The 121896-nt window shown below is 48.1% G+C and overlaps 3 protein-coding genes, 1 non-coding gene and 3 pseudogenes across 14 annotated transcripts; 3 read left to right on the forward strand and 4 right to left on the reverse strand.

Moving 5' to 3' along the window:
• Positions 1-1207: 1207 nt before the first annotated feature.
• Positions 1208-8625, reverse strand: ING1 (inhibitor of growth family member 1). 3 transcript variants are annotated; one of them, XM_012464762.2, is made up of 2 exons: positions 8381-8625; positions 1208-3055 (listed from the first exon to the last, which is right to left on the reverse strand). In XM_012464762.2, exon 2 carries the CDS (start codon positions 2982-2984, stop codon positions 2352-2354), a length of 633 nt encoding a protein of 210 aa, XP_012320185.1. In that variant the 5' UTR covers positions 2985-3055; positions 8381-8625; the 3' UTR covers positions 1208-2351. The 3 variants fall into 3 exon arrangements, with proteins under 3 accessions (XP_012320185.1, XP_064217941.1, XP_064217942.1); XM_064361871.1 differs by lacking the exon at positions 8381-8625 and adding an exon at positions 7621-7820; XM_064361872.1 differs by lacking the exon at positions 8381-8625 and adding an exon at positions 5461-5896.
• A 2427-nt stretch (positions 8626-11052) lies between these two features.
• Positions 11053-12124, forward strand: LOC105725627 (ubiquitin-ribosomal protein eS31 fusion protein-like; annotated as a pseudogene).
• A 4776-nt stretch (positions 12125-16900) lies between these two features.
• Positions 16901-84816, forward strand: CARS2 (cysteinyl-tRNA synthetase 2, mitochondrial). 5 transcript variants are annotated; one of them, XM_012464754.3, is made up of 15 exons: positions 16901-17144; positions 17758-17808; positions 22708-22825; positions 32510-32581; positions 32702-32807; positions 37264-37347; positions 44631-44760; positions 47788-47921; positions 51421-51488; positions 65374-65440; positions 69092-69230; positions 70151-70274; positions 72075-72173; positions 73995-74192; positions 74605-84816. In XM_012464754.3, the coding sequence occupies exons 1-15, from the start codon at positions 16924-16926 to the stop codon at positions 74677-74679; spliced, it is 1686 nt and encodes a 561-aa protein (XP_012320177.2). In that variant the 5' UTR covers positions 16901-16923; the 3' UTR covers positions 74680-84816. The 5 variants fall into 5 exon arrangements, with proteins under 5 accessions (XP_012320177.2, XP_012320179.2, XP_012320180.2 ...); XM_012464757.3 differs by lacking the exon at positions 16901-17144 and adding an exon at positions 17307-17310; XM_012464756.3 differs by lacking the exon at positions 74605-84816 and having other exon boundaries at positions 73967-74033.
• On the reverse strand, positions 40148-43362 carry LOC135268846 (SAP domain-containing ribonucleoprotein-like; annotated as a pseudogene).
• LOC135268842 (transmembrane protein 106B-like) lies at positions 59656-60489 on the reverse strand (annotated as a pseudogene).
• On the forward strand, positions 60670-60810 carry LOC135268857 (U4 spliceosomal RNA). The gene has a single exon (XR_010337193.1). It is a non-coding gene; the product is annotated as a U4 spliceosomal RNA (small nuclear RNA).
• Positions 76225-103534, reverse strand: NAXD (NAD(P)HX dehydratase). 5 transcript variants are annotated; one of them, XM_012464760.2, is made up of 10 exons: positions 103432-103534; positions 92173-92323; positions 90583-90628; positions 89881-89969; positions 87552-87660; positions 81411-81461; positions 81230-81334; positions 80404-80524; positions 78854-78974; positions 76225-77799 (listed from the first exon to the last, which is right to left on the reverse strand). In XM_012464760.2, the coding sequence occupies exons 1-10, from the start codon at positions 103475-103477 to the stop codon at positions 77649-77651; spliced, it is 990 nt and encodes a 329-aa protein (XP_012320183.1). In that variant the 5' UTR covers positions 103478-103534; the 3' UTR covers positions 76225-77648. The 5 variants fall into 5 exon arrangements, with proteins under 5 accessions (XP_012320183.1, XP_012320181.1, XP_012320184.1 ...); XM_012464758.2 differs by having other exon boundaries at positions 103305-103449; XM_012464761.3 differs by lacking the exon at positions 103432-103534 and adding an exon at positions 102375-102467.
• Between the last annotated feature and the right edge of the window lie 18362 nt (positions 103535-121896).

Raw genomic sequence — 121896 nt, forward strand, 5'->3', positions numbered from 1 at the left:
ACCAGCTGTCTACACCAAAACTGAATAAATATGAAGAAACCCAGTATTAGCAACTGCAGTTCATTGACTCTTCATTTCTATAACTTAATTTTCATTATTAGCCCCAATTAAAATAGAAGTGAAAAATTCGATAAAATTTTATGTAAGCAAAGACTCAAGCTATTTTTATTGTCACTGGACTTTTATTAAGTATTTTAACTCTATAACTTATTTTTATAAACTTTTTGTTCACTATTTGTTTGGGTAAATCTCATCAGATTTAAACACTCAAGATTCTTAAATGTTCTGGAGTTTTGTGGGAATGTAAACACCTATTTGTAGGTATCATGTAAACAGTTCAAATTTTATTGTATGACCAACTATAATTTGCATTTCTCTACCAAGTAACCCTCCATAATGGAAATTCACTGTAAAACAGTCAGAGATTGACATCTGGCACAAATAAAGTTCACGATAATTGTTCATCACAAGTAAACAATCAGAAAACTTAATGTTTTACTTACAATAAATACATGCCATATACTTAGATTTTATAATGGCATCACTCAGTTCTTCTTTGTGATAGCTTCACAGAGACAGCGAAACAGATCATGGAGAGAAGCCGATTTTACCATATGCAAAATTAAAGTGAGCCATGTATCACTTAGAAACGAAAACTCCGGCTGGGCATGGTGGCTCATGCCTGGAATCCCAGCACTCTGGGAGGTGCCTCACACCTGGAATCCCAGCACTTTGGGAGACCAAGGCGGGTGGATCACCTGAGGTGGGGAGTGTTCAAGACCAGCCTGACCAACATGGAGAAACCCATCTCTACTAAAAATACAAAATAGCTAGGCATGGTGGCACATGCCTACAATCTCAGCTACCCAAGAAGCTGAGGCAGGAGAATCGCTTGAACCCAGGAGGTGGAGGTTGCTGTGAGCTGAGATCACGCCATTGCACTCCAGCCTGGGCAACAAGAGCAAAACTCCATCTCAAAAATGAAAAAAAATAGAAATGAAAACTCCACTGATCGTTTCAATATGTGGGCAGTTAAGGACACAGATCAATGTTAGATGCTAGTCTAAATCAGAGGTCAGCAAACTCTTTCTGCAGAGGGCCAGAAAATAGTTTTGTCTTGTCAGGTCAAATCGTCTCAGTTGCCACTATTGAACTCTGCCATTTTGCAAAAGCAGCCACAGACAATACATACGCACATAAGCACAGCTGTGTTCCACTGAAACTTTATTTACGGACACTAGAATTTAAACTTCATATAATGGTCAAACACGTGGTGGGCTGGATTTGAGAAGCGGGCAGTGATTTCCTGACCCAGCGTCTAAATACAGATTCTTTTTTGACACATATTTATTTGCTGGCAATTAGGTAACTTCTACTTCATTATCAATAATAAGTGAGAACAATAATACAAAATTTGCTTTAAGGCTTTGTCTAAACTGCTGGTGTTTAAATTTTTAAGACAAATTTTAAAAGTTACTTATGTCAAAATTAAATATACTACTAGAGGAAAAAACTGGCCAAGTTTCATTTATTTCTTCACATAACATTTTCACAGCTCACAAACAGCAGGAAGCACACCTTTGCACGTAACTGTGACGTCAGCTTCACAACAGCATCTGCTGACTGCACCTCCAATTATAATAGAGCAAGTGCAAGTTCACTTGGACATGTACATTTATATACCTGATATAAATTAAAGATGGCTACACTATAAACTGTGATAGCAAAAGCATGACTTGAGGTTCCTTGACTAGACCACTCGTTTAAGAGAAGTGTACCCAAGCATTTTAAAATGGCCATTTCGGGAAAAGGCCAATATATAAAATATCTGTCATGTAAAATTTAACCATTTACCTTATTAAAAAATAATCTTCAAACTTTAAACCATTGTTTCTGAGTTGTCGTATGGATATACACCATGGCAGCAAGAAACACATTTACTATAGGCTGTATTTTTGGCAACCTGGCCAATTAAAAAAAAAATTGTTCATAAAGTAACAATATTACTTTTCTTAAAATAAAAAAGCTAAATGAAATATTTTCCTTCCACATTTAATGTGTTAGGTTGAGTTTAGTCCTCCTCCGCCCACAAGAAATAAGTCTGAGACTTAAAAGTCTAATCAAACCTGTATTTGTGGTTTCTAATACTGATCCACGGACCACTTTCTTGTCACACATGTACCAATGAAAACAAAAGGCAAACAATCACTGCCATCCCTATGAAAGGAATGGTTCCTTTTCTAACATTCTTTAAAAATACACATTTTATACTCCAGGCACCGCAACAAAGGCGGCAACGTAATAAATACACAGTTTATTTTGTCCTCCGCACTCCAGGCACTGTCTACAAACTACCTGTTGTAAGCCCTCTCTTTTTTGGATTTCTCCAGGGCTTTGTCCATGGTCTTCTCATTCTCCCCCCTGCACTTGGGACAGTACCATTTGCCCTTGGGTTTATGGTTGAGCCCCACGCACGAGAAGTGGAACCACTCGATGGGGCACTCATCGTTGTCGCAGCCGATCATCTCCCCGTAGGAGACCTGGTTGCACAGGCAGTACGTGGGCTCGTTGGGGTCGATGGGGAGGTCGGCGGGGGAGGCCTCCCGCTCCGCCTTGGCCTTGGAGCGCTTCTTCTTCTTGGAGGTCTTGGCCTTCTTCTCCTTGGGCGTGCCCGAAGCGCCGTCGTCGTGGTCGTGGTTGCTGGACGCGTTCTCGCGGTTCTCGTTGTTGCGCTGCCGCCGCGAGCGCTTGCTGTTGGGCTTCTCGGCCTGCGCCGCCGCCTCGCCCTTGGGCCTGTCCGCGCCAGCCTTGCCGCTGTTGCCCGCCGTGTCGCCCAGCTCCTGCTGCGCCTCGAACAGCTCCACGTGGCTATCCACCTGCCGCGTGCGGTTCTCCACCAGCTCCACCATCTGGCTCACGATCTGGATCTTCTCGTCGCCCAGCTCCTGGCTGCGGATCAGCGCGCGCTGCACACAGTGCAGCATCCGCCGCTTCTGCGCGCCGTCCGTCTCGCGGCTGAAGCGCTCGTAGCACTCGTCCAGCTCCTTCAGGATCTCTGGGGGAGAGAAAGGCAGGCGTCACTCACGAGCAGGACACCAGGACAACCCACGTGGCCCCAGACCCGGGTCTACAGAGAGGGCTGGCAGGGGGTCTGGGGGTCAGCGCACAGCTGCCCAGTACAAAGTCCACCAGACATAGGCCCTCCTGGGCCTTTCTGTTGCTGTGCCCTGGAACTAAACACAAATGCGAGCACAGCTCCCACAGGGCAAGGAGCCGCTCCAGCCACCCAAGGGACCCCCAAGAACGGTTCCCACGCCCGGGTGACAATGCCATTAAGAGGAAGCATTTCAAATGAGATGCAGCGCTTGGGACCCAACTTTTATTAATACTTTCTATTAATGATTATGTCCTATACTACCATCATTTTTCCTCAAATGTTTCTACTTGAATACAATTATTAATATACATATGACATACTATATATAATCATTGATTACATTTATGCACAATATACATTCATTAATAAAAATATTTTTATTATAAATTATTCGAACATTTCAAATAAAAAAGGTCTTTATTTTCTTTAACATACCAACATATAGAATACTCTGTTAAGTTAGAGAATGTGTATACATTTCTATAACAGCTCTCTCTGAGTTAAAGAACTAGGTTAACAGCAAAGGTCCAGACTACTCTGTGACTCAGGCCCTGTTTCAGCCCCCACATTTATTCTACCATGTTATTCCTTTCTATTAGTGAAAGCAAGAACAGTTTGGCCACAATAATCCAGAAAACCTAGCTTTGCTTTATTTTTATTAAAATAAAGCACTGTTGTTATTATTTTAGGGAAAAGGTCTGCCTCTGTTGCCCAGGCTGGAGTGCAGTGGTGTGATCTTGGCTCACTGTAGCCTTGACCTCCCAGGCTCAAGTGACCCTCCCACCTCAGCCTGAGTAGCTGGGACTATAAGTGCACCACTGTGATGGGCCATTATTATTTTTTAACTGCAGTGAATGCACTAGCCTTGCTTTAAAATGAAGGTAGATTTTACTTTTGCATCTACTGCTTAAACGAAAACATCTTCACATCTATTAAAGTCAACGGACTCTAAAATGTTATCAAAAACAAAAGAAAACCTCTTCAGTATTTAAATGTAAACCTTCTTGGGCCTGTTAGAGGACAGTGTATATGATTTTAAAGTGTGATTAGGCAATTTCTCAAGAAACAAAAGCTGTTAAAGAATCTAATTGACATAAGGGAAGTAAACAGTCTTGCCAAAAGACTACTTAAATACACAGAAATTCCCAGAGTTCTTTTTCCTCAAACAGTAACCATTACATTAAACAGTACCAGATTATTCTCCTAAAACCTTTTGGCAGTCTCTTGAAAGAAGGCAATATTACTGCTTTTAAACTAGGAAATACGTGGGGAGGGGCTGAGAGTGGGAAGGACTGTCTAAAATGTTACCCCCATCCCTTTCCAGATCTTACCTCCAAATAGTTACAAGACATATACCTAACACTAGAGTAAACATAACAGGCCAATGCTGAAGCTTCTCTAAGTGATATTATTTTCCAGAGTATATTCTCAAACTAAGGGCAGCTCTGAAGACGTTTCTAGAGGAACAATGCAGGCTGCTTGCCACCAGAAGGAGGAATGCACTCGTCTCACATAGTGATTAATTATACAAATAAATCGCTGTGTTCAACTTATCCAAGTACTACCAATTTCTCCGACTTACTTATCATAGATGTTAAAATATGGGTGTGTACGATTTATTTTTAAATAGATTGAGGGTTATGCAATGGTATCACTCCTTTTCATCAGTAATCAAATCTCTAAAGACAATATTGTCATTTCATTGAAAAGAGAACTGCATCACATAACTTTAAAAGCTAATAACATAGAGGTTATTTTACATCACAAGCATGCTTCCATCCAGGTGAAGACTAATGTGCGGGGAAGGGAAATATCCCATGGCAAAATTACCAAGAAGTATTTCTGTTACCTAATATTTCTTTGATATCCCAAGCAAAGTACTCTATCAACAAAGCCACTAAGTACAAATATTTATAAATAGGAACAACACTACTGCTAAATAGGAAGCTATCCTTCCAGACACTCTGCTTCTCCAATGCCAGCAACTCAGCTTCAGACACACTGCTGCCTTTTTTCCAAACATATTCCACACCATTACCATGGAAAGCAGCAGCAAGTGGAATTTACAGATTAAATGAGATTGTAGCAACATTTAACTTGGTCTGTCCAATTATTTTAAATGCAGTTCAATTTTACATAAGGGTTGCACTGAAGTTCTTTATGAAGTGAACTTCCCAGGGTATTTTTCTAATAATGCTTGAAAAACAATTCAAGTAACCTCAAACACCATTTTAAATTGATAAACTAATCCATGATTATGGATTAACATACAATTCATGTGTATTAAGCAAAAGACGTTTTACTTGCTACAGAGTAGGTCTGTGAAAACAAGCTTCGTCTTTCAGAATTACGCGGCACAGCTCAGCATTTACAGCTAAGTCCAAGGAGCTGTGACACCTCGTGACAGATGCGCATGCTTCTCGGTACTCCCAGCTGTGCGGCTCCACGACTCCTGGGAGGGCGGAACTGCAGTCTTTCCTGAAGCCAAAAAGCTCATCATCCCAGGTGAACCTGAAGCAAGCAGCAAGCCAGGCTCTCCCCAGCAACCACAGGAGGACGAAGCGGCTCTGTGAACTTTGCTGTCTTGACCACCGGGACCTCCACCATGCCCCGCGATACTTTTTGCTATCATCAAACGATCAAAATGGTCTCGGCTCCTGTCTCCCTTCACTCCGGAGCCCCAGGGTCACCCCACTGGGCCCGCCCGGCCCGAGGACAGCACCTTCCGAGAGCGCCGCACGTGAAGGCAGCTCCGGTCACTCACGCTTCCCCGGCCACGCGTGGCCCCACCCTCAGGTCAGCAAAGATGTGGCCTGGGATTGTCTGTGGGGTGATCTCGCGGGTCGCCGGGGCGCAGGAGGCGGCCCGAACAGCAGCCCCGGCCCCTAGACCCCAGCCCCCAGCCGCGGGCTCCCAGTTACTGCCATCGCTCCACGGCCGGAAGTGGCGGGGCTGGGGAGGCCAATGGGGAGGAGGCCAGCGGGAGATTCGCCGCGCCCCCTGAGAGTCGCCACCTATGGGAATCGACGACATGGAGGGCGGAGGCCAGGAGGAGAGCCAATGACAGCACAGGACGGAGGAGCACGGCCCGCCCCAGCAGCAACAAGGACCAATCAGAGGTCGGAGGCCGAGCAGCTCGAAGACATTCAAATCAACTCGACCTCCTCCCTCCACCCCGCTCCTCCCCGAAAAAGAAAAAAGAAGACAGCGGAAACACAGACCCATGCCAGTTATTGCGCAAGGCCCGCCTTCATCCGCCTTAGCGACCAATCGTTCCGCAGGGTACTGATAAGGACATTCCATGAGGGAAGTCACAGCCAAACATTGGAAGGCTGAGGCGGGACGTTCCGCAGTATGCTAATGAGCTTCCTATAAAAGTTGCTGCGAAGCTACGTCTCCAATAGAGCGCGCAGAGGCGCCTTCCCCGCAGGGGCATCTGGTGCTTTCAGTGACAGCGGTCGTTTTTTTTTTCCCCCGCCCAACTCTTCCGTTTCCCTACTGCGTAGCCTTGTAAACATTAGCAAACTCCGAGCAGTGAGCCATATTCAAAATAGAACCCCCAAAGCATTGAGTGACCTCGCAGGAAAGTTTCCCCAACAGCCAACAATACCCGGCGGACACGAACCCGCTACCTCTCTGACACCCTGGGCGGCCAGGTCTGCAGAGAACGACCCACAGGTTCTCTCATCTGCCACGATCTCTCCAAGCCAGCGATCTGCCGGCGCCCCATGAGCTCAGTGCAGCGCAGCGCAGATGGGCGCCTTCCCCGCCTCCGCTCCTCCCCTTCCCTTCCCCACCGCACACAGAGAAAAGCCCTCGTCCTCCGCAAACTACAACCGCCGGCGTCGCCCCTCGCGGTCGGCCCCTACTCGGTGTCCAGCGCCAAGTGGGGGCCAGAGGGGACTGCGCGGGGGCGGCCGAGCTACCCCGAGCGGAGTACTACCCGGTACTTTACGTAATACTCAGATTCGGGACCGGGTGGGGGGCGACGAAGGGCCGGGGGAGCGGCGTTGCTCCGAACCAAGGCAGCAGGTCCGCGGAAACCCCGGCTCAGCTGCCCTCCTGCTGCAGCCTCGTCTCTGCACCCTACAGCCCCAGGTGCCGGCACATCCCTCCACCTCGCGCCGTAATCTGCACCCCCTCCCAGAGGACACGGCTTGGACCCGCCGCCCCCTCCCCCGCAGCACCCGCCTCATCACTTCACTACAAAGAGCGCTTTAGTCGCGCAGCCTTCCAGCGAGACCTCTCGCGCCTCCTTCCTCCTCCGTGTCCTGGGCTTTGCACACAAGGACCTTGGCGAATCAAAGGCGCTCCAGACCTTTTGTTCCTGCCCCTGCCGAGGGCCGCCGCTGCTGAGCCCGCGGCTTCCTCGGGTCCACAGCAGGACCGGCCCGGCCGCGCGGCGCGCCCGGACCCGCCGGGATGGAGACGGCCGCCCCCACCCATCCATCACCCCGCTGTACCTTGGTATTTCGCGTCGATCTCCCGCATCAGCGAGACGTTTCTCTGCAAGTCGAAAGGCAGAGACTCGATGGAGTCCAGGTAGTCCTCCACATAGTTCACCAGGTGGAGCTGCTCCCCGTTGGCAGGACTCAACATGGTTCACCCCGGAGGTCCCCGGCGACTCGGCGCGGCTTTCCGCTTCCTCCACCCCCCGCCCCCCTTAAAAAATAACACTGCAAAATGCAAAGCCCTCGCTCTCCCTGCGCCCCCCCGCCGGCTCCCGCCCCGGCCCGGCGGCTACATCTGCCGAGCCCGTCCGCTGCCTACGGGTCCGCGGGGACCCCAGCGCCTAGGAGCGCGGGCCGCGGTGGTGGTGGCTCCCGGGCGCACGGCCCGGCCGGCGGCGCAGGCCCCCCTCTCAGGCGGCGGGGCTGGCACAGGGGGCCGCGCGTACGAGCGCGCACACACCGGTGGGAGAGGGCCCAGCGCCGCAGCCGCCGCCGCCCACCCGCCCACCGGGCTGGGGAGGAGAGAGAAGAGGAGAGGGCAGCGGGAAGGGGCGCGCTCCGCTGGCCGACGAGCCGCACTTGTCCAACGTGGAAAACCCAAATACCAGTTTCAAACACTTGGGAAACATTCAGCCCCGCTGCGCAGCGCGCATGCGCCCCAGCCTCCTCCCCCGGCGGCGGCCCCGCCCCCCGCCGCATTCACGCCCCTCACGGTCCCGGGCCCTGGGGGCTGCGGGGCCCGAAGCCGGCCTGCGCGGGGGTGTGGCCTTGCCTGTCAGTTTTGCCAGGGGCGAGGGTCGCGGAGGGGACAGAGACAGGTCCGCCGGGGCGGGGACCGCAGACGAGGAGCAAACTTTACTAGGAGTTTTTGGCACTTGGAGGCAGAGCCTGTTGAGAGGCGCGGATTCCCGCCGGGAAACGCAGGGGAGCGGCCTGCTTCGCTGAAAACCCGACCAGGACCGAACGGGCCCTGGGACGGCTGCCTCCAGGACCTTGGCACGCAGCGAAGAAGACCTCCATTTCCCAGCCCCTGACTCTTTTCGTCCCCGCCCCACAGCGCTATATAAGGACGGCCTGAAACAGAACTGGCAACCGCGGTAGCCAATCCACTTGCGACCCTCATTTGACAGCCCAATCAGGACGAAAAATAGGCTGGGAGAACCATAGGTAACGCCCCCCCCCCATTCTTACTACTAGAAACCCAAGTCCTCCGGGAGGCGGAAGAAAGGGGCGAGCAAGACACTGGCGGAAGTGGTGACGCATGCGCCATGGCCCCCTTCAGCGTCCTCCGAACTGCCGCCGCGGAGTGCGCGGGAGACCTATCGATTCTGCGGCCGGACCACCACTCCCAGCAGCCTCGGCGGCTCCCGCGCCTGCGCCGTCTGTCACCGCCCGCCCTTTGTGTCGCCTCCCTGAGCCCAGTTTGGAACGGCTTGGAGACAAAGGGGCCCGAGAGGGAAGCTGCTTACTAGTGCCGAGCCCCAGAAGAGGTGGATAGGCCCGAGGGGGACCTTCTCTAGTCCTTGTCTCTTTCCCGCCCTGTGCCATTGACTCCGCTCTCGGAGGCCGTTCCTCACACTTGGGAAGGCCGCCAACAGCAGGCAGGCGTCCGCTCGGCCGACGTCCTGGGGCCGTTCGGCTCCCCGGACTCCCTCCCCCATCGCCCCTCTGCCCTCCCGAAGCTCCTGGATTTGGGGTTTTCTGAGAAGTCCGGACGCTGCGCGAGCCCGTTGCCCAGGCGACCGGCCCCGCCCGCCGCCCCGCCCTTTTCCGGACAAGGACACGCCCCCCTCCTGGGCGTGGCCTCGCGCTTTTTTGCACTGCCTACCGGGCGCTGCGGGTCCTACGCGGCTTCTGCCTCCGCCCGGCTGCGGGCACCGCGGCTCCCCTCTGGGCTGGCCCCAAGAGCTGTGCTTGCCACGCTAGGCTGCCTGTGTTTCGCCGGTTTTCCTCCGCTTTGGACCCTGCTCTATTTGCATTGTCTTTTTTTTACACCAAGTTGAAGAGCGGTGTGCTGTCGGTTTTCACCTTTCTCACCGGACTTTCTCTTTCCAGGAGAGCCGGGTGGGTGGTGCTACATGTGTTTCCAGGAACTAAGCCCTTGCAATGTTTCTGTGTCAACTCCACGCCAGCGCGGTTCTCCATTTTTCTTAGCCTCTCAATTTGGACAGGGTCGGATTTCAGCTTTTATCCACCGGGTTTATCCTGTTGCAAAACAGAGTGCACTGCTTTAGACACAAAATAATTGCAGTTGAAATGGGTACACATTCTGGTGGTAAGATTTGGAAACATCTGGTATTTGATGGAACCCTGTTGTGACATCTAAAACTATTTGGATTTTTAAAAAGAGTATTCTGTGTAATCCAGTATTTTAAAGTAGATTAACCGCAGTGGTGCTCATTCCAGCACCCTGCAGGGTGTTTTGTGCTATGGATGTCAGTATGGCAAATGAGACAATTGAGCTGTTTTATGTTTGGAATCGGATTGTTCACGTTGGAACGTTGCTGCAGTGATAAATGAATGGATACTCTTTGCACTTTGAAGTGGATTTAATCTTCGCTTTTAAGCCCCTTCATCTCACCTACACGTCAGTAGAGCTTATGCTTTGACATTTGGGGAAATGGCTTTTATTTTACTTACAGATCTCACCATTGTAGTCTCGGCCCAGTTATAAGCAAATGAGTACTTTCCTTTCTACAAGATTTATTGGCCACTCCTAGTCTGCACAAAAGACTATAACACTTGGCCGGGCACGGGGGCTCACGCCTGTAATCCTACCAGTTTGGGAGACCAAGGCGGGCGGATTGCCTGAGCTCAGGAGTTCGAGACCAGCCTGGGCAACATGGCAAAATCCTGTCTATACTAAAAATACAAAAAATTAGCCGGGCATGGTGGCGCATGCCTTTAGTCCCAGCTACTCGGGAGGCTGAGACAGAAGAATCACTTGAACCCAGGAGGCAGAGGTTACAGTAAACCGAGATCACGCCACTGCACTCCAGCCTGGGCGACAGAGTGAGACTCTGCATTCATTGGCTCTAGAATGAATGGTGTTTATCTGAACTCAAGAATAAAGTTGGAAGTAATTTATTCCTTATAAATATAAGATGGAGTTTGATCTGGGTTATATCTTTTTTAAAAAAATCACAGTACAGGGGCCGGGCGCGGTAGCTCACGCCTATAATCCCAGCACTTTGGGAGGCCGAGGCGGGTGGATCACGAGGTCAAGAGATCGAGACCATCCTGGTCAACAAGGTGAAACCCCGACTCTACTAAAAATACAAAAATTAGCTGGGCATGGTGGTGCGCGCCTGTAATACCAGCTACTCGGGAGGCTGAGGCAGGAGAATTGCTTGAACCCAGGAGGCGGAAGTTGCGGTGAGCCGAGATCACGCCATTGCACTCCAGTCTGGGTAACAACAGCGAAACTCCGTCTCAAAAAAATATAAAAATTAAAAAAAATCACAGTACAGTACAATCTGAATAATGATTTTGTTCCTCACTTGTTATGTATGCACTTCACATACACATAAACCAAAAAGGCATCTTACTCATTCAACAAGGAATATTGACGAGTGCTTACCAGGTGCCAACTACTGGTTCATGCGCTGGGGATATATTAGTGGAAAGTTTTTTGGACCTTTACGTTCCATAAAGCTTTTTAGCTCACCCCTTGAGATAAAAAGTCAAAAAAGGTTCTTCCTTTTCGATCCGCCATGGCATCTGCGGTGGAGCGCCAACAAAATGCAGAGTTTTGTGAAAACCCTTAAGGGGAAGACCATCACCCTCAAGGTTGAACCCTCAGATAAGATAGAAAATGTAAAGGCTAAGATCCAGGTTAAGGAAGGAATTCCTCCTGATCAACAAAGACTGATCTTTGCTGGCAAGCAACTGGAAGATGGACGTACTCTGTCTGACTACAACATTCAAAAGGAGTCCACTCTTCATCTTGTGTTGAGACATTGTGGTGGTGCTAAGAAAGGGAAGAAGAAGTCTTACAGCACTCCCAAGAAGAATAAGCACAAGAGAGAAGGGTTAGCTGGCTGTCCTGAACTATTAGAAGGTGGATGAGAATGGCAAAATGAGTCGCCTTCGTGGAGAGTGCCCTTCTGATGAATGTGGCGCTGGAGTGTTTATGGCAAGCCACTTTGACAGACATTATTGTGGCAAATGTTGTGTGACTTACTGCTTCAACAAACCAAAAGGCAAGTAACTGTGAGTTAATAAAAGCCATGAATTTAAAAAAAAAAAAGTCAAAAAATATTTTATCTTTTTTGGAACAAACTTAGAAGATCAAGCAATAAAACATAATTAACTTTATGGCAAATTTTAAATATGTCACTAAAGAAAGGTGCTTAATTTTGAAAATATGTTGAAGAATCTTGTCTGTTTCAGTTTTGTTTCCTGTGGTGTATTGCAAAAATGGATGTTAAAACTTTTTCCTGTAAAACAGAAAATAAATTTCAAATGGATTACAAAAATAAGAAACATTAAAAAGTTAAACTTTTTTTTAAACTTATATTTCCAGTCTAACTGAAAGTGCTCAAACTTCTGAGAGTCAGAAATAAGAGATGAACATACACTTCCTTTTTTCTGGAGTGCAAGTGCAGTGGCTTGATCTCAGCTCACCGCAACCTCCACCTCCTGGGTTCAAGCGATTCTCCTACCTCAGTCTCCTGAGTGACTGGGATTACAGGCGCCTGCCACCACACCCAGCTAATTTTTGTATTTTTAATAGAGACAGGTTTTCGCCATGTTGGCCAGGCTGGTCTGGAACTCTTGGCCTCAGGGTCTCCCAAAGTGCTGGGGTTATAGGCATGAGCAACCACGCCCAGCCAAACATACAATTCTTTATGTTTTGAAGTGCTTAAAAAATGCTAACTCAACTTGAACTTGAAAAGCCATAAACAATATGCAACCATAATAAACTTGACTTCAGATTTACAAGATTTTGTCTTGAAAGAAAATGTAATACTGAGAACTTGATTTTGTTATGGTCATTAGTGATATTTGGGAATCATTAATTTTAACACATTTCCTTGTTCTGACCTAGATTGGAGAGGGATCCAATCTAGGTCAAATTAATCTGTTTAATTCAAATTAAACGGATCCTCTTTTTGGTATATATGGTGTATTAGAGTCCTCTAGAGGGCCAGAACTAATAGGATACATATATTTATATATGGGAGTTTATTAAGTGTAAACTTACAGGGTTACAAGATCCCACAATAGGCTGTCTGCAAGCCAAGGAGCAAGGAGAGCCAGTCTGAGTCCCAAAACTGAAGACCCTGGAGTTCGATGTTTGAGGGCAGGAAGCATCCAGCATGGGAGAAAGATGTAGGCTGTAGGCTGGGAGGTATGGCAGTGAAGAGCATTAGCAGTCTATTTTACTTTACCTTAATATTCAACCTCCAAATATTCAATATGCAAAAGAATCACATTTCTTTTTTCTTTTTTTTTTTTTTTTTGAGAAGAAGTTTCACTCTTGTGGCCCAGGCTGGAGTGCCATGGCGCAATCTCTGCACACTGTAACCTTTGCCTCCCAGGTTCAAGTGATTCTCCTGCCTCAGCCTCCCAAGTCGCTGGGATTACAGGCATGTGCCACCATGCCCGGCTAATTTTTTGTATTTTTAGTAGAGACAGGGTATCTTCATATTGGTCAAGCTGGTTTCGAACTCCCGACCTCAGGTGATACTCCTGCCTTGGCCTCCCAAAGTGCTGGGATTACAGGTGTGAGCCACCACGCCTAGACAAGGATCACATTTCTAGCTATCATTAGGTCATGAGTTATGTTTATCATTTTGATGATCTCCAAAAGCTTCAAGAAAACAGAATTGGCCAGGCACAGTTGCTCAGGCTGGTAATCCCACCACTCTGTGAGGCCACAGTGGGTGGATCCCTTGAGGACAGGAGTTCCAGACCAGCCTGGCCAACATGATGAAATTCTATCTTTACTAAAAGTACAAAAATTAGCCACCGCGCTTGAGCCTGGGAGGCAGAGGTTGCAGTGAGCCAAGATTGCGCCCCTGCACTCCAGCCTGGGTGACAGACCGAGACTCCATCTTAAAAATAAATAAATACATAAAATAAAAATGAAAATACAAAAATTAGCTGGGCGTGGTGGTGCACGCTTGTAATCTCAGCTACCGTGGAGACTGAACCAGGAGGATCTCTTGAAATGGGAGGCAGAGGTTGCAGTGAGCTGAGATCAGGCCACTGCACTCCAGCCTGGGTAACAGAGCGAGACTCCATCTCAAAAAACAAAGAAAGAAAAAGAAAAGAAAACATATAATAGAATCATAGCCAGTGAGGAGCTAAAAACATTACATGAATATTCTAAAGACAGAAGATACTATTGTTAATTTAAGTCATGATGTTCTATGGACAATTCAAATATGTCGATGTCCAGATTCATGTGCAGATTTGATCTTCAGTGTTACTAAGCTGCTTCCGGAATCTCTGCTCTCGTTATTTCCTTGAATTCATGTGTTCCCACAGATTGCAGCTGAGTCTTCTGTTAATTTGCTTTATTTACTGGCAATCGAATAACTGAATCAGCTTTATCAGGTATTTTACTACCCAGATTTCTTCCCACCTGCACGATTAAACCCTTGTAAGAGATTAATTCATCAACGCTCAACAAGCCCTTTTCTTTCTTTTTTTAATTTTTTTTTTCCAGCCACAGCAAAACAAAAAACCAACCAAACAAAACCCAAGTCTTTTTTGAATTTAGTGCAGGGTACAGTGAGAAGTTCAAAATAATGTACAATTTAAAATACTCAGGGAGATAAATATATACACATTGCACTAGAAAGTTAATAACACAAGACAAGCCAGTAAAGAGGTGATAATATTCCAGGACAATTTTGAGTAATTAGGTAGCTTGAGTGGTTAGCACTGATGTAGGTAGGCTACATGGTCTCCTAATCCTAACATTTTACCCTTATTAAATTAGACCATAGATTACATTAGACTACAGTTAGCTTGAAACAGAATTGCAGAGTTAGACTCCAGGACATTGAGAAACTACTCTAGATACACACCTGTTTGCCTCTACTTAAACATTTGTTTTTTAATAAAACACCAAAGCAAACTAAAAAAAGAACAGAGTAACCTTTCCTGTTTTGAGAACTGGAAAAGCAAAGAGGACTTAAAAAAAAATTTTTTTTAGACATTGTATTGCAAGACATCGATAGAGGCACTTTCTTTCTTTTTCTTTTTTTTTTTGAGATAGACTCTGACTCTGTTATCCCGGCTGGAGTGCAGTGGCACAATCTCAGCTCACTGCAACCTCCGCCTCCCAGGTTCAAGCAATTCTCCTGTCTCAGCCTCCCCAGTAGCTGGGACTACAGGCGCACGAGACCATGCCTGGCTAATTTTTGTATTTTTAGTAGAGATGGGGTTTTACCATATTTGTCAGGGTGGTCTCAAACTCCTGACCTCAGGTGATCCGCCCGCCTCTGCCTCCCAAAGTGCTGGGATTAATTCGTGAGCCACAGCGCCTGGCCCAATAGAGGCACATTTAAGATAATGCTTTCAGAATGCTTTTGTTTTCAAGATAGGGGATCATAGACTTTTAACCTTAAGATGAATCACAAGCAGACATTTCTGCTACTTCTGCTACACATACCTGTTGAATGTAATTTCCTAGCTTTGGTCATTTCATCCAGAGCCCCCAGGATGTTGTTGGAGTGCAGACATGCTGTGTGTGGCGGGAATGCACGCTGTGTATTGGAGGGCAGACGTGGCGTGTGCTGGGGTGCACATTGTATTGGGGTGTAGATGTGTGGGGGCACACACTATATTGAGGTGCACATTAAATTGGGATGCAGATGTGTTTGCTGGATGCACTTGTGCTGTGGGTGTTAGGGTGCACTGTGTATTGGGGTGCACACAGTACTAGGTGCAGACATGGTGTGTGCTGGGGTGCACACTGTATTGGGGTACAAACTGTATTGGGGTATAGGCGTGGTGTGTGCTGGGGTACACACTGTATTGGTACAGACGTGTGTGCTGGGGTGCATACTGTATTGGAGTGCACACTGTATTGGGTACACACTGTATTGGGTGCAGACATGGTGTGTGCTGGGGTGCACACTATTGGGGTACACACTATTGGGGTACAGGTGTGTGTGCTGGGGTGCATACTGTGTATTGGGTGCACACTATTGTGGTGCACTCTGTATTGGGTGCAGGTGTGGTGTATGCTGGGGCGCATGCTGCATATTGGGGCGCACACTGTATTGGGGTGCGGGCGTGATGTGTGCTGGGGTGCATACTGTGTATTGGGTGCATATTGTATTGGGGTGCATACTGTATTGGCACACACTGTATTGGGGTGCAGGCAGGGTGTATGCTGGGGTGCATACTGTGTATTGGGTGCACACTGTATTGGGGTGCGGGCGTGGTGTGTGCTGGGGTGCATACTGTGTATTGGGCACACACTGTATTGGGGTACTGGCGTGGTGTTTGCTGGGGTGCATACTGTATTGGAGTGCACACTGTATTGGGGTGCATACTATATTGGGGTGCAGACGTCGTGTGTACTGGGGTGCATGTTTATTGGGGCACACACTGTATTGGGGTGCAGGTGTGGTGTGTGCTGGGGGCATACTGTATTAGGGCATACATTGTATTGGGGTGCAGGCGTGGTGTGTGGAGTGCATACTGCGTGTTGGGGTGCACACTGTACTAGGGTGCAAGCGAGGTGTGTGCTGCGGTGCACACTGTATATCAGGGTCCACACTGTATGGGGGTGCAGATGTGTGTGCTGGGATGCGCTGTATTGGGATGCAAACTGTAATGAGGTGCTGACATGGTGTGTTCTGGGGCGGACACTGTGTATTGGGGTGCTGACGTGGGGTGCGCTGGGGTGCACACATGCTTCGCTAGCAGGCCAGGACCCGGCGGCAGAAGCTAGCACAGTAAATGCTCCCCCGCGCGGCGGACAGGTCCAAGCTGGTACCGCGCGCACACGAACGCCTCGCAGGACCTGGGCTAATAAGGAGAGGAGCTTGGCGCGGTCCCGCCTCTTCCTACGGTCTTCCGGCGCGGCGCCGCCCTTCTCCCGGCCCGCCGTGCCTTCCCGGCTCTCACCCCTTCAGGCTCTGGTTCTCTACCCTTGCCGCCGGCGACTTGAGCCAGGCCGGAAGGAGGCGCTGCCCGAGGCCGATTCCGGGAGTGGGCGTGGCCCAAGGGCGTGGGCTGGACCTCCCGGCCTGGGGGCGGGGCGGGGCGCGGTCCTGCTGCTGCTGCGCGCCGGGCGGCGTCCCGGGCCTGGCTCCAGTCTCCGCCCAGTTGCTGGCGCCGGCCGCCGACATGCTGAGGACGCCGGGCCTTGGCCTGGGTGCTCCGCTGCTCCTTGCCGCGCTGGGCCTCGGGCGGGCTGGGTGGCGCGGGCCCGCGAGCCGGGCGGCAAGCGGGGGACGCGGGAAGGCCTGGCGGCAGCCTACGGGCCACAACACGGGCGTGCAGGTGTACAACAGCCTCACCGGGAGGAAAGAACCCCTAATCGTGGCGCACGCCGAAGCCGCCTCCTGGTGGGCCGCACGGGACTAGGGAACGGGGGGTACCGAGTGTGGCGGGGACTTCGCGCGGCTGAGGGGCGGGGCTTCGGGCGGGTGTTTAGGAAGTTGCGTGGCGGGCGCCGTTCTAGACGCTGGGGATGCGCAGTGCAATTTACAAGTTTGGGTATGAATTGAGCAAGTATGATAATAAAACCACGGCTATGCATCCCCTAGAAGTAGATACTTTAAAAAAGTATCTTATACTGGCGGGGGCGCGGTGGCTCACGCCCGTGATCCCAGCAATTTGGGAGGTCGATGCGGGCGGATCACGAGGTCAAGAGATCGAGACCATCCTGGCCAATATGGTGAAACCCCATCTCTACTGAAAGTACAAAAATTAGATGGGGGTGGTGGCGTGCACCTGTAGTCCCTGGTACTTGGGAGGCTGAGGCAGGAGAATCGCTTGAACCCGGGAGGCGGAGGTTGCAGTGAGTCCAGATTGTGCCACTGCACTCCAGCCTGGGGGACAGAGCGAGACTCCGTCTCAAAAAAAAAAAAAAAAGTATTATATGATCATTAGAACTGAGAATCGAATGTTTTTTCTTGCAAATATGTTCCACACGATGGATTTTAACTTTGTTTCCAGGTATAGCTGCGGACCAACTGTTTATGATCATGCGCACCTCGGCCATGCTTGGTGAGTTTCCTGTATTTGAATTTTCATACTTCAAAGAACCATTTATTTTTGAAAGCCTTTTGCTGATTTCTTTTATCTAAGTGACAACATACGGATGCAGAATAATTCCTACTTGTGGGAATTGTGACAACCTCGTTTGGTTCTTGTAGCGTTTCTGAGCGCTTACACCCATTTTACAGGTGAGGAAACTCAGGGAAGCAGTGTAGAGTACTGAAAAATGACCCGTTTTGGAACTCGATGTTTCTTTCTGGGTTTGGTGACATCAAGAGGCCTTTGCAGGGTCCCGGGGTCCATCTGGGCAGAGTCATTCTGTTGAGAAATACTAAGTTTATGAATATTGATGAATGCTGAGTGTATGATAGAATATATTGTTTGCTAGGAAGAACGATGGTGAGGAAAACCTAGCCGACCACCCCCCACTCCCCACAGTGGAAAACCATGTGGGGCATTCCAACGCGGCAGGATAGTGTGTACATATACACCAGTTAAAACAATGCTTTGGGATATCCGACCCTGCCCCCGTGACTTCTCGTGGAGAATACTTTTTAGTTTGTCTGTAATCAGTGGTAAGCGGGTAACAGCTACCTACTTGGTATTTTTTTGATGAGAAAATACAGAACACCTGTTTGCTAATAATAATCACCTGTTAAGAGAGAATAAATGCGTGGATGAGAATCTGCTTGCGGCCTTCAGCATGGAATGCTGTCAGCCCCTGAGGCTCTCAGCTCGGTAGACTGCTGGCCCCTGGGATAGACCCACTTTGCTCTTCTGTCTAGGTATCTGCCTCTCATTTCCTTCAGCGCCGCCTGAGTGGGCGTCTCCTGGCCGAGCTAGTACTTGGTATCCTTCCTGGGCCTCAACACTTTTTAGCTTCACAGCACTGGGCAGATCACTTTATTGCTTTGAGTCCTGGTTTCTTCATCTTTGAGATGACAATGATAATTTGGATCTTATAACAATTTTAGGAAATAATGCCCATAAAATCCTGCATAACACAGTACCTGATATGTGACATGTCACAGGGCTCACAGTGATTGAGGACAAGTAACTTTCCCAAGCTTACAAGTTGAGAAGGTGTTGAACTGGGCGACGCTTGGTTCATCTGACTGCCAGGTGGCTGCTCTCTTGACCTCTTAACCATGAGATGTACTGCCTCCTACATTTGACAAAATTAAAACGTAATGTACAAAAATGACATTGTACATTTTTTAAAACTTGATATTGTTCAGACCTAGACTAAAAGTAAAAAGTCACATTTACTCTGTATACTTAAAAAAAAAAAAAACTATCGCCAAGCAAGATTGGAACCTTTTTTTGTGTTTTCTTACAACAAAAATAAAATCACCTAGGAGTCATTTTTTCCCCTTCACTTTGGGCTAACATACTATTATCAAAAACACGTTTTGACATCTTTCTTAAATTATAAAACGTGGGGAAATAGTAAAAAAAAAAACAAACCCCAACCTGGAAAACCTCTCACAGAGGTAGAAGAGAAAGAAAACCGTTTTGTTACTGAATAAGCCTTAAACCAGAAGGGGATGAGCTAAAATAACTGCAGAGACAGAAGGAAATCTCATCCTTCTATAGAGCTTTGGGGACACAGCCTGTCTCAGTCTGTGAGCCTGCTGTAACAAAATATCCTCAAATGGATGACTTACACACAACAGAAATTTCTTTCTTTCTTTCTGGGCCTGGGAAGTCCAAGATGAAGGCACCAGCAAATCTGGTGTCTGGTGAGGGTCTGCCTGCTGTGTCCTCACGTGGTGGAAGGTAGAGTGAATTCCCTGAGGTCTTCTATGAGGGTATTAGCCCGGTCGTGAGCTTTCTGCCCCCATGACGTCATCACTCCCAGAGGTTCCACCTCCTAAAGCCATCACCTTGGGAGTTCGGGATTCAACCATGAATTTGGAGGGAAGACAAACACTCACCATAGCGTGACCCATTGCTTCGGGTGAGTTACAGTGTGGAATCAGATGACAAGGCAGGCCCATCTCCTCCCAGTACACTGGGAAATGGGGCTTTATTTTCCTTGGGGAAATATTAAAAAAAAAACAAACCCAACCTGGAAAACCTCTCCACAAAGGTAGAAGGGAGAGAAAGAGGTGGGTCCCACGTTTTGAAATTGTCTTTTTTTTTTTTTATAGATGAGATGGAGTCTCACTCTGTTGCCAGACTGGAGTGCAGTGGTGCAATCTTGGCTCATTGTAACCTCTAACTCCCTGGTTCAAGCGGTTCTCCTGCTTCAGTCTCCTGAGTAGCTGGGATTATAGGCATGCACCACCACGTCCAGCTAACTTTTTTCAAATATTTAACAGAGACAGGGTTTCACCATGTTGGCCAGAATAATCTCGATCTCCTGACCTAGTGATCCGCCTGCCTTGGCCTCCCAAAGTGCTGGGATTACAGGGGTGAGCCACCACACCCTGCTTGAAATTTTCTTGAGTTGTAAGACTGCCAAGAGGTTTATTTAGACATTTAAAAGATTGACATGCATTTGAAGAGGACTGAGTAAGAAATCCTAAAAGTTGTTGGGGAAGAAATCTCTTCTCATTTCCAACTAGGAGAATCAAGTCTTGCAGTTTTAATTTGTATAATATTTACCTTTATGAATACAGAAAAGAACACACATCTTGAGTGCATAGCTGAATGCTTATTATAAGCTGTGTCCACACAGGGCCTTTGGGGCGGGGGTTGGGGGTGGGAGCTGGGACTCTCCCCTTGACCACTTTCCTGTCAGCTTGGCCAGCCCCTCCAGGCCTTCGCTGATCTGAGCTGGCCTGCACTGTCACTGACCCGAAGAGGCTCCCTTGCCCCACCTCCCTCTCCCCCCTCAGCTCTCCTAGCATTGTACTACTTGAGTGGTTATTTACGTAATCATCTGATGTCATTAGCATGATCTAATTATTTCAGCTCCAGCAGGGCAGGGATCCGCACAGTGTCTGCAGCAGAAGGGCAGAACTTGAACAATGAGTAGGGCGCAGTTCACTGGAAAGAGACGCCCTGAAAAATGAGGAGGTTGTCAGAGGGATGCAAATCCTGTTTGGGGTAGACAAATAGATCAGTTTGGTGCCAGTGGGGAGGAGCAGGGGAAGGGATGGGGAGTCAGCTGCAGCCAGGCTGGGGAGGGTACTGTGTGTTGTAGCCTCCAGATAGTCACACTGGAGTGTTTTGAGGGAAGACTCAGCAAATGAATCATCTCAGCAAATGAATCGTCACCCAGATGAGTATGCTCACCCTATGGATGGAGAAAACGGGGCAGAAAGAGCCAGGCTGACGGTCACGTGGTTCATGGTGGAGTCGGAGAAGCAAGCCAAGGTCTCCTGATGCCATGTTCTTTTGACGCGGCTGCCTAGCACCTGCAGGGGTGTGTGCACATTTGTGTGTAGGATGGCCCCTGTGGTCACAGCCTGCCTACAGCATCTCAGGGTCTCAAGTCGCTCAAGGTCCTGCATTCTGCCAGTTCTGCCAAGCTGTGCAGCCCCCGCTGTCTCCAAGGGCAGTTCTGGGACTCAGCCTCGGCTCCTCTGGGCCAAGCAAGGGACTTGACTGTTTTCCTTTGCTTTAGGTTCATGTAATTTTTTCCTTATAAATCTCACATCTTGTAGAGTCTTTCCGAACTTGAGGTGCATGAAGAGCATGGTGATGATGATGGTAGTAATAGCTTTTTTAAAATTTTTTATTTTTATTTATTTTTTGAGACGAAGTTTCACTCTTGTTGCCCAGGCTGGAGTGCAGTGGCGTGATCTTGGCTCACCACAACCTCCATCTCCCAGGTTCAAGTGATTCTCCTGCCTCAGCCTCCTCAGTAGCTGGGATTACAGGCATGCACTACCATGCCTGGCTAATTTTGTATTTTTAGTAGAGACAGGGTTTCTCCATGTTGGTCAGGCTGGTTTCAAACTCCCTACCTCAGGTGATCCACCTGCCTCGGCCTCCCAAAGTGCTGGGATTACAGGTGTGAGCCACCGCTCCCTTCTGTGTTTCTAGAATTAGTGCTGTGCAGGCACTAGGACTGGGCAGCAGTCCTGTGGAGTGGTGGAATTTTGCCCAGTTTATAAGCGAGCAGACTGAGGCCAGTAAAGGTTAATTATCTTGTTGAGGAATTTTGGAGGTAGTTTTGTCTCTGGAACTAAGATTTGGTCTCATCTGTGTTTGTGGTGGGGTGAGGGGGAGGCGTGTGGAAGGTTAAAGTGATACAGTAACATGGCTAGGGTTCCCCCACCTCACCCTAAGAGAAAACAGTTTTATGAACTAAAATGTAGAGAGGCCACATGGATAGAGGTGTGGGTGACATTAGATAACCTTGAGTTCTAAGGTTGCTTTTATGGAAAACAGATTCTTGAGATGCTAAGTGGATTTTAAACCCTTCTAGTTTTAAAAGTCTGAGTTACCACAGAGAAGTATATAAATAAGCTGGCATTTTTTAATATTCTGTACTAGTGTATGCGTTCTTAGGAGTAATCCTATATGGCTTCAATGGGATTGTACTTGTTTTGATTTGGTATTTGCTTCTGTCTATTTTGTCATAGTGAAAAATTAGAATTACTCTAGAACATGAACAATAATGGTGAAAACACTATTTTAACTGGGAGATTGTATTATGACTGAATTTTTATACAATTAAATAGACTTCAACTCACTTAAGCAACAACTCTGAAACTAAAAATGCTAATATTATGTCCTGAAATTGATGCAATACCTTTGTCAGTTTCGCCTGTGAACGCTTGTGGCCCAGGGCCTGGTGTCATCAGTGAGAAGGCGTTTCCTTAAGCTGACCATTGTGTTACACAGGGGACGTCAGGGAGCAGCATGTTAAAATGTAGCAGATTTTTTTTTTTTAAACATGATAACTGTGAGCCTTTGTGTACTAAAGACATCCTGACACTCTTTTTCTTTCAGCTCGTATGTTAGATTTGATATCATTAGAAGGATTCTAACCAAGGTTTTTGGATGCAACATAGTCATGGTGATGGGTATTACAGATGTGGATGATAAAATCATCAAAAAAGCCAACGAGGTAAGTGGAGAAGTTACATCTGTTGATAACGCTGTTGATTAGTATTCTGAGCCCTCCCTGGAAGTGGTTCTTGGCTGCGGTGGCTCACACCTGTAATCTCAACACTCTGGGGGTGCTGAGACGGGCGGATCACCTGAGGTCAGGAGTTTGAGACCAGCCTGGCCAACATGGTGAAACCCCATCTCTACTAAAAATACAAAAATTTGTCGGGTGTGGTGGCAGGCGCTTGTAATCCCAGTTACTCAGGAGACTGAGGCAGGAGAATCGCTTGACCCTGGGAGATGGAGGTTGCGGTGAGCCTGACTGCGCCACTGCACTCCAGCTTGGGTGACAGAGCAGACTCTGTCTAAAAAAAGAAGAAAGTGGTTCTTGTTTGCATTTTACATGTAGTTTCACATCTTACTGTCCACGTGTGTCCAGTGAGTGTGATCTGAGATGTGAAACAGTGGCGGATTATCAGGGCGATCTTTGGTGTTCTAGTAAAGGAAGTTGACATCTATCATATTGTGATCGCTGAAGCCTTTTCTGTGGCCTTATGCCATTACCTCCTGTGGTCGTCTCCTGGCTCAAATCTTACTCCCTGCCCTGGCCCTTCAGCCTTCAAGGGAAATTTGAAGTGATTTGAGATCTACAGAAAAATGGCAAGAACAGTACAGAGATCTCCTGTAGCTGCCCCTGGGTTTCCTAGTTGCCATCGTTGTGCCGCGTTGGGCCATCATCTTCTCTCTGTTCTAGCCTTTTCCCACCAGGCCGCCCTGTCCTCTCTGCACACGTCACGCGGGCCTTCAGAGCAAGGTCACTGGCTCTTGAGGCCTGTACCTCCCTCCCAGCCCTCTCCATCAGGAACTGAGCATTGCTGTAGTGCGCTGGCGTGGGTGATGTGGACGTCAGCCCTTAGGTGTCGTCCCTGTCCTCCAGCGCCTCTTCCTTTTCTGGTCCAGAACCCCTTCCAGAGTCCTGTGTCTCCTCCATCTCCTTCAGCCTTCAGTGGTTCCCTGTCTCACGTCCTTGATGGTGTCAAAGATTATAGGACTTTGATTTTGTTGGTGGGCCTCCGCTCAGGTTCATTGGATGTGTCTCTGTCTTACAGAAGAGTCGAGAGGTTCAGGTGATTGCATCTTGAGGTTGCACAGACTTTCAGGGGCAGGGCCACGCCCAGGGCTCTGACTTCACCCGTCTCTGGGCAAGTCCCCCTGCCAGGTGGGAATGGCCTGCGCACTTGTGGCGGGAGCAGAAGTGTCCTTCCTGTGCAGGCTGAGGGCACCACTGGAGCCTGGCCCACACCTGGAGCGTGGCACCTGACAAGCTTTGGGAAGACACAGTGGATGAGGTCGTCCAGGCAGGCAGGACATTGGAGGCGTCTCCTTGGGCTCTCCCTGATGGCTGGGGGCCAGTGCCCTGCACATCACTTCTACCAGAAGGGCTCTGGTGAGGAGGACTTTTCCTAAAGAAGACGTTCTGATGCAGCACTGTCGCTCTGGGCCCCGCGTGCTGTCTTGTGCCGGCTCCCTCTGTTGATTGAGGCTGCTTCCTCTAATCACCATCCTCTCTGGACGTTTTTGACCATTTCACAATTCACTGTGGTTTAGCATACAAGGCAGTCTACTCGTTTGTGTGTGAGGATGATTGGCTATTTCCTTTTCCCAAATCTGATGAAGGAATTTAAAGCTGACCTAATTTTGGTGTTAACAGTTATCCTAGATGAGATGTAGTCTTGTGATACCTTTGCCAGTTAGCACTGCTTTTACCAGCATTTGTTACGCTGGACATTTTCTAACATACCTGAGGTAGAGAGAAGAGCATAGTGAACCCGTGTACCTGTCACCAGCATCCGCAGCCAGCAGCTGTTCACTCCCTGTTCTCATTGCTTTTGTGGAGCCCACCTGTGGTGTGTCCAGTGGTGGGCTGCTGTCTGGAGATTGTAACACTCCAAGGACGTATTTTTCCATTTCATTTTCCCATGTGGTGCTTTTCTGAAGTCTGGCTAATTAGACAGTGTTTGTCTTAGTCTGTTTTGTGCTGCTGTAACAGAACACCACAGACTGGGTAATTTATAATGAACAGAAATGTATTTCTCCCTATGCCGGAGGCTAGAAGACCAAAATCAAGGTGCCAGCATCAGGCAAGGGCCTTCTACTGTATCTTCCCGTGGTGGAGGGCAAGAGGGCAAGGAGAGAGAGGGCGAGACAGAGAGAGAGAGCCCCTGCCAAAAGCCCACTGCCCCCAAACCCCTTTTGGTTTTTTTTTGGAGACAGGGTCACAGTGTGTCGGCCAGACTGGAATGCAGTGGTGTGGTCATAGCTCACTGCAGCCTTGCTCTCCTGGTCTCAAGGAGTTCTCCCACCTCAGCCCCGCTAGTAGCTGGAACTACAGCTATGCACCACCACACCTGGCTAATTTTTTTTTCTTTCTATTTTTAGAAGAGATGATGTTTCACTGTGTTGCCCAGGCTCGTCTCAAACTGTTGAGCTCAAGCAGCCCTCCTGCCTCAGCCTCCCAAAGTGCTAGGATTACAGGTGTGAGCCACTGCACCTGTCTGGAAAGCCCTCTTATTAAGGCATTAAGCCCACCGCGGAGGGTGGGGCCCTTGTGGCCTGATCCCTTCTGAAAGTTCTCACCTCTGAATACTGCTATGATGGCACATACATTTCAACATGAGTTTTGAAGGGGTCAAAAAGAGGCTGAACTGTGTCATTTGTCGAATGAACAGAGCCCTTCTCTTGTCTCTTAGGCGTGAGGCAGAGGCATGGCGTCAGGTCGTTGGGGAACATTTTCACCGAGGTTGCCGTCTTCCTGTTTCCTACTGACTGGTCTTTCTCGTAACTGGGTAGACTCCCACCGCGTGGGGCTGTGCAGCTGTTCTGACCTTTTCCCGATTGCTCTTTGTTTTGCTTCTAGTTGTTAAAAAGAGTGCTGCTGTGAATATATATGCTTTTGTTTGTTTCCTTATAAATATATTTACTGTGGCCGGGCTCAATGGCTCATGCCTGTAATCCCAATACTTTGGGAGGCCAGATCACTTAACACCAGGAGTTTGAGACCAGCCTAGCCAACATGGCGAAATCCTGTCTCTAAAATGCAAAAAGTTAACCAGGTTTGGAGGTGTGCACCTGTAATCTCAGCTACTCAGGAGGCTGAGACATGAGAATCGCTTGAACCCAGGAGGTGGATGTTGCAGTGAGCTGAGATCGTGCCACTGCACTCCAGCCTGGGCCACAGGGTGAGACTCTGTCTCTAAATAAATAAACGAATTAATTTTCCAAAACAGAATTGCTAGGTAAAGGGAAAACAGTTTATTTGATATCTTGCAACTTAGATTCAGATCACTGAGAGACTGGCAGTGCTGAAAATCGGCTCCCACTTTAAACGTATTTTTCACATCCTTACCCCCAGCATGTGAGTGTCCGATAGGCGGGATTTATAAGGCAAGTGAGTGATGTCTCAGGTTGTGCGTGAATGTATAGTCACCGGGTAACCCTCGGCAGAGGTGGTGTTGCGGAAATGGCTGCTGGTGAAGATGGAAGGTCAGCAGGTCAGGGCTTTCACCTGCCGTTGTGGCAGCCAGAGCCTGAAACGAAGGCACGTGGTAGCTTCATGCCTCTCTGGAATCGTCAAGATCAGAAAGAGAATTGTGTCAGTCCCCACGTCCTGGTGGCGGGGAGCCGGCAGAGGCTGAGACACTGGCTGAGTTCCGGAGGGAGCTGAGTGAGACTGAGAAGGGGTCCCGCAGGGTATGAGAGGAGAGGTGAGGACTCAGTGTACTGGAAGTGTGTCTTGGGGGCAACAGGGAAGGTGGGGCAGGAACGTTGCCATCAGAGAAGTGGAACAAGAGACCCGAGTCCAGGGAGAAGAGAACTGCAGGAAGGAGGAGGTGGCCAGCATGGTAAATGGAGGAAGGAACAGGAGTTAATTTCACAAATGCCACGAGGAGGGACTGGCGTGATCTTGGCTCACCATAACCTCCACCTCCCAGGCTCAAGCAGTTCTGCCTCAGCCTCCCGAGTACCTGAGGTTACAGGTGCCCACCACCACGCCCAGCTAATTTTTTTTGTTTTTTGAGACAGAGTCTCACTGTATTGCCCAGGCTGGAGTGTAGTGGCACGATCTTGGCTCACTGCAACCTCTGCTGCCCAGGTTCCAGCGATTCTCCTGCCTCAGCCTCCCAAGTAGCTGGGATTACAGACACCTGCTACTGTGCCCAGCTAATTTTTGTATTTTTGGTAGAGATGGGGTCATCTTGACCAGGCTGGTCTTGAACTCCTGACCTCGTGATCCACCTGCCTCAGCCTCCCAAGTGCTGGGATTATGCCACGGCGCCCAGCCAGTAATATTTTATATTAAGAAAAATCATTATAAATATCTCTGAGTGATTCAAGCCAAAGTTTCTCTTTTTGTGCACCAGGTTACTGGCCTGCACCACCCTGGCTTTCTGGAAGAAAGTGGAATGTTCGGGAAGGGCTGGACACAGTCTGTGTGCTCAGGGCCCATCCAGCAGGCTTCTGTCCTGGAGAGAGAGCTAACTTAAAATGATTTACGATCCTTAGCTCTCCCTGAGATAATCCGAAATAGGACTAGGACCCCATTTTAGCGCCTTTCTACCTCATCTGTTTGTTTTATGGCAGTAAGAGAGCAGCATACCCCGGTATGAAGAATGATGTCTGTTTCAGTTTACATGTGGCAAGCAGTTTGGCTTGTAGAATATGAGTTTCCTCTCCCCAGCACCAGCAGCGGTAGGTGGGTATTCCACTTACAATTCCTTGTCATTGTAGCATTTTGAGCCGTGTCCTCTAGGTTGGGCCGTTGATGCTGGAGAAGCCACGTGCGGAGAAGGGAGTATTGCGTGTTTGGGGTGTGTTCTACCTGATGAGCCTTTAAAGTGTGTATGCTTGCATGTTTATATGTACATATGATTTTCGCCTTCAGAACTAGATAAATTAATTCTTTTTTTGAGACAGAGTCTCATTCTGTTGCCCAGGCTGAAGTGCAGTGGCATAGTCTCACCCAATGCAGCCGCCATCTCCCAGGCTTAAGTGATCCTCCTGCCTCAGCCTCCCAAGTAATCGGGACTACAGGCATATGCCACCATGCCTGGCTAATAGTTTTGTGGTTTTTTTTTGTAGAGACAGGGTTTTGCCAGATTGCTCAGGCTGGTCTAGATAAATTAATTCTATAGTTCATATGGAATAGCAAAAAAAAAAAAAAAGCAAGAACAGGAAAAGTCTATAAAAGACAAATATTGAGGAGGGGCTAGCCCTATCAAATATGAAAACACAGTTTAAAAGCTATAGAAAGGTTTTGTTTTCGTATATTCTTTTTTTTTTTTGCACAGCTTTATGTGGTGGAATTGACCTACAATAGATTGCATGCATTATTCAGAAAGACACAGTTTGCCAAATGTTGGCCCGGGGTGCCCCTTTGGACACATCCATCACCCCGTGATTCCTCCCTGCACCCCCTAACCTCCTGGGGCCCAAGCATCCACGGATCTGTTCTCTGTGGCTCTAAAGCCTGCAGAAATTAAACACCTGTACAAAGCATGCATACACTGATGATGGAGCACACCAGAAAGTCCAGAAGCAGCTCCGATAATTAATGGGAGTTTGTTTTATGATAAAAGATGGCATTTCAAATCAGTGGGGGAGGGAGGTGGGTTATTCCATAGAGTGTTGGCAGCTGGGGGCCATCTGGGGAAAAACACAAGCCAGAGGTGAACAGAAGCCTCACAACCACGTTCAAGGCAGGACGGAGATTTAAATATAAAAGAAACCCCAAGGCAAATTTGGTAGCCTTGTATTGGGGAAGGCTTTGTAAGTTTGTTTCCAAACCCAGAAGCCATTTATGAGAAAAGATTCAGAGATACGACAGATTGCTAAGTATAAAAATGACAGTTTCTACATGTCATGAAATAATCATAAAGTTGAAAAACTGGAAAAATGGAAGTTATATCAATGATAACAGGTTAATTTCTTTAATATAAAAATACTTCTGGCCTGATGCTGTGGCTTACGCCTGTAATCCCAGCACTTTGGGAGGCCAAGGCAGGTGGATCACCTGAGGTCAGGAGTTCAAGACCAACCTGGCCAACCTGGTGAAACCCCATCTCTACTAAAAATACAAACATTAGCTGGGCGTGGTGGTGTGTGCCTGTAAGTCCCAGCTACTTGGGAGGCTGAACCAAGATTCCGCCATTGCACTCCAGTCTGGACAATAAGAACAAAACTCTGTCTCAAAAAAAGAATTTTTTTTTGTAATAATAAGAAAAAGACCTACCACTCAATAGAAAAACAGGCGTAGGTAACTACAGGTCATTTAATACAAATAGTTCCTAAACACGTGAGATGTTCAGATTAACTCAAAATAGAGGAGGTAAAGTTTAAAGAGCAAAGCACTTGCCAGCTGTCACAACTGACACCATCTGAAAGTTGGCTGCCCCTGCAGGTAGGGGCAGAGGAAGACAGACACCTCCAAGTGCTGCTGGTCAGGTGTAGCTGGCATAGCTTTCCTGGAAGGCAGCTTGCAGGAGCGGCCAAGTCCATGAGCCTGTGCCCTCTGTCTCCTACCTAGAAGCGCAGCTCAGAAACGCACTTGGCCTGCTGCAAGGTGACGTGTGCACAGTCATGTTTGTAATGGTGAGGATGGGATGTGCATGGGGACAGGAATGGGTAAGCACATCTGGAAGGGAGAGTAGAGGCCGCCTTGGAAGGAGCGAGGCAGCTCAGTGTGTCCAGCACTGTGGAACCCACCCCGGGCTGCTGTGTGCTGTGAGGGAGAGAAGCCAGCAGTGCAGAGCAGTGTGGAATGGGCTGCATTTGGGGCTTCCAAGAAAAAGACATCAGTGTATATATAACCACGTTCATGTTTTTGAGAAAACTGGTCACAGTATTTTCCTTCTGGGAGGGAAGCCAAGTCTTGCACCCCTTTATGCCATTTGACTTCTCCTGGCAATAACTTACGTCTGCAGAAAAATAAAGATTAAGCAACCCGCTGATCTTTATTTTTTTTATTTATTTTTTATTTATTTTTTTTTGAGACGGAGTTTCACTCTTGTTACCGAGGCTGGAGTGCAGTGGCACAATCTCGGCTCACCGCAACCTCCGTCTCCTGGGTTCAAGCAATTCTCCTGCCTCAGCCTCCCGAGTAGCTGGGATTACAGGCGTGCGCCACCATGCCCAGCTAATTTTTGTATTTTTAGTAGAGACGGGGTTTCACCATGTTGACCAGGATGGTCTCGATCTCTTGACCTCGTGATCCACCTACCTCGGCCTCCCAAAGTGCTGGGATTATAGGCGTGAGCCACCGCGCCCGGCCGATCTTTATTTTTTATTTTTATTTCTTTTGAGATGGAGTCTCACTCTGTTGCCCAGGCTGGAGTGCAGTGGCGCAATCTCAGCTCACTGTAACCTCTGCCTCCTATGTTCAAGTGATTCTCCTGCCTCAGCCTCCCACGTAGCTGGGATTACAGGTGGGTGCCACCACACCTGGTTAATTTTTTGAAGTTTTGGTAGAGATGGGGTTTCACCATGTTAGCCAGGATGGTCTCGGTCTCCTGATCTCATGATCTGCCTGCCTTGGCCTCCCAAAGTGCTGGGATTACAGGCGTGAGCCACCGTGCCTGGCCCACCTGCTGATCTTTAGGCTCAAAATTGCTTGAAATTTGAGACTTCTGAAGTGGCAAGAAAACAGTATTTTTGGGCTTTTTCCTTTGGTCTTTTGTCCCCTGGATAGACATAAGTTAATTGATGGATTGTTGTAAAGGTCTGCTTTGCCGCCAGGCTGTACCGCAGGAGGGGCTGAAGCGTTTTGGAGTACCAGCTGTGTGCCGGGTGCCGTGTATTTTCTCTCTTTAATGTGATATTTACGTAATGTTTTCTTTTACAAAGCTGTCCTGCCCATATACACACTTATTCTTCTATCAGTCTAAGGGATTATTAGGTAGAATATCTCCATGCTGTAAAGAAACTGAATTCAAGAGGTTTGATTATTGATTTGCCTAAGACCCCAAAGCCTAAATAACAGCTGGGCAGCAATGCACAATTCACCAGCTTGCCTTCTTCAGTGAGTATCATTGGTGGGGGTTTCTGGGTTGACTGTGCCATTCAGAGCCTTGGGCCTCGAGAACCTGGGCCTCAGGGTGACGTGTGGACGTAGCCCCAAACGTGGCGTTGTGCTTGAGAAAGTTGCTCAGTATTCTAGAGTCGTAATTCCTTCACCTGTGAAATCAGAAGACTTGGTTCCCAAGGCTACGTGGAGCAGCTCAGAGAGACTCTAGCAGGTGGCAGGTGCTGGGCTTGGGAGGCCCAAGGGCCTTGAGAAGGACCAGCAGTTTTGATGCCTGGCTCATTCCAGAGCTTCACAGTGTGTTGTGCATCTGTTTATATGGAGGTTTTTCATTGAAGTTATGAAATAGCATGAGTGAACCTAGTCTTGTATCCCAGCCTCCTTGGGTAATGTGGCAGGAGCTGCAGATGTGCGCCAAGGCATCCACATTCGGAATTGATCGTACCGCTTCGGTGGTCTGACCATCTCCAGAAACCCAGCCATGGGCCCCGAGGGAGTGAGTACTCCATTAAATCTCAGTCGTAATGTGTTAAATTACTTTCAAAATATTCCTTTAGAAGTTTCGTTTTGAATTTTTGTTTTTTTGAAGCAAAGTCTCACTCTGTTGCCCAGGCTGGAGTACGGTGGTACCGTCTTCACTCACTGCAACCTCCGCCTTCCAGGTTCAAGCGATTCTCTTGCATCAGCCACCTGAGTAGCTGGCATTACAGGCGCGTGCCACCATGCCAGGCTATTTTTTGTATTTTTAGTAGAGACAGGGTTTCACCATGTTGCCCAGATTGATCTTGAACTCCTGGCCTCAAGTGATCCGCCCACCTTGGCCTCCCAAAGTGCTGGGATTACAGGTATAAGCCACTGCGCCTGGCTAATTTTTCTGTTTTTAGTAGAGATGGGGTTTCACCATGTTGGCTAGGCTGGTCTCAAACCCCTAGCCTCATGTCATCTGCCTGCCTTAGTCTCCCAAAGTGCTGGTATTACAGGCATGAGCCACGACGCCCAGCCTCCTCTTTACTGTATTTTTGACTATTTTCTTTTCTCCTGAGAATTAAGGGATAAGATAGGAACCCAGTTTCTTGTATAGACTAGACTAGGATGATTTTGCCCTTGTCTTCGAAAAGTGGAGGATCCTTGGTATCTTGTTTTCTATTTTATTTTATTTTTGTTTTGGTGACAGGGTCTCACTCTGTCATCAAGGATGGGATTGCAGTGGCATGATCATGGCTCTTTGCATCTTCAACCTCATGGGCTCAAACGATCCTCCTGTCTTAGCCTCCCAAAGTGTTGGGATTACAGGTGTGAGCCACTGCACCCAGCTGTGGTTTGTTTTTACTATATAATGGAAATTGTGACTTGTTTATTTATTTCTAACCAGAAGACAGGGTCAGTAAGCCTTTTTCTCTAGCTAAGCTACTAGGATAGGTTCAGTACCTAAAAGGAGTGTCCGCTTTGGTGAGTGGCCAGGGCTAGCCCGAGGCCAAGGCACAGTGGGGCCACGTGGCCACCCCATTCACCGGAGGTGGCCGGAGTACGTTTGCTGTTGTGTTGTGAACATGGGCTTTCTTATGTCTGGGTGGTTCTGTTGCGAATGCCCCAGACTCATGAAGTGCACATCTAATCCTTCTGCAGATGAATATTTCCCCCGCTTCCCTCGCCAGTCTTTATGAGGAAGACTTCAAGCAAGACATGGCAGCCCTGAAGGTAAAGTGTGGGGCTGGTCGTTGATGCCACGCAGGCGACAGGTGTGAACAGTGACAGCAGGTGTGGCCGGCCTGTGCTTCCACACAAGGGAAATACGGTCACGTCTCCACTTTCTTGCAGGTTCTCCCGCCCACCGTGTACCTGAGGGTGACTGAAAATATTCCTCAGATCGTTTCTTTCATTGAAGGAATCATTGCTCGTGGGCACGCTTATTCAACAGCAAAAGGTAGGGTTTATGTTCTTTTCTTTTTGGCATCGGAGTCTTGCTCTGTCACCCAGTCTGAAGTGCGGTGGCGTGATCTTGACTCACTGCAACCTCCGCCTCCCTGGTTCAAGTGATTCTCCTGCCTCAGCCTCCCAAGTAGCTGGGATTACAGGTATGCACCACCACGCCCAGTGAAATTTTTTTTGTATTTTTAGTAGAAACAAGGTTTCACCATGTTGGCCAGGCTGGTCTCAAAGTCCTGACCTCGTGATCTGCCTGCCTCCGCCTCCCAGAGTGCTGGGATTACAGGCATGAGCCACTGTGCCCGGCCGATTTGTGTTCCTAAAACTAAAACATTACTGGGATTTGGAGAAACTGGATGTGTTTGTGAGTTGCGGGAACATACTGAACATTTACTGTCTGTCTTGATAGGCTTCCAAGAGCAAAGCTGTCATGAGGTTTTCTACGATATTGTGTCTCTTTGCAAAATGGTTGAATTAGTTGTTTGTAAAATTGTTTTCCAGTCACAGGGAGAGGTGTACATCTGGACAGCTAGGCTTGGTAGCAGTTGTGGAATCTAGATGGTAGGTGTACAGGTATTCATTGTGGTGTTATTTCATCTTTGTTTAGATATTTTCCTAACAAAAAGTTGGGGAGAAACACAGTACCTCCAGAGACCTCCTCCCTTCTTATTAAAAGTCAGCCCGGGTCATCCCCCTCTATTTGGCTGTCATTTCTTCACAGGCCGTTAAGAGTGAGTTGCAGGGCCAGGGGTGGTGGCTGACACCTGTAATCCCAGTACTTTGGGAGGCAGAGACAGGTGGATCACTTGAGGCCAAGAGTTCGAGACCAGCCTGGGCAACATGGTAAAACCCTGTTTCTACTAAGAAAACAGAAAATTAGCTGGGTCTGGTGGCACATGCCTGTGGTCCCAGCTACTCCATAGGCTGAGGCATGAGAATTGCTTGAACCCAGGAGGCATAGGTTGCAGTGAGCTGAGATCGCACCACTGTACTCCGGCCTGGGTGACATTGCAAGACTCTGTCTTAAAAAATAAAAATAAAAAAGTAAGTTGCAAGGCTGGTTATGGTGGCTAATAACTGTAATCCCAGCACTGAGGCAGGTGGCTCCCTTGAGTCCAGGAGTTCAGGACCAGCCTGGGCAACATGGAGATACCCCTTTTCAACAAAAATAAAATATAGAAATTAGCCAGGCATGGCGGCATGCTGCTGTAGTCCCAGCTACTCGGGAGGCTAAGGTAAGAGGTTAGATGGAGCCCAGGAAGTTTGAGACTGCAGTGAACCATGATTATCCCACTGTGCTCCAGCCTTGGGAGACAGAGAGAGACTGTATCTCAAAAAAAGTGAGTTGCAGATGTTCTGACGCTTCAGCCCTGACACTTCAACGTACATCTCTGCATAAAAGGAGTCCTAATGTCATGGTCAGACCTAAGACAATGAATAATTTCCAGCGAGCACCACGTGTCCTCCATAGTAAATGTACTCACTTGTCCCCAGGTTTCTTTTATGGCTGACACCCACCTCCCACACCATAACCTCATCAAGGCGTGCGCTGTGTGTGCGTTTGTTGGTTTCGTCTCCTCACTTTTTCCCCTCCTCGTAGACTCTTTTATCTCTTTTTTTTTTTTTAGTTTTTTTTTTTTTTTTTGAGACAGAGTCTCACTCTGTCGCCAGGCACCAGGCTGGAGTGCAGTGGCACAATCTCGGCTCACTGCAACCTCTGCCTCCTGGTTTCAAGCAATTCTCCTGTCTCAGCCTTCTGAGTAGCTGGGACTACAGGTGCATGCCACCACCCCCAGCTAATTTTTGTATTTTCAGTAGAGATGGGGTTTCACCATGTTGGCCAGGATGGTCTCGATCTCTTGACCTCGTGATCTGCCCACCTCGGCCTCCCAAAGTGCTGGGATTACAGGCTTGAGCCACTGTGCCCGGCCTTTTTTTTCTTTTTTTCTGGGTAATCACATGTACTCTTTGAAGACGCCGACAGGTCAGTCTTCTGTGGAGCAGTCTGTTTAGATTTGCATGTTGCTCACTGCTGGTGGTTTGTTGGGTTGGTTTGCGGATGCTCATCTTTGTCTGGTGGCCCCCAGGCAAGGCTGGTGTCCTGCTGTTTGGCTGCTTCCATGACTGAGCCTTGAGTTCTGCCGTAAATCTAAACTAAATCCCACCCATCCTGGCCGCAAACCCTGACCCTGGCCTCATCTCTCCATGAAGTTCTCCTTCGCCAGGCGCAGTTGAACGTGAACTTTCTCAACCTTGATGTCTCTGCTGCACCATTTGGCGGCCAGCTGTGCACCGCCATCGCTTGCTGTTTAACGTGTTCATATTTTGTCCCCGTCTGGATCATAAATTCTCAGACCATAAAAACCTCTTGCTTTACTGAATGACCCCTTAGGGTGTCCGGCCCACGGCTGAAGATATGCAGGTGTTGAATGTTTGTTGCAGTGAGTGAGAAAGCACAAAGCACTGTCCTGGACGGGCCTGTCCCTCCTGCGTGCTGCCAGGAGCATAAGCCGAGTAGGTGAGGCCCCAAGGACCCACTGGGTAGGCTCTGCTTATGGAAGTGGCTTTTTGCTTGTTCTAATCCAGTATATTTAGATTTTGTTTCCAAGAAAACTTTTTTAAAGGACTCTGGTAGTTGAATGAGAGTTTGCACCAGAAAACATAGGAGTTACTTTTTTGCTGTCGTGTAACTTCAAATAAGACGTGTAGGCCTGTGCTTCTGTTTTAGGAATAAACCGATAAACGTTGGTGAGTCTTTAGGGATTCTCATCTTCACAGGCTTTAGGAATGCATGCTGTTCGCTGTGTTATTATTGTGTTTTATTACAAACATTTAACGATAGTATCAATATATTAATTCAGAATACACTTACATTCACTGAAACCCCCGTAATTTGAACTTTGTGACAATTCCACAAGGACTCAGCTGTGATTTGATCTTTGAACTCTTGGTGAAAAACAATTTGCTCAGCAAATTGATAACATAAACCAAAGTAAGGGGGAACGTTTCCCCTGTTTAAGGGAGTGGTTTCTCTCCAGCAAAGGGCTTTTAAAGGACTGTTTGTATTCTGACTTCATAGAAAGCAGCTACCAGGGCCTGGGTGTCCCCCTCCTGTCCTCTGGTTCATCCCCAGCATCGAGTGCCAGCTGGGGGCCAACCCTGAATGACCAGGGAGGACACTGCAAGGACAGGGCAGTGTTTCCTATGGAAACGTCACCCTGCCCTTTCCTCCCACCAGTGACCACTGTGCTGAGGGGGCCTGTACTGTCCCTGTGTGCTGAGGACGTGAGACAGGTCCTGGTTGCAGCTTGCGTTTGCCAGTTGCAAAGTTTCCTTGGTCTTACCAAGACCAGCGTCCACAGTAAGGACAGTGCTGATGCAGATTAGTAACCGCGTTAGTCACAAAGAACGTGAAGACTCAAACTTTGTAAAGGCTAAAAGTTGCAGCCACACCTGGGTGCTGAGGGCAGCCACGCGCTGCTGTGTGGTTGGAGGGTGCTGCATGGTGGCTGTGGATCCGTGGTGCCGAGAATGGCCATAGGCACAGCCCGGGTTAGCATTGCCTCCTTCCTGGGGAGACACACGGCCTGGAAAACACAGCGGCTGCAGCCTGGCAGCCTCGGAGCATGGGTTGGTAGGTAGCGCTTTCTTCTCGACGGAGCTCCCACTCTGAGCGCCTCCTCCCCAGCTCTGCTTCCTTAGGCTTTGTGGTGGAAGTGGCAAGGACAACCCTGTGACCTCAGTCTGCACAGCGGACCCTGGCACTCAGCCTCACAGACACTTCAGTATGCGGATGATGTTTTTTGGGGTTTTGGGGATGGGGTCTCACTGTGTTGCCCAGGCTAGTCTAGAACTCCTCAGCTCAAACAGTCCTCCTGCCTCAGACTCCCAAACTGCTAGGATTGCAGTGCCGTTCCAGATCTTTTTAATGAAAAAGGTAGCTTTAGAAGATGACTGGGTAAAGAAAGAACGTCTTTCCTAACTGGCATGTAACACAAAGCCTGAGATCTACATGAAAGTCAGTGATAATACTTTTCTTTTTTCTAATTAAATAATTTTCTCAACAATTTACAGAGAACTTAATTTGTGTTTTCACTTTCATATCTGTGTGCTCACGATTTGTCATATAGTATTGTTTTTAATTTTGGTTAAAAAAATATATTAAGCCAGACATGGTGTCATGCCTGTAATCCCACCTACTGGGAAGATTGAGGTGGGAAGACTGCCTGAGCCCAGGAGTTCAAGGCTATAGTGAGCTGTGATTGTACCACTGCACTCCAGCCTGGGCAACACAGCAAGACCCTGTCTATAAACATATAAATACTACATATGCATATGAGGGCCAAATGCTGTGTTCTATATTTAAATTCTAATTACTTGTTAGATGGTAAGCTTGTGTATATGCTGACATTCAGACTGAGAAGTGATGAATTCTTAATTGCCTTTATAAACAGGCAACGTCTACTTCGATCTGAAGTCGAGAGGAGACAAGTATGGCAAACTGGTCAGCGTGGCCCCTGGTCCAGTTGGAGAGCCAGGTGAGTTGGCCGGGCCCAGCCCTGTGGGTCCCTGCCCCTGCCTCGGGTCTCAGCTGTGGGGAGATGAGATCTGGAGCGCAGACCCCTCCTCTTGCTCAGACACTGGCCGCACCCAGATCACAGCTGCGTTTTAAATTTAATTCAGTTTCTGTGGATGGCTCCAGCTTGTGAGGCATAAAGTTTAAACGGCAAGTGGGGCGTCGTCCACCGTCACCACCAGCGTGCCTGGCTCCACTCCCTGGAGACAGTGCCGGTCCCCGGTCTCCTGTTTCCTTCCCAGGATTTTCAGTGCACGTGAAAACCTCATACACGTGCATGATATTTTAACTTTCTTCTGTGTTTTGCTGTTACTGTACATTTAATTCCCATATGTGTCTTACCGTCTGTTAAACTTCCCATCTATTTGGATCTCTTCCTTGCTCCATTCTGCTCCAGGGAGTTGTTAGGTCAAAACCATTTTTATGGAAAAGAAATAGTAAGCGCAGTTTATGGAACTAAGTTAAAAATAATTTTAAAAGGATTCTGCTTAAGGGAACCGAACAGTAACAGGCGCAAACCCACAAGATTGTTCAAGGTATTTCTGGTTCTAGGCACTGTCTTTCTGCCCTGTAAACAGTCCGACGAATCCTGATCATTCATAGCAGTGACCCTTCAGGTTCGTTCCTTCATCCTCCGTGGTGTCCCGCCCCGCTCCCCACACAGGCCGGAACACAGAAGCCCACGTCATCCACGTGTGAGGCGTGGCTACCAGCAGGCCGTGGGCTGTGCTTGCACATGTGGAGGAGGAGTTTCTAAGAGTTGTACATTCTGGCATCAGGAAGTTTTTTTTTTTAATTATTTATTTTAATAGATTTATTTTTTAGAGCCATTTAGCTTCACAGCAAATTTGAGAGTAAGGTACGGAGAATACCGTCTACCCGCTGTCCCCACACTTCTCCCGCACTGAGAGGATCCCCACCATTCATACGTCAGCTTCGCCCAAAGACCGGAGCTGACGTCAGGGTTCACTCGGCACTGGGGCTCTGGGTGTGGGTGAGTGTTTCGTGACGTGTTGCCACCGTTACAGCGTCACACAGGATCCTTGCACTGCCCTGAACATCCTCTGTGGTCTGTCCGCTCATTCCTGCCTCTATCCCAGCCCTGAAAACCACCGATCTTTCTACGGTCCCTAGTTTTGCTTTTTCTAGAATGTCATATGGTTGGAGTCATACCCTGTGCAGCCTCTTCAGAATGGCCTCTCTCACTTAGGAATACACATTAATTTTCCTCCGTGTCTTTTCATGGCTGAGCGCTCGTTTCTCTTTAGCACGAGTCACATCCCCGTGTCTGAATTGACGGCAGCATATCCGCTCCCCTACTGAAGGCCATCCTCGTTTTGGCAATTACGAATCAAGCTGCTGTAAACACCCATGTGCAGGTCTTCAGCTCGTTTGGGCAAATGCCAAGGAGCACAATGGCTGGGTCCTCTGGGAAGAGGTTTCTTTGTGTAAGAAACTGCCCAGCTGCTTCCTGAGTGCTGCACCGCTTTGCATCCCCACTAGCGATGAATGAGTCCCTGTCCTTCCACATCCTCACAGCAGGGCTTTTTAAAATAAAAAGTATCTCCTTATGCAAAAGCAGCATATGTAATTTATAATGGTATAACATTAGGAAATAGAATTATGCAAAACAAAGATAAGTTCACCATTTTTACATACGGTGAAAAAAAATTTTGTTGCCTTAGTGTAATTTCCAAGCAATGTTGTTTTCTTTTTAATTTTAAATTGTTATAATAATACAACAATAGAAAACAGTGTTTAAAAATGTTCAGCTTGGCTGGGCATGGTGGCTCGTACCTGTAATCCCAGCACTTTAGGAGGCCAAGGTGGGGGGATCACTTGAGGCCAGGAGTTCAAGACCAGCCTGGGCAATGTGGGGAGACCTCTGCCGTCTCTACCAAACAAACAAAAACGCCCGGTTCCGTGAATTTTGTTCAGTGGGGACCCTGTGGTCACCCCCTAGGGGAAGGAGACGACAATGGCAAGGGACTGAAGGCACCTGGGTCCTCGGGGTCCCTCGGCCCTGGCTGCCAGCCTCCCTGCCCCGCCTTGGGGTCGACCACTGCCCTAACTCTGACAGCGGCCACCTCCTCACCTTTCTGAGTGGGTTTATTGCCCAGGCGCCTGTCCCTTAGCATGACGCTTAGCCTTAGCAGTTTTATATTTGTGTCTTCTTGTTTTTAGTCTGTATGTTCCTCCCCTGGCTTTTCCCCCTTGCTGCTCATTTGAGGAAGAAACGCTCTGCGTCTCACGGTTCCCTAGTGGGATTTCGCTGGCTCTGAGTTCTGTGGTGTCTGTAACGTTTCCCTCCGTCCTGTGTGGTTTTTTTGCAAATTGGTAGTTGAATCTAGAGGCTTAATCCAGTTCTAAATTTCTGGAGAAGGCTACTTTGTAGGTGGCATATTCCTCACCGGGAGACACGCCAGGGCTCTGCCTCTCTCTGTCAGCAGCCCTGGCCGCTTTGGGCCTCGATCCTTCACAGCAGAAACAGGTTGCATGGTGGGCGACTCCCATTCCATCATTTCTGCTTTGTTTGTGGAATACCTTTTTTTTTCTATTTTTTTTTTTTATTGACAAGCAACATAATCAAAAACAAACACAACCACCTTAAAGCTGAAACAGCAATAAGTCTCACGGCTGCCGCAGTTCACGGGTGCACCTGGGGTACGTGCCCCCTCATGGCGACGCAGGACGTAGGCGCATATGTGACCAAGAAGCATCAGAAACGAACACACTGGAGAACAGAAAGTGTCAAGAGCTGTTCATCGGGCGATCCCGAAGCGCTCTGCTCTTTTCCTCTTCTTCGCCTCTGCGTCCTCTGTTGTTCGGTTCCAGCTGAACTTACGACAGTCCCCAGTCGCTCCTCCTTTTTCAGTTTCTCATCATCTTCAGACCTTCTGGAGATTGAAGAGACATTCATGCTAAATCTTTGAGCTCTTTGCTTCAGCTTATCCAGGTTAACCATAGGTGTGTCATCAGATGACAGACCTTCTGTTGGAACTGAAGAAATGCCAAGCCTAGCTGCCTGAGCAGCTTTCTTACTCTCCACGCTCACAGGTCCATTGAATTGTTCGCCTCTTCTGCATTCTCTCGGTCTGTGGTATTTCAGATGTAACTTTCACGGCTTTCTTCTCTGCTGCCACATCAGCAGTTTTTTCAGGGGTTCTTCCTCTTTGACAGGGAGCTCTGTGGGCTTTGTTTCTTTCTTCGCTGTTTCATCTCCCAGTACATCATCTTCATTTGCCTCCTCTTCAGCATGTTCTGAAAGATAAGTCTGGAGTCTGTGGATAACATCTTGCTGCCGGGCGCGGTGGCTCACGCCTGTAATCCCAGCACTTTGGGAGGCTGAGGTGGGTGGATCACGAGGGCAGCAGATCGAGACCATCCTGGCCAACATGGTGAAACCCCGTCTCTACTAAAATACAAAAAATTTGCTGGGCGTGGTGGCACGTGCCTGTAGTCCCAGCTACTTGGGAGGCTGAGGCACAAGAATTGCTTAAACCCAGGAGGCAGAGGTTACAGTGAGCTGAGATCACACCGCTGCACTCCAGCCTGGTGACAGAGTGAGACTCTGTCTCAAAAAAACAAACAAAAAGATGGTGCTTTATTCCCTTGGTCTCCAAACCCATGAGCAAGACATTCCTTTTCTTAGTTCAGCAAGACTCAGCTTAGGGAGCTCCACTCTGTCAGTTGCCATCTTGTTACCCCTCCCTTTGTTTTTTGAGAGGGAATCTCCCTCTGTTGCCCCAGCTAGAGTGCAGTGGCATGATCTTGGCTCCCTGCAACCTCTGCCTCCCGGTTTCAAGCAATTCCCTCTGCCTTAGCCTCCGGAGTAGCTGGGATTATACCCGTGCGCCACCACACCTGGCTAATGTTTGTATTTTTTGTAGAGATGGGGTTTCACCATGTTGGCCAGGCTGGTTCTAAACTCCTGACCTCAGGTAATCCACCTGCCTTGGCCTCCCAAGGTACTGGGGTTACAGGTGTGAGCCACTGCGCTCGACCTATTTGCTGGAATACTTTTGTACAGGCAGACTTTCGTCTGGTTACTCAGTGGTACAGTTTGTATAAGAAAAGCAGGATCTTTCCCTTAATTTACCAGTTTTCAAAATAAGGAGGTGGCTTCCATCTCTTCCTCTGGCGGTGACCAGGCCGTGTTCTTTCACTGTTGGGAGCTCGTGGGCTGTAGTGCATGTGCTGTGTTAATCCGTTGCTGCCCTCACCTTGTTGAGCCTCAGTTTGCCCCCTCTTTTGCTGATGGGAGCTACTCCTGAGTCCCTTACACTCAGCCCTGTTGTAGTTGATGTTTTGTGGCTGGCTGGCTGAGACAGTAAGATATTCCTGGCTTGTCTTGGAATAAGCCGTTTTTCCTGGAGGCCCCGTTTTTCTGTTAATGAAAAATGGTGTTTTGAGAACACAGCATGGGCACCACGGATGCTCATGGCTGTCATCTGTCTGTTTCCTGCAGACTAAGGTAATGAACGCGTCCGCTCCATAGGTCATGCTGATACTCAAATTCAGGGCCACGTGGTTTCATTAACCCCGTCTGTTCACATGTGTAGCTCCCTTTTTCCCCTGTGGCAAATCCTGGCCCTTAAGGACACTGTGCGTGACAGGATACCCAGCGGTCACCCACCTGCTTTAGCCAAAGGCTTTGCCATGGTTAGAAGGTTCCCATGGTTAGGAGGTTCCTATGCACGTGCCTCCTCCCTGCCCTCACGTGCCCACATGTCGGAGCCCAGCCTCTGCCCGCGCCACCTTCTGCAACCCCATCCTCTCTCCCCCTCCCACCGTCTCCAGGTCGGTTCTTCCTGTTGTGTTTGAAGGAAGAGCCCTTCCTTGGAAACGGTATTGCCTGAATTCGTGCCTGTGGCTGACAGTGTGCTGCCTTCTACTTCAAAGTCAGTTTGGCTGGAAATACACTCGTTGGCCACATTTTCTGTCCTTAAGCATCTTAAATACATTCCTGTATTTTCCTTCAGCAGAAGGTGTTATTGATGCTCTCATTTCCATGCACTATGTAGGAATTGTTCTATTTGCTTGGATACCCAGAGGACGTTATTCTTACTAAAATGACTAGTAATAAAAAGCAGTCCGACCCAGAAAAAGTATCTGTGTCTTCACCAAAACAGTTCAGCGTCTTCAAATTCATCAAAGGCGCCTATATCAGTGCTCCTGGGTGGTAAGAGTGACATTGGGGCGTTGTGCACCTGTGGTTTGCCTGTCCTGGGTGGATGGGACAGCGGGTTTTGGTGAGCACGTACCACTGGTAGCCTTGCTGCACAGTGACGGGCGCCTCGCTGAGTCTCGGCTCCACCAGCCGCATTACCTGACATGATCACACACCTGCGTTGTTCCTTCCTGTAGCATGGATGAAAAGTAGATCTTCCTTCTCCTGGGGGTTTGCCCTCACTGAGACCATCAATGACAGTGTCCACAGAGGACGTGCGGCTCTCCAGTGAGACCATGCTGCCCTGTCCACACACTAAACCAGTGCCCAGACAAGCAGCCATGCTTTGCATGGAGAAATCTGGGAAATGACAGATTTTTGGAAATGGCGATTTTAGGGCCATGCTCTTATTGGGGTGCACTTCTCTGCCTACCCCACTGTGGCCTCTGTCCAGGCTGCCCCTCACCTGTGATGGCCAACTGCCCCCTTTTCCATTTGTCTGCTGAATTCCCATGCATTCCTCCTAACCTTGTCAACTTTGCGCAGCTGGGCCCCGGGCACCTAGTCCTCCCTGGGTGTGACACACGCCCTCCGTCATTCCCCGTGAGTCCACATGCCTGTGAGTGTCACTTACTCACCTGCAGGCTCCTGGAGGGCCTGGCTCTGTGTAGCACCCGTCACTGGGGTGCGTGACAGGGGGAGGCCACACTGACCTGCATGTTCCTGGCTCCCTGTGGTGTGCTCACAGGTAGGACGCCCACCCCGGAACAGCTGCATGGCACTGAGCTGGCTGTCGGCATCCAGCATTTAATCCAGGACAGAGCTGTCTATAGGATTTACTCAGGTGGGAAGGGACACCCTTTACAGGTGGGCAAGAGCCCCTCTGAGTGCTCTCCAAGGCCCTCCATCCAGAGCTGGCTCGCTGCCTCGCTGGAGCACGTGGTCTCACTTCCCCTCCTGCGTCATCTTACCCTATGAATGTGATGGGGCCTCTGATAATTTGGTGATTTCCTTTCACTCTGTATGATTACTATCTTTTTGGAAAAAACAACCCTGAAACTCAGTTACTGATAAGCAGAGCATTTCTCATAAGACAGGATAAAGAAAAATGGGGAAACCCCACCCAGTACATAGTACATTCCTGAGAAATGAGCCTCTGTGGGTTCCTGGGCGCCCAGCTCTCCCTGTGTGCTGGTACATCTGAGATGACAGCATTGCCGGTGCTCCTGTCCCTCACTTGGGTGAAACAGGAGTAGGTGAAGACGTGTGGGGCTCCTTAGAAGAGAAACAGCCTGGGGTGTGCTTCCCACCAGCAGCTGGAGGGGCTGCCATCGGGGTGGCCAGCTGGGTTTCCCTGGCCAGGGTGACCAGCTGAGCTTCTGAGGTGGGGGTGACTGTCTGGGCTTCTGTAGTGAGGGTGGCTGTCTGGGCTTCCGTGTGGCAGGGGCTGTCTGGGTTTCCCTGGTGGGGTGGCTGTCTGGGCTTCTGTGGTGGGGACTGTCTGGGTTTCCCTGGTGGGGGGGCTGTCTGGGTTTCCCTGGTGGGGGGGCTGTCTGGGTTTCCCTGGTGGGGTGGCTGTCTGGGCTTCTGTGGTGGGGGCTGTCTGGGTTTCCCTGGTGGGGGTGCTGTCTGGGTTTCCCTGGTGGGGGGGCTGTCTGGGCTTCCGTGGTGGGGGCTGTCTGGGTTTCCCTGGTCGGGTGGCTGTCTGGGTTTCCCTGGTGGGGTGGCTGTCTGGGTTTCCCTGGTGGGGTGGCTGTCTGGGCTTCCATGGTGGGGGCTGTCTGGGTTTCCCTGGTGGGGTGGCTGTCTGGTCTTCCGTGGTGGGGTGGCTGTCTGGGCTTCTGTGTGGCGGGGGCTGTCTGGGTTTCCCTGGTGGGGTGGCTGTCTGGGCTTCCGTGGTGGGGACTGTCTGGGTTTCTCTGGTGGGGTGGCTGTCTGGGCTTCCCTGGTGAGGTGGCTGTCTGGGCTTCCGTGGCGGGGTGGCTGTCTGGGTTTCCCTGGTGGGGTGGTTATCTGGGCTTCCATGCTGGGGTGACTGGGCTTCTTCCCACTGATGCACCGTTTTTCATCTGCAGCAGACTCTGATAAGCATCATCCCAGCGACTTCGCCCTGTGGAAGGCAGCCAAACCCCAGGAGGTGTTCTGGGCCTCTCCCTGGGGACCCGGGAGGCCGGGCTGGCACATTGAGTGCTCTGCCATCGCTAGGTAAGGCGCCCGCTGCTTCATGGGGGTGTGGGGCTCAATTTCCCCTGGCGCCTGCTCAGGGCAGTGGAGGATGTGGACAGGAGCAGGTGCAGCCTGGCATGTGTGCCCACAGGTGGTTTTTTTGGGAAGAGATTTTGCTGGAGTGTGACAGGGCATGGAAGGGGACGAAGCAGATCCAGGACACATCCAGCTTTCCTGACCTTGGCACCTGCTCCGTGTGGTGGAGAGGCTGCTTTTTGGTTCACACCTGCAGCTGCCCTGTTCCCTCACCCTTGTCTGCCGTGGCCGGTGCTTGGGGCCCTGGAGGAGAGTGCTCCCACCTGCATCCCCCCTCACTTCGCACTTCTCTGGCCCCCAAATCCCTCTCCGCCTTCCCGCCAGCTCTTCTAGCCTAGACCACTTACACACCCAAGATGCTCCGTGGCGGAAATCTCCAGCTCCTCCCAGATCTTCTGGAGTCCCCTCTAGCCGCCTGCACTTGGGTCCCCTGTCACCAGAGCTGCTCTTCCCACTGTCTGCCTGGGACCACGGCTGCTGCCTGCCACCCCTACTCAGTCCCATGACACCTCTCCTGGGCCGCTGTGGCGTCCCCTGCTCTGGAAACACCCTGTCTGTCCCAGTTTCTGCCTTTCACCGGAGCCTTCTCCACCTTCTCTCTGGTCCCCTCTTTGGATGCGCCTCAGGTGTCCGTACCCTAAGACTCTGCCCGCAGCCAGGGGCCCCTTGGGTGGGGTGTGTGAAAAGCAGCACCGCCCGTGCCGCGTACCACACAGCTGCCCACAGGGCTCGCCACGGTTACCTTCTTCCTGTGGCGCTGGTTTGTGTGGCCCGACCTTCTGCACGCAGCGGGGTACCCGGCTGCGCGTTTGGACTGTTCCCCATGTTTCGCTGTTACAGTCATCCCTAGCGAATAACTGTGCGTATGTTTCCTGTTTGTAGAAATCGGGTTTTTAAAAAAATCACTAACTCACGGATTTTAGTATACCTGATAGCAAATCTCTATTGCAATGAACAGTTTTAAAAATTAGAAACACAAAGAATGGTTAAGGTGAACACTTGAAGCTACTAGCTACATTGAAGATTTTCATCCGGATAAATCCAGTCACCTCGAAGCCTGTGGGCGTTGAATTCAGGATGTGTTTCCTGGCTGGTGTAGAGGGAGTGTGGGTAGGGATAATTATTTCCCACACAAGGACTCTGCTCCTGTCATGGACTCCCAGACTGCTTGAGTATTCAGCCCTGATAGGGTTGCCCCATTCCACCAGGAGGGAAGGCCTTGTCCTCCACGACCTGCCTCTGAATTTTGGTGGTCTTTTTGAAGACCCAGATAGAGTTTCTCCCTTTTCCGCTAAGGCCCCACCACTTGCACTGTGGTTATACGGCTCATCTGGAAATGCTTCAGTAATTCCTGAGACACCAAGCTCTGTTGTTACTAGGAAGCATGGGCCTAACTTCTGATTTAAAAAAATTAAAAATGTCCAGTCACCAGTCATATTTTAACTACTTATATGTGTTTACAAATACTTAATAGCAGACTATGGGGGTATCAACCGGGTTGTAGATTCTTTTTTTGAGATGTAATTTCGCTCTTGTTGCCCAGGCTGGAGTGCAGTGGTGCGATCTCAGCTCACCACAACCTCTGCCTCCCTGGTTCAAACGATTCTCCTGCCTCAGCCTCGTGAGTGGCTGGGATTACATGCGCATGCCACCACACCCAGCTAATTTTTTTTGTATTTTTCATAGAGACTGGTTTTCACCATGTTGGCCAGGATGGTCTTAAACTCCTGACCTCAGGTGATCCGCCTGCCTTGGCTTCCCAAAGAGCTGGGATTACAGGCGTGAGCCATCACGCCAGCCCAGATTCATTTTTTAGATTCAAATAATTGCTCTAAAGCAGGTAGAAAACATTTAGTGAGTTTCGAACGTAGTGCTACTATTGAATACCTTATTTTTGTTGAAAGATTAAATAATGAAAAGAGATCATTATTGTTCCTTCTGAGCCTTCTCTTATTTTAAAATGGGTGTAACATAGAGATTGGGATCAAGGCTAACGTAGCGAAGGCTGTGGCCCCACGGTTCACATGAAACCTTCACATCGTCGTGCTGGCTTCAGATCTTCGGAAGAGACAATTGCTCATCTAAACATAAATGAGGTTCCTCCCGTCCCCTCCCCATTCCTAGTCCCATGGTCTTCTTCACAGCATTTGAACTGCAGGGAATGTTAGAGTTACCCTGAGCTGACCCATCGCTAAGATGTAAAAATCTTAGAGCATCACACTGCAACGTGTGTTTCTGTGACGCCTGATCCCTCAAGCTCGAGACCTGTGTGTGCAGTCCTTCCCCGAGCACAGGGAGCCAGACCAGTGGGAGCAGGAAGGACCTCTGCAAGGTGTCAGCACCTTACAAACTCTGCACCTATCATTTTAAGAAAATCCACCAGGCTGCAGCATCGCCATGCTTCTGCAGCTGGTCCAGGGACAGAGCTTCGAGTGGGCTGGCCCAGCCTCATGTTCCCCATCACCGCCATTAATTTTAGTGCGTGGGTTTGCAGAAACGCGTTTTTGTGGCTGCATGGCACTGCACTGTAGGAGAAAGGGCGACAGCTGCCGCGTGTTGCTCTGAACTCTCTTACGTTGTTATTCCTGTGTGGCTGTTACATTTCCAAAAGCCACATGAAACTGTCATGATTTTATAGTTCCACCTCTTGTTAAAGCTGGAAAACCACTAAACCCTACCTACTGAAAGTAAGTAAAGGTAATTTGTTGAGTTTAAAATACACACATATATGTAGTACCTAGAGCAAAAGGAATTAAGTCTCTTTACTGGGATGAAGAGTCATGAATGATGAGTTTATGATGACAGGATTTCAGTTTTCATTTGAATCAGTTAAATTATCATGTAGACTGATTTAAAATTGAGATCCATTTATTCATTGCATTAAAAAGGCTGGAAGGAGTAAATAGATGAGGTTTGAAGAAAATAGGTTGCTTGATTGAATGAATTCACTGTCTCTTCTGTGTCTTGCAGTATGGTATTTGGAAGTCAACTGGATATCCATTCAGGTGGGATAGATTTAGCTTTTCCACATCATGAAAACGAAATTGCACAGTGTGAAGTCTTTCATCAGTGCGAGCAGTGGGGAAATTATTTTCTGCATTCTGGTAAGTAATAACTTCAGATTAATTTGTTCTGTTTCAGTTCTGGCAGTTCTGTCTTCGTTGGCGAAACAGCCACATTTGGAAATACATAGATCAGCTAATAGGTCAAGAAATGGATTTGCCTCTTAAATTAGTTTAGAGTTTTAATCATTTGGACATGAACTTCCTTGGATTGCAGCAATGATCATACCTTTTTAGAACGGATTAGAATATGGAAAATGTTTGGCAATCCTGTTCTATAGAAGTTTCTTTCAAGTAAAATTATTAAGGAACTTCAAGTAGTACAACGTAATGGTGATGATGAACACTCCTTCCTGAAGCTGTAATATTGCCACTAGACATCCCTGCCTTTTTCTAATAGCCCTTTCTTCCACTGATCAGACCCCTAACTGAGGAACCCCAGCTGTCTGCTCTCAGAAGTGGATGGATCACCATGAGTTAAGCAACACCTTGAACCCAGCAATTTTGGAATTCACTTGGATATACTGGAAGGATTATATTTCCAAGTTTGCAGGGCCAGAATTAACCAGTCTTACTACCTTTTGGGGATGGACAGCTAAGGTATTTGAGACAAAGAAAGATAGAGTGTTTGGCAGTGATAGGATCTGGAGATGCAAACTTCAACATCTAAAATACAGGAAATTAACAAGTGCTATTTTCTGAAGTCCTTGAATTAGGAAATTAGGCTGTCACTGTGCGGTAACAGGAAATGCAGAAACGCTCCAGGTTTCTGGTCTGCAGCAGGGTTCACTTGGGTTTCTTCATGAAAGTAAACAGATGAGGCTGACTGCCCCCAGGCCACTTCCTGCAGCATGTCCTTCACCCTGGGCTTACCCTGGGGAGTCGCGGGACCCAGCAGGAGGCTCCACCCCCCATCGTTACCTACTGTGTCTGCCTCTCAGAGTGCCCCAGTTTTTGTCTAAAACTGAAGCAGAAAGCAAGTTGGCTGGGTGGCTGTTTTGTCCAGCACCCCACGCCTTTTCCATGGGGAGGGCTTAGCGCTAGCTGAAATTCGTTTTACTTCGCAGATGATGGCCCCTCCTCGGTGGAGTTCCTAATCAACGTGCACACCTGCCACCCCCGCTTCGTTTCAGCTGGTGCTCACGTGGGAAGGGGGTGCACACGGCTGGGTGGTGGAATATTTAAGGCATCACCCCTCTGGGAGCCCAGCACTGATTTCCACAGAGGGGGACCCGCACTCCTCTTTTGACCATGGGGAAGGAGGTCTCTCTCCCTTGGCCCAAGGACTTTTGAACCGTGTTCTTGGAGAGGAAGTCTGCTCAGAGCCGCCTGGTGGGGCTGAGGCACTAATCAGGCACAGAGGCAGTCGTGTCTCTCGTCCCAGATTCGACTGAGTTCATCCCCCCCGAACTGTCTGAGGAGCTGAGTTGCTCCCTCCGCAGGCGCGTTTCTGTCTGCAGGTTTATCCTCTTCAGTAGACCAGGGTTTGTAACTGACACCATGACCTGCAGTGAGCCCTTCAGCCAGTGTGGAGCTGGAGGCAGGAAGGGCGGCCTTAGCCGTGCTGACGCTTCGCCCTCTCTGGTAGTGAGGAGGGACGGGCCGGGGTCTAGGAACGGAGGTCGAGGTCGTGTTCACCTTCAGATGTGGACATGGGAAAGCGTTAGTTGTTGAGACAGTCTTACTCCGTCCCCCAGGCCTGGGAGTGCAGTGGCGTGATCTCAGCTCACTGCAGCCTCTGCCTTGGGGGTTCAAGCAGTTCTTCTGCCTCAGACGTCCTAGTAGCTGAGACTCCAGGCGTGCGCCACCACACCCGGCTAATTTTTGCATTTTTAGTAGAAGCAGGGTTTCACCATGTTGGCCAAGGTGGTCTCAAACTCCTAACCTCAAGTGATCCACCTGCCTCTGCCTCCCAAGGTGCTGGGATTGTGGGCGTGAGCCACTGCGCCCGGCGGGAAAGTTTTGCTGCCATTTTTCAGTGACTTTTACTACCTATTAAGGCACTAGGAATCTTTTTCTTACTAGTTTGGCCCTAAACAAAACAGCAGTGTCTCCTGACGCAGGAGAAGTGACACTTGGTCTCCTGCGCCCAGTGGATGGAAGAGCTGAGTGGGCAGACGCTATCCTAGCCTGTTAGGGCTGCTCTAGCCAAATACGAAGAGTGGCATCTTATGAACAACAAGAATGGATTCCTCACGGTTGTGCTGGCCGGAAGTCCTGTGTCCGCACACTGGCAGATTCGGTGGCTCGGAATGGGTCGCTTCCCGTCCATAGATGGCTGTCAGCTCTCGAGGGCTCTGTCTGGGGTCTGTTTTAGAAGAGCTTTGATTCCATTCACATTGGCCCTGCCCCCAGGACATCATCACCTCCCTCAGGCCCCAACTTCAGTTACCATCACCTTAGGGCTGAGGATTTTGACAGGAATTTGGGAGGACATAAACACTCAGACCTTAGCAAATGTGTTGCATTTTCCAAATACCATCAATTAAAAAAAATTAGAATCGTGCTTGATGTAATCACATTATATAGAATTACATATTCAAAGTTATATATACTTTTTGGAAACCACATTCTAACCAGTTGGTTTATTTGTATTTTTTCTGAGGCAGAGTGTCGCTCTGTGGCCCAGGCTGGAGTGCAGTGGCGGGAACATAGCTCACTGTGGGCTCCACCTTCTGGGCTCAAGTGATCCTCCCGCCTCAGGCTCCTGAGTTGTTGGGACTGCAGGCGCACTCCACCACACCCAGCTAACTTTTATTTTTTTTTTGTAGAGACAGAGTGTCGCCATGTTGCCCAGACTGGTCTCCAAACTCCTGGGCTCAAGCGATCCTCCCGCCTCAGCCTCCCAAAGGGCTGGGATTACAGGCGTGAGCCACAGCGTCAGCCTGGAGCACTCCTATTTGAAGTCGTGTCAGAGAAAGAGGAAGAGTCTTCTGTTAGAAACAGAACCCGTCTCTTGGAGATAAGCCTTGTAAAGCTAGGCCAGGGAGAATTTCAGGCTCAGATTTGGGAGTTATGGGTGTCTGTCCTTCACATACATAGGACATGAAATAATTCCAGGGTCTTCAGAGTCTGTGAAAACCTCTGCAGCAGAACATCTGACTAATCCCACTTGGAGACCTGCAGGCTCCACTCTGTATGTTCAGCGGTCAACAAGCTTTGCCGCCAAGTGCCTGATTCGCTGAATGAGAGCTTTGTCGTTTTTTCGGATGCAGTCAGTGAAATCAGTATCTCTGGATTACAGGAAAGGAGAAAATGGATGAAATACTGCCGTCGGCACCATGCTTGCCCATTCTTGTTTAGCTCCTGAGTCAGCTGGGGCACCTATGCCATGGCCCTCAGTGCGGGGCTGGGTGTCCCTGAAGCCATGGAGCCATGCAGGTGTGTCTTCCCGGAAGACACAGCACGGGTGAGGATTCGGGGCAGACCTGTGCCAACATTCACCCGTCTGTGCAGTGTACAGACGCAGGTTCCTGTGCGTTTCCTGAGGCAGAGAGTCTCCTCACCCAGCTCAGACTGAATGCTTTTGTTTTCGTTTCAGGGCATTTGCACATGAAAGGCGAAGAAGAAAAAATGTCCAAATCATTAAAAAACTACGTTACTATTAAGGTAATGTGCTTGTTGTATTGTATCTCCGAGGTGCTGATGGCTTGCTGAACCCATCTTAAAGGCTTCTTTGTCATTTGAGAGCCGCAGAATGCAATTCCCAGTGTCCTCTGGCCCCTTTCCTATGACAAGACCTGCCTCGTCTTCCTCCCACTTTAAATGGCTTTCCGCCTAATCGCGCTCTTTTGCTGGGCACCGTCTGCTGTTTTCTGAGGTCTCTTTCTCGGTGGAGCTTCCCTTTCTCTTTCCACGTTTCGAGGCTGGCGCTTTCTTCCTTGCCTTTTCCTTTGATAACGGTTGTTTCTCTCGGCGCATCTGCTAACTTACTTCCCTTCCTCACCCGCTGCCGCCTCCTTGTGTGGCTTTGGGATTTGTGTGGGTTTTGCTGTTTGCCTTTAGTAGGCTCAGAGCTGGCTGGACCCTTAACCAACCTGAAAAACGTCGTTGTGCCGTGGCGCTGACACATGGAAGGTGCCCTCACAGAGGGCTCTGGCTGAAATAGTTTGAGCTGCTCCTTTGTCTTCTGGCCTGTCTTTACATTTAATTTAATTGCAAAGTAAATGGAGAAGAATAGTATCCAGATCTCACCACCTAAATAGCAAACCAGTGAAAGCTCTTCCTGTCAGATTTAGGATAAACCAACAGGAACTGCTCCTCACAAAATAATTTGTATATACTTTCCTTAAGTAGAATTTTTCCATTTTATCCTAGGCAAAATGTCAAACCTGTAGAAAAGTTGAAAGAAACTTTCCCATGGCACCACCCAGATTCAATAGTTGTAATTATTTTGCTGCATTTGGTGTGTAGGATCTTGTTCCCTTACCCAGCTTAGATTCTCTCACTGGGGGCCTGTAAATTAGACTGGCCAAAGAGAGATTAACAGGAGAAAAACAAAGAGAAATGTATTAGCGTGTGCACGGCACATGTAGAGATGGAGCGCGGGGGTGGTCGGAGCCCGGCCACTGCAGGGACCTTGCTTTATTGAGCTTCACTTTACCGCACTTCACGGATGCTGTGTTTTTACAAATTGAAGGTTTGTGGCAGCCCTGCACTGAGCAAGTCTGTTGGCACGATTTTGCCAACAGCGTGTTCTCACTTCGTTTCTGTGTGTCATATTTGAGTAATTCTTGCAATATTTCAAAGTTGCGTATTAAATCCATTACAATCTGTGATCAGTGATTTCTGATGTTACTGTTGTAATCATTTTGGGGCTCCACGAACCACACCCACGTACGGCAGAACTTAGTGTGTGTTGTGCGTGTTCTGACTGCTCCACCAGCCGTCCATTCCCTTCAATCTGCCTCTCCTTGGGCTCCCCTGTTCCCTGAGACACAACAATATTGAAATCAGGCCAGTTACTAGCCCTACAATGGCCTCCAAGCGTCCAAGTGAAAAGAAGAGTCACACATCTCTCACTTTCAATCAAAAGCTAGCAATGGTTAAGCTTCATGAGGAGGGTATGTCAAAAACTGAGACAGGCTGAAAGCTAAGCCTCTTGCACCAAATATTTAGCAAAGCTGTGAATGTAAAGGAAAAGTTCTTGAAGGAAATCAGAAGTGCTGTTCCAGCAAACACTTGAATGGTTAGCAAGCAAAACAGCCTTATTGTGATAATGGAGAAAATCTGAGTGGTCTGTATAGAAGAGCAAACCAGCCACAACGTTCCCTTAAGCCGCAGCCTAATCCGGTATAAGGCCCCAGCTCTCTTCAATTCTGTGAAGGCTGAGAGAGATGAGAAAGCTGCAGAAGAAAAGTTGGAAGCTAGCAGGGGTTGGTTTGTGAGGTTGAAGGAAAGAAGCCATGTCCATAATATAAGAGGCAAGGGAAGCAGCAAGTCCTGATGGAGAAGCTGCGGCAAGTTATCCAGAAGACCTAGCTAAAAAGCGATGAAGGTGGCCGTACTAAACAGCAGATCTTTCAGTGTAGATGAAACAGCCTTCTATTGGAAGAAGATGCTGCCTAGGACTTTTGTAGCTAGAAAGAAGTCAATACCTGGCTTCAGAGCTTTAACCTGGCTAACTGTCATTAAGGGCTAATGCTGCTGGTGACTTTAAGTTGAAACCAGTGCTCACTGATGATTAAAAAAATCCTAAGGCCCTTAAGAATTATGCTAAATCTACTCTCCCTGGGCTGTATAAGTGGAACATCAAAGCCTGCATGACAGCACATTTATTTACAGCGTGGTTTACTGAATATTTTAAGCCCACTGTTGAGACCTACTGCTCAGAAAAAAGGATTCCTTTCCAAATATTGACAGTGCACCTGGTCACCCAGGAGCTTTGATGGACTCATACATGGAGAGTAATACTGTTTTTATGCTACTCAGACAGCATTCTGCAGCCCATGGATCAAGGAATAATTTCACTTTTAGTCTTATTATTTAAGAAAAACATTTCCTAAGGATATAGCTGCCATAGATAGTGATTCCTCTGATGGATCTGGACAAAGTAAATTGGAAACCTTCTGGAAAGGATTCACCATTCTAGATGCCAGTTAGAACATGTATGATTGATGGGAGTAGATCAAAATATTTACATTAACAGGAGTTTGAAAGGAGTTAAGTCCAACTCTCATGGTTGATTTTGAGGGGTTCAGGACATCATTGGAGGAAGTCACTGCATATGTGGTGGGAGTAGCAAGAGAACTATTGGAATTGGAAGGGATCCTGGAGATGTGACTGAGCTACTGCAACCTCATAAAACTTGAACATATGAGGAGTTGCTTCTTACGGATGAGCAAAGAAAGTGGTTTGAGATGGAATCTACTCCTGGTGAAGACGCTGGGGACATTGTTGCAGTGACAACAAAGGATTTAGACTATTGCATAAATTTAGTCCGTAAAGCAGCGTCAGGGTTTGAGGGGATTGGCTCCAGTTTAGAAAGACATTCTGCCGTGGATAAAATGCCATCAGACATCGGATGCTACAGAGAAATCCTTCATGCAAAGAAGAGTCAATTGGTGGCACAGACTTCATTATTGTCTTGTTTTAAGAAATTGCCACAGTAACTCAGCCTTCAGCAACCACTACCTTGATCAGTCAGCAGCCATAGTATTGAATGAAAACCCTCCATCAGCAAAAAGATCGTGACTCACTGAATGCTCATAAGATTGTTAGCATTTTTTTTTTATCAATAAAGTATTTTTTCGTTAAGGTATGTACATTGTTCTTTTAGACATAATGCTATTACATACTCAATAGACTGCAATATAATAGTATAAACATAACTTTTATATGCACTGGGAACCAAAACATGTGTGTGCCTTTATTGTGATACTTGCTGTATTGTGGTGGTCTGGAACCAAACCCTCAGTATGTCTGAGGTCTGCCTGTGAACTGTGCTAGGCCAAACAAAAGAAAAGGAGGTTTGGGCTTGAGGAGGGGAGGCAAGTTGTGGGAGGGTGACCAGGGACAGAATGATAAACAAGGGTTGCTGAGTAAAATTTGTTTTGCAGGCTGAGCCTCTCTATTGAGAGTTGTTAGGAGTCCTCACCCTGGTACAGCAGAGGGACGCACCTTTTACAACTGGGAGCTTCCTTCACAAGGAAAACTCCCACCCTGTTTTTAGAGCATTTCCTGCATCTGCTTGTTCTCAGTGGCATTTAGCTCAAAATAATCTGTATGCCAGGGAGGCATATTCAGGGCTGGCAGGCTTGGTACTCTTCAGGGACTTTGTCTGTGTTTATGGAAGTGGTGAGCGTGTGTTCACATGCGTGCCCATATACGCATGCTTGTTATCGACCATTAGAAAATACATTGAAGATATTATGATGCTTCTCTGTTCTTTAAGCAACTGCTAAAAATAAGGATACTTTCCTCCATAATCCAGGCACCTAAAAAGCAGTAATTTCTTCGTATTATCTAGTCTATATTCTGTTTTTTTTTTTGTTGTTGTTTTTTTGTTTGTCTCATTGTCACCCAGGCTGGAGTGCAGTGGCGTGATCTCAGCTCACTGCAACCACCACCTCCTGGGTTCAAGTGATTCTCCTGCCTCAGCCTCCTGAGTAGCTGGGATTACAGGTGTGTGCCACCAGGCCTGGCTGATTTTTGTTTTGTTTAGTAGAGATAGGGTTTCACCATGTTGGCCAGGCTGGTCTTGAACTCCTGACCTCAGGTGATCCACCTGCCTCAGCCTCCAAAATTGCTGGGATCACATGGGTGAGCCACAGCACCTGGCCTATTTTCTCCAGTTGTCCCCAAAATGTGTTTTATGGTTTTATTTTTAAACCAGGAGCTGATCAGCGTTCATGTGTTGCATTTGTATGTTGTGTCTTGTTTTTTTTTTAAATGTGGTTTAAAGAAAATACATAAAAGTTATCTTAACCGTACAGTTCAGTAGTGTTAATATATTCACGTTGTTATGCAACAAATCTCTAGAATTTTTGTAAAACCAAAACTGTGGACTCATTGAACAGCTTCCCATTTCCTCTTTCCCCAGGCCTTGACAACAGCCCTTCTACTTTCTGTTTTCATGATTGGCCTTTTGTGACTGGCTTATTTCACTTAGCGTGGTGTCGTCAAGATTCACCCATGTTACATTCCCTGTCAAAATTTTCTTCCTTTAGGCTGAATTATATTCATTGTTCTTTCTAGGTTTGTAATCTGATCTACAGCCGTCTTTCTACTTTTATCTTCCCTGCGGTATTGCCTTTTTGAAGAGATTGGGCCGTTTGTCTTGTTAAACAGCCCACATTTTGGATCTGTCTGTTTCTTTGTGGTGTTATTTAGCTTGTTCCTCTACCTCCTGTAGTTCCTTTCACTGGAAGTTAGGGTAAGGCTAGGTAGAAAGCTTTTTGGCAGGAATACCTTGTAGTTGATGCTGTGAACTCACAGTGCATTCCCCTGGGGACTGCAGGGTCAGGCTGTCCTATGATTCACAATGGTGAGTTTTACTATTTGGTTAAGGAATGACCCCCAGATTCCTCTACTGTAGAGTTTATTTTCTTCTTATGAATATTAAGCATCTGAGAGGTGGCATGCTGTGTGGTATTTTGTTCTCTAATAATCTTTCACCCTATGGTTTTAGAGGCTTCATTTGATCATGTATTTCATTGGTTATTACAAAGTCATGGTTGTCTAATTGTTCCCTCTTTTACATTTATTAGTTGGCATTCCTCTTAAAGAAAAGGGTTTTATCCTTCTCTTTTTTTTTAGTATATAGAGTCAAGGATTTATATTTATTTAGTGTGTTGTCAATTTAGCATTATCTTTTTGGTGTTGAAATCATCCTGAATTTGGCCAGGGAGGGCTCTTCTGACCGTCTCTGGCCTCCAGGGACAGACCCCTCAGGCTCTGTGGTGCCCTCCTGTACCTGCCTGCCTTTTGCTTTCCTACCCAGGCCTGCCGTTTCTCCAAGCAACCTCCCTGCCTTTGAGGGGAAACCGGATTTTGAAGGCAAGACTTGGGCACTGCAATGTTGGTTGCTACTGTAGTGACATTGCATCTAGGCTTTGTCAGGAGCAGAGCTGGGGGAGAGGAAGATAAACCTGTACATAAAAATAGATTCCTTATTTGGGTTCATTTTGATATATCCAAATAAAATTTAATATCACAGGGCTTTTTAGTTTTAGCTCTTTATTTTCCTCTCTTGCTAAACATCTTATAAAAGCATATCAACTTATTGCTTTGTCTTTTTACATGAGTGATACAAATTTTATTTTTCATGCTAAAATTTTTTATACATTGTGTCATACACAATGATAAGGATAATAATTACAACTGAATTAAAAAATAGCATTTTGGGGCATTTCTATTTGTTTGCTACTATGATAAGCATGTTTTGTTACATGAACAGCAATAATAATTACAGTTACAGAACTGCTCAGTTCATAAATGTAGTAAGTGTGTCATGATGGAGGCCACTATATAATAGAAACAGTGAGTCCTCAAACGTATCTTCACATTCTGAGTTATTATTTATTGTATAATTAGAATCAAGGATTAGAATCTAGGTAATACCATCATTCAAATATCTGACCAAGTGAGCAAGCACGTCAGATCATTTTCCAAAATCTTTTATTGTTTAGTTCCAAAGAAAAATATGAGACAAAACATAAGAGGCGTGGCTTGTTGATAATTCATGCCTCAAACCATTATGTAATAAAAATCGGCATCTTTTGCAGCTTGGCATTTGTTTCATCTGACACAATGATAAAAAAGATGAATAGTACTATCAGCACTTGGAGTTACCTGACTACAGCTGATACAGTCTCTCCCGGACTTCTAGTCTCTAAAATTCTGGGGGAGTGGGACAGTTTGAACTAACAGTCCACATGGTAGTAATAGTACCTTTGGTCATTGGCTTAATACTAATCCTTTTTTGTTTTTTAATACACAAAATATGCTGAAATCATATCTCTTAAGCACATTTCAATTAATGTAATTAAACAGAAGGTAACAGCTTCCTTCTAGAAGACCTTTAGATTTAGTTATGAAAAATTTGTCATATCTTTGTTAATTTATGGAACATTTTTACAGTCAAATACAGATCATACTGTATTTTTTCATTTTGAGTCTGTGATAAACACTTGTACAAAGAACTATAAACATAGTCAAATTAGTTTTAAAAATGGAAATTACCATTTTTATGTCTTTAGTAACTTTAATCACTTGATTTTATCCAATTTAAGGACAGACTTCAAAAATCCACTGTGAAATTTGTATTCTGACTAAGCATAAAAATACACAAATGTTCTAGTCAGAAATTTCAGCTGACAAGTGAAAATTTCACTTTAAGTAGATCTGGAATACAGAAATTAAATTTTTGATCTAAACACATCATAAGTATATTGTTGTAACATAAAAATAATTTTTTTTTTTTTTTTTTTTTTTGAAACGGAGTTTTGCTCTTGTTACCCAGGCTGGAGTGCAATGGCGCGATCTCGGCTCACCGCAACCTCCGCCTCCTGGGTTCAGGCAATTCTCCTGCCTCAGCCTCCTGAGTAGCTGGGATTACAGGCACGCGCCACCGTGCCCAGCTAATTTTTTGTATTAGTAGTAGAGACGGGGTTTCACCATGTTGACCAGGATGGTCTCGATCTCTTGACCTCGTGATCCACCCGCCTCGGCCTCCCAAAGTGCTGGGATTACAGGCGTGAGCCACCGCACCCGGCCAAAAATAATTTTTTAAAAGAAATGTTTAACAGTCTTTTTCCTCCACCATCTGAAACATGTAAAATTGCAACCTAATGTTGCAAAACATGTCTTCACCATTCTTTAGTATGAAAAGCAACATAAAAAGAGAAGTATCAAAATGTTTTATTTCAAGTTTATTTTATGCTAGATCCAACATGTAACTAGAATCTATTCGTATTCTGTGGGTTTCTGAATTTCACTTTCCTATTTATTATTTTTATGAGAAACCTGTTTTAACGAATCTGTACACCTTATTTGACATTTACTAAAGCTGTATAAAAGCCAGGCATAGTTTGTTTACAGTATTGTACATTAAATGATAATGTTTGAAGATCACACAAAGATTTCACAAAACTGTAATATAGAAACACATGCGAAAACATTATTTAGGGGCTTTCACAAATTTTAGGTATGAATTTTGCAATTTTGCAAAGATTATTTTGGCTTATAAATGTTAGGCAGTCACTAACTCGAAATAAGTGACAAAAACATGCAGATGATTACAGTTTCAGCAAATGAAAATGAAATGTTTAGCTAAAAACTAAAATATCGTGTAGCTGAAATACTACCATATAACAATGGGAATTTTTATAAAACAGGAAAAAAAGTTATTCTTTAAAAGTCTTCCATGAATAATAGACTTTCAGTAATTTTCTATAAAAACATTCAGAAATTAAGTTTCTCAAATTAGTTCATAACCAAAATTACGTTTTCAGTGGTGACTGGAGCTATGACTTTTAAATATTTATTAATTGTACTCTAGGCGAAGTCTCAGCTTTTCCCTGTGGGCGATAGGCTGCAGAAGGAAATAAACCAGTCAGTTTAGATTCAAGTGAAAGATCCTAGTACAAGTATATCATTAACGCAGAGTGGAGAGTTACCAGAACTGCAGCTCCGCCTACTTTTAACTCTACTCTTAAAACAGAAGTGTAAACTTTAGGTTAGTTCAGTTTAAGATCTCGTATGAGGAAGCACCTCTTCTTTGAGGATATAGGAAATATCATAGATACTTCTTCTTTAAACCCATCTCTCCCAGTTTTTACTGTTGTGGCTGAAATATATTTAAATATTTAAATATTTAAATATTGTGCCCCAACTGGTAAATGTGTTTCTTCCACAGTTGACATACGGATACCTCTCCTGGGATATCTGTTCAGAGTGTCAGAGTACATTGTTGTCACAGTAACTTGCGTCCTGAGTAATGTGCTGTGCACTTTGATGGTTGTCAGAGTGCAGAAATCATACACATAACTCGTTTCCTCTGCCGTAACTGTAGGTACTGTGTAATCGATGTGTTGCGTATCAAGTGGACCAGCATTGGTTGTGTTGTCTAAGCATGCCTACCTGATAACCGTTTGTGAAAATCTAACGTGGGCAGTGATGTTTTCAACTTCGACAGAATAATAGTTATTTTCATTATATTTAGTGTTTCGTGATATTTAAATACATTGTATGCTTCTGAGCATCATAACTGACATGCTGATTTTACAGCAATGTATTTCACACTGCTAGAGCCAGGGCAAAGGAAGAACACGGCCAGTCCAGAAAGCAGACACAGAAGCTGTCACATACAGCTTTGCTCTCGGCCTTCATCGCTGACCACTAGATGGAATCACTGCCACCGTTGGTTTCTTGCCCCTAGGAATTCTTCCTGTTCCCTGACGAGTAGGGCAGGTGGCACCGTCTCTTCCTGTAAATTCCACATATGGAAACTGAGAGAGAGCTCCGTTTCATCCATCTTCATTATGGACTTCACTGTTAACCCATCCATTCCTCGTATTTTCAGATATGACTCCATCATAAGCATCTTTTTTGCTTGAATGCAAAGGCAAATGAGAAAGAGACTTTCCCATGTTGGCACGTGGGGCACTGCACAGTCCCAGGCTGTTTCAGCACAGCCAGGCCCAAGGACAGGGTCGGGGAGTACACTGTCCCGAGTCCTGGGGGGTGGAGCGACTGGCTTGGAGCAAGTGGCCACCTCAGAGCTCTGCTTTATCTTCAGACACACACAAAATCAATTTTAAAACTTAATACCGTTAAAAGTAAAACTGTTACCTTTGCATAGTGGCAGTATCGTAGCCAATGAGGTTGATCTGAGGCGTGATTATTGCTAATTGAAAACTTTTCCCAGTACCCCGCCGGGATGACTTGCAGTATAGTCGGCATTGGCGATATTTGACAGTCTCTACGGAGACTGAATTTTTTAAAAAAAGTAAAACTATTGAGTAAAACTTAAAGCTTCTTTTTATTTCTTTTTAAACTAATAGCTTTATTGAAATATAATGCACATACTGTATAAGTCACCTTTTAAATTGTACTGCTTAGTGGTTTTTAGGATATCACGGTTGTGAAGCCATCACCACTGTCTAGGAACGTTTTCATCACCCCAGAAAGAAACCCCACACCCACGGGCAGTCACTTCTCACTCCCACTTCCTCCCGGCCCCTGGCAGCCACTCGTCTGCTTTCTGTTTCTGTGATTCGCCTGTTCCGGACTTGTATTTCTTTTTCTCCTAGACTGTATCCCACTAAAGCCATGTGGTCTGAACATATACCCGCAGAGTGTAATGATTTCCTTTCACTAAAACAAAGAGGTTCGTTTGTTCTTTGTTTCCAGTGTGATGGTCTCTCTTTTTCCCTTTCCAATTTCCAGTTTCCTTTTTTGTTGTTGTTGTTGACACGGAATGTCTCTCTGTCACCCAGGCCATAGTGCATTAGCGTGATCTCCACTCACTGCAACCTCCGTCTCCCAGATTCAAGCGATTCTCGTGCCTCAGTCTGTCAAGTAGCTGGGATTACAGGCGCTCGCCACCACACCCAGCTGATTTTTGTATTTTTAGTGGAGACAGGATTTCACCGTGTTGGCCAGGCTGGTCTTGAACTCCTGACCTCAGGTGATCCACCTGCCTCAGCCTCCTGGGGTTACAGGCGTGAGCCACCGCACCTGGCCCCAGTTTACTTTTATTTGTCTTATCTGTGGAACATTTGCAGGGTTTAGTGTAACACTAAAGAGCGTGGAGAAGGCCGGCCTGGAGCCCACCTGCACCCATTCCCTCCCCAGCAGCCACAGTTCTGTTCTGTTTCTGGATTCACCTTCCCGTGTTCTGTTTCACACGATAGGCCAATACGCAGAAACCTTTCTCTCTGTCTCATTCACGAGGCAGTGTCACGTGTGCTGCCTTTTCCCCGACAATTTAAGTGAGGTTTTAATTTGATTATAAACGTGGTGGGTTTAACTGCAGAAAGTTTGAAAACTGCAGACAAGACAAAGAAGCACGTGGTAGAAAAATCCGAAGGTACTGAGTATGGAAAGCAGGCCTCCTGCCCGGCCAGCTTCCCGTGGGCCGGCTCCTCTCCTGAAGCGGCGGTTAGTTTTTTCGGAGCAGGTGTGTGTTCACACATCTCCCTGTAGCTGTGCTTCTCGTTGTCCCTTCACACATAGCGGTGTCGTTTGGCACTTGCTTTACTTCGCTGATGAATCTCTTGGTCTTAGTTGGTTTTCTGCCATGTGGAGTTGGTTTGTTCTTTCAGACGGCTGAGTGGTCCAGTGTGTGGGTGCAGCTTAATTAATTTAAAGAATCCCCTATTGATGGTCATTTACATCTTGCCGCATTTTCCACTAGGGTATGTGCATTTTAAATTTTCACAGACATTGCCATGTCTGCATTATTCTCAGCGGCCACTTAGTGGCTCCTGCAGTGACGTGCCATGATTTTATTTCCTGATGTCGGGCTTGTTTGTGAGACCTGTACTCTGTAGGTGACAGTGCTGTGATGAATATCCTTCTGCTAAATATCCGTGCACATCTAATGATTAGTGACTTGGGAAAAGTGCCTTGAGGTAGAATCGCACATCAGAGGATACAGGCACATTCAAAATGGGATACAGCCCTGTTTTTTTTTTTTTTTATCGGTAAGTATCATTTACATTCCCACTGGCAGTAGATGAAAATGTCTCTTTCCCAGGTCTCTTCAACATCAAATTAGAATTGTAATCAGGTTGCCTTTTTCCCTTTCTTTTTTTTTTTTTTTTTTTTGAGAGATGGTCTTGCTGTCACCCAGGCTGGAATGCAGTGGCATCTGGTGCAGTCCCAGCTCACTGCAGCCTAGAGCTCGTGGGCTCTGGCAAACCTTCCACTTCAGCCCCCCGAGGAGCTGGGACCGCAGGCATGCACCACCACACCTGCTAATTTTGTATTTTTTTGTAAAGACGGAGTCTCACTATGTTGCCCAGGCTGGTCTCAAACTCCTGGGCTCAAGTGATCCTCCTGCCTTAGCCTCAGAAAGTGACCCATGAAACATGGCCCATTTTTCTCGTTGATCTGTGAAGAATGACACCTGGATTTTAAATTTCCATGTCTTTGTCTATTCGCTGTGTTGATTCGTCTATATGTGTTTACTGGTGATTTTTATATTTTTCATAGTTCCTTGAGGATGTTAAATTATTGCCCTACATCTTAAAAATACTTGCCACATTCCTGCTTTCTAGCATAACGGCCTTTTCCTGCCATCCTCTTTGTCTTAAGACTACTGATAGACATATAATAGCCTGGCTGAAAACTCGATGCTGTCTTCGTAACGGAGCCACAGTCCGTGTAGAAAGAGCTCAACTCCTGGAGCTCGTGATGGTTTAAAACCCGCTTTCTAGTTACTGTACTCTCAAAGCAAGCGACGGCCTGGCCCTAGAGAGGCTCTGTCGCCCGCCCCTGCCCAGGGGCTCCGGGGGTGCATGCAGCGCTGGCGTGCGTACCCAGCGGGCTGCCTGTGAATGTGCACCCTGTGACCTCGTGAGCTCACGGGGGCTCACATGGCTTGTTATTGTCCCCACGTGAAGGCCGATCCAGTCCTCTGGCCTGGGCTCGGGGAGATCGCTTACCTCCTAGAGAGTCAAACAGCACACGCTTATACCACCGTCGTCACATTTCGCCTCTCAGGTGGCCGTGGCAGGTTGCACGGTGGAACCAGAGTAGGACAGAAACTTGCTGACATCAGCCAGCACAGAGCAGGAACACGCTAAAAAATTAATTCCATGAGCACCCACAGTATTCAAGAGTTTCGCATCATTGTCAGAATACTGTGTAATGAAGGAGTGTTTCCCCTTTCTGTATTATTAGGAAACAGTCCATAGAAACTGAATGTTCTAGAAAGATTAGATTCTAGATTTCTGTTAGAACTACTATAGCTCACTACAGGAGCGCCCCCACCCCAGAGTGCGGAAGATAAGCCTTTAATGTTGTTGGGGTTTCAGAGCCTGCGTGTAGAGTGGTGTTTCCACGCCGAACACTGAGACCTAAATAGGGCGCACCCTGCACTGAAACCAGCAGGACGTGGCCGCGTGTGTTAATTGGAACCGCAACACCTTGAGTGAGGGACAGTCTCAAGTGAGCCTGGGAGCTGCGAATTAAAGGGCAAGGAATGATACTCCTTTTTCACAGTTTGGGAAGGAGCACCCAGGAGACGGACAGACGGAAATTGAATTCCGGCATGATTACTGATGAATTACTGTTGGATTGGATAGGGGCTCTTCACACGCACACGCATGCCCCAGGCCCCCTCCCCGCCCCGGGCCCCTGTGGCTGCCTGATGAAGTCTGTGGACCCAGCCTTATAATTTGCTTTAAGTACATAAAATGAAATACATGGGATCTCAAAGGCCTTCGATGGTGCTGAGGTAGAGGAGCACGTGTGCTGCTTGACTCAGTGGTTAGCTCAGCGTGGCTGGGGTCTGACAGCTGCTGTCCCCTCGTGTGATTTGTGGCGTGTGATGTCATACTTGCGGGGACACCTGTGGCGACCATGCCAGGCTCTGTGCTTCCTGATGTGTTCGCACCTGCACTGACCATTGAAGGAAGTGTCCATTCAGTGCGAGGCTAGTGGAAATAAACATGTAACTGTTTAACCATCCCAGTTCACAGACCTCCCCCACCCTCCCACCTTCTCTCTGTGGGCCCCTGGGAGGTCTGTGGACCCCAGGTTGAGCACCCCTCTGTTCGGGGATCAGCCCAGCAGCTTTCTAATTACCACCACCCCGCATGAGAATGCCCCTTACTGCCTCAGGCCCAGGCAGATGGGGTTGGGCTGTGGCATGGGGGCTGAGCTCCTACCTGGTGGAAGGCAGACCACCTCTTTCTGTACAGACATTTTCTAAATTATAGGAGGATACTGGTTGGGTTCTTAATTTTACTCGTGTAATCAGAGGCAGGGTGGTTTATTCTTCAAGAGACAGACTTAGTGCATGCTTTACGCCCAGTGTTTCCGAGAACCGTGCCACCAAATAGGGTGAGTGAGTCCATCGCCCCTCGGCTGGGCCCAGCTGCAGGTCATCCGTGTCTGCCGTTAACTGCAAGCTTCTCCTGGGGAGGGGGCAGCCAGGAGCTGGTGTGCCTCCCGCTGCCTGCCTGGTGCCTTCCTGTGCACAGCATTGCTCCATGCTGTCTGTCCTCGTCCCTGTCGTGTAGAAAGACTGCCCAGGCTGAGCACAGGATGCACCTCTCCGGAACCTGCGCAGGTGGGGAATTTCAGGGAACAGTGGCTTTGCCTTGCTCTTTCCACAAATACTGAGATCCAGCATGGAAACTTCAGTGAGGAAATCAACAGGAAACAGGTGGTAACCGTGAGAGTTTGGAGGGCTCATTTCACCAAGATTCCCGATTTCTTGATAGGTAGAGGTAACTCATGTAATTGTCTAAATAACTTATTCTCAGAGTGGTGCGAAGCGTGAAAGCAAAGCCTCGTGACTGCCTGTCTGTCGCTTTACCAGGACTTTCTGAAGACCTTTTCGCCCGACATCTTCCGGCTCTTCTGCCTGAGGAGCAGCTACCGCTCAGGTGAGGGGCATGCGTGGGGTGGACTCCTCCCCAGCTCAGATACAGTCATTCTGACAGGACTGGGAACAGCAAAATGCAGGCCAGAGAATAAGCAGAGCATTGTGAGTGCAGCTGCCGTGTGCCTTAAGGTTCGGTTTCAGAGAGTGAACCCAGAGGACGAGGGATTGCGGCTCTGGGCCAGGCTCAGCCTGTAGTGGACGTGGGCTTCCCAGTCTCGAGTCCTCTCCACTCACAAGTTGTGAACCCGCAGCACCTCGGCCTCCTGTTCTGTGAACTGGCAGGATGGAAGGGGTCAGCCTGCCACAGGCGCTGAACTTAGGAGCCCTCAAATATGATGACCCTGCCTGTCCCACGCAGGAACAGTGCTTCCCCACGCAGTGTGTAACAGAGCAGGGTCTCCTGGACGAGTGGTGATGGTTCCTGCCATGCTGCACGATCGCCTGCTGCCCCGGGCAGGGCTCTTGGCCAGTTGTCGTCTAGCACTGACCTGGTGGCTCATGTGTATGATGGCAGCACTTTGGGAGGCCAAGGCTGGCAGATGTTTTCAGTTCAGGAGTTTGAGACCAGCCTGGGCAGCATAGCGAGATCTCATCTCTACAAAAGATACAAAAGGCTGGCACAGTGGCTCACGCCTATAATCCTAACACTTTGGGAGACTGAGGCAGGTGGATCATTTGAGGTCAGGAGTTTGAGACCAGCTTGGCCAACATGGCGAAACCCCATCTCTACTAAAAATACAAAAATTAGACTTGGCAGTGTGTGCCTATAATCTCAGCTACTCAGGAGACTGAGGCAGGAGAATCGCTTGAACCTGGGAGGCGGAGGCTACAGTGAGCCATGATCATGCCACTGCAGTCTAGCCTGGGTGACTGAGCAAGACTCCATCTGAAAAAGAAATACAAAAAATTGGTGTAGTGGCAGGCACCTGTAATCTCAGCTTCTCAGAAGACTGACGCAGGAGAATCACTTGAACCCAGGAGGTGGAGGTTGCAGTGAGCTGAGATTGTACCACTGCACTCCAGCCTGGGTGATAGGGCAAGACCCTGTCTTTAAAAAAAAGAAAGTCCAGAGCTGCACCCCTGGTGGCCAGTGAGGGCTAGGGATGGTGGCACTGCCCTGCCCGGCTTGACCACCTGGCTGGCAGTACGGCCCCAGTGTCTGGCTGGTGCTGCAGGAGCAGGGCTGTGTCCTCTGCAGACGTGGCAGTTCCTTGCTGGTGAGCGAGGGTTGCTGTCCTTCTGGCCTCGGGTGTCCCCTGCTCCGTTGACACTGCGAGTCCCTGGCCCGCTGCTGTCAAGCCACCTCCCTCTCCCCATTCTTGTCCCTCCTACGTACCTCTCTTGCTCCAAAATGGTCATTTCACCTTTTTAATGAAGACGACAGGGGTGGGGGCATGCCCCGAAGCATGGTTGATTCTCTTTTCCCCAAGCGGTGGCTCTATTTGGCCAGCACACTTTATGTCACACACAAAGCGTTGGCGGGTTTGGGTGAGTTTCTGGGCTGGTCCCATCCATCTCCCTCCCTGTGCTGTGCCTGCTGAATCTCACCTGGCCTGCAGCTCTGTCAGCTTGAGTGGGGCACACAGACACCTGCGCCTTTGACCTCCGGAAGGCTACCTTTGGCCATGTCTTTATCCTGGCTCTGACGCCGTGTTGTTGGTCTTCTGCTGCAAATTTGGGTTTTCTGAGACGCGGATCTGAACCTCTCCCCTGGGTGGAACTGCAGTGCATCGGCCCAGGGGACCTGCCATCACTGGAGCACGAGCCTGAGACAGAAGTGTCGCCAGCCTCATGCTCGTCTGGCCTTGGGCAGCAACTGTGTGGTGTGCACTTATGCGTGATGAACACGGCCCAGCCGTGCCTGAGCAGAAGAGCTGAGAGGTGAATGGGTTGGAGAAACTTTCTGCCTGGCCCCGTGTTGCTGGAAACGGGCAGAGGCAGCGGGGATGAAGCCGGTGCAAGCACAGAGCTCTCTCCCCGGCTTCTGCTAACTCCTGATCGTGGTTGGGGGCTGTGGTCCTTTCAAAGCTGTTTCTACTGATCTCTTTGCCCTTGGAGGCCCCTGCCCCCCTTCTTCACACAGATTGTGGAGGGACGAGGGGCAGCGCCTTGCATGGAGATCCTAGTTATGTGCAGTTCCTTTCGAGCTTGAAATACGGTTTGGTCTGAAAAGAGGCTTTCTCAAGCCTGGGCAGCTCTTTCAGGAACACATTCCAGTGGGAATTTCAGGTGGGACTCAGGAGGCACCGCTCACCAGTGAAGGATTTCTAGGAACATAGGAACGCAGTGTTAGCACGTGGATCCCCAGGTCCCCGCGTCGTGCACACACGATGCCCTCCGAGGTTGGAGGTGGCCACAAGGAGCTGGGCTGCCGCTGGCTCCCTGAGCGTCCCTCCGTGAATGGTGTGGAAGTTCAGGATCTTCCCAGACATGCTTTCTTCACCTGTGGGGAGATGGAGGGTGACAGTGGTGGCATTCCCGTGCAGTTGATGCTGTGCTGACACTTGGTAGAAGCGTCTCCCATCTGTGGAGCAGAATCCTCGTTAGGGAAGTGCAGCTGTCCCTGACCTTGAGGCGGAGGGCGTCTCCACGCTGGGTGTCTGTCTGCCCTGCCCGTCTGGATGCCTGGTCTTGCCGTGTCATTAATGGTCATTTTATTATTAACCGCCTCCCATGCATCAGCTCTGTCAGTCCCCGAATATGACCTTTGTTTTAAATTTTGTCAGCTTGCATTGCGGGTTTCTGGGTTTTTCTCTTTTCTGTCAAGCTATTCAAAGCAAAAACTGAAAGTGAATTTGGAAAAAAAGGAAAAATATTAAGTGAGATGAGACCACCCTGGGGCGGTTTTCACTGTGTTACTTCCAGCTTGAAGCCATGTCTGCTTTTGGAATTCTCATTTTGAAATCAGGACTTTCAGGCATGTTGGAATGTAATTTTCAGCATATGTGTCCAGATAGGCTCTTTTTATTCTTGTGGTTTTCAAAGAGCTGTTTGAAGCAGCACTCCTCAAAGCATGGGCTTGGACTCAAGACAGTCTGGGAACGGAGTAGGCACAGACACGAGAAGGTTTTAGAAATGTGTGGCCGGCGCTGCTGATATCCAGGGATGTGTGATCACTGCGACGTGATCCGTTCCTGTTGTGTCTTACCCGAACGCATGCCAACAGAAGCACTGGCTCCTCATCCCAGGGCCCTGAGAAGCACCCACAGACTCTAAAGCCAGCTCTGGGGACTGCTCCTCCCTCCCCCTTTGGGCTGTCCCATGACACACGGGCGCCTTTCCCTGGGGCGCCTTCCCCAGAGGGAGTCTGCATGCCTCTGACCCCAGGGCGGGGCTCCCTCTTTCCAGAGCCAGCCGTTCATCAGCACCTCCATCCATCCACCAATGGAAATGCGCCTCTCGGCTGGCACACTGGAGCATTTCTCCACTGCCACCTTGTTCCCCGGGGCGGGTGACCCTGAGCTGGGACAGATCCTGTGGTCTGTGTCCAGTGGGCCTGGGGACTCACGGTCACCGGAGGGCAGTGAGGGCCGCATGTCCTGCCTTCCCCCTGGGTGGCAGTTCGCTCAGAGAATGCTGTGATTCTTCTGAGGGCGGGGGCAGGGGCACAGCATGGCGGGCACCGCCTCAGTGACCATCTCTTCCTCCCCAGCCATCGACTACAGCGACAGCGCCATGCTCCAAGCCCAGCAGCTGCTCCTGGGGCTGGGCTCTTTCCTGGAGGACGCACGTGCTTACATGAAGGGGCAGCTGGCCTGTGGCTCTGTCAGGGAGGTGATGCTATGGGAGAGGTAAGAGGCCCACCTAACACCTGGTGTGGCGTCCCCTCCTGTGGCCTTCTGCTGGGCGCTGCCAGTGGTGTCCTCAAGGGGAGAGGGGCTCCCAGGAGACAGGGAGCTGGGCAGGAGGTGGCAGGTGTGGGGCCAGGGGTTCCTCAGAGAGGCCCCAGGAAACAGGGTGCTGGGTGGCAGGTGTGGGGCCAGGGGCTCCTGAGACCTCCCAGGGAGACAGGGTGCTGGGCAGGAGGTGCGCCTGGGCCCTCGGGCTCTGAGCCCCCTGCTCAGAGTGGCTTTGGGCTCGCGTTCCCTGTGTGAGGAGCAGAGCTGCTCATCCCTCTTGGTCCTGGCCGTGAGAAGCCAAAGGCTACAAAACACAGGCCTGGGCCCACAGCCTCGCCCCACTCCCCCCACCATGGGTGTCCTGGGTGGCACTGCACGCGCAGTTTTCCAGGTGGTCTTGGTGACGCCGCAGCCCTGCCACTTCAGCAGGGAGGCAGCCAGTGGCCACGGGAGGCCGAGACGCAGGAGCTCTCGCCCGGGCCTCCGCGACCTCTGACCTCTCTGAGTGGCCGGCTGTGCCGTCCGTCCCTCACGAGCCTCCCCTGGCGCTATTCTACATTATCTCCCCGCAAAGTCTATGGATTTGTAAAACCATCGTGAAAATGCCCACGTGTATCTTGTGTGTTAAAATACAAGCGTCAGTTTACCTCCGCTCTGGGACTTTTCCTTGGGGTGACGTGACGGTTTGCAGTTGATGTTATATAATTAAGTTTCTGCTACTCAGGAGTCTCACAAGTCTTTGGGAATGTGACCTAGAGAGAGTCCCCAAATTAAAGCCCCAGCTTCTCTCCCTGGGGAAGGACTGGGGTGGGGGCCTCCTGGGGAGGGTGGAGCCCCCTCTGCTGTGACTGTGTCTCTTCCTCTTCCCTCAGGCTCTCCAGCACCAAGAGGGCCGTGAGGGCGGCCTTGGCAGACGACTTTGACACACCCAGGGTGGTTGATGCCATCCTCGGCCTTGCGCACCATGGGAACGGAGAGCTCAGGGCAACCCCGAAGGTAGCTCAGCGAGCTGGTGGCCTCGCAGTCCCGCCGCCAGGGGCACGGGTCGGGTTCTCTGGTGGGTTTTTCTCATGGGTGGGCTCTGTGCTGATTGCGCCTCCCACAGCTCCTGTGGAGGAACTCGTGGAACCCGAGTCTGCTGCAGGCAGGCGGGATGGGGACGGAGCCGGCCTTGGCCCGACTGCTGCCTGTCCAGCCTGGGGCTTGACCCTCCAGGCCTTTGGCCACCTGGAGAACAAGCTCTCGGGAGCCCCTGAGGCTAAGATACTCTCAGTGTGCTTGATCCTCAGGGGACACAGCCCATGTCCCTACTGCACTCGTGGCGCTTTCCCAGAGAGCTTTTGTGGAGAACTTTTTAAGAAAAGACCCGTTGACCCCAATGCACTGTTAGGCAGTCAGCACCCGGGTGACAACCACACCAAGCCCCTGGGGGTCTAAGACTGGACTCGTGGGTCACCGAAAGCATTTGGGGGTGGGACAAAGACCGTGGAGGCGGCAGCAGGCTTTGGTTCCTGCACTTCTGAGGGTCTCCCTGCCAGGCCCTGCAAGGAGCTCCGCCAGCAGCCCTGTGACCTTTCACGACCGAGAAGCCGAGGCCGTTCGTGCCTCTCACATCTCTGGAAACACCTGTGGGTCCTGGCCGCTTCCTCTGCTGGTTGAGCACCGCTCTGGAGGTCTCCATCCCTGGCCACGTGCAGTGGTGGGTTTCAGAGCACGGATTCCCTTGTGACCCTGGTGGGGCAGGGTGCCCCGTGCTGTGCCAGGTGCCTTCGGTCCAAATACTGCAGAGGCGTAGGGCTCACCTCTGAGGGGAGTGGGCATTTGAGTCACAGCCGGGTGCAGGGATAAGCTGCCTTGCACTGAAGGCAGCCAGGCTGGGCTGGGACAGGTCCAGCGGCCAGGTTGCTCCAGCATGGGAGCTTCTCCTCTGCCCGTCCGCAGCCTTCCCGTGTGGCTCTCCCTCCACCTCCTGCCTTCACCGCAGCTGCTACCAGCACCCCCAGGCTGGCCCAGCTCTTGGCCAACAGGGGCCTCTTGTGGCAAGGGGCTGGGGACAAGGGGCTGGCACCTGCGCTTTTCCTTCCCAACCTTTGCAGTTCTGGGGCACCTGCAAGCTAGGGCTAGTGTCACACAAGGGTCTTGTTTGGCAACGGACATGAGCCACGTGCCAGGATTGCCTTGTTTTCTGAGAAATCTAGCCCAGTGCCCACTCAGCCTCTGCCTGCCTCGCACTGCATGCCATGGCCCACGATCACGGTTCACCCACAAAGCCTGATGAGCTAGTACCTCTGTCCAGCCACATTATGGATGGGTAAACTGAGGCACAAGATTCCTGATGCGCCTATAGTTGGGTGATCTGCAGTGAGGTAGCCGATGCCAGAGCTGTGTTCTTCCTCCATGGAAGCCAGGAGCAAGGCCAGACTGAAGGGAGCTGCTGTAGTCTGTCTGTTGACATTGAATTCCCTTTGCCCACTGCCATCAAGACTGCTTTTTTTTTTTTTTTTGAGACAGAAAATCTCACTCTGTCACCCAGGCTGGAGTGCAGTGGCATGATCTCGGCTCACCGCAACCCCTGCCTCAGCTTCCCAAGTAGCTGGGACTACAGACTACCATGCCCGGCTAATTTTTTAGTTTTTAGTGGAGATGGGGTTTCACTGTGTTAGCTAGGATGGTCTCAATCTCCTGACCTTGTGGTCCACCCACCTCAGCCTCCCAAAGTGCTGGGATTACAGGCGTGAGCCAGCACGCCCGGCCAAGACTGCTTCTAAGGAGCTTCCATGGTGTGGCTTCTTACAGGAACCTGGGGGTCCACGAAGTCCTGCTGTGTTTGGTGCCATCATCTCTTACTTTGAACAGTTTTTTGAAACTGTTGGAATTTCTCTGGCAAATCAACAGGTAGGTCCTATTATTTTAAATGCTTAATTCTGGAATTATCTCCATGTTGGAACAATAACCGTTACCTTTTTAACGTGGAATAGTTCATTATGATGCCAAACTCACTTATTTACCTGCTTAAAAATATGTTACTTTCCTGGAAAAATAAACACACTCGGAGCCAATCCTTACTAACTGGAATTACACAATCCGCTTCTGCAGTTGGCAGACTCTCGTGTGCAAAACCAGAGATGGGTCCATCTCAGCAGCAGAGTGTTGCCAGCTCTGCACACACTTGATTATGTTGAAACTCAGAATGTGCAGAAGTCACGTGCACAGTAAGAGAACATTTTTTCCTGACCCATTTGAGGGCAAGTTGCCAGCCTGAGCCCCCTTGCCTGGCACATGATCCTAGGACGGGACAGGCTCCCTGACAGGCACGAGTCGCCCTTGTGCCTTCCTGGAGACGCTCACCCTCGCTGGCTGCGTCACGAAGGTGGACACTGCCAGGCTGCTCCACGTTCCTCCTCTTCCCTTGAACTGAGGAGCGTTTTTGCAGAGACTCGGATCCGAAGTCGATCTCCCCTTCCTCACAAGGCTGGCGTGGAACTCGTTTACTGTATCGATATGGATTGGAGGTTTCCTGCCTTATTCTGAAAGTCTCCCACTGTCACTTGTTAGGAGTGTATAGCTGACAGTGGGGGACTTTGGAGCTGGCGCTGTGTTCCAGAACGTCTCTGTCGTTTTCTGGACGCCCTTGTAAAATGTAGAATTCTCAGCAGAAGGTGCTCTGGCCTCTGGAGTGTGGCTTGGCTGCAGCTGTCTGGACAGCAGCTGTCACTCCAAACTAGCCGCCCAGCACCCCGAGGTGCCCGCCGCGTGGGACTGGGGCCTGAGCCGGTGTGGTGGAGGCCTGGCTCCAGGCCGGACGCGTCTCACTGGCTCTCAACAGAGAACTATGGTGTCTGTCCCAAGTGTGGCTCATTTGTATACCTGCTGATCACTGGTAGACTCAGTTCCCCTTCCTAGCAGTCCAGCGTCCGTTGCCAGTCGTGAAAGTCTACTGGTGTGAGATGACCAACGTTTTGCAGTGTACGTGTTCACGTTCAGGGGAGGCTTTCCAGAGTCCACTGAGTAAGAAAAGTGGGATCTGGCCAAGCTCTGCCAAAAACCTCTCACTTACCTCCGGCAACAAGGGCTAAGGTCTGGGCCCACTCTGGGCTCGTATTTTTGTGATAACAAAAACTGTTTTATCGTGGAAGCGATAACTGAGGAGTATATGAGGTTTAAGTAGTTTGACACCAAAGTAAAAGGTCGCGGGTCTGTTTATTTTACACGCATGAATGTAACAAACAGGTACAGCAGCCCCCTTCCACACTGCCCCAGGAGCTGTTCTCAGCGGGAGGACAGCGCAGAGGCCTTCTGCCCAAATCCTGTCCTCAGCACCTGAGGCTGGGAATCTCAGACCGTCTGCTGAGACGCGTGTGCAAGCGCTGTCGCTGACCCCAGCCGCCTCAGGTTGCTCCTGATGCCTCGGCCACACTTGTGTGGGGTCTGGAACCCAGGGAGCGCTTGTGTGCAGGGTGCGGTGGCGTGCACTGCCCAGTCATTCTAACCTCCAAGGGAGCACCAGTCTTGCCTGGATGGCAGATGCTCAGAGTTGAGAGTGGAGACTTGCCCAGAGCCCAGCACTCAGGGGCTGCACCCATCCCTTCCAGTCCCAGAAAGAGGCCCAGTTTTAGGGAATCAGGGAAGGCCAGGGCTGGATGCATCTCGGCCCAGAGCCCAACCACCTGGGGCGCCCCGGTCCCCAGGGGATGTAACTGTGCCCTGCGGGTCCAGTGTGTTTCAGGAGACGGCAGCGAGGCCACCCTGCGGGGTGTGGTGGACGAGCTGGTGCGGTTCCGGCAGCAGGTCCGGCAGTTTGCTCTGGCCACGCCCGAGGCTACTGGGGAGGCCCAGCGCCTGGAGAGGCAGCCCCTGCTGGAGGCATGTGACACCCTGCGCCGGGGCCTGACTGCCCACGGCATCAACATCAAGGTGAGCACTGCACCCAGGTCAGGGACATCACCCCAGTGCTGGGTAGGTCAGTAGGTGTCACAGAGATGTGGGGCCGCCAGAGGCCCAGACACCCCCATAACCATGCTTCTTTCTGAGTAGAGAAACCTACCAGTGAAAAATGAGATGGGAGGGCTGCGGGGTGGGGGCCAAGTCGGCTGGAGGGGACGCCGAGCATGGGGCCGTGGGTTCTGCTCAGCACCCGCCACGTCCCGCAGGTGCTGCACAGCTCGTGGCCTTCTGCTGGAGGCAGTGCGGCCCTTTCTAAGCGCCCTGCAGGCTTTTTAGGACAGGTCAGTGAGGGAACAGGCACCCTGAACCTGATCACGCCTGTCAGCCCCCTGTGCCAAGTGACGTGGTGTCTGCTCAGAGTTGGGCCTCTCTTCTTCTACAGGACAGAAGCCGTACAACATCCACATGGGAACTGCTGGATCAAAGGACAAAGGACAAAAAATCCTTTGGGGGCTGAGGATGGAGCACAGCCATGAACCTGCTCATGACACACGACGCGCCTGTGCTTCCTTACGGACAAAGCTTTACATTAAAGCTTCCTGTCGAGGCTGCTAGGTCAGCATTAAAATAAGGCAACCCACAATGTCCCACTGACACGTTAGTAACTGCGCCTAAACATTCACTGCGTTCTGGTGTCGTGGCTACAGAGTCACTGTCGATGTAGTGAAGTCGTGTCAGACATTGAGTAGCACCCAGCAGCACATGTGCCTGTGCGAGAGACCCACCAGGCCGTGCCCAGGGAGCAGACAACAGGAACAGAAGAGCAGGGACCCAGGCAGGCAGCATGACGCAGCGTTTCCTCCTGAGGGAGGGGCTGGGATGGGTGAGGCGGATGGGTCACGCAGCAGCACAGTCTGAAGCAGAGGGGGGACTCCAGGCAATGTGAACCCTGGGACACTCCTCCCCCAGCAAGAACACAATCTTACTCTGGTTATAAAAGTAATGTCTGCCATAGAAAATACGCAGCTGAGAACTGTCTGCAGTCCTGCTGCATTTAACATCCTGACAACTGCGGGGCATCTTGGCCTGCCTGGTCTAACAGCAGTGATGGGGTCGTGGCTGGGCCTTGGAGAAGTGAGTTCAGAGGCATCAGGGCAGCCAGCTGAAAGCCAGCTGGTGAGGTGTAACGAGACAGGATTCCTGAGTGGAAAGTGGCAGGCTGCCGGGGCTGCAGGAGCAGGGCCTTCCGGAGCACCCACCTTGCTCCTCCTGATCTCGCCTTTCTGTAGTAAGCCCAGCGCCACAGCTGTCGGTGACCCAGCAGGGTGACCCGCTCCACTCTTCCTGCTCGCAGAGCCTGGGCCAGGCCTCTCCCTTACTGCCACATGGGCATCTCTGAATCCCATGGGCACAGGCAGCAGCAGGACCCGTGACTGCGGGGACAGCCCTGCTCATTGTTGAACCATGGCCCTGAGGCAGGGCTCCTGTCTGCAGAAAAGAATGCCAGTTCAGAAGTCACCCACCTAGAAAATCACCCTAGGAAAGCTACCCAGATACAAAAAGGCCCCAGAGAGCTCCTTACAACGAGGCATCTCGACAGGGCCGCTCAGTCCTGGGGCAGACTGCCCTGCCAGGCCACTGCCTCACCGGCCCCCACACACTTCCCCATTCCTCTCCTGGTCCAGGAAAGCTCCTGGGAGTGTCTGGAGCAAGTGCGTAAGATACAAGGTCTTGAGAAAGAACAGAGAAGCAAGGAGCTGGTTATTAAAAAAAAAAAAATTCTCTCCTTTAAGCAAAGGGATGTTTTACTTAGAACAAAAACTTAGTAACCAAAACCATGAGAGTTCCTGTGACTGCTGAATTGCATTTCCCAAGGAAAGAAGGGGCTGCCTCAGGCTTATCCTTCACGGTTCTTTATTGCAGCCATCGTGGGAGGCAGGCGCTGGTGGTGAGGGACTGTCACACACACAGGCTGATATATTTGTGCCATCTCACAATATCCTCACCTAAGAAAGTTGAAAGGTGATCTTTAGCTGTTTAAGGAAAAAAATACCACACTAGATTTAAATTAACCAGATGTCTTTTAATAGTTGCCAGAATTTAGATGTAATTCCCCAAAGGAAAAATGTCCATGGCACTCTTTTTCTGCAAAGGTTCACATGTAGACAGGGAAGCTTCTGAAGTTAGTTAGGTGTGAAATTATAGTAACAATCTTTTTTTTTTTAAAGAAAGTAGAATAGAATCCATCTGGGGCATGTCTGCATCACAGGGCATCACCCAAGAGGCATCATCAGGCCAAAGACTCTGAAGGGAACCAGGTTTGGCCCTTGCTGTGGAAAGGCGTTAATGAAAGTATAAGGAATTCTCTAATGCACATGTCAGACACGAAACTGTACCAAGCCCCACTGAGACATGGCACTAGAGAATAAGTAAACGTCAGGCTGCTCCAGGAAAACCACACAGACAGCAGAAGCTCACCCAAGGTCAACGCTGCCAGGAAGCGTTTGCCGAAGCTGCGGTTACCAGTATCTCTGCCAGATGTGAACATCCCTGAGGACACGGCTGCGCTGATTCCTAAGCACACACGACCAGGACACTCTTCCCCAGGCCTCCTCAGTGTCACTGCTGCACCAGGCCCAGCAGGCCCCAAGTCCTCAGAACCTTCTCCTGAGACAGCACTGGGGGCCACGGCAGATCCCAGACTGCAGCCCTCAACTGCGCCCACCCCTGGTCAGGTCTGCCTTGCTGGGGCTGGTGGGCATCATGGGACCTCTGAGGACAGGGACCCCAGAGAGCGTGGGACAGGAGGCGTCCCAGAGCTCCCCACCCACCTACTCAAGGGTCACTGTCACTCATGTTTCCTTCTTGTTCCCATGGTGCCTCCAAAAGGATTTCCAAACAGTGATCACTGATTACCCTGGAGTATGTCAATAAGCCAACCAAATACCAGCAGCCCAACAGCACCAAGCTAGTCACCACTTTAAAACAAGATGAGCTGGACAACGAAGCAGTGCCCGATGGACCCAGTCAGAGGAAACAGTCAGTGTAGTTGGCCTTCAGGGAGACTCGTGGGGACCAGTGCCCGCTCCCTGCTGGAGGGAAGGCTAGGAAGGGAAGCAGGGAAAAGTGAAGCGCGTGGGCAGAGAGAACATGTAGAAAGCGCCGACTTTGGAGCAGGCCGAGAAATTCAGTTGTGCTGCTCAGAGTTCATTTGCATGTGACTTTCTTCATTTCTGTCTTCTCAGTTACTATCAAGGAGCTAAGGAAAGTTCAGGAATGCTTTGGCTAGTGTCACCATAACATCTCTGACCATGCATCCAGTTTAGCCAAAAACTGCAATATTCCAAAGTCTTAAATTCTCAACAACAACCAATTTATGCTGGAGTTGAAAACCTGGCACGCGCCTTCAGCACACACGAGTCTGATTTTGCCGTCACACATGCTCTCCCCATCCGAGGTGCCTGTTTCCTTCTGGTCTGCGTGGGCTCAGGTTTCGAAGAGCTTGCTGAAGGCGGTCCCCACCTCGGCGATCATGTCGGAGGTGGTGGTGGAGCGACCGTGCTTCTGGAAGGCTTGGTGGTTACACTGCCTGGTGAGGGAGCAGGCGCCGAACGCAGCCACCAGGAGAGGGCTGGACCTGTGGGGAGGGCGACAGCAGGGGGTGCGGGAAGTCAGCATCACAGTCCGGGGGCTGCAGCTACCCTGGGCTCTGGCTTTGACTCTCATTTCAATCTTGGGACCCCAGATTGTCAATTTCAAGTCTGATATGCCTCTGAGGAGAAAGCAGCTTTATCACAGCGCAAACCACAAACCCTCCGCTATTCTCTGAAAGGAGGCACATGGGAAACGTCTAGCATTCGGAGACGGGCCAGGGCATGCAGCAGGCAGGTGTCGGGGCAAAGCCAGGTGGCACACGCTGCAGATCCCCGTGTAACTGCTCTCAGCGCCCAGGTGTGAAGGGCAGCTGAGGTATGAGAATGTGGATTCCTGCTTCCAAGGCTGCATCTCCTGGGAGAGGGGCGTGGGGGAACTGGAGTGACCCTAGCAGAATTACCGGTAAGACTCCTGCCCATGCCCCTACCTCCTCGGCTTTCAAATTCATGTGGACACACACAGTTTGGGGGATGGCCCCAGACTTCCCCATCCCAGCAATGAGGGCAGGTGAGGCCACTGGATGAAGGCCTGCCTGCCCTGCAGAAGCCCGGGTCTACGACACCTAGCACATGCCGCTGTCACCATGACGGGCTCACAGAAGAGAAATGGAAGTGCTCAGAGGTATGAGAACTGCCCGCATTCACAGAGTTCTGACTGCAGAACTGGGCCACGAGCCCTGGTCCTAGAATTCCGCTGTCTCTTAAAGAAAATTCCCATCTTTAAGAACAAGTATCTAAGTAAGCCTTGACCCTGTCTGTTTTCTTAGTATTTGTGTTACAGAGAGTAAACCACTCAACTCCCCACAATAGCCGGGCACCTCCGAACCAGCTGGAAAGCTCTGAAGACCGCCCCTGCCCCAGGCCCGAGTGTGGAGTGGAAGCTTCTGCCGAGAGGGTTCGCCTGTGCCCTGGGATCTCTCCAGTGAAGCCCAGAGTTCATTCTCAATGTTTCCAGGGCTACTTATTCAACAAATGAGCTACTGAGATAGCTTAGAAAAATCAGTTTCAGGGTAGAATAAATGGAGAATGTGGCCTTACCCATTTGTTTTCTCCGGTCCAGCAAGGAGCGCCCAATGCACCAGGACGCCCAGGGAGCCCGACAGGAGGTCTCCTTGCCCTCCACACCTGCGGCTGCTGCCTTCCTGGCTGCACACAAGCACTGCAGGGGTAGAGAGCAGGTGTCAGCACGGCATGTGTGTGAATGTGACAGTGGCCGCCTGTGTGGAAGGCTGCACACCACGCAGCCAGAGCCGCACCCTCCAGGAGTGCCTGAGGCTCCACTCACATCCTGCCCCTATGGCTCTTCCCTGTTTGTCCCTCCCAAGGGCTGGAGGCATCTCTGTTTTACAGAAGAGGAAACCGAGGCACGAAGCGATGAGGCTGCCCCAGGCCCCGCTATGTAGCAAGCACTGCAGGTTGGTGGAGACACCCGCAGCTTGGAACCGGTGTCCAGCTCCTCCCACCAGCTCCCAGAGGGTGAGCCCTCGCCTGCAGCCCACACTGCAGAGTTCACCTGAAACCCCAGCCCAACCGCATGGGACAACGCCGAGCGAGGCCTCCACCCGCTCCTAACTGTGTGTGTGCCTGTGAATGTGGGAATTCTCTTTCTTTGGAAAATGTTAAAAACAGGTATTATATTGTCCGAATGTGTTAGACCCAAGACAGCCTTCCAGTGATTAAAAACCCTCATCTCAAAGGTGCCAAGAGCCCCTCTGAGAACGTGAGCTCTGTGGTCCCTGTGCCCAGCTATGTGTGGGTGAGTGTGCAAGGGCATGTGGATGTGAGTGCGAGTGTGGATCAGTGAGTGTGTGGATGAGTGTGTGTGGATGTGTGCAAGGGTGTGTGGATAAGTATGCGAAGGAGATGAGTGGGCGTTTGGATGAGGGTGAGGGTGTTTGAATGTGAGCACATGGGCGTGTGGATGAGGATGTGTGGATGAGTGTGTGAGGGAGTGGATGAGTGCTAGAGCTTGTAGATGAGTGGGTGTTTGGATGAGTGCAAGGACGTGTGGATGAGTGAGGGTGTGGATGAGTGTGAGGCAGTGGATGAGTGTGAGCGTTTGGATGAGTGCGAGGGTGTGTGGATGAGTGGGCATTTGGATGAGTGCAAGGGCATGTGGATGAGGGCGTTTGGATGAGTGTGCAGGGCTTTCTGCGCTGTCCAGTCATTTTGATAGAACAAAATGCAACAAAATACCCAAATAACCAGATGGATCGTGGATGCCACAAGTGAGATGAAAGATGAAGGTGGCAGCTTGGGGACGTGAACCCAGGACTCTGCAGCATGCCCTGCTGTTCCAGGCACCCGCCTGCCAGGCTGCTTCTCATAACTAAGGCACAGCAATTCAGCCAATGGGTGGAGCCCACAACTTGAAAGCCTGCTCTTACCACCGTCACCTCCCCAGCAAAACAGTGAGAAGTCAAAAACATGGACTCTGGAAAAGGTGTGTTTGTCGAGCTCATCAGGAATCCCTTTGTGCAGAATGCGTGTGAACACGTGTGCACACCAGAGGTCTTCTGGGGCTCACACTCAGTGTGGTCACGCTGCCTGACCCAGCACCAGCCCACACGAGGCCAGCCGCCGCTCACCCTGCTGGCCATCAGAGAGGATGTCGTGCTCTCCTTTCTGGACCACCGTCACGTTGCCCAGGGCTTGGCTAAGTCTCAGCACAGATCCATGGCGGTCATCACTGTCCACGGGGCCTCTGAACTACAGCAACGCAGGAAGACACAGAAAAAGCAAAGCCTTCCTCAGACACACGACATGTGACATGACGGGTAGCCCTGTCCCATCTGCCATGAGACTCGCACTCTCACGTCTGAAAGGATCACCCGGGCACCGGTTAGAGGCCGCGTAGGTGGGAGGAAGCCCAGGATATCACCTGCAGCAACTCCTCCAAGCAGACACTGACGCAGTGCCTGCCAGTGCCCGTCCTCTACCTGGTCAGACCAGGCTGAAGGAGGACACCGAGGCTGGGTTCTCAGAGCTTTGCAGGAGTAATACAAATTCCGTAGTACCGGGTGCTAACATTGATGGGACACTTACCATGTGGGGACTCATGGCTTTACACAGGTTTCCTCATCTCACAGCCCTGTGAGGCAGATGCCATCATCACATTACAGAAGAGGCACTCAGGACAGAGAAGAAGTGATCTGTCCAGAGTGTGCTGCAGGCAGGGACTGGCTGACCCGAGTCCCTGCCTGTCCCAAGTCCACCACACCATCGTTCATCCAATCAAAGAGCACGATGGGAAGAAGCGCCATCCGCTGTGAGAGGCACAGCGATGACTTGCAGGTCTGTATCCCTGCGGAGATGTGCCACAGGGACAGGCTGGGCAGAAGCATGGAGCTCGCCCCTCACCCTCTTTAGGACGAATGGAGCTCGCGTCCACCCTTTGGGGGTCCACTCACTCACCACAGCGTCGTACAGTCTGCTGAACTCCATGTGGTTGGGAGTGAGCACGGCCTTCCGGTAGCCCTGGATGAGGGCTGGCTGCTGAGCGACCAGCCACAGGCCATCCTGCATGGAACAAAAAGCCGGGCTCACTGGACAGACCTTCCGGGACCCCAAGCCGGGAGGAGAGAGGTCAACTCACCGCATCGATGACCACAGGGATGTCCCTGGCCTTTGATGCTTCCAAAATGCCCTGCCAGAAGAGAAAACTAAGCTGAGCACCACGCCTGCTGCCTCCGCCTATGGTGTGGACGCGTGTCTTCTCAAAACTCACGGTGAAACTTAGCTGGGCACTGGGAAGTGGGGCCTTTAAAAGGTGATGTGGCAGAGCCCTCACAGGTGGGTTTAATGACCTTTAAAAAGGGCATTAAGGGTCACTTTCCTGCCCTTCCTCCCTCACCAGATGCTGGCACGTTGATGTTGGTCATCCACCTCCAGAACTGTGAGGCAGGAAACGCCTGTTCATTATAAATGACCCAGTCTGTGGGACTGCTAGGGCAGTACAAAACGGACGGAGACACTTCCCAAGAGCAGTGCAAGAAAACTGAGCAGACTCTTAATAAAATGCAACATCAGGTCATCAAACAATAAATGGAAAACAATAAAGTAAATGAATAAATAGAGAAGCAAGACCCAATGAACTGCCAGAGCCCCTCAGTAAGACAGGACACTGGGAACTCTGAAAGGTGAAGCCCAGTGGAAATGCTATAAACAAAGCTGGGCTCCTAGGCTAACCCATGAAGACACACCCACCGCCACACCGAGGGCTTCCAGTTCTCCAGCAGGTACCAATCTGCAGCATTCAGAGAATCCTTGCGAGTTCCCCAAATCACTAGTCATTATATATTTTTCGTATCACTTTACTTACATATTTTAAAGTAACAAGTGACAATAAACAGGGAATCATTTTTCCCTGATAGGATTACAGTGAAGGTTTCAAAGGTTTTCTATTTAAAAAATACTACATGTGGCTGGGTGCAGTGGCTCACGCCTGTGATCCCAGCACTTTGGGAAGTTGAGGCGGGTGGATCACGAGGTCAGGAGTTTGAGACCAGCCTGGCCAACATGATGAAACCCTGTCTCTACTAAAAATACAAAAATTAGCAAGGCGTGGTGGCACACGCCTGTAATCCCAGCTACTCAGGAGGCAGAGGCAGGAAAATCGCTTGAACCCAGGAGGTGGAGGTTGCAATGAGCTGAGATTGTGCCACTGTACTCTAGCCTGGGTGATAGAGCAAGACTCTGTCTCAAAAAAAACCACGAAAATACTACATGTACAGAGATACACACACATACATGTAATCAACATTGGTTATTTTTATTCTTATGATCCAATACATTGTGACAAGATTATATACTGCAGTAGCATGTAAAGTGATCTTGACTTGATAGACACCTACTAAAAAACATTCAAGAACATGCTAAGAATAGAGAACATTAAAGTACATGCTAAGCAAGAATAAAGTACTGAAAACTAAAGTCACGTATATTAAAAGTTAAATGAAATTCGAAAGCTGACAAAGCATTAGCTGCCTGCCTAACAAACTGCTCATTTCAGCTTGTTTGGTGATGCGTATCCCAGCTGTGGGGATGTCTGTTTTGCTCTGACGTTGGTCCAAGCATTAGCAGCGTGTCTGTCCCACAGCCCCTTCCAGGGAAGCAGGTACCTGAGACTTCACGGAAGCTGATTTCCTCCATTAACCAAAAAGGTTCTTTGTCTGCTTGCCCTGAGTTTGATTTTACTGTTAAAACTGTCAGCCTTTCACTCACTCAGATTTTAGATCAGGTTCTGATTTTATGTTGCAGTATTTGGCAACAATCTGACATTTCATCTGTTTCTGTGTTTTCTTTTAATGTATTTACAAATAGTAGTCAAATGTGAATATTCAAACCCTGGAAAATGCAATGTGACACGGGTCTCCTAGAAAGATTTGCAGCATCAGAGCACCCAGCGCAGAAGGGTGTCCCCACCCATGGGAAAGCAAACCGTGGGACACTAGGGGAGAAATTTGGGGGCATCTCTCAAAAATTTAAACATCCTTACTCTTTGATTCAGCAATGGAACCTCTAAAAATTTATCTTAAAAAATATCCAAAAGAGTGGACAAAATACACAGATTCAGGACACCACTGATGTAACACAAAAAAAGCTGCAAACAGTAAATGAACTAGTTAAATGCACTGTAGTATATCCACAGTAAATTCTGATGTAGCTGTTACAAATAATGAGGAATATCCGCATATCCTATCATGAAAAAGTCCCCAGGACACACTGATAATGAGCTGTGAGAAGAGCACAGTGTGAGGACAGGTGCACTGGTCAAGAGCCTATGCTCTCGATTCAGACAACTTGGGCTCAAAGCCAGATGATGTTAGACATTCCCCCAGTTGATCTTCAGTTTCAACACCATCCCTACCCAAAATCCCAGCTGCCTATTCTGCAAATCAGCAAGCTGATCCAAAACTGGATTGCATGGGACCCAGGAGAGCCATACCAACCTTGAAAAGGACAACTCTGGAGGACTTAGGCTTTCCGACGTCAAGGCTTCCTACCCAGCCACAGCAATCAGGACTGGGTAGTTGCAGAAGGAAAGCTGTACAGATAACAGAACAGAAACAAGAGTCCAGAAGAAGCCTCACATTTAGGGTCAATGGATTCTCAAGGAGAATGAAAGACAAGTCAGGAGGAAAGAAGAAGTCTCCCCAACACATGGTGCTGCATCCGGACCCCACAAGCAAAAGAATGACACTGGAGCCTGCCTTCCGCCACACACAAACACCAGCTCAACACGGGCGCACGGCTAAATACAAGAGCGGAGACAGCAAGGCTCTTAAAAGAAAATGTAGGCGTAAACTTGCGTTAGGCAACAGCTTCTTAGATAAGACACCAATAGCACTAGGGACAAAAGAAAAAAATAGCTAAATTGGACTTCAAAATGAAAAATTTGTGCTGTAAACAAAACCATCAAGGAAGTGAAAAGACAACCTACAGTATGAAAGGACAGCTGCAAATCATATCTCTAAGAAAGTATGTGAAGAACTCCTAAAAGTCCATAATAAAAAGGCAAACCATTTTCAAAATGGGAAAAGGGCATGAATAGACACTTCTCCAAAGAAGATGCCCAAACAGGCCAGGCACGGTGGCTCATGCCTGTAGTCCCAGCACTTTGGGAGGCTGAGGTGGGTGGATCACCTGAGGTCAGGAGTTCAAGACCAGCCTGGCCAACGTGGTGAAACCCCATCTCTACCAAAAATAACAAAAATTAGCTGGGTGTGATGGTGGGTGCCTGTAGTCCAAGCTACTTGGGAGGCTGAGGCAAAGGAATCACTTGAACCCAGAAGGTGGAGTTTGCAGTGAGCCGTGATCACGCCACTGCGACTGGGCGAGAGCAAGAATCTGTCTCAAAAAATAAAAAAGTACCCAAACAGCCCGTGAGCACATGCAAAGATGCTCAACAGCATCAGCTGCCAGGAAAATGCAAACCAAACCACAATGAGGCCACTCCACGCCCACCAGGGGGCTACTAATAGACAACAACAGTAACAAGTGCTGGGGACGATGTGAAGAATCAGAGACCTCGCACGCTGCGGGGGAATCTTCAAAAACCACTCTGCAGCATGGAAATGTGAAAGGTGGGAAGTGAGGGTGTGCCTCACTGCCCTTGCAGCTCAGACTCGGGACCTCGCATTCTGGTTCCCGTAATAAAAACAGCGCAGCTGCCATGGGACATGGTGGCAGTGTCTCAGAAGGTGAAACACTGGCTCCCAAGAGGAGTGAAAACGCATCCACACAAAAAGTGGAAACAAAACAATTTTCCATAAATTAGGGAACAGATAAACCAAGGTGGTATATCCATGCAATGAAATACTAGATATAAAAAGGAATGAAGTGCCGATACATGCTACAACATATAATAACTAATATAAAATTAGGCAGAGTTGGCCAGGCACAGTGGCTCACACCTGTAATCCCAGCACTATGGGAGGCTGAGGCGGGCAGATCATGAAGTCAGGAGTTCAAGAGCATTCTGACCAACATGGTAAAACCCTGTCTCTACTAAAATGCAAAAAAAAAAAAAAAAAGCCCAGCATGGTGGCGCACGCCTGTAGCCCCAGCTACTCCAAAGGCTGAGGCAGAGGAATCACTTAAACCCAGGAGGTGGAGGTTGCAGTGAGTTGAGATCAGGTCACTACACTCCAGGCTGGCAACAAAGCAAGACTCTATCTCAAAAAAAAAAAAAAAGCAGCGTGAACAAAATGAGTCACTAAATAGCACATACAGTGTAATTCCATTCATATGAAATGTCCTGAACAGGCGAATCCATCGAGACAGAGTATACTAGATGAGTGGCTGCCGGAGACTGGGGAGACGGGGAGCAGATGCTAACGGGATGGGCTTCTTGAGGCTGTAAACATGTTCTAAGGTTGATCACGGTGATGGCTGCACATCTGTGAATATACCTGAAGCCAATGAGTAGTTCACTTTAAATGGTGAAGTGTATGGTAGGTAAATCATCAAAATAAAGTTGATTTTAAAAAACCACCTCTACCATTTCCTTGCTACAAGACCCCTTGGCGTCTTGAATCCTTGCCAGGACTCAATTTGTCATCAGAAGAATGAGGACATGAACAGAAATCTACCTAATCGGGTTTTTCAGGTCTACGCTGGATGATGACCTCATTCAGGAATGTCGATGAAGCAGGAAGCCTCTGCTCTGCGCCAGGCACGAGCTGGAAGCTGACAAGGAGACAGCCCGTGCTCAATGACCCGAGGACTCTCAAGACCACGCCGAGCGCTTACAGGAACCAGAATTCGAGGTCCCCAGTCTGGGCTGAAAGGGCAGCGAGGCACATCCTCACTTCCCACCTTTCACATTTCCACGCTGCAAAGTGGTTTTTGAAGATACCAATTTTTAAATTATGAACTTACATTCACAAAGAAAAGAACCCGAAGCAGAGAACTCTGGCTTGTTCACCTTTAATTCATCCACACGCCTAAGATGTAGAGCTGGACAGGAAGAAGCAGCTGTGCTTGCAGACCCAGCGCTTGCAGATGGGACCCCCACTGAGAGCCTCTCCCCGGGATGATAGAGGGTTCTATTGCTCCTAAGCGTGGCCACCTCCTACTTCTCGGTGAGCGGGTAAGACCTTTTTAGCTCAAAGATGGGCTCCCATGCTAACTCCATGCTGCTTGCCCTGGTGTGTACGGTGTTGGCCTGCATCTGCCTGCCCTCAGATGACTCACCCTGCACTACTGGCTCCATCGCTCACCACCTTCAAGCCCCCACAGCCTCAGAAACCCGTCTGTTAACTAAGCACTCTAATAGAGTGCCACGCAAATGGCTGACATTTTCAGGGTGACTGCTGGTCTGGGAACACAGTATGGCCAGGCACCTTCTAAGGGCTTCCAGCAGAGTCCCTCACTTAATGTCCGGCCTCTGATCCACCTGCAGTCACCGCACCTCGCACATGTGAACACGCTGTGGCACCAGGCTGTCTGGCACTGTCTTCCTCCAGGAGCTCTGACAGGGGTCCCCAGGAACTCGAGAAAGGGTCTCAGAGGGCAGTCCCTGGGATGCAACGCCCCAGAAGCACGACCCCACCAGGGACACACAGCAGCCCAGCAAGCATCAGAGGACACAGAGAACACAGAGCTAGCAGCCATCCCCATCTTGTTACTGCCCCTGATCCCAGGTGGTACTTATTTACAGCAGACACAAAGTCATCAGAATAAACAATTTCCATCTTTTTGGATTCAGGTGGGCATAAGATGAACTTTAAGCATGAAAAACCAGCATGAATGAGTGTCCATGTGCATGCGTGTGGGTGTGGACAAGCAGGCCTGTGTCACTGCACAGCCTGATGTCAGCAGAGTATGGTTCCAGGGCTGTGTGGGAACAGCTGCCCAGGAAGCTGAGGGAAACCCAGGGTCTCCCAGCAAGAAGCGGGTGCATGGGATGTACACCCAGGCCTGACCCCAAACCTCTGTCAGCTCTCGAGTCCTGCTCACCCTCTCCTTACATCAAACATAAAACATTTCAGCAACTCCACACACACCTGCAGCTGCTCCGTGAGAAAACAGTCGGGCAGAGGGAAGCAGACCTCAGCGCTGTTCCTCACCACCTCTGCGCTCAGTTTCTCCTCTGGCCCTCAAATCTCCTCTCAGTCATGCCATGTAGAGGCACACAGAACACTACACAAAATGCAGAGAAATGCCTCTGTTCCACCCTCACCATACTAAGGGCCAAGCCCATTGTGAGGGAAGTGAGAGAGTTACACATTACCTTGACATTTTCGAGAAGCGCATCATCTCTACCCAAGCCAGGTCCCACGACAAGGGCATGCAGCCGGGGAAGCCACTTCTCCACCTCATGAGCAGCACCGGGGCTGTCGCTAAACAGGGCAATGAAGGACCGGGGGTTACCTACCGTTTTGCATTTATTTACTTTCATGTATTGATTTACATTTTATTTTGAAAAAACAATTTACAAAAAAAACAAATTTACAAATTGGATTTATTATTTCACCAGTGCAGAAGGTTCCACGTCCCCTTTGCCAGCCTCCCGAGGTTAACACCTCACACACCCACATTCTGGCTCAGCAAAACTAAGTTCACGCTGGTTCAATACTATTCATTAAAGCACAGCATTGTTCGAATCTCCCGTTTCCTCTTGACGCCCTCTTCCCGTTTCAGGACCTAAACTGGGCCCCACACTGCATTTGGCCACTGCCTCTCCTTGATCTATTTTTTAATGCCCAGATTTAGATGCCTAGCTTTCAGCTTTTAGGACAAGTTAGGAGAAAAGTTATGGCTATCTTCAAAATCATCCGCCCTCTAAAGTTAACCAGTTTGTTTCCATCCGTCTACGTGTGGCTGTAAAGCATGGTCTGTGTCCTTACAGAGCAGGCCCCCGCCAGTGCACTGCTGCTGTTGCAGTGTCTCATTCAGAACAAGACAGGGTTTTGCTTTCCCGCACCTCCTTCCTGTTCTCTGTGTTCTCTCCTAGAGCCGCTGTTAAGGCTTCTGTCCCCTTTCCTCCCCGACAAGCTCCCTTGTCAGGGTCACCAAGGACCCCACACTATGAGATGAACCATCTGTTCTCAGGCCTCATCTCGAACGACCCAGAGTGGCACACACAGGCCCTCTAGAACCGTCTGGCAACTGCGGCTTCGCTGACTCCTGGAAGCCCCTGTTGCTGCCTGCCTCCTCCCCAGCCCAGGCTCCTAGCATCTGAGTGCAGAGCCCCACCGCCTCTTACTCCCTCATCTTCCAGCTTTAAGCGCCATACACATGTGCATGACTCCCAAGTCCACGTCCCCACTGTCAATGTCTACTAGCCACGTCCCCTGTATGTCTAACTGGCAGCAAAACTGCGCCCCACATACAACGCCTCATCTTCATCCCACCCAAGCCCACCCCCATTTCTCCACCACATGGAGTGACAACTCGCTCAGACTAAAACCCTTGGTGGTGTCTGTGCCCCTTGCCTTTTCCAATCCAATCTGTCAGCAAATCCCGCCCCCAAACTTTCCAAAAATACCCAGACTCCAGCCCTCTCACCATCTGACTGCACCCTTCCCTCCCATGCATCCTTACCACCGTTCCACCCTGGCCCCAGGGGCCCAGCCCAACAGCCACCCAGGAGCCTTTCTGACCCACACCGGCCCTGCCCTGTTCACTCAGTGCTAGAGCCACAGCCCTAACAGTAGCTCCACACCCTGCAAGGCCCGGCCCTGCACCTCTAGGTCACCCCGACACATCACAGTGCCCAATCTGGAGCTCTGCGCCGGCTCCTCCCTGGTGTGGAAAGGCCAGGCTCTACCCAAGCGTCATCATGCTGGGCTGCTGCCCCAACCACTCCTCTCACGGCCCCCTCCCTGCTGCCGCTCTCACGAACCCCTCCCTGCTGCCGCTCTCACGGCCCCCTCCCTGCTGCCACTCTCACAGCCCCCTCCCTGCTGCTGCTCTCTGCGCCTCCTTCACCACCTGATGTGCTGCTCTCCTTTGTCCGTCTCCAGAGCGGCACAGCCCGATCCAGTTGGTGCTAGCACACACCTAATTAAAATTAAACAAGAGCAAAAGCTCCACTCCTGTGTCCCCCAGCTACATTTCAAGCACTCAGTGGCCACAGTCATGGATGGCAGAGAGAACACCTCCACACAGCAAGCTCAACAGCACAGACTGCCTAGGGGAGCCCCACGGGGGCAGGTGTTTGCCCGCCCAGTTCAATGCTGACCCACAGAACACAGACTAGGACCTGGCACCAGACATATCTGCTGAGTATGGGAAGGGTCTTGTTACTGCTTAGAGGCCCCTTGTTTCTGCCTTCTGCAAACCTGTCACACACAGCCCACAGAGCCCCACTGCCTCTGGACCTGGGGCCGGCCATTTCCAACAGGCCCAAATCCCCACCACCACCTCTCACCCCACCGTGTTTGTCTTATTCTGACCACAGAAGAATGGGCTCCTTCATTTCCCTACTTCCTCTACAGCACCTGCTGACAAACTCCGAGGACGGAAAATCCGTCAGCCGCTCTCGGTGTCGGTGCAAAACTCCCAAGTGACTCAGGAGGGAAAGAGAACCCAGGAGAAGCTGGTGCAGAGCAACTCACAGAACGGGGTGGACGATCAGCTCCGGGCTGTAGGCCTTAATCACAGGCGCGGCTGCATTGGTGCAGAATACATGGGACAAATCCGCGCCCTGAGGAAGAAGCACAGGAGGCTAATTCAGGGACCCGATCCACAGGCCCCAGAAGGCCCCAGCATCACTGCCCACCTGCCAGACACGGGCATCCAGTGCTCGTTATTCAGGCCTGGTGACACGCGCAAGAAACGGACTAGTCGCCGAGTTACACCCAGCCAGGTGGCTTAGCAAAGGGCCAGAGCACACAGCACAATGCCTGGAAAGAAAGGCAGACTTCTGCCACCACCGCAGAAGCAGGGTCAGAGCTACACACACCAGCACAGCCCAGCTTGGCCTGGCCACCCTCCAGGAGGACGGGTCACAGGAAAAGGCTGGCCGCTAGCACTAGCTCAATGCATGGGAAACTGCAAGATCCACGCTTCAGCTGGGACCCACAAAGGCATCCAGGTTCACTTTGGTGAGTACAATACAAATCACCAAAAATGGGCTTCATTGAAGTGATCTTGTTACTGAACAGGATGTCAGGATAGACTTAAAGGTGTTTCCATGACCCATGATTACCCTAAGATGTTATTTAGATTTATATCAGAAAACATTTGCTTTAATCATATTTAAATTATCAAAATCTTTACCAGAAAAATCCCAATAAAGAACTTTTAAGAAAACATACCACTTTGAGAGCTGAGATTGCTGCAAAATATGGGGCTCCAGTGTACCTAAAAAGAAGATATTTAGAGTCTAAATTTTCTTCTGAGAATAAGATAAGCACACCTTGATCAAGAAATAGGTTATCAATAAAAAACACAAAAATAATACAGACGTGATTTATCAATACACAACAGAGACATGAAGCACATATTCACAAACCCAACACCTACAAGATCCTCGTAAACGTTCCATGAACATGAGCCGATTACACTAGAAATGTCGATTTTTTACATAAAACCTTCATGCACTTCAGGAGAGTGACTCTCTGGCTGTAGTGCCTGCAGTCTCTCTGCAATGCGAACGTTCAAGGTAAGGAGCTGACTGCAGGCTTCTGCCCGGAGAGAAGAAAGATATAATCACATGTTCGAAGCAGTCGGACATGGATAGGGTCCCAGAGCAGGCAGACCCCATCCTCCAAGAGTAACAGTCATTGGAGGCCAGATGGGGGCCACTTGGGACACACAAGAAATGGCACACACCACCCAGCTGCTTTTACCTCACTGTTCTGGCATCTCTGGCACTCTAGGTCTAAGGGCACTTCAGGCACAGAAAGGAAGAGCCTCATCCTGGCATGAAATGGGCAAATGCAATCTTTACATCCATTCCAAGCACTGAGATGTTTTGCTAGCCCAAGAAAGACAGACCTGGGCAAATGCTGATACATCATCTTACACGGCCTCCTGCAAAGCGCTGTCACCAGAAAGTGTTGTAAGTGCACAAGAAAGGACAGAACAGGCAACATATATGCACACATGCTTCCATCATGTGAAAATGAGCCCCATCAATAAGAGAAATGCGTTAAAACAACAAGAAAGTTTGTAGACTTGACTAGCAAAGGTCAAGTCTACAAACCTCCAAGGGGTGCAGGGAACAGGTGCTCCTGGGAGGCAGCACCACTAATGCAATGGGGGACAATTCAGCAGCATCCCCAGCATGTAAAATGCACACGTGTCTAACACACCTGATGACACGATCGACAGCTAAAAATGGAGGGATGGGCAGAGAGCGATAACACAGACACGCAAACAGAAAGCAAGAAGAAACAGAAACAGGAGCCGCGGCAGACTTTCCATCAGAGACAGAAGGTGTCCTTCACACCCAAGGACAACAGTTACATACCAAACACGGCAGCAAAACAGAACAGAAGCAAGCTAGGGACTGTCAAATTTCATAAGTGAATTTCAGTAACATCTCTAACCAAGTAAACCAAGAGGTTGCTGAGTGTTTCTATCCTAAACACAAAAAACATGCCGCGGTATGAAGTCCGGTTAAATACAGAAAAGCAGAAACAGTTAAAAATAGGCTCCATTCCCCACTACAAGCAAAACCTAACACTGACACACACCAGTGAACAATTCAGTCAGGGCTCCTTGGAATTGCTTCCTAATCAAAAAGTGGATCACTGAAAAACACAGTGTCCTATCAGACTACATTTGGAAATGATTACTGAGGTCAAACTAGACAGCATGAATGACAGGCAGGTAAGCAGGCAGACAGGCAGACAGACAGCAACTGACTTCTTAAACACCAGCACTGCACATCTGCTACTTACTCCTGACAGCCTCCAACTACGCCTATTCTTCCATCTTGCCCTTTGTGCTTTGTGGAAGACAGAGGAGGTATAATATTTCTCACCAGCTGCAAGGTATTTTCCATATCCTTTATCGAATGTGCTTTACATAGCGAAAATGCTCTTTCTAAAACTGAAAAACAAGAAAAATGAGTAGTTCAGAAAGGTAAACAGATATCATTATTACCCATAAAAAACACTTAAAAATAGCCTATTAGCCAAAACCCCCTCCAAAGTTAATATGAATGTAAGCAAATACGTTCAAAATTACAGTAACACAAGTAAATTTTTTTTTGAGATAAAGTCTGGCTCTGTCACCACTGCATTTTGCTGGAGTGCAGTGGCGTGATCTCAGCTCACTGCAACCTCCACCTCCCAGGTTCAGGCGATTCTCCTGCCTCAGCCTCCTGAGTAGCTGGGATTATAGGTATCCACCACCACACCTAGCTAATTTTTGCATTTTTAGTAGAGACGGGGTTTCACCATGTTAGCCAGGCTGGTCTCAAACTCCTGACCTCAAGTGATCTGCCTGCCTCAGCCTCTCAAAGTGCTGGGATTACAGGCATCAACCACCATGCCAGGCCTTAACACATGTAATTAATACATGTAGTAACACATGCTATTGATCTATTTATTTGAGATGGAGTCTAGCTCTGTCACCCAAGCTGGAGTGCAGTGGCATGATCACTGCTCACCGCAACCTCCGCATCCAGGGTTCAAGTGATTCTCCTGCCTCAGCCTCCTGAGTAGCTGGGATTATAGGTACCCACCACCCTACCCTGCTAATCTTTGTATTCTTAGTAGAGACAGGGTTTCACCATGTTGGCCAGGCTGGTCTCCAACTCCTGACCTCAAGTAATCTGCCCGCCTCAGCCTCCCAAAGTGCTGGGATTACAGGTATGAGCCGCCTCACCAGTACAACACATGTTATTTCTAAAAGTTTTACTTTTGAAATGTATTAGAAATTTTGGAAGACCATTTAATTTTCCAGAAAGTTTTATCAAATAAAAAATGCATTATTACTTAATAAACTATCTTACTTGATTTCAGTTTCCCTTTAGGATTATTAGGTCTTTTCTCTCCTCACACACTGGAAAGCAAGCTCCCACCTGTAATCCACCGGGATGCTCAGAAGTCTGACAGATTCATCATATTACTCCCAACTGCATTCCAACACTCAACTGGATATTACTTAAATAACCTAGAAATGGCATTCTAAATATGGCACACATCTTAAACTGAGTTCAAAGTGGCATTTAAAGTAATTTCATCATCTTGAATTATCTCTAAACAGCTACACTATAATTGGCCTTTCTTGAAGAACTTCCTGCATTGTATATTTGACCTTAATATTTAAAACAGCTCAGCTATAAGAGAAATGCTAGTATGTTCTATAAAGCTCAATTAATAGACAATAAAGCATATGCTCTCCCGCAAATATAAACAGTATTTTTTCAAACAAGGCAATCAATATTTTTGTCCTTCCAATTATCTCTGCAGCAGAGAAGCTAGATGTGTCACAGGTTCCACTGACTGAAGCCCAAAGCTGACTGAGTGTTTCATGGCAAAAGAGCTTTGTCTTTTAACTCTTACAGCTTTACTTTTTACTCAACAAAAGTTTTGAAGGAATTTTCTTTATAAGTAGACTGCCTTAGCTGATAGAGCAGACGCTGAGACCCCCAAGATGAAAAGATCCTTGAATTCCCGTCAATCGCAAACGTTTTCACCTTCTTCCAGACCAACACACGATGAGACCCGGCACAGAATCATTATCAACTATGGGCCTAGAAGAGACACAACAAGGCTTGCTGCGCTACCTGCAGCTGGCCGATCCCCCAGCTCTGGGGTCTGTCATGACCACAGTTGGCAGCCCTACGTCCACCTGGATATGGAGCCAGGCCCCAGAGGCACAGGGCTGCCACAGCCACTCTGCTCTCTCTCTCCTCCCCTCATCACTCAACTTCCTGTATGCCCATCCTGCACCCTAAATTCCAAGACTGCACAGTGTTTCTACCATGCACATTTACAGAACATCATAAATGCTCTTCCTCTGGGTCCTCTTTGATGAGCTTCGTGACAGGAATTAGAGCTGCTACAATTAGATGAAACAACAGTGTCATGAATGCTGATTAACAATCTACACAGCTATTAAAGCCCTTGGCATGCACTTGTTTCAAACTGTAACATAACCTGGCATGGTAACATTGCTGACCAACACAGTATCAGAAACCCCCAGAACAAGAGACAGTTGCTTTTTAAGTCTAAAAATTATAAAAATAAAACCCAGATTTACCAGTCACGTAAGGGTCACTGTGGGTTCCTTAAAAAGTTTCAGGTTTACTGTTGACCATCCCTTTATCCAAAGCACTTAGCCACATTTTAAAAAAATCCCTAATACCAACCTGGTTTCTTATGATGCTAGAGATAGCTTCAAAAAGCTGTTTCCGAGAGAGATCCAAGATGGCTGATCACTAGCAGCTCAGGCACCTAGCTCCCAGTGAAAGCGCAGAGAACGAGAGGACGCCACATTTTCAGACGAATATTTGTTGCTCACGGACCAAGAGATTCCCAGCGGAGGAGCCCCACGGGTCGCCAGGGCGACTCTTGTGGCCGGTGCGGCGGTTTAGCTGGTGCCTTAGAGCGGCAGTTCTTGGTGCAGAGTCCGGAGATTCCCGGGCAGAAAAGCACCATCAATCTTAACACCGCTGTTTTGGCCGGTGCAGTGGATTGCTCAGATTTCGGCGCTGGGAATCAACAAGTTGGACGTCCGCTCAGAGACCTAGTTAGAAAGTCGGTAATTACAAAGACGACAGAGGGATAAATATATAATGAAGGGAAGAAAGCAGCCTAAAAAGGCAGAGAATACTCAAAATCAGAGTGCCTCTGCCTCTACAGGGGATCGCAATTCCTCATCAGTAACGGAACAAGGCTTATGGAGAACGAGTGTGTTCCAATAACAGAAGCAGGTTTCAAAATGTGGGTGATAAGAAACTTCCGTGAATTAAAAGAACTTGTTCTAACCCAATGCAAAGAAACTAAGAACCTTGAAAAAAGGTTTGATGAAATGCTAACGAGAATGGACAATTTAGAGAGGAACATAAGTGAATTGATGGAGCTGAAAAACACAACACGAGAACTTCACGAAGTATGCACAAGTTTAAACAGTCAAATTGATCAAGCAGAAGAAAGGATATCAGAAGTCGAGGACCAGCTCAGTGAAATGAAACGAGAAGACAAGATTGGAGAAAAAAGGATAAAAAGGAATGAGCAAAGCCTCCAGGAAATATGGGACTATGTGAAAAGACCTAATTTACGTTTGATAGGTGTACCTGAATGTAATGAAGAGAATGAATCCAAGTTGGAAAATACTCTTCAGGATGTCATTCAGGAAAACTTTCCCAAGCTAGCAAGGCAGGGTAATATTCAACTTCAGGTGATACAGAGAACACCACAAAGATATTCTTCAAGAAGACCAACTCCAAGGCACATAATCGCCAGATTTATTAGGGTTGAAATGAAGGAGAAAATACTAAGGGCAGCCAGAGAGAAAGGTCAGGTTACGCATAAAGGGAAACCTATCAGACTTACAGCAGATCTCTCAGCAGAAACCCTACAAGCTAGAAAAGAGTGGGGACCAATATTTAACATCCTTAAAGAAAAGAACTTTCAACCCAGAATTTCCTATCCAGCCAAACTAAGCTTTATGAGCGAAGGAAAAATTAAATCTTTTGTGAACAAACAAGTACTTAGAGACTTCACCACCACCAGGCCTGCTTTACAAGAGCTTCTGAAAGAAGCACTATACATATAAAGGAACAACCAATATCAGCCTTTCCAAAAATATATCAAAAAGCAAGAACATTAACACAATGAAAAATTTACATCAACTAATGGGCAAAACAGCCAGCTAGCATCAAATACCAGTATTAAACTTATATATATTCTAATTGGATAAAAAGCCAAAACCCATCGGTATGCTGCATCCAGACTCATCTTACATGCAACAATACACAAAGACTCAAAACAAAGAGAAGGAGGAAGATTTACCAACCAAACAGAGTGTAAAAATAAATAAACAAAAAGCAGGAAATGCAATTCTCGCCTCTGATAAAGTAGACTTTAAAGCAACAAAGATCAAAAGAGGCAAAGAAGGACATTACATAATGGCAAAAGGATTAATGTAACAAGAAGAGCTAACGATTCTATAGATCAACGAGACAGAAAATTAACAAGGACATTCAGGACTTGAACTCAGTCCCGGAACAAGTAAACTTAATAAACATTTATAGAACTCTCCACTTCAAATACACAAACCATACATTACCACCTCACACCTATTCCAGAAGTGACTACATAATTGGAAGTAAATCACTCCTCAGTAATCGCATAGCATATCATAGGTTTAAATGAAATATTGGTTGGCTGTTGGTTATTTTCTTCCCTTATTTTTTCCTGAATACATCATTAAGTATAATTATCGGTATAAAAGAGGTTTTCAAAACTCATTACTAAATTGCATTCTAGCCTGGGCAAGAAAGCAATACTCCCATTCTCTCTCTCTTTTTCCTCCTCTTCTTCATTCTTTTTTTTCTTTTTTTCTAAAAAAAAAAAAAAAAAAAAAAACTATCATGTCCTCTTCCATCTCATCTCTTTTCTGCCTTCCTCCTCTGCTGCATCTCTCTAACTGTTCTTTCTTTTCTGCAAAAAAGAAAAAAAAAAAAAAAAAAAAGCTGTTTCCAACCTAGCATTTCAGTAACTCTTCTTGGAAGTGGTTGAGATAATGCCTTATATTACTCAAGAATTAATTATAATCAGTACTATAACTGAATGGACTTCCAAGTCAGCCTTTGAGACATATATATATATATATATATATATGAACTTAAACATTTAGCATAAAAAATCTGGAGAAAATACGGTTTTGTTTGTCACTAAATAAAATATAAAGTGCTTTAGAATGTGCATGTCCCAACAGGCACAAATATCCTCTATCAGTTTAATTTCCCTATCTTTTCTGTCTAAAAGTAGACATTTAAAAAAAAAAGAAATGAGGCCAAGGTGGGTGGATCACCTGAGGCAAGGAGTTTGAGACCAGCCTGGCCAATGTGGTGAAACCCCATCTCTGCTAAAAATACAAAAATTAGTCAGGCGTGGTGGCATGTGCCTGTAACCCCAGCTACTCAGGAGGCTGAGGCAGGAGAATCACTTGAACTTGGGAGGTGGAGGTTGCAGTGAGCCAAGATGGTGCCATTGCACTCCAGTCTGGGCAACAAGAACGAAACTCCATTTCAAAAAAAAAAAAATAGAAATTAAGAGTTGGCCGGGCGCAGTGGCTCACGCCTATAATCCCAGCACTTCGGGAGGCCGAGGCGGGTGGATCACGAGGTCAAGAGATCGAGACCATCCTGGTCAACAAGGTGAAACCCCGTCTCTACTAAAAATCCAAAAATTAGCTGGGCATGGTGGCGCGCGCCTGTAGTCCCAGGTACTCGGGAGGCTGAGGCGGGAGAATGGCTTGAACCCAGGAGGCGGAGGTTGTGGTGAGCCGAGATCGCGCCATTGCACTCCAGTCTGGGTAACAAGAGTGAAACTCCGTTTCAAAAAAAAAAAGAAATTAAGAGTCAATATGTCAAATCACCACTTGGTATTATTTTCTCAGTAGGCAACAGTTTAAGCTCTTGGCCTTAAACAGGAACTCAAGATGGATGAAGTTGTAGGTCTCACGTTAGGGGTATTAGTAAAAGCACTTTATTAAAGCTCCTACTACCAAAAAAAAAAAAAAAAAATTCCATGTAAAATTGTTCTTTCAACAAGCATAAAAGACTTTCACAAACATACTTCTTTCTTTAAAACCAGACAATGTTGCCGGGCGCAGGGGCATGTGCCTGTAGTACCAGCTACTCAGGAGGCTGAGGTGGGAGGATCACATGAGCCCAGGAGTTCTGGGCTGTAGTGCGCTATGCCGATCGGGTGTCCGCACTAAGTTCAGCATCAATATGGTGGCTTCCCGGGAGCGGGGGACCACCAGGTTGCCTAAGGAGGGGTGAACTGGCCCAGGTCAGAAACAGAGCAGGTCCAAACTGCTGATCAGTAGTGGGATCGCGCCTGTGAATAGCCACTGCACTCCAGCCTGAGCAACTTATCGAGACCCCGTCTCTAAATAAAAAAATTTCTTAAAAATAAAATAAAAAAACAAGACAATGTTGCAAAAGTCACAGGTAATAAAATTTAACCTATCATTCCTCCAGTGGATTGCTATGCAAGTTATGTGACTAATGACTTTAAGAAGTACCCACAGTCAGGCATGGTGGCTCACCCCATAATCCCAGCACTCAGAGAGGCTGAAGTGGGTGGGTCACCTGAGGTCAGGAGTTTGAGATCAGCGAAACCAACATGGTGAAACCCTGTTTCTACTAAAAACACAAAAAATTAGCTAGGTGTGGTGGCAGGCACCTGTAATCCCAGCTACTTGGGAGGCTGAGGCAGGAGAATCTCTTGAACCCAGGAGGTGGAGGTTGCAGTTAGCTGAGATCACACCACTACTGCACTCCAGCCTGGGCAATAAGAGCAAAAATCTATCAAAAAAAGTACTTGCAATAATGTCTGACCACTAAGGAAGGAAAAGGAGGGACAATATGTATCCTCAAGTGTCAAAATGGAAGGATTGTGCGCCCATCCTTGAAATCCCCCCAGGTGGGCTAAATTATGCTTTTAAAACAACACACTTGTCTAGAAAAGACATTTATTGGCCTGGGCGTGGTGGCTCACACCTGTAATCCCAGCACTTTGGGAGGCTGAGGCGAGTGCATCACTTGATGTCAGGAGTTCAAGATCAGCCTGGCCAACATGGTGAAAACCCATCTCTACTAAAAATACAAAAATTAGCTGGGTGTGGTGGTGCACATCTGTAATCACAGCTACTCGGTAGGCTGAGGCAGGAGAATTGTTTGAACCCGGGTGGTGGAGGTTGCAGTGAGCTGAGGTTACGTCACTGCTCTCCAGCCTGGGTGACACAGAGAGGCTCTGTCTCCAAAAAAAAAAAAAAAGACATTTATGGGTATTGATCAGCACCCTGTCTTTGTCGTGGGAGCTGTTCTATGCACTGAAGGACGATAAGCAGCATCCCTGGCCTCTACCCAGTCAGCAGTGCACGCAAACACACCTCATTGTGACAACCAAAAACATCTCTAGACACTCTCAAATGTCCTTTCAGCGGGGAGGGGGAAAAATGAGACTGGGTTGAGAACCACTGGTAGAGATGCATGCATTTAGTTTTAGCACCTTTAAATATACCAGTACTTCAAATTAAATCATATTTAAGGTCATATAAATTGTGACTTATGAAATCACAGAAAAAAAAACAATTTAGTCAGACTGCAACTTACGAATGTTAAAAATTAACATTTATATCAATATACCCCGCCTGATGAAAACAACTCCTAAATGGTAATACTTGATAAATGTGTATTTCTCCCACTAAGGAAAGGAATAAAATGGTTCCACCAGATAATACTATACATTTTCCAGAAAGCTTCTTTCTCCCAATATTTAAGATTCATAGCTTATAAACATCTATATTTTAAATTTCAGATTTAAGTCTAAAAAAGTACAATAGGCGAGGTATGAAATATTTAATGTTTATATGAAAAAGGGCAAATATCATAAACTGACATGTAACTCCCCATTTGCACTTTGCCTCATAGTTGAAATAACCCACACATTATCGATAGGATCTGACACAAAATTAAGCTGCACCCATGAGCTGAGGTGGAACATCTGCGAGGTGGAGGGAACACCTCGGGCCCTGTGCAACCAGTGTCATCCAACACCCAGGAGGAGAGGGCAGGGCCGCCTCAGGGGCCACAGGTGCAGCACCGGAGCTCCCAGGGGACTCTGCTTTCCAAGCGCTTGATCTCTCCGCATCTGCCCCTCAGAGCTGAAAACTTTCCCTTCTGTGTCACACTTTGCTGAAGTCCTCCCACTGCTTTGGCAGATGGGTACTGGGATAGCATCTTTTTGATCTTTTTGGTTGAGAAAGAGGAGATGTGCTGGTCCAAGCATGGATATGCTTAAAGCCTACAGGTTTTAAAGCAAATAATGATTTTTGTTGTTCAAATAATGAAAAGAACACACACAATTTTTCCTCCACTTCAAGGTAAGCTTTATTAAAATGGTAAGATATCAGGGGACTTAAACATCAAATACAATATAAAATTTGGGCCACTTTCTAAGGCAGATTTCTCTACAGTAGATTAAGTATTCAAGTCCCATTTACCACAAGCCAAAAATATCAATTCTGATTGTGTAGAAACACACTATATTCACATAATGATCTTTATGATGCCTAGAAAGAAAACATGGGTGGAAATCCTATTTTGAGCTATTCTTTTATCTTATACAGAAGGTTAGTGCTTTGGAGCCCAAAATGTGCAAATTACCCTCACAGCAACCTGATCAACACACCAAAGCGAGTCTCCTCCTCCTCCTCCTGTTCTGCTGTGACATCTTAAGACTTTGTGAGAGTTCCAGCTCCCTGACCATGATGCTACTCTAAGGGCTGGTCTAAGAACCCTGGAGGACAAGAAGCATCATCCAGAAACTGAATACTTAAAGATTTACACATGACAAAGGTGGCTCTCAAATGTAAGCTAGCTTAAAATTATTTTAAAATCATAACATAATTGATAGTAGCTTTTGCTATATAATTTAAAAAATTCAAAGTGATACCAAAAGTAAAGTAAGTATCATTACATGTGGGGTTCTGAAACCTTCCAAACACACAGATAACCTACATGGTAGGGACTGACCTGGACAAAAGGAGAAAGGTCTGTCTGGACTAGTGAATCACCACCCTACTACTGTCTGCCTGCGTGGAATGTGGCACCATCCACACACCGCAGCACTGACTGCTTCCATGTGGGACTCACCTCAATTACCTCGAACACAGTGTGGCACAGAACACAAAACTTGATAAATGTTCGATTCACTCTCCTCACTAACAGCCAGTTTCTCTTTTACAGAAGGAAACTGGGGCCCAGAGAGAGACCCGTGCAGACGCTGTGGTTAGTAATGGACAAGCCAGGCCACAAGACACTATTTTACCAAAGTGCTGCCAGGTTTTTGTTTTTCTTTTTGTGGGCACATAGTAGGTGTAAAATGCTCCCATTATAAGGCAAAATAAGAAGCACCACATTTTCCCTTAATTAGAATTGTATCAACAAAAAGTAAAATCCAGGCTGCTCACCAGCATTCACCTAAGCAAACAGCTTCTGTTAGCAAAAGGGCCAAAGAGGTCAACTAAACTTCCCAGCATTTGGCAGTGAAGCAAGTTCCCACTGGCTTACTGACATCCCTATTTGAACTCACCCACAGAAACATTTACACATAAACATTAAAGTTCTGAAGGATAAAAAGGCCTTGACAAGAGGTGACTTAAGATTTTATCCTATTCAGGAACTTTTCTCAGGACAATTCTGAGTTTGGAAGAACAGGTCAAATCTGTTTGGCTTTTGTTTTAAAGAAGCTGTCTGGGGAAGACTATCACTGCTGCTTCGTGCTAAAAGTGCCTTTAGTACTGGAAAATTCTACTTAAAAAAATAAAAGTACTTTAAGTTAACGTAAATTATAACTGATTTAGAGCAACAATCCCTAAGTTAACTAATTATACCCTAAAGCCTGGGTGAGAAGTCAGTAATATACAACTCTAACTGGCTTTTGGTAAAAGTTTAGGAAATCAGTCTGATAATGAATCCTCAACCAAGTACAATGAAAAATCTTGCTACTAATCATGGTGTGTGAATTTAAGGTAAACAGCTACAAATAAATCTGTAAATCAAGTGGTGTTAAGAAGCCTCTCTGCGGGTGTGACTGAGGGGCGGTGTGGAGGACCCTCTCAGAGCCATTCAATGATTCAGAGCCTGTGATGAGAACAAAAAGCCAAAAACTCTCCGACGATGCCCAACATATACACAAGGTAAAATCTGCCTAATGACTACATCAACAAATACCATTTAACTATTTCAGCCACTTACTGGCTGAAGAATCCTGGCTAAGTCACTTTCTCTAAGCTTCTATTTATCTTCTATACCAAGGTGGATAACAGCAATCTCTCCTTACGAGAAATGAGGAATCACAATACAAGAACTACTTCCTGTATAAAAGATGTTATATACACCAATACTCACAAGGCAAACAGAAAGGGAAAACCCCTATGAAGAGATGGGGATCCAAGCACTTGCTCAGCTCCTGCTTAAATTCTTCCTACATAATCCGTTCTATTTGAAAAGGCATCTCAGAGTCCTAGGACCAGCCAAGACCAGGGCAGCGTCCTCGGGGGCATCTGGCTAGCGCTCCGGGTTCTGGGGATGACTCAGGTGAGCCTCCCTCCCCAAGGGACCTCCTGCACGCACACACACCGCGGCCCGGGGCGGGCGAAGGAGGCGGCCTGGCTGGTCGAGTCCTTCTCTGAGGTCCAGGCGTCGCAGTATCCGGCCCCTATTGTCCAAGGATGTGCAGGGTCGTCTGTCACTTGCCTAGTGGCACTGGAGCTTCCAGTTGGGGATGCAGACACGGCCCTGCTTCCTGTATGCGCGCAGCCCGCTAACCTGTCAGCTCGCCAGCACGTCCGCCGCCTCCCAGGGCCCCAGAAGGTCCCCCGTCTCCAGCTGTGGTTAGTGATGGACAAGCCAGGCCACAAGACACTCTTTTCCCAAATAGCGTGTGGCAAAATAGCAAGACCACAGCAAGCCAGGAGATGGCGAGCATCGTTCCCAAACTGGGAGCGGGGCCAGAGCAGAGCAGCTGGACTCGACCAGCGCCCCACGGCGCCCCAGGGTCCTCCTACCAGCCCTCGGCATCATGCTTCTCGGCCACTGCGCGGGCTCCGCCGCTCCCGGGACGCTATGACAGCGGGTGGCTCCAACCCCAGCGCCACCCTCTGTCACCCGGCGCGGGGCTCCCGTCACCACAAGCAGCGCCCAGCCGGCTTCCAGGAGGCCTCTCGCCTCTTCCTACTCAGCCCCGCAGGCCACACGGCGCCCTGGCCCCGCGCGTGGACTGACCCTCGGCGGCGCCTTCCCTTCGCGAGCCAGCAGAGGCGGTCAGCGGTCGGGTACCTGCGTCCAGTGGCGGCCCGTACAGCGCGAATGCGGCCGAGAGCAAAGCGACAACAGCCGCGCCGGCAACCGCAGCCCCAGCCTCCGCTCGTGTGACCATCCCCGGGCAGGACGGAGTCGACCTTACCTCGCTTGCAAGTCCGGAACGCCCTACAGCGAGAATTCAGGGCCATCCGGCTGCATTCCGGATTCCCGGCAGCCCCCGCGCCACCACCGGAAACACAGGCAAGGGAAGCTGTTTCCGGTTTCCCGACCGCTCCCGCGCTGCTACCGGAAGTGGGATCCCAACTCGCGCAATCACACCCCGCTCTAGATGATTGACAAGCGCGACGCCCAACCCGGCCTGGCCCCAGCTCTGGCCTACGAGAGCTCAGCTGGAAGGTAGGTTGAAGAGTTACGATGAGTCAGCTTTAGGATCTTGTTTGTGTTTATCGGCCCTTTTTTAGGCATGTGTTGTTATAGAAAATGATTTTGCCGGCAGGTGGAGTGGCGAGGCCCCCTATGTGCCCCGAGTGTAGCAATCAGGTGCCTTTCTGCTCCAGGCGCGACCTCTGCCCTGAACCCCAAACCAGCACAGCGAGAGGCCCGGCCGCCTTCCACCGTCTCAGGTCTTGGCAGCTCCGTCACTCCCGCGTTGAGGCCCAAACCCCTGGAAGGCGTCCTGACCTCTCTCTCCCCCCCGCGCTCCTCTTGTGGCTGAGGCCTCTCACCTCCACTGCCACCCTGTTCGGAGCCACCCTCTTGGTGCTAAAGGAAACTCGTGGGGCCAGGCACGGTGGCTCGCTTCTGATCCCAGCACTTTGGGAGTCCAAGATGGGAGGATCATTTGAGCCCGGGAGTTCGAGACCAGCCTGGGCAACATAACATAAGGAGAACCCCGCTTTACCATAAATTTTTTGAAAAATTAGCAGGGGATGGTGGTGGGCACCTGTAGTCCCGGCTCCTTGGGAGGCTGAGGTGGGAGGATGGCTCAACATGTCAGAGGCCTTTGAACCAGAGCGATTCCATCTTGAATAGGGGCTGGGTAAAATGAGGGTGAGACCTACTGGGCTACATTCCTAGGAGGTTAGGCATTCTTAGTTACAGGATAAGATAGGCAATGGGCACAAGATGCAGGTCACAGAACCCCCACTGATAAAACGACACAGCAAAGAAACCAGCCCAAAGCCCACCAAAACCAAGATGGCCGCGAAAGTCCTCACTGCTCATTATTTGCTGAATATCATGTATTAGCATACTAAAAGACACTCCCACCAGCGCCATGACAGTTTACAAATGCAATGGCAATGCCAGGAAATTACTTTCTATGGTCTGAAAAGGGGAAGGACCCTCCGTTCCAGGAATTGGCAACCCCTTTCCTGGAAAACTCATGAATAATCCTCTCCTTGTTTAGCCTGTAATCAAGAGATAACTATAAGTATACTCAGGCAACCAGTGCCACTGCTCTGCCTATGGAGGAGCCATTCTTTTATTCCCTTACTTTCTTAATAAATTTGCTTTCACTTTTTGGACTCGCCCAGAATACTTTCTTGCACAACGTCCAATAACTCTCTTGGGGTCTGGAACCACTTTCTGATAACAGAGTCAAAACCTGAACTACACCTACCAGACCAAACTAATAAGGAGTTTAACCACAGTAACTGAGCTTTAGTTAGTGGCAGGGGACTACGTAACCAGTTAAGCAATGAAGCTCTAATCAAATCAGCTGTCTCTATAATACACTTCTGCTTCCTATAGGTGCTGTCAGATCATGTTCCTGAGTTCTCTGACCTGCTCTGGTTTGGAGTGTTGCCCCGTTTGGGAATCTGCTTTGTTTTGTTCAAATACACTCACTTAAAATATAAATGTGTCTAAGGTTTTTCTGTTTAATAGTGTGTAGCCTGGGTAATGGCAGTAGTCTGCTGTATGAGTGTCAACGAAAAGAATCAAACTCTAAAATATTTGAGATTTATTCTAAGCCGACCTCTTTGCAGTGGCCTTGGGGGTAGAGAGCTGGGACCTACCTGGTTTGAGGAATAAACCTGGATTCTCAGCAATGCAGGGGAAAGAGATTCCAAACCGTGGTGACCAGGGGCCTCGACCAGGCAATCTCGTGCATGAGCCAAGGTAGGAAACGTTACAAAGTGGTGACAAAGTACTTCCTTGGTGGTCAGCTTCTGAAAGGTTAAATGTGTGTGTGAATGTGGTGTTGTTTGTATGAATGGTGACAAGTCCTACTGCTGGACAGAGTGAGTGGGTCCTCTCTGCGGCTCTGTGGCTACCTCAGAAGGCTTAGGATGGATCCTGCCATGGGAATTATACCAGCACACTGATGCTAAGAGAGCCCTAAATCTCCTTTTGGGGAGCAGTCAAAGAGGACCATTTTTTTTTTTTTTTTTTGAGATGGAGTCTCACTCTGTCAGCCAGGCTGGAGTACAATGTCATGATCTCGGCTCACTGCAACCTTGGCCTCCCAGGTTCAAGCAATCCTCCCCCATCAGCCTCCCTAGTAGCTGGAACTATAGGTATGTGCCACCACGACTGGCTAATTTTTGTATTTTTAGTAGAGACAGGGTTTCACCATGTTGGCCAGGCTGTTCTCAAATTCCTGACCTCAGGTGATCCACGCACCTTGGCTTCCCAAAGTGCTAGGATTACAGGTGTGGGCCACCATTCTCTGCCTTTGTAAATGTTTCTTATCAAACTTAAGGTTTGGAGCTGACATTTCAAGAAAGGATCCTAAAGAAATTTTTGAAATGTACTGTATTGCTCCTTCAGCCTCTTTATCAATCACTCCTCGTAGACACAATGACAAAACCAAAGTCTCATTGATAGAAGTAGAGGATCTAAGGCAAACCATAGCCATTGAAATATAGGTGCAAATGCCTAGTTAGAATGGGTTAAATATTCTGTTCACACTTTAAATAAAAATGACTGTTATGCTCGTGCGCACGGTAGGCCAGAGGCCTGGGTTGTTCCCTTTCCATTTGGACAGTCGTTAACTCAAACAGAGATGGAATGCCTAGTAGCTCTTTCTCATGATTCCCTCAGTAGGACCCCTGTGGCCAAGGGACTTAGAGTCAAAAGACTTATAGCCAATTAAATATTCTAGGCCAAATGGAATGAAAGTGAGCAGGCACTCATTAACCTTAAAAGCTCTTTTAAGCAACATAAGAGCCAAAAGCCAAGATTACACATTGACTTATTTATAAATTCTGTGAATTGAGCTACTATAATCTGGTTCATAGCAATTAGCTATATAAAGCATAAGCATTTTGTTAAGCTGCTGAGGCATCTCTGTGCCCATCCTTAATTTGGAGGATCTGAATTAATATTCCTCAAAATTTGGCCCTTGCAATCTCATGCTGGGCCTGGAGGGATTGTATAGTTCAAATTCTGGAGGTAAAACAAAATACAGGAATTAACAACATTTTAAACAAAAAGATCATAAGCCCTGCCTAGTTTTGAGAATGACAGAAAAGGAATTAAATCTTTAAATTATTTAGTAGCAAGGCATAGAATAAATTACATTATTTCAAATAAAGGCAAAATTATTAAATGAACCTTAATGCTTTTGAATACAGGCCCATCCCTGTGTTTTATAAAAGCAGTTTACTTTGAGTGTCACCTTTGCCTGGGTCTAAGGATGAGGCTTTGGTCAACTTGAGTTTGGTGTCAGTTACTGGTAGAAATCAGTGCCTTCTTTAGATGTGATATGTGTACCCAGGAGTCAAGACCCTGCAACTTAACAGCACAAAAATTAGTTAGTAGCCTGAGCACAGTGGCTCACACCTGTAATCCCAGCACTTTGGGAAGCCAAAGCAGTCAGATGACAAGGTCAGGAGTTCGAGACCAGCCTGACCAACATGGTGAAACCCCGTCTCTACTAAAGATACAAAAATTAGCCAGGTGCAGTGTCATGTCTCTGTAGTCCCAGCTACTCAGGAGACTGAGGCAGGAGAATCTCTTGAACCCAGGAGGCGGAGGTTGCAGTGAACCAAGGTTGTGCCATTGCACTCCAGCCTGGGTGACAGGGTGAGACTCCATCTCAAAAAAATAGAAAGACTTTAAAGGCAATACAGAAGGTAATATGGATGTAAAAACTTTGACCCTTTTATATTTCAGTTTTTTTGCAATAAAAAAACTAATAAAGACAGCATTGAAATTATAAAATCTTGTCTTTTAAGCCAGTTACCAAAAAAAGCAAAGAAAAATCTTCTGCAGTGACCTCTTCTCCTTATGGGAAGCCCACTTAGGTAACATGGAAGTCAAGTTCAATGAAAAAGTACTGGAATTTAATCAGACACAGGATGAGCGTATTCAAGGTTATGAATATACCAGGGGAATACGTGACTCTTAGGAACAGCATGAGAAGTTTCTTGATTATATTGAAAATTTAGACATATCAAAAAAAAAAAAAGCCTAGAGTACAGAATGAAGTTATACTGGAGGAAAACAATACTTTCTGTTTTGATCTTCAGTATGAAACATTTCAGCCTTAGGCCATTACAGTAAAATTAAAATCAGAGGAAAAAAAGTTATAAGAACTGACAAAAAAGCTGAAGGAGAGAGTTACCATCTCAGGCCTTCTTAAGAGAGAAAAGGTGAAACAGATTATAGAATTATTATGAAAAGCAAAAGTTAAGCCAATTTTATTGAGAGTAAATCGATACTTCAAGGAAGCTTTGTTTTAACATACAGTACTATTACAAATAATTTTCTTTTTTAAAAATTCCAATAAAAGTTTTTGAATTTCTTTTCTAAGACACAGTCTGACTCTGTTGCCCAGGCTGGAGTGCAGTGGTACAATCTTGGCCCACTACAACCTCTGCCTCCTGGGTTCAAGCGATTCTCCTGCCTCAGCCTCCCGAGTAGCTGGGATTACAGGCATGAGCCACAATGCCAAGCTAATTTTTGTATTTTTAGTAGAGACAGGATCTCACCATGTTGGTCAGGCTGGTCTTGAACTCCTGACTTCAGATGATCTGCCCACCTCAGCCTCCCAAAGTGCTGTGATTGCAGGCGTGAGTCACCATACCTGGCCAATTTCCTTTTAGTTGTAACCAACTTAATCACATACAAAATTTCTTTCATAAATTCCCCTTCACAAACCTTATGACAACTTACACAGACTATCTACAAAATGGCTCAGGCAATCCTCCTGCCTCAGACTCCCAAAGTGCTGGGATTACGGGTGTGAACCACTGCATTCAGGCAATGCTTAGACTTTCTCATTTGTCCTAAACTTTCCTCTTTTGTAAATATTAGGTTGGTGCAAAAGTCATTGTGGTTTTTGCATTGTTGAAATTTGCTGTTTGATATTGGAATATATTCTTAAATAAATGTGGTCATATTACACATCATTTTAATGCACATTTCTCACTTTTTTTGGCTAATGACATTACTTGCTGGTTTATTTTATATGTATCTTAGATTATGAAAATAATGTTAGACAAAAAGGCAATTTAAGCGATTTTCATATTGGAGTGCAAAATGGGTTGTAAAGCATCAGAGAAAACCTGCAACATCATCAGCCCATTGGCCCAGGAACTGCTAATGAACGTGCAATGCAGCGGTGGGTCAAGAAGTTTTGCAGAGGAGACGAGAGCCTGGAGGATGGGGAGCGCAGTGGCCGGCCATCAGAAGCTGACAACCACCAACGGAGAGCAACCATCGAAGCCGATCCTCTTACGACTACACGAGGAGCTGCTGAAGAACTCAACATCGACCATTCTACAGTCGATCGGCATTTGAAGCAGATTTAAAAGGTGGAAAAAGCTCAAGTGGGTGCCTTATGAGCTGAGCAAAAATTTTTTTAAAATTGTCATTTTCAAGTGTCATCTTCTGTTATTCTACATAACAATGAAAGACTTCTTGATCCGATTGTGATGTGCGCAGAAAAGTGGATCTGATACGACAAAATGTTATAGTGGTTGGACCAGCTCAGTGGTTGGACTGGGAAGAAGCTCCAAAGCATTTCCCAAAGCCAAACTTGCACCAAAAAACATCACGGTGGCTGTTTGGTGGTCTGCTGCTGGTCTGACCCGCTACAGCTGTCTGAATCTCAGCAGAACCATTACACCTGAGAAGTAGGCTCGGCAAGTCGATGAGAGGCACTGAAAACGGCAACGCCCGCAGCCGGCATTGGTCAACAGGAAGGGCCCAGTTCTTCTCCAGGACAGCACCCGACCACACGTCACACCACCAACACTTCAGAAGTGGAACAAATTGGGCTACCAAGTTTTGCCTCATCCGCCATATTCACCTGACCTCTCACCAACCACCACTTCTTCAGGCATTTCAACAACTTTTTGCAGGGAAAATGCTTCCGCAACCAGCAGGATGCAGAAAATGCTTTCCAAGAGTTTGTCGAATCCTGAAGCACGGATTTTTACACTCCAGGAATAAACAAACACAGTATTTCTCATTGGCAAAAATGTATTGATTGTAACAGTTCCTATTTTGAGTAATAAAGATGTGTTTGATCCTAGTTATAATGATTTAGAATTTATAGTCCAAAACCACAATTACTTTTGCACCAATGTAGGACAAGAATTTACCATACTCGATCCTTTTTCTTGTCTTTTTTTCTTTTTCTTGTCTTTTTTTTTTTTTTTTTTTTGAGAAGGAGTCTTGCTCTGTCACCCAGGCTGGAGTGCAGTGGCGCCATCTCAGCTCACTACAACCTCCACCCCCAGGGTTCAAGCGATTTTCTTGCCTCACTCAGCCTTCTGAGTAGCTAGGATTACAGATGGCTGCCACCACACCTCACTAATTTTTGTATTTTTAGTGGAGACAGGGTTTCACTATGTTGGTCAGGCTGGTCTCAAACTCCTGAGCTGAAGTGATCCTCCCACCTTGGCATTCCAAAGTGCTGACGAGGGATTACAGGCGTGAGCCATCGCACCTGGCCCAAGATCCTTTTTCATACAAAATTATTCTCTTTTCTTTGTAATCTTATCAAAAATCCATCTTCATATCCATAACTTTTTTTTTCAAGACAGAGTCTCACTCTGTTGCCCAGGCTGGAGTGCGGTGGTGTAATCTCAGCTCAGTGCAACCTTTACCTCCCGATGGAGGTGCAATCCTCCTGCCTTAGCCTCCCCAGTAGCTGGGACTACAGGCATGTACCACCAAGCCCTGCTAACTTTGGTATTTTTTGTAGAGACGGGGTTTCACCATGTTGCTCAGGCTGGTCTCAAATTCCTCAAGCGATTTGCTCACCTCAGTCTCCCAAAGTGCTGGGACTACAGGCTTGAGCCACGGTGCCTGGCCCATATCCATACTTTTCATCACATCTTTCTCTTCTCTACTTACTGGTTCCTTTTTCCCTTATTTCAGGTACTCACCACCATGCTCGGGTAATTTTTTGTTTTTTTGTATGTTTAGTAGAGAGAGAGGGTTTCACCATATTGGCCAGGCTGGTCTCCAACTCCTGACCTCAGGTGACCCACCTGCTTCAGCCTCCCAAAGTGCTGGAATTACAGGCATGAGCTACTGCGTCCAGCCCATTCCACAATTTTAGAGATATATTTTCTCATATCCTAAACTTTCTTTAACTGAAAATGACCCAGACATCCAATCAATAATCCAAGGAGAGCTGTGGACCAAAATTTTGGGTAATCTTTATGGAAGTTTGGGTTTTAAAAAGCTTTTTTTAGTTTTCTTACCATTTCCTTCAGTTTTGTGAAGGCCGCAAATTTGAGACAGATCTTAGTTAATTTAGAAAGTTTATTTTGCCGAGGTTGAAGATGTGCGCCCGTGACACAGCCTCAGGAGGTCCTGACATGTGCCCAGGGTGGTCAGAGCACAGTGTGGTTTTATACATTTTGGGGACTCCTGAGGCATCAGTCAGCATATGTAAGGTGCGCATTGGTTGGAACTGGAAAGGCCAGACAACCTGACTCGGGCGGGGTCTTCCAGGTAATAGGTAGATAAGAGACAAATGGTCGCATTCTTTTGAGTTTCTGGTTGGCCTCTCCAAAGGAGGCAATCAGATAAGCATTTATCTCACTGAGCAGAGGGGTGACTTTGAAGAGAATGGGAGGCAGGTTTGTTCTAAGCAGTTCCCAGCTTGACTTTTCCCTTTAGCTTAGTGCTTTTGGGGGCCCAGGATATTTTCCTTTCAGAGTTTCAAGTGAATTTCTAAGGTTTACGTTTTAGCCAGAACAAACTATAGGTAACCTTGAGACGGTAAGTTTTATCTCAACATGAGTAGCCTAATGAGCAGATTCAAAGCAGGCAGAAAAGAAGAGAGAAAGAGATCTTTAGAATCTTCTTCTTTAGAATTTAATTCTCTTGTTGCAGGGCGAAAATAACCACTGGAATGCCAACAGGCTGAAACTTCAGACAAGAGAATGGGACTCCAGGCTTAACACATTTTACGTCTTTCTTACCATTTAAGAAGCCAGAGCTGCAGAGAGGGACATGGGTGTTGGAAAACATTTATCTAAAATCGTGGAACGGTTGTATCTCTAAAATGCTAACATCTGACAAACGGTTCAGGATTTCTTCCTTCCAGCGAGTCTGTCTAGTGAAGAGGCTGCTTCCAGAGAGGTGAGTTCTTGTCGAAGGTGCTGAGCCTTTGGTGAGGGTGATTTGGAGAGTAGACGGACACCTCTACAAGCCTGGTGACCTGGAGAACCCAGGAATTTCAAACCTAGCTCAACTCTGGAAACACACCCGGGGAGGCAGGCATCGTGGACATGCTGACACCCATTGAGGCTCGGGGCTAGTTTTTACAGTAGCTATTTATGCAAGTTTGGTTTCTTCAAAATTTTTTTTATAGATAGGATCTCACTCTGTCTCCTAGGCTCAAGTACAGTGGTGTGATCCTAGCTAGCAGGCTTGAACTCCTGTGCTCAGGCAATCCTTCTGCCTCAGCCTCCTGAATAGCTGCAACTGCAGGCATGCACCATCATACCTGGTTAATTTTTAACTTAACTGTTTTTTGTAGAGACGGTTCTTGCTATGTTGCCCAGGCTGGTCTCAAACTCCTGGCCTCAAAGGATCCTCCTGCCTCGGCCTCCTAAAGTGCTGGGATTTCAGGCATGAGTCACCACTCCCAGCTTCAGGTTTGATTTTAAAGTAAAAACAAATCCAAAGCAACAGGGAAACACCTGTACTCGCTGCTATTTCATAGCCACTGTTTCTGAAGCTGTATTTTAAAAATCTTGCTCTTCTCTCAAAGTGCACTGATTCCTCGGAGGCAGGGGGGATTGTTCTTCCCGTTTGCAAAGCCTAACTATTGCTAGGCGGAAGGACACAGGAGGGTAAAAGCCCTGGGGTGGCTGGGTGGGAGGGAAGGGGGGCTCCCTGCTGTGATGGTTAATCCTATATGTCAATTTGTCTGGGACATAGCATCCAGATATTTGGTCAGACACATATGAAAATTGCTGTGAAGGCATTTTTAAGATGAGATTAACATTTAAATCAGTCGACTTTGAGTAAAGCAGATTATCCTTCACAATGGGGTGGGCCTCATCCAATCCGCTGAAGGTCTTAAGAAGAAAGAGCCACTTTCCCCGAGAAGCAGGGAGCTCTGACTGCAGACTGCTCCAGGCTCCCTGCTCCCTAGCCTGGCCCCTGCCCTACAGACTGTGCACTTGCCAGCCTGATGATTGCATGAACCAATTCCTTAAAATAAATCTTTCTCTACAAACACACACACATACACACACACACACACACACTCACACACTGTTGGTTCTGTTTTTCTGGAGAAGCCTCTTCAATACAGCCACCAAGGATAGAAAAGGAAGAAAAAGGCAGAGGGCGGGGTACAGTGGCTCACGCCTGTAATCCCAGCATTTTGGGAGGTCAAGGTGGGGGGATCACCTAAGGTCAGGAGTTTGAGAATAGCCTGGCCAAAATGGTGAAACCCCATACCTACTAAAAATACAAAAATTAGCAAGGCATGGTGGCGGGACCCTGTAGCCCCAGCTACTCAGGAGGCTGAGGCAGGAGGATCGCTTGAGCCTGGGAGGCAGAGGCTGCAGTGAGCTGAGAGTGTGCCGCTGCACTCTAGCCTGAGTGACAGAGTGAGACTGTGTCTCAAACAAAAAAGTAGGCAAAGAGCGCCCAAAACAAAAATCCAAGAGGTGAGGCCTGGGGTCGAGGAAAGAAGGTTGAGCTAGGAATTGGGGCCCATGGGTCTTAGTTTAAGCTCTGATAACAAACGAGATATGTAATTTCTTTTTCTTTTTTTTCTTTCTCTTTCGAGACAGGGTCTCACTCTGGCTGGAGTCCAGTGCGGGGATCAAAACTCACTGCAACCTCAAACTCCTGGGCTCAGGCGCTCCTCCCCTCTCAGCCTCCCTCCGCTTTCTTGTGTGTGAAGCTAGGAGGCAGGGCTTGGTACCTGGGGCCTTTCTTGCTCTGAATGTTGTGACTCAGGGTCTCGTTGTTCCTCCTGTGGCCAGGCCTGTGCATGGCTTCTGCCTGCTCCGGGCTGCGAGGTAGGTCTGGTGCTGGTTGGTCCCCTCAGCTTCAGTCTCCGTGTAAAAGGCCTGGCACCTCGTTCTTCAGGAACAATATTCAGAAACAGGCGGTAGAACTTAAATTTTCCTTGTGATTGAAACTTGATCTTGCTACATCCAAGTGGAGATCACATAGACTGAAGATTAGCCATTCGATCATTGATATGAGAGGACATGCATGACCAGGCATAGCACAAAATTAAAAGCGAAACTAGTATCTTCCAATCCCAGGGAGTGGGTAGCTAGTGGTGAGGTCCATGGGTTCGTGATGGAAGTCCAGCTCTGTCTCCAGAACCTTCTCCTAATCCCAGCCCAGTCTCCCCTGAGTTGTGCTCTGTACACCCAGCCTAAGGCCACATTCTCAAAGTTCCTAAACACGCTGGCCCTAAAACCCTGGCCCCTCTGGGGACCCTGCTCACATTTCCTGCGGTGCTCAGCAGTTTCTCTCAGTACTTTCCCACGGCCTGTGGGAAGATGCCCTCCTCAGAAATAGTTGAGTCCAAGTTCCCAAAATTGATCTCTGTGACTGAGTTTATGGTGAGACGTGACATGCCAGGAGCCTGCTCGGGAAGGGAGACCCTGAACAGACCTCTTTCTGGCCTTGCTTTGTTCCTTTTGTATAAGTCATGGGTGTCCGATCTTTTGCCTTATGGGGTCCCCATTGGAAGAAGAATTGTCTTGGGCCACACATAAAATACATTAATCCAAATGATAGCTGATGAGCTAAAAAAGTCATGATGTTTTAAGGAAGTTTATGAATTTGTGTTGTGCCCCATTCAAAGCCCTCCTGGGCCACATGTGGCCCGCAAGCCTAGGGCTGGACAAGCTTGGTCTAAGTGTTGGTTCTCGACAGAATTTCTCTGTGCTTTCCCTTTCCACGTTTCTGCCAGGCCACCATCTGCTGTCCGGTGGGACGCCTCTTATTATTTGCAGGCCCATGATCTCCAGATTTCTCGTAGTTTAAGACAAGCACAAACCTGGAGAAATGTGTGCCTGCAGCTTGGGTCAGCAGAACCATGGAGCGCTCGCCCTGGTAGGTGTCCACCCACCGGCGGAGAGCTGCGAACCAGATCTGCCCCACCTGGTTCTCAGGGCCTGGCGGGGAAGGCACCCGGACCCCGCTTAATCTCTTTTGGTGAAACTTATGCATTTTTTGAGCACATTTTCTTGTACAAAATAGCCTTTCAGTCTATTTATTGCAGTTTTATTTATTTTTTAATTTAGAGAGGGTCTCGCTATGTTGACCCTCAAGCAATCCTCCCACCTCGGCTTCCCAAAGTGCTAGGATTACAGGGAGGTGCCACTGTACTCAGCCTGGTTTTTAGAGATTATTATTTTATTATTGTGGTAAAATATACATAACATAAACGTTAGCATTTTAGTCACTTTTAAGTGTATAGTTCAGTGGCAGTTAAGCGCATTCACACTGTTGTGCAACCGTCACCACCATCAACTTCTAGAACTTTTTCATGATTTTAATCAGAAACTGTGTGCCCTGACTCCCTGGTTCTTCCTCCCCCAGTCACTGGAACCCACCATTTCACTCTCTGTCTCTAGGACCATGACTGTCATTTTTCAGAATTAAGGGGAATCACTGAAAAAAGAAACCAAACATTGAGTAAGCGAGAAGGGACTGGAATTAACGTAGCACTGACAAATATTTGCATTCTTATTAATGTGATCACGTTGGTGGGAGGTGCTGCTTTTCCTCCTAGTGGAAACCAGGAGATGGGGTCTTTGTTTTGACACCTTACCCACTATTTTCAGCTTTACGATGAAGAGGAATATGGTTAAGGGAAACAGCCAGAGGGAAAAATAAAATTTATTTCCAGGATCAGGCAAAGTTTATCTGTCAGACTTAAGGAGAAGCCGGTCAGGCTCGGGTAGACTTAGTTCCCCTGGGGGCTCTTTTGAAAGGCAGAAGCACAAAGGTACATGTTGTTAGCCATAAAAATTAAGTCATTGATTTCCGAAGTGATTACCGTGATTCAGCACCTTTTTCAAAAGCACAAATGATCAACGAAAATGTTGATGCAATTATTGATCTGCTTGACCGAGGCTGGGACGCTTCTCTTCTCGGCCTTCTCTCTCAGCTGTTCTTTGCAGCAGCAGCAGCACCCACCGCGGTGGTGAGGGAGACGCAGGCAGCGCTCTGGAGGAGCGCGGAGCTGCCCCTGCGATTTCACTTCCACCGCAGCCCCGCCTGTCAGTGTGGTGCGGCCGGGTAGCAAGCTCGTTCTCAGCATCTCAGATGACCATAGCCCTTCCCACGTTCCTCACACGTGCGTGTGGTGCTGTCGGGGCATTATTCATTTTCTCCTACGTCTAACTCACATTTGGATGGAGACACGTATTTTTCCATCTGTTTTTTTCCCATCCATTCTCCCTGCATTCACCAGAACAAGCCACACTGAGCCAGAGGATCTGAGAGCATGGAGTTCACCTTTCTGATCCCCGTGCAGTTCAGGAGGTCAGACTGAGAGGGAGTGAAACACCGCTGTGTGTGCATATGCGAGCGTCTGTGCGTGCTTCTGCATCACGTATCAACCACACTACATGAAGTGACAGGCTCTTGTTCAGAGCGCCAATCTCAGAGAATTTGGAAAGCCCACATTTTCAATTAGAACCGCTAATGGAATCACAACCCAAAGGAAAAAGCGCCAGGTTGAGTTTGAATTTAAAGTTCTGGTTCTGGCTCGGCGCGGTGGCTCAAGCCTGTAATCCCAGCACTTTTGGGAGGCTGAGGCGGGTGGATCATGAGGTCAAGAGATCGAGACCATCCTGACCAACATGGTGAAACCCCGTCTCTACTAAAAATACAAAAATTAACTGGGCGTGGTGGTGTGCGTCTGTAGTCCCAGCTACTCAGGAGGCTGAGGCAGGAGAATTGCCTGAACCCGGGAGGCGGAGGTTGCAGTGAGCCGAGATCGCACCAAACTCTGTCTCAAAAAAAAAAAAAAAAAAGAAAAAAAAAGTTCTGATTCTTCAGCTTTAAGAATTGAAGACAGCCACTTAAACTTCTTCGTTCACCGAGTTTTTTTTTTTTAATCATCAAAAAGTGAAATATTTGGATTAAACTGTAATGCTTCTCTCAGCTCTAGAGACATGTGGCTGGTATAGTAATTTATTTGCTTATATTTAACCTTCATTTAGTTGTAGCTTTTTTTTTTTTTTTGAGATGAGGTCTTGCTCTATTGCCCAGGCTAGACTGCAGTGGCACGAACATGGCTCACTGCTGCCTCCACCTCCCAGGCCCAGCTGATCTTCCCACCTCAGCCTTCCGAGTGTCTCATGCCTATAATCCTAGCACCACAGGCCCCAGCCACCATTCCCGGCTAATTTTTGTTCTTTTAGTAGAGACTGGGTTTCACCATGTTGCTCAGGCTGTTCTCAAACTCCACACCTGACCTTTGTGTTAGTATTTTAATATGTTTTAATTTTTTGTGTGCATGGAGGACTTCACAGGAAATAAATGAAGACCCACAGGAGCAGTTAAGCATGGGGCCAGGGACCGGGCATGGTGGCTCATGCCTGTAATCCCAGCACTTTGGGAGGCCAAGGCACGCAGATCACCTGAGGTCAGGAGTTCCAGATCAGCCTGGCCAACATAGTGAAACCCCATCTCTACTAAAAATACAAAAATCAGCCAGGTGTGGTGGTGTGCACCTGTAATCCCAGCTACTGGGGAGGCTGAGGCAGGAGAATTGCTTGAATCCTGGAAGTGGAGGTTGCAGTGAGCCAAGATAGTGCCACTGCACTCCAGCCTGGGTGACAGAGCAAGACTCTGTCTAAAAACAAAAAGCAAATATACAAACAAAAAACACATGGGGGCTGGGGTTCTTTGCCCTTTGAACAAAGGCTGTACATTGTGGAGACATGACAAGACAAAGGGAAAAGGGTTTGGCTTCTAGAGGTGGTCAACTGTGGAAAGGTGACCATATGAGGAAAACTAAGAGCAGGGAAGGCTTATTTAGTGGAGTTAGTTTACGCAGACGCATCCTGTGCCATCTCCATCCTCAGTGATAATGCTGTTGTGCCCTTCCTGATGTGAGAGAAATTGGGATACCCTCATGACAAATGTATATCCTGCTTTTAGGCAGGGAGGGGAGGGCAGAGAGCCTTTCCTGTGTCTACTTTTTCTCAGTTGCCTTCCAGTTCAAAATAATCTTAATGCCAAAGTGGCGTATCTTGGGGCAGTATATTCTAATCCCCTTCCATTGTAATATATAATGGAAACTGAGACTTCAGCAGTGCTGCCTACTAGAACTTTCTGTGATGACGGAAATGTTCTATGCCCGCACTGTCCCATACGGTAGCCACTGGCCATGTATCTGTTGAGCACGAGAAATGTGGCTGGTACAACGGAAAAGCTGAATTTTAAATTTTATTAAATTTTCGTGAATTTAAATTGAAATGCCATATGCGGTTGGCGTCTGCCATACTGAATAGCAGAGCTCTGGAACACCGAGAACTTAAACAAAGCACTCGCATAGCTTTGAGCATGAGAAATGTTACCGTGCGCTGTATTACCAATACTCCAGGTTAAGTTTCTTGCTGGGACGGTTCCTTTTTGGTTTAATATTTGCCTGTAGCGCCCTCTACTGTCTCTAGGATGACTTTAGGGAAACGTCCCCAACTTGAGTTCCTTCAGATGACATTCGGTTCTGCAGTTTAGCCCAAAACTGTCATTATCAGGTGGTTTGGATTTAGGTCTGATCCTTCAAGCAGAACTTCTGATAAAATTTAAATCAATAAAGAATTATGGAATTCTGTCTTACTGATGAAAGCAACATAGACCTTTTGGGATTTTTTTTTTTTTAAGATGGAATTTCGCTCTGTCGCCCAGGCTGGAGTGCAGTGGCGCAGTCTCAGCTCACTGAAGCTTCCAACTCCCGGGTTCAAACAATTCCTCTGTCTCAGCCTCCGGAGTAGCTGGGATTACAGGCACGTGCCACCACGCCCAGCTAATTTTTGAATTTTTTAGTAGAGATGGGATTTTGTCATGTGGGCCAGCCTGGTCTCAAATTCCTGACCTCAGATGATCTGCCAGCCTTGGCCTCCCAAAGTGCTGGGATTACTGGCGTGAGCCACCGCACCTGGCTTAGGATTGCCGATTCTCCATTGTTTTGTTACTCTTTTTCTTGACAGAAGTAATATCACTGAGCACTGTTAAGGGCTTATGTCTAACATGCACAGTTATATTCTGTGTTAGAGTAAAAATAGCCAGGAAATCCAGGACTCGATTTGCATGAGTCTGAGGCATATGTGGGGCAAAGCCACAGGAGCCTCTGAAGATGACATCAAGGCATTCAAGTCCAATTCAGAAAGTGTGCAAACCCAAGGAGTCACCTTCGGCAAGGGGGGTGGGGCGGGCGAGACCTGCCATTTAGTTTATAGATATATCAATTTTATGAGTCAGAATCATTTCTCATAGTTGACTCGGAGGCAAGGGGAAAAAAAGAGAGAAGTCAGAGTGGGTTCTGCTTAAGAGATATGGAAGTATTAAATTCAAAACAGTATTTGGCATGAACTTTCGTAGGGAGAAAAAATGACTGACTTTAGGGAGGAAGATCATTTTCATACTCAGTATGTCACATGAATTATTAAGTAAAAATTCAAATATCAAAGATGTATTAACTTCCCTCTAGAAGATGAGAGGACAGTTAGAAACATGAATAAACCGAGCATGATGGCTCATGCCTATAATCCCAGCACTTTGGGAGGCCAAGGCAGGAGGATTGCTTGAGGCTAGGATTTAGAGACCAGCCTGGGCAATATAGCAAGATCCCATCACTAAAAAAAAATGTAAAAAGTTAGCTAAGTATGGTGGCATGTGCCTTAGTCCCAGCTACTCCAGAGGCTGAAATTGTAGGATTGCTTGGACCCAGGAGTTGGAAGCTGCAGTGATTGCACTCTAGCCCGGGTGATAGAATGAGACTCCATCTTAATAAATAAATAAATAAATAAATAAAAATAAAAACAAAATATAAATACGAGTACAGAAATTCAGACAGGTTTAGACGGATCACAAATATTTTTATTTTATTTTATTTTATTTGAAATGGGATCTCACTATGTCACCCAGGTTGGAGTACAGTGGTGTGATCTTGGCTCACTGCAGCCTCGAACTCTTGGGCTCAGGCAGGACCACAGAGGGCACCCCACCACGCCTAGCTATTTTATTTTATTTGTAGAGATAGGGTCTCACGATGTTGCCAGACTGGTCTTGAACTCCTGGCCTCAAGCAATCCTGCCTTGGCCTCCCGAAGTGCTGTGATGACAGGCATGAACCAGCACACCTAGCCAACAAAGAAACATCTTAAAGTAAAGCACAAAGAGTAAACAATAACACTGTCTTGTCTTCACCTCAAAATGTCGAATGAACAAATCAAATTGAGGAGTGCTCAGCAGAGCAAGGAAAATGTGCAGCTCTGTGTCTGTGGAAATTAAGAGACACTCTAGGTAGCTGACTTGGTGTCTAATGACATTTCTAATCTGGACCATCATGATACGGTTATGGGCATAGATTTAATTAGACATTTGAGCAGCAGAATCAATATGATGAAGGCTATTGAATTCATTTCAACAAATACATATCCACACCTTATATGCACAGGGCCCCTGCAAGATGCTGAGGATAAACACATGAACAAGCGCCTGGCGTTGACCCGCTCAGATCTGGCCGGTCCAGGAAACACAACTCAGGTCCCCAGAGCCACATATGTTAGGAGTGGAGTCCTGAGAAAGGAGGAAGGAACAGCGCTGGGGACCACCCGAAACCTTCATACGGGCTGGCATAGATACAGTTCCGCCACTTGATGCAGGCTGGTTCTGCCCCCAGGTCCGGAGGTTAATCCAGACAGACCCAACCTAAGCATTGTGGCCCCATTTCACTTGCTGATTTTTATGAATGAGAGGTTTTTTATGCGTGAATGAAGCAACCGTAGCCACTAAACTGTGAGGAGGGGGAAGCCTCCAGGAATGGTTTCTTTGCTCTTAGAGAGAGGTCAGAGAGATGCGGACCAGTGTGCACAGGACGCCTGGAACTGGACAAGCTGCCGCGTAACCCTGAGGGCATCCTACTTGAACATGAGCCAGCATTCCAAGGAGGGCAAGGAGGGAAGGTGGAAAACCTGAGTCTTCGGTGACACTGAGTGAGTGAATTCTGGACCTGCCCGGTGGGGTGACCAGATGTCCTGGCTTGCCCAGGACTTTTCCAGTTACAGCACTAAAGTCCCTCCTCCCTGCCAGGCATTGTGCTGATGAATTTACATACATTATTCTTTTGCCTCTCACCATGACTTTTTCTAAAACTATTAAGAGATAATTGCAGAATCACACGCAGTTAAAAGAAATAATACAGAAACAGTTCAAATGCTCCTCACCCAGTTTCCCCCAATGATAACATCTTCCCAACTACATTACCAGATGGCAACCAGAACGTTGACATTGTTACGGGTCAAATTGACAACGTTTCCATCTGTACAAGGATCCCTGATACTGACCTTTTACGGCCACACTCACTTCCCGGTCACCCAAACCCCTCCTAAACCCCTGGCCACCACGGATCGATTTTCCATTGCTATAATCTTGCCATGCCATTTCCAGAATGTTATAGAAATGGAATCTACAGTATGTAACCTTTGGAATTGCTTTATTTTCCCCGCAGTTCAGTATAATTCTCTGGAAGTTCATCCGGGTTGCTGCCTGTGTCAACAGTTTGATTCCTTTCCCTGCGGAGCAGTATTCCATGGTATGGATGGGTCAGAGCTTGTTAACCATTCAGTCATTGAAGCACATCTGTGTTATCTCTGGTGCTGGGCTAGTATCGTAAAGCTGATGCCAGCATGTGTGTGTGGTTATCATGTGGACATGTCTTCAGTTCTGTAGGATCATGCCCAGGAGTGCACTGGCTGGTCGTGTGGTGGTTGCATATTCAGTTTTTGGTTTCATTTTTAAGCAACTGCCAAGCTGTTTTTTTTTTTTTTTTTTTTTGAGACGGAGTTTGGTGCGATCTCGGCTCACTGCAACCTCCACCTCCTGGGTTCGAGCAATTCTCCTGCTTCAGCTCCCAAGTAGCTGGGATTACAAGTGCCTGACACCATACCTGGCTAATTTTGTGTTTTTAGTAGAGA

Source organism: Aotus nancymaae, unplaced genomic scaffold (genome assembly GCF_030222135.1).
Source record: "Aotus nancymaae isolate 86718 unplaced genomic scaffold, 86718_ANA_hifiasm-v0.15.2.pri h1tg000044l, whole genome shotgun sequence".
Taxonomy (NCBI): Eukaryota; Metazoa; Chordata; class Mammalia; order Primates; family Aotidae; genus Aotus; species Aotus nancymaae.

Excerpts from the sequence above, each read along its gene's own strand:
- ING1 (XM_064361871.1), bottom strand. The coding sequence starts at position 7,756 with ATGTTGAGTCCTGCCAACGGGGAGCAGCTCCACCTGGTGAACTATGTG. Across the intron at positions 3,056-7,620 it reads GATCGACGCGAAATACCAAG|AGATCCTGAAGGAGCTGGAC; the intron begins GTACAGCGGGGT and ends TCTCTCCCCCAG.
- CARS2 (XM_012464754.3), top strand. The coding sequence starts at position 16,924 with ATGCTGAGGACGCCGGGCCTTGGCCTGGGTGCTCCGCTGCTCCTTGCC. Across the intron at positions 47,922-51,420 it reads AAATTATTTTCTGCATTCTG|GGCATTTGCACATGAAAGGC; the intron begins GTAAGTAATAAC and ends TTTTCGTTTCAG. Across the intron at positions 70,275-72,074 it reads AGCTCAGGGCAACCCCGAAG|GAACCTGGGGGTCCACGAAG; the intron begins GTAGCTCAGCGA and ends GGCTTCTTACAG.
- NAXD (XM_012464758.2), bottom strand. The coding sequence starts at position 103,404 with ATGGTCACACGAGCGGAGGCTGGGGCTGCGGTTGCCGGCGCGGCTGTT. Across the intron at positions 92,324-103,304 it reads CGGGCCGCCACTGGACGCAG|TTTTAGAAAGAGCATTTTCG; the intron begins GTACCCGACCGC and ends CTTGTTTTTCAG. Across the intron at positions 81,335-81,410 it reads TCCCTGTGGTCATCGATGCG|GATGGCCTGTGGCTGGTCGC; the intron begins GTGAGTTGACCT and ends TGTTCCATGCAG.